Source organism: Coptis chinensis, chromosome 3 (genome assembly GCF_015680905.1).
Source record: "Coptis chinensis isolate HL-2020 chromosome 3, ASM1568090v1, whole genome shotgun sequence".
Taxonomy (NCBI): domain Eukaryota; kingdom Viridiplantae; phylum Streptophyta; class Magnoliopsida; order Ranunculales; family Ranunculaceae; genus Coptis; species Coptis chinensis.
In genome coordinates, this window is record NC_141458.1 from 57,270,936 (window position 1) to 57,407,546 (window position 136,611).

The 136,611-nt window shown below is 35.9% G+C and overlaps 5 protein-coding genes and 3 long non-coding RNA genes across 34 annotated transcripts in view; 2 read left to right on the top strand and 6 right to left on the bottom strand.

The window, feature by feature from the left end:
- Nucleotides 1-8, bottom strand: part of LOC147510136 (uncharacterized) — a 498-nt gene extending 490 nt beyond the window's left edge. The window contains exon 1 of the mRNA XM_086598024.1: nucleotides 1-8. This exon is cut by the window's left edge and continues 490 nt beyond it. Within this exon, the coding sequence (XP_086454150.1) occupies nucleotides 1-8 (8 nt within the window).
- Nucleotides 9-15,251: 15,243 nt separating this feature from the next.
- On the bottom strand, nucleotides 15,252-18,519 carry STP7 (sugar transporter protein 7). Its single transcript, XM_086602180.1, has 4 exons — nucleotides 17,898-18,519; nucleotides 17,034-17,353; nucleotides 16,019-16,645; nucleotides 15,252-15,925 (listed from the first exon to the last, which is right to left on the bottom strand). Exons 1-4 carry the CDS (start codon nucleotides 18,043-18,045, stop codon nucleotides 15,482-15,484), a joined length of 1,539 nt encoding a protein of 512 aa, XP_086458306.1. The 5' UTR covers nucleotides 18,046-18,519; the 3' UTR covers nucleotides 15,252-15,481.
- Nucleotides 18,520-27,026: 8,507 nt separating this feature from the next.
- LOC147510138 (uncharacterized) lies at nucleotides 27,027-39,166 on the bottom strand. 25 transcript variants are annotated; one of them, XM_086602195.1, is made up of 22 exons: nucleotides 38,495-39,166; nucleotides 38,326-38,402; nucleotides 38,167-38,234; nucleotides 37,972-38,043; nucleotides 37,714-37,785; nucleotides 37,491-37,562; nucleotides 36,958-37,025; nucleotides 36,777-36,848; nucleotides 36,617-36,661; nucleotides 36,349-36,396; nucleotides 36,153-36,218; nucleotides 35,503-35,619; nucleotides 35,101-35,186; nucleotides 34,644-34,889; nucleotides 31,186-31,282; nucleotides 30,359-30,550; nucleotides 29,540-29,664; nucleotides 29,307-29,388; nucleotides 28,826-28,978; nucleotides 27,729-27,878; nucleotides 27,357-27,450; nucleotides 27,027-27,264 (listed from the first exon to the last, which is right to left on the bottom strand). In XM_086602195.1, exons 14-20 carry the CDS (start codon nucleotides 34,691-34,693, stop codon nucleotides 27,861-27,863), a joined length of 717 nt encoding a protein of 238 aa, XP_086458321.1. In that variant the 5' UTR covers nucleotides 34,694-34,889; nucleotides 35,101-35,186; nucleotides 35,503-35,619; nucleotides 36,153-36,218; nucleotides 36,349-36,396; nucleotides 36,617-36,661; nucleotides 36,777-36,848; nucleotides 36,958-37,025; nucleotides 37,491-37,562; nucleotides 37,714-37,785; nucleotides 37,972-38,043; nucleotides 38,167-38,234; nucleotides 38,326-38,402; nucleotides 38,495-39,166; the 3' UTR covers nucleotides 27,027-27,264; nucleotides 27,357-27,450; nucleotides 27,729-27,860. The 25 variants fall into 25 exon arrangements, with proteins under 25 accessions (XP_086458321.1, XP_086458322.1, XP_086458328.1 ...); XM_086602196.1 differs by lacking the exon at nucleotides 36,349-36,396 and adding an exon at nucleotides 36,450-36,514; XM_086602202.1 differs by lacking the exon at nucleotides 36,349-36,396 and having other exon boundaries at nucleotides 38,326-38,392; nucleotides 38,495-38,566; nucleotides 38,706-39,066.
- Nucleotides 39,167-47,559: 8,393 nt separating this feature from the next.
- LOC147510139 (uncharacterized) lies at nucleotides 47,560-49,023 on the bottom strand. Its single transcript, XR_015218757.1, has 2 exons — nucleotides 48,346-49,023; nucleotides 47,560-48,256 (listed from the first exon to the last, which is right to left on the bottom strand). It is a non-coding gene; the product is annotated as an uncharacterized LOC147510139 (long non-coding RNA).
- A 188-nt stretch (nucleotides 49,024-49,211) lies between these two features.
- LOC147510140 (uncharacterized) lies at nucleotides 49,212-51,152 on the top strand. The gene is made up of 2 exons (XR_015218758.1): nucleotides 49,212-50,047; nucleotides 50,597-51,152. It is a non-coding gene; the product is annotated as an uncharacterized LOC147510140 (long non-coding RNA).
- Nucleotides 51,153-68,099: 16,947 nt separating this feature from the next.
- On the bottom strand, nucleotides 68,100-106,013 carry LOC147510141 (mechanosensitive ion channel protein 2, chloroplastic-like). Its single transcript, XM_086598025.1, has 13 exons — nucleotides 106,008-106,013; nucleotides 105,888-105,932; nucleotides 98,177-98,274; nucleotides 98,022-98,063; nucleotides 96,267-96,327; nucleotides 95,467-95,616; nucleotides 95,161-95,272; nucleotides 85,751-85,842; nucleotides 85,539-85,603; nucleotides 71,661-77,492; nucleotides 69,242-71,055; nucleotides 68,830-68,955; nucleotides 68,100-68,432 (listed from the first exon to the last, which is right to left on the bottom strand). Exons 1-7 carry the CDS (start codon nucleotides 106,011-106,013, stop codon nucleotides 95,210-95,212), a joined length of 465 nt encoding a protein of 154 aa, XP_086454151.1. The 3' UTR covers nucleotides 68,100-68,432; nucleotides 68,830-68,955; nucleotides 69,242-71,055; nucleotides 71,661-77,492; nucleotides 85,539-85,603; nucleotides 85,751-85,842; nucleotides 95,161-95,209.
- A 55-nt stretch (nucleotides 106,014-106,068) lies between these two features.
- On the bottom strand, nucleotides 106,069-114,416 carry LOC147510142 (uncharacterized). 3 transcript variants are annotated; one of them, XR_015216730.1, is made up of 5 exons: nucleotides 114,235-114,416; nucleotides 113,944-114,032; nucleotides 107,245-107,353; nucleotides 106,954-107,087; nucleotides 106,069-106,838 (listed from the first exon to the last, which is right to left on the bottom strand). It is a non-coding gene; the product is annotated as an uncharacterized LOC147510142 (long non-coding RNA). The 3 variants fall into 3 exon arrangements; XR_015216728.1 differs by having other exon boundaries at nucleotides 107,245-107,434; XR_015216729.1 differs by having other exon boundaries at nucleotides 106,954-107,126; nucleotides 107,245-107,434.
- Nucleotides 114,417-118,812: 4,396 nt separating this feature from the next.
- LOC147510143 (uncharacterized) lies at nucleotides 118,813-120,159 on the top strand. The gene is made up of 2 exons (XM_086598026.1): nucleotides 118,813-119,736; nucleotides 119,812-120,159. The coding sequence occupies exons 1-2, from the start codon at nucleotides 118,813-118,815 to the stop codon at nucleotides 120,157-120,159; spliced, it is 1,272 nt and encodes a 423-aa protein (XP_086454152.1).
- The last annotated feature ends 16,452 nt before the right edge of the window (nucleotides 120,160-136,611 follow it).

Consider the following 136,611-nt stretch of genomic DNA (forward strand, 5'->3'; position numbering starts at 1 on the left):
CGAGGCATGGATTAACCATAAACAATTTGTCTCCAATCGCTTCCCACAAATAGTTGTAACTCTACACTCGTCATTCTTAGCGAACTTATACTTATATCTAAGCTAGTAGCAATAGAAAACTTGAGAACTTTCAAACGAAATTCAGCCGCACCTAATTCAAACCTCTGCCTAACACCCCCACTGAAATTATACATCTAAGCAATTGTCTTATACTTGTCATCAAGCACCAACCACCAATGAGTTTGAGCTACTAGATTCATTCGGAGCATAACTACTACAAGCAAGAGTAGGAACACTACAACCAAGAGTAGGCACGCTACAAGCAACTTTAACCTCCACAGTTAACTCTTTCTTTTCAAAGCAATAACATGTCAAAGAATGTATCTCTACATCGGTCTCAATCATGTTGTCCTTGCCATCGCGGAAAAAAGACAAATTAAAGGAATTCGAACCCAAATCATACCACTTGTCACTCAATTCACGTTTAAGATCATCCAAACAAGTTTCCAACCCGATACGAATGTGCAATGAACTGCCTTTATAACAAAAAACACCCACCACACTAAAATCCATAACACTGCAAAATCAACCAACCACATCATTAACAAAATGTGGTATGTACAGTTGTTAGTGCATACTCAAAAAAGTAGATCCATGATGATTTAAATATAGGAAGTAACTTGGCGCAAATGAGCCACATATATTAATAAGATAGTTAACAAAAAAAAAAAATAGTAAAAAAACCTTCTAATTCAACAAACAAATAAAATGAATCAAAGCAAACATCAAATCGAATAAATTTCGATTTGAATAATAAAGTTGAGACAAACCTTCAAATCGAATCGAATGAAATGTAGAATCTCTAGATTTAGCTTTAATCTTCAATCGAAAACAATCGATCTTGTGTTTCCTTTTTGCTTCTCTCGATGGTTTCTCCAATTTTTCTGTTTCTAGTTCAAATGAATGACTTATATACTACGAAGCATAGAAGGGTATAATTGGATAAAAAAGAAAATAAAAAGTCAAGTCAACATGGACTTGTCCTTTTGAATGATTAAAAACAAAAAACCAATTTTATTAGTGATTATGACGTCTAACTTGTCCTAACCAATGATTTGTAAATCCGGCTGGTTTTATCAGTGATAAAAACTCGAATTAGGGCCTTTTGGCTTATTTCTTGAAAAAATAAAGGGCCTTTTGAACATAACTCCCACAACTATGGTGAAATTAGAGACCAATGCCCCATCAAAACTATTAGATTTAGACATGCCTCCCAAATCTAATATCCCAATTACTATGAGATTAATTTTTTCTTTCATTCGAAGTAACTTTACTGGTGGATATTGGACTTGGGAGGGCATGTCTAATTCCTATAGTTTTGAAGGGACATCCCTAATTTCACCATATATATATAGTTGTGAAGGGGTATGTGTCACACCTCGAATTTCGATAAATCAGATAATATAAATGATATCCGACTCCTTGATATCTGAGATGTGACAACAACCTCAAAACCCAATCTATTTCATAACCCTAATGAATAATAACACATGCAAAAAAAAAATCTAAATAATAAAATACTCAAAACAATCAACTCATCATTATGAAAACTTGCGATCAAAATTAAGTTACAAACTTCTTCACTTAAGAATTAGGAAAAATAAATTAAAACATATGTCCCTAACAAATTCCACCACATCTCTGAGGAAAATGAAATGACATCTTATTAAAAATAAATGCTAACATCAATCAGGAGCAGCACGCCACCTTCTCAAACATCAGCTAACCCTGTCCAGGCTGATCGACGCGTACTATGTTCATATAAGAACACACCCGATTAGCAAACATGCAAATCGGGTCAGCATTATAAATAATGCTGGTATGAGTAGCCTTAGAAAAACCATTTAGATATACATAAAATTTTGCTCTTTATATGGCAGGTAGTTCCTCCACCGAGGCGCCTTAGCTTCTAACTAAGAGTAAATCAAACGTATGGTATCTTAGTACTTACCTTTATGCATGCTCTATCGTAGAGTGGGTCCTCTCTGCAAGAATAATTAGTTTAATCCACTCTCCTGCAAAGCAATTTGTAATAATCATAGCATAAAATGAAGCTTAACTTGGCAATCTTAAATCAATAACCACACCAAAGGAAAGTATCATATCAGTAACATTTATCAAGTGTCCCTAATAACACGTCATCTCTATGTTTTACCTAGTTTCCCTGACTACCACAATCGCTACCCAACGCCGAACATGTACATCCACATGCCCACATACTGGACCACTCTGTGCGTAACTACCCTAAGCGGGATATCGCATACTGGGTAACCCTCACACGGAAGCCATTATGTGAGTAATGCCACTATTCGGCATAAAAAATAACGCCCGTCTCGTTCTAAAGTTTGCGAACGAGATAATCAAACCACTATTCGGCTACGCCAGAAGGGCCATTCAGATTCATTGAAATGCCAAAAGGGCCAATCAAATTGCACACGCCCTACATAGGGCAAATCACATGAGTTGTGGTAGCTAGGTTCTAGGATTTTCGTTACGTAATTTATTCAAATGTATACATCTATGCATCTTAAAATTTCCCTCTCTTCACGTGCCAATATTCACACAAGATCAACGTCAAATCTATATTAGATACTGACAAACAAGTTTATACAAGTGTCACCAACATCCTATCGTAGGATTTGTCCGAAAAATTCAATCTATAACATTTTGGAAAAAGTCAATAGTCAACGGGTCAACAGTCAAACCCAACAGTCAACAGTCCTAATCGGTGGTCATCCCAACTGGTCCTCACCCAAACCCATATTTAAAACAAATCAAACTTTGGTCCTAACCGACTTGGCTAAGCTGACCGATTCCATAACTTAAGCCGTACCCCCGGCCCATAAACTGATTTGGCCCAACTAACTGAAACAGACCTTAAAATTATTTAACCCGGCCTATGTGATTCACTTAACATTCTATGGACCAGCCTACATAAACATGTTAAACTGGCCCAAAACAAAAGATAAAAGAATTGGCCCAAAACAAAAACTGATGTGGTCCGGCCCAACTAATTATCCATAGGTCTAAAAAGTTACACACCGATCGGGAGCACTAGATCGTTCTCACAGTCATCCCCTTCCCAGCACCAACAGCTAGCTTCCAGCCACCCAAAAATCCTTCACACACCACCCAAAACTAACTCAGCGAAATTTGTGTGGGTGAAAAACCCCACAACTTTACTTCACCAAGCAACCCCAAATTTTCAGTTTCGAAAACACCTCTCAACTCTTAGATCCGACCGCCATTAACCTTCTTGAAGCTTTCAACCACCCTTAAACTCCCCACTACCACCATTCATTAAACCAACAACCCGCAATACAAAAAAAACAGTTTAAAATACAATATCCACCACACCACAGTATCACAGTATTACCATTTACAGGGGAGGGGGTTTGGGGGCTCGCGCCTCCCTTTACAACCACCTAAGGGTTTCGACAGTTCTATAATTCTAACAAGTTTTAACATTAACGAGAAGAATCGTTGCTGAACAGAAAATAAGCAGAAAATGAAAATGAACGGAAAACATATAGTAAACGTGGTACTACAATAAAGTCGTCTCTGTGTATAGATGAGAAAAATGAAACTAAACTACTCACCTCCTGTGTTATCGGGAAAAAGAAATATCGAATACGACAACGCAAGAACCAATTCCAGCTAGCTCGCGAAAATCCGCCGTTCTTCTTCATTTTTGCTTGAGTGTGCTGTTTGTGTTTTTGAGAAAAACCTCCTTTCTCCGTAGACACCAAATATTTAGCTCAACTTCCTATTTTACTAAATATTCTTATACCATAACTATGGAATATTATTTCTATTAAAAGTATTATATATATATATTATGTTCCTTAGGTTAATATCTTGTTTCCTTTTTATTTAAAACTTTCCAAATATTAAGAATAATCTATACTCCAACATTCAAAATTCAAATACTAGTTTCCTATAGTAACATTATTCGAAATTACTATTTGGTTTTCCCTCCTTTCTCTTTCTATCAAAAGTCAAACCCATATACTTGCACGTTGACCAGAAAAATAAAATCAAATACAGAAATACTAAATATTGTTACGCAAATAATGTAGAAATAAAATAGGGGTCTTACAGTATGTCTAAAAAGTTCAAAAATAAATAAGTGGAAGACAAACTGAAAGTAAAAATTTTATACTCCCCAATCACCTCAACCCTCAGCCAACAACAGATTTAGGTAGGTGTTAACATATAACTATAAAGTAAGTATGTGTTCTAAAATTTGGCTTCTGGCAGTAGTCATACTTGCATTCTAGAAAGGCCCATGGCCTTGCTTTGAAACTCAGAATAGTACGTACATGATCACAAAATAAACTTATTATCATTACAACAACTACAAGAAATCACTAGCTACTTGGATTTGAGTTCCCCTTTTGTACTCTATATATGTTAATGTAATACAGTTATCTATCTAATAAAAAGGAATGGTGTGGGGCTGTGGGCCTCCATCCTGCGGCTTATATATCGTTTGCAAGTTGTGACATGGTTGTTTCAAGTTATCGTAAGTGGTGTGCTATTCTCTAACTTTATGTACAGTTCCACAATATCATTTTCTTCTATAATATAGGGTAAAAACTTTTAGGTTCGATTCTCTTTCTTCTCTTCTCATATCTGCAGCTGCAACTCTCGGACCCATGTTAGGTATGCTACTCGATCTCTCCTCTTCTTATCTTCCTATTCCTTTTTCATAATAGGGTGAGATTTAGTTAGTTTATCTAATTGTTTGTTTTCTTCTATGTAAAGGTTTAGTTCGAGCTTCTTCTGGTGCTGTTGTTACATGTATATTTTTACTTATTTATTTATTTTTTCATTATTAATATTTATATTGTTTGCTTTTGGGTTTGTTGAAAAGTATTAATTTTGATTGATTTGAACTTTGATTTGGTTCTGGTGTTGTTACAGCTGGTATTTGAGTGTGCATGTAGCATTTCGGTGGCTATTATCAAACTTTGTATACCTTGAAGTCCTGCCTTAAGCATTTCTCAGTTCAGTGGCCGTTTTTTTTTTTAATATTGTTTACATGATAAATTGGGTTTAATATTGGGTTTTGTAGTCTTCCATAGGACACATTTGTATTTGCAATCACTTTATTACAATCACTTTGCTGCCACTACTCTCCAATAGATTTATAGCTATTGGTATTGCCCACTACTTGAGTTTCCTTAAAAATGTTAACTTTATTTCTCTTTTACCAAAGTTTGGATCTTGATTCAAGTCAATTATTTTTAACATTTATCAAAAAATGTTGTATTATTTTTAGATAACCAGCTGTATTATTGTTTTGAGTTTATTTTTATGTGCATTTGATTGAACTTAATGACTTTCATTGGGGTTTGATGGTGTTATTTTTCGAAATACATGGTCTATGTCTACCAAATTATCTGGTCCATTCCTCCATGAATTAAAAGAAATTATATTGTTGACAATGGTGTCTTTTGTTTGTTATTTTTATCAACAGATGGAGGCATTACTTTGAGTTGCTGACAATGATGATTTTAGGACTACATGTTAATAGTTTGCATTCAGTCCCTATCTAGCAGTTAGTTATCACGCCTAATCTTCTTGTAACAATATCAAGGAAAGTCTCCTTAATATAACAGATAATCATCCCATAACTTATAACAAATAATTGTCCCATAGATTATGCTCCTCGAGGTGCGTCTCCTCCATTATGTCCTTTCTGGTACGATGAAATCCTACCAAATGTACAAATTTATTTGGTTTGCTTTGAAGGAAAGATCTTGAGTCCAACTTGGAACACTGGGTAGCGAGGAGTGTTAAATCTCCTAGTTCAAAAAAGGTTGAGCTTTATCAATATCAATAAGGCCAGCCTGAATAATTTAAGTAATGACATTCAACTGAATGGTTTGAAGAAAATCTAGAACAATATTTTATTTGAAGCTTGCGTTTTGAAAGTGCACTAAAAAAGCCATCTCACAATATTTTTTGCTGGTAATAAGTTTTTTAGTTCCTTATTGACAATACGAGGTCCTTTATTTTGTAGAAAACACTTATTGATCCCATTCACTCGAGAAAGCTGCAAACCCACTATTAGAAAGGGGATTCTACTCGGAGGGATGGGGCGTGTAGCAGGTGAAGTACTACATTACAACCCTAATTGTTTTGTTGAGATTTACCATCAAAGACATATTTTATCTGGCCATATCATTATCATTCACGTCCGGTATGTGCTTCACTTAAACTTACTGATTTCAACTCGATCATTGTTCTTTAATGGCTATTTGCAATTTTTTTACTCAACCTCTATAACTTTCTACCAGTTATACCAACTGTAAATCTCTTTTTATGTCTGCATTGACTGGTATCTGCCTTTGTATTTCCCTTTGAGTTAAATTGTACTAGCACCCACTTGCCAGAACATTAGAAAAGAAAAAATTTGTTGCATTGATCTACGTAGATAACAAAAACCTGGTGGATTGCTTTCCACTTTAGAACTTACCTGTACTTGATGTAGCATTCAGTGAAGCTAAACTAAGATTACCAAAACTGAAGAATTGAAGATGAAAATGCCACAGAATAAAAATAAGGTTTTGTTATTGAGTAACAATGGCAGTTACAAGTTTCTCTTTTTTCTCTCTCTCTGCTCTCGTTTTACAGCTTTTTGTGTAATGAAAATGGAATGAATCATTTCTTCTCCTTCCGGTCTTTATATAGTGCTCCGATTATAGTCTTGCCCAATCATTTCCTGCCACGTGTCCTTTCTCATATTATTCCTCCTTTTCCCGCTTTAAACCTGTAATATACAAACTATGTGTGAAATATCGATAGCTACGTTGATATTTCTTATTAATCATGATATTTGGCTGAAATATTAGGCTGACGATATTTGCGCACGACATCGCCCCCTCTCGAAACTTTCAAATTTCTATCTCGAAAATTTGAATGTTTCGTGACAACCTGGGAAAAACCTAAAATTTAAACTGAAAAAATTTAAAATTCCACTTTTAAGTGGTTACTGTTGTAACTGAAAAGTTAGCTCATAATATTAACTATAAAACTTTCTTTCACTTTCTCTCTTTTCAGTTATTCGCAAAAAAGCTTGAGACATTCAAACCCCACCACCATTAACGATACCTGAAAAGCTTCCTCTTGGCTTTATTCGCTGTCTTCTTCACCAAATTTCTCTGCACACTTGTCATGTTAGTTAAAATCAACCTTCAATATACTTATTATCATAAACACACATATCTTTCCATCTATTTAATAGTGAAACTGTATATGTTCCTCTTTTTTAAATTTCGAGGGTTAGGGTTAGGGGTATGAAGTTAAATATTTTATCTGTACAATCACCTATTCTAACTAGATTTTTAATTATAATCTTTGATCTATTTCAGTATGGCTAAGAGAAAAACTTGTGTTAATTTTAGGCGAACACTCTCGAAACAATCCTGGCTTCGACGTCAAGAACGTATGCTTTTGAGACACACATCCTCCCCTCGAAACCTGACATTGTCACCACGAAACTGCGATACGAGTATAACAAATAAAATATTCTACAATTATATTGAGTATATCGATAGTAGTACCGATGAAAGATATAATTCTAGTAAAAAATTTATTATTTCTAGTGATACCAATATGTCGAATGACGGTATCGAGTCTGCAACTCGAATCAGCTCTTCTTCCTCAGCCTTAACATCATGACATACTGAGACTGATGAACCTGTCTGACGCCCATCGTATCTTGCTGATGGCTTAGCATGCCATCCTTTCGAGACTGTGGCCTCGGAGTCAGAGCGCGACATTATGGACGATAACAACATATGAAGTGGTGGTTTGAATCCTTACTTTCCAAAAATATCCAACCTAGATATCATTAGAGTTGCATATTAGATACCAGATAATATCACTCTTCAACACTATGCTGAATGTAGGAAAGGGACCAAATTCCAAAGTGGCGATGTCGAGACAATCATCATCACTGTTGGGCAACTAGCTGTTAGTTTGTGACTCCCCTTAACTGACCTTGATTGAGAGATATTGAACCACTTGACCATCTCTCCTGGTCAAGGCACTGGCAATTTCTGGAGACTGCTACATATTTGCAACTATTATAATTCTCATCTTGAACCCGATGTGCAGAGGTCCCAAAACATCCGGCTTATCGACATTCAAAACCATTATACCTTTGTCGAACGCACCGAGAAAAACAAAAACGGTCAACCTGAGCCCTGTGGATATTTCTATTCCAAGAAATGAAGCCACCGACCAGGTATCATTAGAGTAAATCGAGATAGTGACTTTAGATGGCCACTCTATCCTATCATGGTATCTGGTCAATGGGAATCATCTGCATCAACCGATGTTCCCACCCTGGTACACCATGCTTTTAATCTTAGAGGTATGTTATTCACGACTCTCTTGAACCAATCTTTCATCTCGATCCTTTTATCTGATTGGTCTACAATTGTGACCTTGTTTAAGTACTAAAACCTGCAACGCCGCCCAGTCGTGGAAAGTCTTCTAGAGTACTGGATCTTCTGAGAGGCACTGATGAAGAAATAACTACTAGAACTGGTGTTGATAAATATGGAAATCCAGTCTCGAATGTCGATTTTCCAGATGTCGATAATTATGTTGCTCCTTTATATTTCTTAAAAAGTAACGTTCTTCGAGGTCAAGATCCTTCACCTCCCCAACCTGTTATACCTTTCAAAACTACTCCATGCTCCTTACAGCCTTGTTCTTTTGAAAAAAGGATTTATAAAAAAAATTATTTCTTCAGAATTGCCTGTTAATACTCTCCAATGTTATTTTGATTATATGATAAATGGTTTTAAAATGACTGAAGATCTCTTTCCCCAAATCAAACAAGAAATTCCAGACTTCTATAATTATCCACTTTTGCAAGATGTGTTTGATCACCACTGTTTATTGTACACAGATATGGAATCTCACATTCCTTGAGGTCAAGCCAAATCCGTGCACAAGTTCCTGAACTCGAAAATAACAACAGGTGGTACCACTTCTTCCAAAGAAAAACATGTCGATACGGGCGCTCAACTCAAGAAAAGAAAAGAACCTTGTACCATTGAAGCACCACCAGCTACGAAGGTATCTAAGACTGCAAAAACTACCACCACCGCTGCACCTGTCCTAGTGCCTTCGTAATCTTCAGCTATTCCCACTACAACTCAACCCTCTGTTCCATCCACTACATCTGGATCTTCGTCTTCATCTAAAGTCTTTGTTGCTGACTTTGTCCTTCGTAATCAGACAATAGTTCTGAAATCTTCTTCTCTACTTTGTGAACCTCCGATACCTGGACTCGGAGAAAGCTCTTGTTATGAACACAATTCTTCCTCGAGATCGATCAACAATGACTGAAATTCCCATTGCTGAATGATTTTAAATCTTGTGCTCTTCCCTTGAAAAAGTAAGTATATATCCTTTGCTCTATTTTTATATTGGTTTGCCCATTATTTATACTATATTCATCTGGTATACCCTTGATTTCAGGCTAAAGTTGCTGCTGTCAGTCAGTTTGAGCATGATATGACTTCCTTTCGCCTTCTTAGGGAAGATAATGAAAAATTGAAAAAGGAGAAAGAAAAACTTCGACAATCACTCGAAGAAGAAAAGAAGCTCCATGCTCTCACCCGCTCCGATATGAAGAAGTTTGTTAATGAGAATGTCGAGTTGATTAATAAACTGCACAATTCTTATGCCAATATGGAGACAAAACTCGAACAAGAAAGAACAAATTTTGTCAATGAAAAAAGACAAAACTGGTGGCCCAGAAAACTGATCTTGAGACATAACTTCAAAAAGCTAATCTCGAGTTGGTTGCTGCTAAGGACAATATGAGCTATTGTGTCTCCACCATAAAGAGTTTCAGATCCTATCTTTCTAAGGTTGTTATTACTCAGTATAATCTTGAATATGATAATGAGAGTGATATGCCGTCCGACACTGCTAACCCTGATGTTGAGAAAGGAGTTGTTGACTCTGCTACCCCTGTTACTGAGGCTATCGAAACGGAGACAAATCTCGCCGATGTCACGACTACCCCACCTTTCAATCCTGACTCCTTTATCGTTACACCCAGCTATTTGGAGGGAAGCGATATGCGAGACGATCTTAATACGATTCTTTAAGCCAGAGGCAGTGATGTAAACCTGAACAAAAACTTGTCCCAGCTATAGTATTTTCGCTCTGATTGTTCTATCTTGTAATATTGATACCATGACTTTGACTATTTACATATGAAATAGATCTCTTTTGCTCCATTCAATTTGTTTATTTTCATAATATATCTGTTAGTGACATTTATCTTTTGCACATAAAAATCGGCGTTTGATACCACTCGAATTAAAAGCAGTATCAATTGATACTTAATAATATTTTGAAATGAAAATTTGACTTTCAATACCACCCCACTTAGAAGCAGTATCAATTGGTACTTCATAATATTTTTAAATGAAAATTTGACCTTCGATACCACCCCACTTAGAAGCAGTATCAATTGATACTTCATAATATTTTTAAATGAAAATTCGACCTTTGATACCACCCCACTTAGAAGCAGTATCAATTGACACTTAATAATATTTTGAAATGAAAATTCGACTTTCGATACCACCCCACTTAGAAGCAGTATCAATTGGTACTTAATAATATTTTGAAATGAAAATTCGACTTTCAATACCACCCCACTTAGAAGCAGTATCAATTGATACTTAATATTATTTTGAAATGAAAATTCGACTTTCGATGCCACCCCACTTAGAAGTAGTATCAATTGATACTTAATAATATTTTGAAATGAAAATTCGACTTTCGATACCACCCCACTTAGAAGCAGTATCAATTGATACTTAATAATATTTTGAAATGAAAATTCGACTTTCGATGCCACCCCACTTAGAAGCAGTATCAATTGGTATTTAATAATATTTTGAAATGAAAATTCGACTTTCGATACCACCCACTTAGAAGTAGTATCAATTGGTACTTAATAATATTTTGAAATGAAAATCTGACTTTCGATACCACCCTTTTTAGAAGCAGTATCAATTGGTACTTAATAATATTTTGAAATGAAAATTCGACTTTCGATACCACCCTTTTTAGAAGCAGTATCAATTGGTACTTAATAATATTTTGAAATGAAAATTCGACTTTCGATACCACCCTTCTTAGAAGCAGTATCAATTGATACTTAATAATATTTTGAAATGAAAATTCGACTTCCGATACCACCTCACTTAGAAGCAGTATCAATTGATACTTAATAATATTTTGAAATAAAAATTCGATTTTTGATACCACCCCACTTAGAAGCAGTATCAATTGATACTTAATAATATAATTGTAGTCAAATGCATGAAGGAAGCGCCCTAAAGTAGCAAGGCTGGAGAGAGGCATTTTTGTGCCTCGCCTTAGCCCAGGCGTGGATACTAACATGAGGCGTGCGCTTTTCACGCTTTTACTTGAGGCGCGAGGCACACAAGGCGCGCGCCTTATTAACTTTTACAGTTTTTTCATTTTTTTACAATTTTTTTACTAAATTTACAATTTTTGCTATTCGTGACACATTTACACTCAATCCAATTGTTGTATTGTACAAGAAATTTTATAAATTTAGTAAGTTTCATTTTGGAGTACACTCTAAACTTAATTTTGACTAGTTTTTGTTAAGTTGTATGAATTGAGAGAAAACACAAAGATGAATTAAATGAAGTTTTACTGGATTCTAAAATTTGAATCACGTGTTCTATTTCACGAAGAACTCATTTGGCTCAATTCGATTGGTTCATTATTTTAGTTTATTGAAGTTGAGCTAGATTGTATTGAGAGATACGAATTTTATTTTACTCTTTACTTATTGCTTAAGATTTTCCTTTTAAATGACTACAATGGTTTCATGCTTACAATCACATAAAATTAATTTTAAAGTTTGGCTAAGCAAATCAATGATAATTTATGTCATATTTAATATTTATTTTATTTTTTATTTGATATATATATTTTTTTTTTACTACGCGCCTCACTTCAATCAGGCGTGCGCCACGCCTCACGCTTTGCGCCTAAGGCACAGAGAGGGTATTGCGCCTTAGGTGCACTTTAACGCCTTGACTACACTGAATAATATTTTGAAATGAAAATTCGACTTTCGATACCACCCTTCTTAGAAGCAGTATCAATTGATACTGAATACTATTTTGAAATGAAAATTAGACTTTCGATACCACCCTACTTAGAAGCAGTATCAATTGATACTTAATAATATTTTGAAATGAAAATTCGACTTTCGATACCACCTCACTTAGAAGCAGTATAAATTGATACTTAACCATATATTTTACCTGGTATCGAGATGAGGATCTACAGATCACCAGGATTTTCTACTCGACCTGGTCATCAATACCAGGAGTCGAACCTTGTAACTTTTGCTTGAAACTTCTTTGGTAAAGACCCATGTAACATTTACTCAATGTAAACATTCAAAATAGCCATAAAAAATTCAACCAACTGGCTCTGAAAACCAACATGCATTTAAACTTTATTATCATTTAAACCTTAAACTTTCCCGCGCCCAAGAATTACTTTTTCAATAACTTTCCTCGTTTTCCTAATAATCATCATTAAATTCCCTCATTTTCTTACTAATAAACATTAAATTACCTTGGTTTCTTGCTAATCACCATTAAATGACCTTGTTTTTATAACTTTTTACTACTATAAAAGACCATTATTTGCATGATTCTAAAACATCTTGTATCATCCTCTAAAAAAAATGTCTCTCACTTCCCTCTTCCTTATTATTTTTGTCATTTATATGGTTCTTCCCGACTAGCCTCATTGGTCGACGTCCTACCACCAATTACACCGATGATGAAGAAGAAGACGAAGAAGAAGAATTAGAAAAAGAAAAAGAAGAAATAGAAGAAGAAGATGATGATGAATGGCTTCGAGATCCATAATATTATGAAAATGATAACATCGGGTCTTTAACTGATGATGTGGACAAAGACGATGGTGAAAATGGTGATGATGAAGATGATGAAGATGACGATGAAGATGAAGATGAAGATGAGGATGATGATGAAGATGAAGATGAAGATGAAGATGAAGATGAAGATGAGGATGATGATGATGATGATGATGAAAATGATGATTAACATTTTTCTCTACGTTTTTAGTTTTTTCTACACTGTGTAACATCCTTGTTTGGCCTATGTTGTTCTTATTTTAACGAATTATTATCTGCCTACTATTGCTTCACCATCAAGCTTTCATTATAATAAAAAGAAACAAAATTGAATTTTGATACTATTCCCCTGATAAATTTGTAATTAGAAACTGGTCCCCAAATTGCCTATGCATCATCTCCTGCATCATTTCCTTCGTGATTGGCGCTTTTACCTCTTCCTCTTGTATTGTCTTTGGCGTTGATTTTGCAACCGATTGCACCTCTCCGTGGTGGCTTTTCCTCCTTTCCTCGACATGACTCTTCCTAACCACTGGAGTGCCTGAACTCGACGCCTCAGCCTCTTTCTCATACAAAGCGTCTTCAGCACGCCTCTCATTCTCTTCCCTTGCAACTTTATTTTCAACCATTAGGATCTTGTTTTGCTTTTCTAAATCTTCCAACCTTCTCAACAAAACTTTCAAAGACACCTCCGCTTCTTGTATCTCCTCTACTTCTTCCATTACTCTACTTGTTGTCCGTCTTGTTCTTAGTTCCTCATTCTTAGAAGCAGCTTGAGGAATACTTTTTTCATTTACCATCATCGCTTTGCTTGCTGTAGCACGCTTTGGAGGCATCTTGATTACCTTTTCAACTCTTCACTGATCTTACCGAAGTTTCTTGAACACAAACAATTACTCTTTAACAAAAGGACTCGATCATCAAAGAAAGAAGGAAAGAAAGATAATATTTTCTTGTCTTTGAATCACGGACGGCGCCAATGTAGTGTTCGGTGAAACTAAACAAAGATTAACAAAACTGAAGAATTGAAGATGAAGAATGCCACAGAATAAAAGTAAGGTTTTGTTATTGAGTAACAATGGCGGTTACAAGTTGTTAAATTATGCTAGGAGATACATATATTGGTTAGCTGGTTAGATTACAGAGATGTAGTGGAGAAGAAGAAGAAAGGATGGAGGCACAATAAGAAGGTAGGGTTTAGAATATCTTTTACTCTAACCTACAATTCATATATTTATACTGGGGTGATAGACTTCACCGAAATAGCAACTACTTAAATAAGATATGGTCTCACACTTATAGAATGTGTGAGACCGACTCTACATACTTCAACACAAGTTTTTTTTTTTTTTTTATTATTATTATTATTATTATTATTATTTTCTCTCTCTCTCTGCTCTCGTTTTACAACTTTTTGTGTAATGAAAATGGAATGAATCATTTCTTCTCCTTCCGGTCTTTATATAGTACTCTGATTATAGTCTTGCCCAATCATTTCCTACCACGTGTCCTTTCTCATCTTCTTCCTCCTTTTCCCGCTTTAAACCTGCAATATACAAACTATGCGCGAAATATCGACAAACTATGTCAATATTTCTAATTAATCATGATATTTGGGCTGAAATATTGGGCTGACGATATTTGCCCACGACACTTGAATCAGCTAATTCCATAATACGTATTTGTAATTGGACTAAATTCTACCTTTTTGTATGTGGTGTATGCATTTCTTCTAAATCTGTGTTTATTAGTTTTGCGTAGTTTGTCACATAAATAAATTTTTGGTATAGTCTGGCACTAATATATCTTTATTGTTTTTTGAAATCCAGGTTAACCTTTGTGAATTAGTTGGATAAGTGCGTGTGTTGGACTTGGGGAATTTGTCTATGATTATTTATGAAGAGGAAATGAAATCTATCATTTTAAGACATTGTATTAGTATCATTTTAAGACATTGTATTTGGTATGTAATTTGACATCCTTTGTTCATTGCATACATCAAGTTCCAACCACACCTGGTTGTTGAATTTTGTTTACATTTAGTTTGTTCATTGCATACATCAAGTTCCAACCACACCTGGTTGTTGAATTTTGTTCGCATTTAGGATCTGCTGATCATTAATTTTTTGTTTACAAATTCTCTTTCAAATTTATGTCTTCTGAAAGGTTTATAAATTTTTAGGTGTCTCCAAAATTCCGGAAACCGATAAAAGATTTCAACAAAGTTTTTATACTGGATACGTTGTGGTACATTAGCCCTCTATCAGAAGCTCGAAGGTGCCGGTTCATGCGTGTCGGAGGGCACGTGCAAACCCTAGTACTACAACAACGACACATGCAGTCTCAAATCCTTCTATTCAATTTCTTATTGTTTATCCTTTTGATCAGCTCTGGAACTTTATAGTTCTTTGCTGGCAATTTTCCTCAACTTGAATGCTAATTTTATGCAATGTTACTTTCACCAATCTCTTCCTCATTAGGTGGCATTATTTTCTTCCAGAACCAGTGCTTTCTCCATAAGAGAATCATCTCTTCAATGGGCACTCCTTTGGTTTCAGGTAGGAAGAGGTATACAAACACTGTCATGATAGCAATCCAGCCAGCAAAGAACAGGAAAATCCCATACTTGAAGGAACAAAGGAGAGTAAGGAAAATTTGGGCAATCACAAATGTGAAGAAAAGATTGACAGCTACGGTGATGCTTTGCCCAGCTGATCGAGTTTCTAATGCGAATATCTCACTTGGAACTGTCCACCCTAGAGGACCCCAAGACCATCCAAAAGCTGCAACAAAGAGGCAGACAAATACCACAACAAGAGCTGAGAACGTTTTGGATAGTTCCTTGTTTTCACCAAACTTGTCACCCAAGATTATGGACACCGCCACCTGTTTTGCATGCAACAAGATACAGTGTCAACAAATTGTTTGCATTTAAACAATAAAAACTTGAAAGCATAGTGTTTGATTGGATTAGGTTACCTGGCACACGAACATTTGTACTCCACCACTGATTAGTAAAAATCGTCGACCCCATTTGTCAACTGTTGCAATTGATATCAATGTTGATAAAGCAAGAACTGCCCCAGTCAAAACTGAGGAATATAGAGAAGCAGTACCCCCAAATCCCATACTCTGAAACAGCACTGGGGCATAAAAGAGAATTGAGTTTATGCCAGTCAAAATCTGGAAAGTTGGCATGAAGATTGCCATGACAAGCTGTGGTCGGTTTCTCTTCTCGAGGATGTTCCTGAATGGATGCTTGATCGAGTTTGCGAGCTCACTCGCATCTAGCATGTCTTGGAACTCTGCATTCACATTAGGGGTTCCTCTAATCTTCTCTAGAACTACTCGTCCTCTGTCTTTCATTCCTTGTTCAATCAGGCTGTTGGGTGTTTCCGGAAGTAGGAAACCCCCCACAGTCATCAGCACAGCTGGTGCAGCAGCTAGGCCCAAGGATAGCCTCCATCCCCATGGATGGATCCTTTGGGTTCCGTAATTGATCATGTTTGCTGAGAATATTCCAAGAGTTGTTGCCAACTGAAACATCATGTTCAGACCTCCTCGGAGATGTGCTGGAGCCATCTCGGATAAGTATAACGGAACCGCCTTGAGGTTCAAGAAACTAAGTAAATTAGACAGGGTATCCTAAAATGTAGAAAGAGTCATATCACCTAATCTCCAGCCCAACAGTACTAGTGATCAAATTGCATAACTTTAAGAGAAAAGGCCACTTCAACTTAGCGGCAGATAAGCAGATTGAGTTTCAGATTAAAGCTCCTTCAGTGAATTCCAAACCACGTCTCTCACGAAGTGATGTGTAGTCAAAGCTTGTCTCTTAATGGGAGACAATACTGAATTCACTGAAGGACCAAGTTTGAAGCTTAGTCATACCCTCCATCCTTTCCTCTGCCACATCTTTAAGCAATGAACAAAATAAGATTTAAGTGGTACAAACATGAACTTTTGGGTATGTACAATTCGGAAGTAAGGGTACCTGATTACCAAATCCAATCCCAACACCGAGCATTATGCGACCCAAGATCAACATAGGCAGGTTTATGGCAGAAGCGTTTAGTGTGGCTCCAATGAGGAAGTTAATCCCACCGCAGACTATACTCGCTCGGCGACCATAATTCCTGGTTAATGGTGATGCTACTAGAGATGCAACCAAACCAGCAAGATAAAGAGAAGATGTAAATGCAGAGAGGCTGTAATTATTGTATTTGCAATAATTGTTCTCATGAGATTGTTTCTTCTTCTCGTAAACCTCTTTGAAGAACTTGACAAGAAAATCATCCATAGATGTCACCCCTCCTATTATTTCATTTTGAGAAACATACAAGGTAAGTATTTCAGGCAAAGTACCCAAGTACGAATTAGGCAATACATTTCAAGATGAACCTGAACCATTGCTGTTCAATTTTCCTTAATTTTAACTACTGGGGCCTCTTGTTTATGAAATTTTCTCTTATGTTTCTATTTATCTCTCAGTACCAAGACCAAAATCATCAGCATGAATAAATGAGGATTCTCGAACTTGGAACACCTAAATAGAATAATTTAGCAAAGACACAATTCTGAACTTATCTGCATTATTGTCTAGCTTGTTGCTATAATTAATTTTGGCTCTCTGAAGTCTGGTGTTTAATAGCAGAACCACCATGACTACCATGAGTACTGTCGACAATTTTGTAAATTTGAATCAATCCCAGGAAAAATAAGCAATTAAGAAATGTTATAGGCATAGCTATTTGGTTTTTTGAATTTTTTTTCTTGGACTACTAACATCCACACTAACCACCATCATGCAAACCATAATTAAGCCAAAGAAGAATCAGCGTCGAGAAGAAATGCTTACCAGAAATACCAATATCATAGCCAAAGATGCCACCGCCGACTGCAGCGACAACGCAAGCAATGACAACATAAGATGTGACCTTCCCTTGGTACTGTTGTGCTCTCTCTTTAGACACACCAACCGGAGCTATAGACCCTCCACCAGCCATCTTTCACACAATCAATAAGCTCACAAACTCAAACTAATGGATACATGCAAAAGGCTGGAGATGAATAGAACTTAAAGATAAAACTCAAGAAATGAGGACGAGCTCAGGAGAGAGATTATCGATCATTACTCATTAGAGATTGGTAGGTACGTAGGTTGATGTGTGTGTCTTAATAGTGAACCAACCTTTCTTTGACTTTTATGATTTCACAATCAGCCTACCAAATATGAAATACCAATCCACTTTTAAGATACATAAAAACAATTCCACTAATAAGTAAATGATAAAACTCACCGTCAGCAGCACTTTGATTACTGACTGTCGACTGACGACTGACTAATGACTAATGACTAATGACTAATGAGTCGATAATAGATTATATCCTCACGCTTTGGATAAACTACTGTGAACCTTGTTAATAAGAATATTTGTTGTTGATTCTAGTTTTTAGTTTGATCGATTCATACAAGATACAAAGGTAAGAGATGCCAGATAGGCTCCTTTCATTGTTGAAAGAAAGGCACGTTCCCTTTGATTTGTTTTTCTGTTTTGTCTGAAGTTGACTTGTGTAATATCCCATGTGCCACTCATTGGGACCCACCGCATATCTCTGAAATCTGTCAGGGGAAGGGGCCATCTAATCTGATCTTTTCACTTCTCAAGTTTTCAGACTTCACCCACCACAAGTTTTCCGCCGTCATGATAGCATCATATCTCTAATACGTCTGGACGATATTGCCCCGACAAAACCACCTAATGTGGGCACTTATGGTGGGGATATTTTACCCTTTAATAGTTTAGGCATTTGAGAATCACCTAATGTAGAAAGTTAACGAATTGGAGACCAGTAGTGGAGTAGTGTAAGACCTCAGATAAATGGTTCGTGCATAGAGGAAGGCACCCATAAAATTCACTATTTAAAATGTGACATGGGTGATGAGGTGGATGAAAGAGCAAAAATAAGTATTTATGGATAAGGTAGAAGCGGTTAGTTCTACTCAAAATGATGCATCGGCGAGAGTCTTCAGATTAGGTTTCCTTCGGGGTTGATGAGTCTCCGGGCAATGTAAGCTTTTGGGGCTAGTTTCCTTTCAAGGTTGATGAGCATTCGGACTGGTCTACCTAACCCTCTAAATATTTCAAAAAAAAAAAAAAAAAAAAAAGTACAGATGGAATAGATTTACATTTTAAAGTAATCTATATTTATTTATATTTTTTAAAATACAAATCTTAATAAAGATTAGGATTTGACATTTACAATAAATGAATCACGCTAAAATACATATCTCTACACTATATGATAGCCGGGTTTTCAGAAACCCTCCCCCAACTCTCGAGTAGTCAAATCAAAATCTCTCATTTTTCATTATTTAGCCATTCCTCCTTTATGAGTTTGAAATTATCAAACAACTTAAAAAGTAGGTTGTAGAAGAAAATACCCCTGCTTGAATCAAACCTACATGGACTGATCACCATTCAAGTATTAACAACAAGTTTCCACAAAGTGCTACTCTCTGTCGTGGGCAAATATTGCCAAGCCAATATTTCAGCCTGTGTTTTCAGTATTAAATTGAGATATCGACATAATTTCAGCCTATGTTTTTAGTACTAAATTGTCAATATCTCTCTTAAGTTCAAGTGTTGTAGGAAAGAGCGGGAAAGGAGAAAGGATGAGGAGAAAGATGGACACGCGTCAGCAAATGATTAAACATCAGTGACGAAGGAAAACTATAAAAGGTCCGAATCTGGAGAGAGTAGAGGATTATGTTCTTCTCCACAAAAACTTATAAACCAGAGAGAAATAGAGTGATTTTGTAACCTCTATTATTCATCAATAAAAACTTGCATTTGATTCATCTCGAATCCAAATCCATCAAGCAAATAGTACAAATCTTTAGAGGAACTATCTTGATAACTACATTGTCGCCGTCTGCTGATAGAGATTTAACTCACCTAAATAAGCGGGCTAATTAACTCCTATTATACTATTATTACTTACAAGCGCACAAGGTCTATTGTAGTAGGTGTGCGAGAACAAGGTCGAACCCACAGGTATTGATAACTAGAAATAATTGAAATCTAAAATACTACTTTACCTAATCCGAATATAATGATTGTTAATTTGAAATTTGTTTAACTACTAACTAATTTAATTATACTATGAAAACAATGACACTTGATTTAGTTATGAATGGTGGAATCACTAAGGCGATTGATTCCACCCTAGACCATTGTAGGTTATCTAATTAACTAATTTAAAGTTCTCTTTTATTGTACGAGTAGCATGAGGGAAAGGTAACCCTAGCTTGCTCGAATATGCGATCGTTAAGTCCTAAAATGCATCTATCTATGCGGTTGGTTAGAATTTCAGCATGCAAACGTATAAACCCCTAGCAAAAATTGTCTTTTTACAGCACAACTTCTCACAAGCTTATATAGGCATTAAAACCGATGCTTATATAAGAACAACATATTAATCCCACTATTAACTAGTCAAGTCATGACATAACATGCAAGATATAATCAATGAAGGTATACCACTAATATCAATATGAAAATAATCAAGTTTAATAATTTAGTTTAGAGAACAGTGAACAGTAAATCAAGAATTTTCTACGCAAGTCTAGGGCTTCATCTAAGCCCTAGCTTATTATTTAGCTACTCATAACCATGGTGATAGAAGCAAAACAGTAAGGAAAAGAAGCCATTGACAAAACCGTCATCTTGTACGGTGGCTTCTTCTCCATAATTTCTTCTTCTTCTTCTTCTCCAGTAGTTCTTCTCCAGAGTTCTGATTTTATGCGATGGTCCGAGAGAGAGAGAGAGCTCTCTACTTCCTTTGTTTATATAGAGATGAATTAGGGCGTACAAGCATTGGAACTGCTTTAGAAATCTTCTTTTCTGTGTTTGAATCCTTTTTGGAACTATCCAAATCGACTTCTAAATGGTGGATACAAGCTGCGAGCTATTCTGGAAACACTGTAATTCTGACAAATTTTGAAGAGGGCGCGGGTCGCGCTCACGAACAAGCTTATTGGAGCGCGGGCGCGTTTTGACCTTGAAACTTCTAGGGCATCTTCATCAGGTCCTAAGCATATTATTTCCAGACTTGTATCGAGCATTTTTCCTATGATAAAACCATGAGAATTTTACAATCCTTTTGAAACCTCAAGTCTCAGCCCTTTTCATCGCATTCGCATCGATTCCTGTAAAACCAATGAAACAGAATTAATCAAACGAACTTATACTAATTAACTAGATAATATAATATAAATATGGGCATAAATGTGTAGCATTTATGTGCTTATCAAATACCCCAAACTTACATTTTGTATGTCCTCGAGCAAACTAACTCTAAACTAATAACAAAATTAAAAATCCTAACTCACTTTCGTAGGAATCACGATTACACTTTGCATGTGTAACAAGCCTTTTAAGTCCCTAGGTTTACCCTAGTGGACGAGTTTAGCCTCGTGAGAGTTTTTAGAAAAGATACTCACAAACTTCATTTATACTATAAGAAATAACAGCAATGTTTCCTTAATTTATCTCAGGTGTCTATACACCTCACTAGCAAAGAATAAAGAATACTAATTTTAAAACCTAAGTTAATACATGCATAATAATCAAATCATCTAAAAATAAACATACATGCAATGAACTATATTATGAAATGCAATGGCTGGTCCGTTTATGAATCTTTTGGAATAGCATCCCTAAGTAGGTCCTCACAAATGTGTCAAGACAAAAATACTCTGATTTTTCCACTCAGGTTTGGCTCACTCTAGTGTGTTGTGGGCACACTTTTCCTCTCAATCTCAATGACATCCAAGGGAGCCGAGGTTGATTAAACACAACTACCACTTACTATCACACCTTAACCTATTCCTAATTGAGCTAGATGTCTTTATTTTTTTTTTATTGGTAAGCTTGTTTTAAATGAGATCAGTAACTCTTTGATGCTGGCGGGGTTCGAGCCTCAAACCTCTGGTATCACCACCCAAAGGTTTTACTGACTTTGCTAGAGGTCTTTATTAAGTGTTATGGATGGTTTAGGTGATGGTTTAAGAATGAAGAAAATGGAATTCAAAATAAACAAGTCTGAGAAAATAAGGTCTTCAAAATATGTTACTAGAGAAAGCCTTATTCTTACTTTGCTTCTACACTTTGTTTCCATCCTTAGCCCGTTTGTTTTGGCTTTTGACTCATTTGATTCTAGTTTTTGGAGTTATAACTTTTTATTTTATTTCTATTTATTTTTTCTTTTCTTTGGATGAAAACTTTATTTTATTTTTCTTATTTTTCTTTTGAAGCAACTAACAAATTCTTGGTTTTCCACAGTTCTTTCTCTTTTTTTTTTCTTCATTTCATCCTATTTCTCAGACTCATTCAAGATAGGTAGGCTGATTTTTTTTTTTTTTTTTTGTTTTATGATGGGTCAAGAATGTGTGGTTTATGAGAAGGCTAATGAAAGGCTCAGTAGGGCGACTAGCAAAATATTCTTTAGGTTGGAATTTCTGGCTATATCGATCCAAAGAGGGCCTAAATTCTCGCTTAATTAGGATATGATATGGTGATCAAACAAGTGGACGTGTGATTTCTCTACTCGGAATTAACTTTTCCCTTGTGTCATCACTCAAATATCAACTCATATGAGGCTTTTAGGCTAGATTCTCACAGGATATTTAAAATTAAGCACTCAGAAAAATACTGCCAAGTACAATCATGACAATACAAAACTTTTATAAAAAGATGCAATGACTATTACTTATATATTAATCTAAATTTCTAATAACTACTCTTAATTCTAATGCTAAATGAGACTTCTAGACTATTATCATCATAGAAATGGAAACAATACAACTATCCATAAGTGTATAGTATAAATAATAATTATTTTTTACTAAACAAAATATTTTGTTCCCACCCCCAAACTTATTTTAGACATTGTCCTCAATGTTAACATATATGCTCAAAAGAAAAGGATAACAACATGGACAAGTAAAGATAAAGGAAAAAGATGTTACCAATAGCTCCATGAACAAAAAATAAAACTCGAGTCACCTGTAGAAACTAGTACCTTACCAAAGATATAACTGTGATAATATATATAAGGAACCAAATTACTACAACGACTAAAATGTGTCACGTATCTCATTCCATAGAGTTAGTTACACGTCTCTAAAAAGGCGGAGAAAAGGTGCTAAAGTGGAATGCATGAGATATGTGCACAATAGACTCAACAAAAATAAAAACATGGGTTGCCTCCCATAAGCGTTACAGTTAACGTCTCTAGCAGATGAACACTTCGCACACCTAATCCTTGTATTATCGCTATATCTAGCTAAAGTAGACTCGGGGCTAAAATGAAATACATGGAAACAATGCGAAGTGACTCTAACAAAAGGAAATAAACAAAACCTAAAAAGAACATAACCAATAAAACATAAATTAATAAAGCATAATAAGCATAATGATAAGCACCCAAAGATGTAGTTTAAACTCCTTAATAGTATTATATTTAGATCAATGATGTTAATAATAAATAAGAGTTGATAAGGGTTACGTGTTTTTATATATTTCAGATCTTGAAGTTGTTTATGTGCTTAAAGATGTCATTTTGTGTGGAAAACGAGTTAAGATGATTGCTAGAAGAGTTATATATTTAAAGCCCAAGAATCAAGAAGAAAAAACCTTTTCAAGCCCAGTCAAAGCTGGGAAGTCAAAGTCAATTCGGGTAGAAAAAGAACAAAAAAGTCAACAGAACTTCAAATGGGCGTATCTTTGGACCCTAGCCTCGAAATTGGGCCTAATTTATGTCAAAACGACTGGCTCAGAATTAGATTTCCAATGGACCCGGCCTTGCCCCAATCAGAGCTATAAAAGTGGACGAAAAGAGCACTGAAGTAATTTCTAGCAGAATTGGCCCTTTTAAACTTAACCTAATGGACTTTGGGCTCACTTTAGAGGCCAAAAGTCTCCCTTTTTGGCCCATGCACGAAAATGTAACCCTAACCCTCTCCTATATAAAGAAGGTTAAGGCTAAGCTTATTCTCTCCTTCCTCCCCATAGTTTCTAATTAGTTTAATGTAGTTGTAGTTTAGTTTAGGGTTAAAATTATTAAGTTTAGTTTGTAGCCACCATTAGAAACCTTTCAATAAAAATTTGTTTATTCAATTCTTCTTTACTTTATAATGTCTTCTTATTATTGTTTTAGTTTAGAACATCCAATGAAACAAGGCTAAAACCTCAATTAGAGGGGGTTTATGAAACTATGTGAGGATGATTGATTAATTAATTAGAATGGTTATTGTTTAGAATAGAGTTCCAAGTTTGATTCTCATGGTTGTCTAGAGATAAAAACCATAAGAGTTGAACTAGAGTTTAGAGCCACCATCAAAGAGATTTGTGGTGGAGCTAAACTCTCATGCTAGTGGAACCTTGATCCGAGAGGACTTGGTGTTCACTAAGGATCAATAGGCAATTCGATAATCAACATAATGATCAATCGAATTGCGTGGTGGATTAACCTTCTCTAATATCTTTCTCTCATTTAATTCTACTATTTTGTATCTATTATTTACTGTTTTCATATCATTATTACTCTCTCATTAGTTAATAGTTTGACTAGTCTAGATTCGTTACAAGTACGTACAAGCAAGAGTGGAGAACACGATTACTCCTATTTATTACTTGATATTTGAGAGTATTATTATAACTTGATTAGAATGATTTTAGCATATTATAACTACTGTTTTCAAATTTAATTTATTTATCTTGTCAAATGGCGCCGCTTGCCATCTTGCTTTGTTACGTATTACGTGTTTAGATAGAAAAACTGTTTTCACTATTCAAAAACAAAAAAACTGTTCATATTTTTTTGATAGTTTTATGCTATTGCCTAAGTGCATACGAGTTGAGAAACCAACTCCTTGTACCTCCGTGACCTAACCCTAAAAAGTTCACCTTACTGTTTCTACTTGAGAGCGTGCACGCGCCCTCATTTTGCCCTTACATAGCGTGCCCGCGCATTACACCATAGGCGCGAACCGTGCCCAATTTGACCTATTATGAAGCGCGCCCTACGCTAGCTCCTTTAAATTTATGAAGAAAAAAAAAGTACAAATCACGACCCGCACCCAATTTAGCCTATTTTTTAGCGCGCGCGCCCTAAGTTAAGTAGAATAAATTTATTTTTTGTATATTAAGTGCAATATTATCTCATGAGTATAGTACAGTACTCGTATACTATCAATCACAAAATTTTAAAAATTATTTTTCTTCATTCTAAACGGTGTCAAACTGAAAGAATTTGGGGTTCTCTAATTAAGGATTGTGCATGCATGGACAACCTCCCTCAAATTCCTAAGTGACCTAGCCATTGGTTTGATACAAAAATACAAAAAAATAATTAATATTAAGTTTAGTTAGTAAGCCCACCCACTACCCGTTTCACAGGCTTGACATCCAGGCCCAACACGAAGCCCATAGTAAAAAGCCTTAACCTAATTCTTAAAACTTTAAAACTAATAAGGTTGATCTTTTTAAAGGAATTCACAATCCACACCGTGTAGCTGGACCAGTACTCGTATAATTGTTCAAGTAACATAGACATGCTTCAAGGTTGTTGAATGCGCTATTTATACGCGTAGCAAGGACGCTCCAGGTAACACCTTTTTACATCCTCGAATCTACTGTAAGAAGATTCTATTTCTAGTAATAATCAGGCTAATTTTTGCATGCTCATTAGGAATTGCCTATTAGACTTAAAACTCGCATGAGATTAAGATCTGGTACGCATAAACATGCTTTATTAGTTTATCATAGACGCAAAAATCAACGCTTATCTAGAAATTCATCAATCACCACACACACACCATCTACTCCCACCCCAACTACATCTGTAGCAATGGGTGAAGAAATAGCAGAGAGACCCCTCTCTGATTTTTATAAGGCTTTAAACGATGGACCTGAGTCCTATATAATTCTTACAGATACTATGGGACCCCAAAAATATATTTAATCTACTACCTGTATCAACACTTACGTATGATACAACAAGTTATGACTACATTCCATCATCCTAATATATCACCTAACAAATAAAGCTAAAGGTGTTTCCTTTCACCCTAGCTGACAAAGCAGAAGCTTGGCTAATAGTAGAAAAGCCATATTCTTTTTGGGAAAAACTAGTTGAATTATTTATGGAACAATTTTACCCACCACATAAAAGTGATGAGTTTCTATCATATATTCATTTCTTTCACCAAAAGCTTCAAGAATCCTTTTCTGAGGCTTGGAATCGTTTCACTGATCTTCTAGTAGAATGTCCCATCATAATCTTGGTAAAGACACACTAGTTCTTGCCTTCTTCATAAGCCTATCCCAACACCGTAAGGAGACGTTAGACATTATGAACGGAGGTAATTTCTTAAGTAAATGAGCCACAAATACTTATAACTTCTTAGATAATCAATCCAAGAAAAGTAACAACTGGAGAGGTAACGATTACTCCCGCTCCAATAATTCTTTTTCAACAGTTAATATCTACACCATAAAAGGTGTTTAGTAACGGCCATAACCGTTACTTATATTTTTACTAACGGTTATATCCGTTAGCTCTGGAGTGTTACAGTCACTTATGCAAATTTTAGTAACAGATATATCCGTTACTTAATTAATTTTAGTAACGGTTATATCCGTTAGTATATATATTGTAACAAATAGTCAACGGGTGATTGCCTCTTGGAATAGTTCATTTGTAACGAATATTAGCGTTAGTAAAATTTGGCGCACTTATTAGTAACAATTTTAGTAACGGTTATATCCGTTACTAAACCACAGTTCAATGATAAAAAAAAAAAATTGGGCCAAAATGTTCCCGGGCACAGTTTTCACCCTGTACATACAAAGATATCACATTCCACGAGTCAAGTGACAAATGAATAACTAGAAACACTTATCGAAGAAAAAAAAATGAATAACAAGAAACACCAACCGATTAAACATTAATAAAATAAAGCCAACAATCCAAATCCCAATTTACAAATCAAACATACATATAGATGTTCATACACAACAATGGAGAAATTAGTAGGAGCAAATCCACTAAAAAGCTTCCTCGTCCAGCTATAGAGTGAGACACAAATACAGTCATATCCAAAATTAAGGAGACAAGCAGTTGTGGCACATCATTCATTCTCTCTTGGGCACATTAACCTGCTACACATTATCTAAAGTTTAGAAGAAAATGAAAATAGAATGTATATAAACAAGAAGAAAAAAATATGACATGCAAATTAAGAACTTACGTGATAATTAATTAGTAAGAACTTACGGCTTTGCCTCCTACCCGTCAAATGGATTTCTTGTTATACCGCTATAATGTTTGCAAGAACCAAATATCTAGCACAAAGAGGAGACAAGAACATGGACACAAATAGAGGGAAGAAGATCAACCAATGACAATAACATTGTCTCCTAGAACGAAAGTAACAAATATACTAGAATGCCAAGACATAAGTAAAAGTGCAACAAATACTTGTAAGCATTTGGAAATGCAATAAAGCTTCACCCTTTAGTTGGCTCACACATACTTAGGAATGAAGTAAAACATTTAGATCCATATGACACATGTAATTCAATGCAAGTATAATCGTAAGCCACCTAATAAAGAAGCTTACCCAACATACCAGGAAGATAACAGGAGCAATCCAAATCCCATTTTATGAACCTACGACATTCTTAGTAACATAAAGGGTATACATATCCCTCGACTGACCACTAATTGCTCCAAATATCTCTTCATCTCCACTTTAGTTGTCATATGCAACCTAATCACAAATACAAAAAAGGCCTTTATTAATTACAAGGTAAATCAGGATATATATAACGAACAAAAATAGTTGGAAACTAAAGAGCTATTTTATAATTACTACACAAGTCATGTACTCTAAAGATTCCCAGCCATGACATAAAAATTCAAAGTCAGGATATAAACCCAACCCCAAAATAATTCCATGTCATGACAACGAAGTAACATAAAATAAATCTCAAGCCATATCTATGGGGGGAGGATTCTAGAAAGTCCCAATAGGATGTAAGGATGGGATTGTTTCAAGAGCCTCTGGGGCCTTAAACAATCTCCTAACCAACAAGCAACTTCACCAATCTCAAAATACTATTTGGGAGAAAAGGACTGAACATAAGAGATCTCATACTATTATCAGGTATTTGACACGCAGAACTAGTTTACTGTGTCCATTGTTTTGAACAATTTTTTTTTTTGGAGTAACATTCCAAATGGTATTTGTAGGCGCGCAGTCGCACACGCTATTAGAATTGCTCTTTGCAGCTCATTTACCAAGCCACTCTACAATTTCACTGACGGCAGAAATCACACTAAGTGGAGAATATATTCTTAAATGCTAAGGCGTGAGTCAAAGCATTTACCTAGTCAAAGCCCCTCAATGTATACTGGCATGAGCATGCATTCACTTTAGAATAGATAAAATTCTAAAATTCATATTTGAAAGAAAAGGATATATGTAAAAGAAAAAAGGGAAATAACCACAAGACAAATTTTTATGCTTTTTTCTTTTGTGGTCGGGGGTCCTACTTATCAAAAAACAAAGCTCTGGTGTTGAAGAAATAAGAGAAACAAGCTCAAGCTTACAGAGAGAAGCAAAAAAATTGAAAACAAAAGGGAAGAAACACACACCAAAACACGTTAAAATTTGCACACAATGAGATGGTAAAACAAAAGATGCCCAAAGGATACCTCCTCATTATCAGATTGACTAGTACTTTTCTGAACTCGTTTTTCAAGTTCAATCAGCTCATTCCTCAACATTTCAAAGCGGTGGATATCGTTTGATTCTGATTCGGAATCAGACACATTTCCCGCAATAGCTGGTTCTAAACAATCATCTTCCTGTCCAAAGCAAACACAGTTTCTGAATATTTACATTTGACAAGTCATGAAAAGTTCCTACAGCATATGAGAATAAATTAATAGATCAAATGTCCACTGAATCCATTAGATCGAAGTGAACTTTTATGAGTTTACAGGGAAGACACAAGGATCTCCAAGATAAAATGGATTGTCTTCTCCAATGAAACAAAACACTCGGATATTTCTTTTCTTTTTTCACTCGTTGAAAAGCAAACATCAAATCCCTAGTCATTAAGAAATTTACTTTTACTTTCATAGTTTCGGAAATGATAAGTGACAAAAAGGGATAATGACAGATATATCATACATTTTGATCCGATCTTGGTGATCTGGGCTTTATTTTGCCAGTGTTACGGTGTACCAAGATGCTCCACAAACCACTAGGCTTCCTGAAAAAACTTAAGTAAATCAAAGCATACCAATAGAGGCAACAAATAGTATGATAATGCCCTGAACAAGATTAAATACACATACGTGTCATAAACAGAACATGACAAATAAATGAAAGAAAAGTACAGGCATATGGAGGCCAGATCAAACCTATATGCAGGGATTCCATCAGTTGTGGTCCTACTACCCTTCATCATATTTGCACTCCTTCCACTTCTCTGTAACTGCTGTATTTGCTTGCTAAAAGAAAGCCCTGGGTAACCTTGATCATCTCCCTAATTGATTGAACCAAAGGAAAATTGCAAAGAATTATATGATCAATACATAGAAATGCATCAAGCATTATATATTAGAAATAAAATCAAATACAGCTGCACATATCACCACAATGAGTACTCAACAAGAAAACTTAGATTACTTAGACAACTACATACATCTCCCGCAGGGAATGAATGCATTTTACACCAAAAATGTGATTTTCTAACAGAATTTAGGAACCATAAACAAGGATCATCTTGCAATATCCCACATATCATTTCCAAAGGTAGCTGTCTGTATAGGAAGATCGACTTTTGAAACCTTCCGTGTTACTTTGTTGGAGGGAGATACGGAATATCTCAGTATATCCACTTTGTTAATATCATGCCTTACATCTCGGTATCTATACAATCCATTATATCAATGTCACTCCTACAATATTACTGTTGTTCTTTTTGGAGGTGGTGGTGTTGTTTTTGGTGACAACTACTACCTACTATTATCACTGCTGTGCTACACAGTATAAGTAAATGATATGCTATACTTGATGGGTTAGCCTATAGTATATATACATATACTGTACCAGATGTGCAGGTGCACATCTTCAAATACTCGAGTATTTAATTAGGCTTCGTGAAGCCAAAATTGCTCAAGTCCAATGCAATCCATGAATCCATTGGTTTATAACTAGAGAGACAACAAACAAAATACCTGCTGAAAAGACGCAGCCTTTGCTCTGAAAGAGGCCTCAAGAAACTCTGCTTCTTTCTTAAGTTTTCTTATCCTCTCAAGGTCCGAACAAGCAGCTTTTAGATGCTCCTTCCCAGAGTTGGAGCTGGACACATGCACCTCTTGAAGCAATTCTTCCAATCTTTTTAAAGCTTCGTCAACACTCTCCAATGCCTGGCACCAGATATTGAGTGACTTATATGCTCAAACCACATAACAAGCATTCAGAGTATAAAGCCCCAAGCCAACCATCTAATTACAAAGGTATACCCATCTGTGACATCTGTCGTGACAATACGAATAACCAGGTCCCAGTCAGGATGCCCATTAGGTAACCACTTGAAATCACAAAGGAGATTATTCTTAAAGATGCAACTACGGCGACCAGGAGTTTAGTCCCACAGATGTCATGTGCCGTTATTATTCACATGTGCCGTTAAGTAATGTAAAACGATCTATTTTTACTAAGATTGAGGCCTTTCGAGTAGAATTTCACATGACATCAAGTTACACCTTCCATATAGTTACTTTTTCATTTCCAGTATTTCATAGTCCTTAATCTGATCTTAAAGTTAAAGGGTGAACATATCCACCTCAAAAAATGAAAAGAAAAACTCCATGATAAAATAGACAAGAAGGAAAATGCATGCTAAGACTCCACATGCAATTCTAGATGCACTTAAGTACATAAATACATCCAATATATTAGTCGTTCGCTCCAGCAAAATCAAAATAATAGAAAGGAATTTCTAACAGGTAAGGAATACCAAAAGCTTTTTAAGTAATTTGATAACAAAGATTATACCTACCTTGTCAAAAGAATCAATCTCTCTCTCAGTTGATGAGCTTATTCCAGATCTAGTTGTTTCAACAGGATTTTCTAATATACTGGCACCCATTTCACTCCTGCAAGCACCGGTTGTCTATGATCAACAACCTTTAAACTAAAAAAAGAAAGAAAGAAAGAAAGAAAATGGCAATGAAATTGCAAAGATCTAAGATCATGGGAAAGTCAATTGATTTGTCTAAGACGCACCTGTATAAGGGATCCCTTTACAGACCAATTGTACAAGTTGCCAATCGGGGGAAAAAACATATGAACCTATGGTACAATTTACTGTATGTGATTCTGTGCCAACTATGAACTGTGATCAAATGTAAGGATTGGGGGGGGAGTACTCAGATGAAGAACAAGATCCAACTCTAGCTAGTAAATATGCTGCTAATCTCAAGGCTAGAAATTGTACAACTGCCACAGATAACACAACAATAGTTGAAATGGATACACGGAGTAAAAACGCAGTCTAATATTATAAATTTACACTTCTAATTTTAAAGACTATTTTCGGCCTCAGCTACTATACACTTCTAGTTAAAAGACGTAATGATATTGTAAATTGTAAATATTTATATTTCCAATGAAAAACATACTAACCAGGATATCCTTCCATAAAAGATCTATTGTTCCATAAGGAAAAATGGCCCATTCAGTGTGATGTACCTAAAAAGTGTGAGCCATAACTTTGGCAAAAATCTAGTATGAACCATTAAACTTTCATGTACTTTTTCTGCTCTTTTTCATTTTTGTATCATAGTGAGTTTGAGTTCTCAAGCAAACTCTTGATCAACTGATCATCACAGTTGCATTTCAACACATAAAAAAACTAGTCCTATTAAAAAATTTCTCCTAATGAAAAAAAAAAAAAAATCTACAACAGACAAGTACAAACTTAAACAAAAACAAACAAGTACAAACTGCACGCTACAAGATCAAACGAGTACTAATTAACTGAAATACTATGAAACTGATATTTCATTCTAAGCTCAGAGTTGGACAGATGATAAAAATAAGATCGATGAACATACATAAAGACAATAGATGTTAACAACATCAAAGTCACAAAAACAAGAATAAAACATTTTTCAATCTTTCATCTCTTATAAATCCAATCAACTAAACCAGCTACAACTCCTCACTTAATAATTCACCCCCAACAGAAACAAACCCTTAGCAAAACAAATAGATTTCATAAGAAAGATGCATCACCCAATATACTAATTAAATAAATAAAAAATAATAATGAAGAAACAAACCTGTTAAATTGAAGCTAGTTCTGGCCAATGATAACCTTAACTCAACGAAGTATAAAACATTAAAGAATAATAGAAACAACAGAATGCTTAGTTAATTGTTTTTAGAGAGAGAGAATTACAACGCGAAAACCCTAGAATTGCTATGAGAGAATTTGAGGGAAATAATTTGAATGAAATAGAGTACGATTCTGTAACGAGAGATCAGCCGTTCGCTCAGATAATTCCTTTAAAGATCGTTCTTTTTCTCCGGATCTTCCTAAATTTTTTTCTCTTTTCCTCTCAACTAAGGTGGTGGATTTCGAGATTTAAACTAATATAATCGAAAATCTCAAGTTAATTGGGAGAGAGAGAGAGAATGAAATGGGGTTAGTGGGAAAGAGAGAGAATGAGAAACCATTGTTTACCTTTTTGTCCGGGGAGCGAAAAGAATAAAAATGGTGGAGAGAGAAAAAAAGAGACGGAGAGAAGAACAGAGATCGTCGCGTGACCAAAAGCGCCGCTTCAATTTTTCTTTTTTCATTTTTTGTTTTTTGGATATATTTCTATTGTTTTGAAATATTACTCACGGTTATAAACGTTAGACAATGCCAAACTAACCGTGACCAGGTTATTTAATTTTAATTCTCGATATTTCTTAACGATTTCTTCCATAAGTAACAAATATAACCGTGACACACTATATAACGGATATATCCGTTACTAACTGAAATTTTGGTCTGTTAGAAAATAACTGTTCTGGTGTAGGCAACCAGTATGTTTGAGGTAAAACCTAACCATGAACTTAAAACTCTTATTGAATCCCTCACTAAAAAGGTCAATGCCCTCTCTGTGCATAAACAAGAAGATATACTCACTCCAGTCATGAACATCAACTCCCCTCCATGTAATGTATGTTTTAATCCCAACCATACCAATTCCTTTAGTCCCTTATTCTATGGTTCACTGCCACCCACTACAAGAAATAGGGTCTTTAGCGACAAAAATAAACGTCGCTGAATATTGTTTAGTGATGATATTTAGTAACGATTTTTGGAGTGTTTCCACATCGTAGCTAATGATATAGTTGGCAATTATATAGAGCTGCGCTTTTTTAACGTTACTAGATGTGGCACCTTCAGCGACGATGGTAATTGTCGCCATTGCCCTAATTTCGTCGCTAATTTATTTTCGCGTTTTCAATACAATAACGTTGCAAAAGGTGAATGTTTTGCGACGTTTGCCAAATCATCGATAATGAGGCCTTACTAAGCAACGTTTCTATCGTCGGTAAATGCCCAAAAAATTTGAAAAATTTAGTATTATTGGCGACATTTTGATCATCACTACAAGTCCAAAACTTTTGAAAATTTGGTGTTATTAGCAACGTTTTTATCGTCGTCAAAGGTCTAAAATATGTGAATTTTTAGTGTTTTTAGCGACATTGTTATCGTCGTCAAAAGTCTAAAATATTTGAATTTTGGGTGTTTGAACAAAATTTTTATCATCGTCAAAGCTCTAAAATATTTGAATTTTGAGTGTTTTAAACAACGCTCTAATCATCGCTAGAGGCAATAGATATGAGACTATTTTCATTACTAATATTGTCGTCAATTTTGCACCATTTGTACAATTTTCACCTGTCCCCCTCCCATCCAATTACCATTCAACAAATAAACCTAAAATAAAACAACTAGAACATCAATTATTTAATAATATGTAATAAACAACAAAATTTCAATAAATAAAAATGAGTCAATTCACTCAATTAGAAACAAAAGAGAGTTGTATCATCCCCTTTCATATTTTTTTTCTAAAGTCATCTTAATAAAAGTATTAACTTAAACAAACACAATTCTAAACATCCCTCAAGTAAGTTGTGAATGAAACCATCTTCACAAAAAAATAAAAAAATTGATCAATAGCATTTAGATTCATCGAAAGCCTCTTGCAATTCCTTGTCACTATTTCTTCACAAAAAATAATATAACTTCTCTTTTGAAGTAAGATTATCTGCACATTAAGATGTTATCCATAAGATCACCCAGAAAAAAATGTGAAACCAAAAATATAATAGTTTCGTCATGTCAAAATTAAAATCCAGTGAACACAACAACTAAGAAAGCAAGAATTCAACTAAGATAGGCCACCAGACATGATGCAACACCACTACCAAGAAACATATAAATACACTTACACCCATTTGCCAATGTTGGTATCCAATCGGCGCTCGGTTATAAGCCACATCCGTGAGCCTCACACGACTCATCCTACAACCATCCGTAAATATAGCCCTCCCCACATAGTCATCCACTTTATCTTTCAGCTGCCTACTCACTGATCTACTACTAGCCCACTCGCCTTCTCGCTAGTCGGCACAAGACCATGAAGGCAAGCAGTTGATCATCATCTCGAACAAGAAAAATAGGATACAGATCATAATCTGCAGAAACCATGCACAATCATGAGATTACTCCATAATTTCATAAAGCACTGTAAATGGGTAAAACAGTAAAATGAAAGGGTGGAGCGAAGATGGAGTAAAGAGGAACTAAGAAATATGGAAGAATATCTCAGTAGTGCTAAAATGTCCCTACATTTACTGAGCCTAAAAACTTCACTAGAAGTGAGCCAAAGGATTACATAAAACTTACTGGTACAAAAACTAGTGATTCAATGACATGCACAAAGATCAACTGGAAAGTTAGAAGTCGATGTCGAGCATGGTGTTCCAGTTGCACTGCACTAGTTGTTAACAAAAATAGTTATTTACATCTATAAAGAAAAGAAATGGCCAATTGATATCACAAGTAACTCTTAATAATCGAGATATAATGTTGCAGAGATCACCTAATAACTAGTTAAGATGGACATGGCTTATCAATCCTCATAACTGATGGTACATAGCCTTAATTGGTTCATTACCCAGACTTGTTTTATAGTAAGGTCATTACTCTAACAGTCTAGCATGCGACTTATAAGGCAACCCAAGAGGTCATACCAGGTGAACACAAGTTACAACATACTTCTATAAAAGAGAATAATATCAAACTAACCTGTGAACTTGAGCATGCGAGTCTGTGTCTCTCTCAGTGTAAACGAAACTGACATGGTTGTTGTGAAGAAAACAAACAGCAACATAATAAGCACACCACACTTGGTCACTAGATAATCTGCAAGGATAAGGGAATAAAACCTATCAAATCAGAATCTCCGGTCAGACATCTCCAGAGAGAGCAAGAAACTCTCTTACTAAGCACATGTATCAGAAAGTTATATTCTATTTTGTGTGAAAACAAACTACTTTCTTAAGCAAAAGCCAAAGAGAATTTCCCAAACAAAGTATTCATGAAAGAACACATTCCAGCTGAAGCATGTTTAAGAATTTCTACATTCATCAATGAGTATTTTGGGGTTTCAGTTCAATACACAGTTGTTAATATAAACAACTGTATTTAGAGAAAGGTGTCAACGTCCTTTAAGCAGTCTAAGCTATCGGAGGTCAATAACAATAGTAGAGACTTCCAATTCTAGTCATTTCTAATCATAATGTTCACATATTTATCATATATTTTCATGTATATATCTGAATAATTTTTCAGTATAACACACATCCAAATTCTATACACAATGAACTAGGATACATCTGATTAATTTCCTAACATGCTGTATTATCAAGCTGGCAAAACTTCAGATAGTGTCAAACCTGCTGTTGAATCATGTGCGTAACTAAGATCGTAGAACTCCTTTGTTTGATAATTATAAAGGTAGCCTGCATGAGGAAAACCAATGGCATTATAAGAAACATCTCGACCAGAGGAACATCACCAAAACATATGAACAACATCACCAAAACATATGAACAACAACACCATCAGAAGGAAATAAAACTATATATATACCTGAAACAAACCAAAACAGGATGAGACTAACCAAATGGAAACCAAATTCTATTCCAGAAAAAAAAAAAAAAAAAAAAAAAAAAAAAAAAAAAAAAAAAAACATTAATAACAGTAACGCATAAATTGCAAAGACACACCCAAACCAAACTTTAGCACCACAAATTAGCTGAAAGAATAAAAAAGGTAAATAAGCTACTAGAATTCTTGAATTGGGTGAATAAACCCAAATTCAAAGATAAAGCTAGAGTATATCAAACATAAACTTAACTGCCATTAGTATTTGGATCACATAGTAAAAGATGACGAAGAGAACCTGAAACCAGTGGCAGCAACAACATTTTAAAAACCCTAGTTGGTCAATAAGATTATTAAATAGCGACAACAATTAATTCAAATAACTAGCCCACTGGAAATAGTTAGAAGCTTACAGATTATTGAGATTCGTACATGAGCTTAGGTTATCCGGGATAGGACCCTGGAGATTGTTGTTAGCAACATTCCTGCATGCACGTAAAAGGCACAACAAACCAACTTACAAAACTTTGGAAAAACTGAAATTAATGAAAACTAAAGCTGGTACTAAAATACATTTAGTCAGAAGACACTTACAGTTCAAACAGATTTGTAAGCTTCCCAAGGCAGGTGGAATATGTCCACCTCGATTATCATTTAGCTCCCTGGGGATGTAAAACTTTAGTAGCTCAAAAAATAGTAAAATAATGCTATTTTTCTTCCCAAAAGGTCTAAGAATAACAACGATCATCCATAATTCAGCACAGTATAACTTCATGCCCCTTGCATGCATTCAACAACTATTCATGAGGTTGAACATATTTCCTAGTGACCACCTATTAGGCAAAATTAACTTTCCAATGAAAGTTAATGCAATTGGACAATTCTGATGTCGAATCATCCAAAAGACCATATTTTGAGAAATTTGATCAAATAGAATATTGCCAGTCAATAGAATCAGGAGCCTGGGTAATCAGCAGGTTTAGTCAATTAATAGCACTATGCCTTTTTGAGTTTGTCCCCATGGAAAACAAGAATAAGGAAGCATGAGAGCTTACTTCACCATAATCTCAACAATACCATCAATCAATAAGAAAATTTATCAAAGAGTAGAGAAGAAGCTTCCTTACAGATAGTGGAGATTTGACATGTTCCCCAGCTCAGGAGGAATTGATCTTGTAAGCTTGTTACCATGCAAATACCTAGAATTGACGAAAAATAATGGTTCCTTAAGATATATTTATGGAGGTTCTTTAAGAACAAAAGCAATGAAACTCTTGAAAGTGTCAACACATATGCTTTCTATTTGACCAAAGCAAAAATTCTACAACCAGCCACAGCAAAAGCACTTACAATTTTTCAGTATAAGTTAAATTGCCGAGTATAGGAGGAATTGGTCCACTTAACAAGTTGTAGCTGAGATCACTATATAGAAACAAAAGAGGAGAGACAAAAGTCAAATAATCTACCAGAGCTATTGGTGGATGGCAGGATGATACTCAAGGATGACATTATACAAGTATGGTGACTGCACACTCGTGAGGAAAAATTAAGGACTCCTTAATATTTCATATCAAAAATTTATAGCAAAAGTAAATTAAGAACGCTTACAGTATAACAAGTGCCTACATGAGACCAATCACGGATGGAATATTCCCAGTAAACTGATTTCCTTGCAGAGATCTTTCATGTAATAAGGGGGGAAAAGATGATGAATAAGTTAAATCATTATTATCAGACATTGAGAAATTACATTACACTACCAAAGACAACAAACTAAAATAAAATACAGTAGCATTCACTCACAATGTAGCCACTTGCAGAAATCCAATGTTGAAAGGAATTTTTCCCGTCAGCTGGTTGTAGGACATGTCCTTACAAATGAAAGAAAGAACTTAGACTCCTCCAACTTTTCAAGAGTAGAAGACACAACAGAACTCAGTTAAGACAAAATACGTATAATACCTGAAAGGCGGTACAATTCCCAATGTTTTGAGGGATGCTGTCAGTAAGACTATTATTTCTCACATCACTACAATTGACTAAACACAAACATACCATTAAGGAACCCGTCCAAAACAAGACAAAGATGTAGATCATTGGAAATATTAATGAGAAGAGGCTGAAAACGTACAAGTACCACAACCCTGTTAACTGGCACATATCATGCGAGAGAGTCCCAGTTAAATTGTTTTCTCGGAGACCTCTGGAGTTAACACAAAAAACCAATTGCCTACCCTAACTTAAGCAAAACGGATTAGAAAAAATAATGATAACATCAACAATAACAATAGTAATAAACAAGAAAAACGATTCACTTCAGACAAAAATTTCACTACACTCACAGATATTAAAGAACTTCATTCCAATAAATGAGTCTAGGTATGTCACCACTCAGCATGTTATGCGCCAGATCTCTGAAACAAGCAAGAGAGGAGAGACGGTGGTGGTTTGTTTCCTTATCTTTTAGGTCTTTTTCTTTATTTTATTTTTCCTGTTTTTATGCGGCCGGGTATACTATTTTTCCCTTTTCTTTTTTGATTCAAATTATTTCGCTATACTGCCAAAACAGAAGCAGGCGCGAGAACCAAAACCCAGGCGGCAAGATCTAATTTTTTTTGCAATGGGGTGGGAAAGTTTTAACGATGAAATTTTGGTACCATAAGCCATAAGATTCACGATGTTGTGTAAAAACCACACCAATGACCACGTTTTTAAATGTCGCCTTATGTCAAAAGATTTTTCCAACGCTTATTACGTTGCCTAAAACTAACTCTCAATTTTATTATTTTACAGAATTTGGATTATGACTTTTGGCGACATTAAAAACATTGCCAAATATTGGTTTTAAACACCGTGACAAAAATTTACTTGTGACGCATGTAAACGTTGCCAAAGGGAATCATTACCTACAATTTTTCTGCGTCGCTAAAACTTTTGTCGCTAAAGAACCAGTTTATTGTAGGGACCACAACCTGTAGATAATTACGCTTTCACCAACCCTAACATACAATGGATGCAAAACACTAATTATAATTAACAACAACAACCTACACCTCCAGGTATTAATTATCAAAATGTTAGGCCCACTACAAACTTCCACCAATTTAACCAACATTTAGGACATGGTGATTTAGGTGACTAGAACAGAAGTTTAGTGCCCGTGACCCAGAATGATCAACATCAAGACATGACCATGCACCAAGCCTTAGTTCTAGTCACTCCACCAGTTAAACCATCTACAGAGGACGTAGTAGTGACCTTGCTGGAAAAACAAAATCAAATTATGGAACAAAACTCCAACTTGATGAAAGATCAGCATGATTAAAATACTAACATGCTACAACAAACGATACAAATGATGCAGTCTTTATGCCAAAAGGTTACTGACATGTCTCCTAACCAAAATAATAACCAACAAAGCATGTTTCCAGGTCAAGCAGTGCCTAATCCTAAGTCAACACACATTGCATTTGAAGTAAACAATATTCAATGCCATGGTAATATAAACCAAGGGGAACTACAGGCCGTCACTACCCTTCGTCATGGGAAAGTAGTTGATAACAAAGTAACTATGCCTAAAGATTGCCCACAAATGGAAGGTGAAAATGAAACCATACCAAATACTGTCATAGAAACTGAAGACCTTACAATTGTAGAAGTTCCAGTCCAACCATAACCAAAAGGGAAAACCTTACAAGACCCAATAATAGAAATTGATGATCCTACACCAGTAGAGGTTCCAATATGGAAACCTAGTTGGAAAGCAGCAAAAGATAAAGACAAGGTTAATAATATATTTGACACTTATGCTAAGTATAGAGAAAAACCACCATTTCCCCAGAGACTAGTTGTGTCTAAAAAGGACGAGAATTTTGATGAGATTAGGGAAGTGTTTAAAAATCTGACTATAAACCAACCTTTTCTAGATACTATAAAAAGTCTACCTGGACACGCTAAGTTTCTAAAAGAGTTGTGCACCACGAAGAGGAGAACCAACATACCTAAAGATGCCTTCTTAACTGAACAATATCCCTCTTTATCTGAATATAACGGAATTGTTAAGTACAAGGACCTTGGTCATCCTACTGTACAATGCACCTTAGGAGATAACTTCATAACAGCTGCACTATTAGACCTAGGGGCGAGTATTAACTTACTTTCATTTTATTTATATAAACAATTAGGTCTCCATCAACTTAAACTAACCAAACTAACTTTGCAGTTAGCTGATCGTTCTATTAAGTATCCCAAAGACGTAGTTGAAAACATTCTAGTTAAAGTTAAGGATTTTTACTACCCAGTTGATTTCGTTATTCTTGACACCGAAGTTGCTCATGATTATATTCCCATCTTCTTAGGGCGTCATTTCTTGGCAACTACTAATGCCCAAATAAATTGCCGGGATGGATCAATGACTCTTTCCTTTGGAAATCTGTCTATGGAGGTTAACATGTTTAGACTCAAACAGGGACAACTAGGTTTGCGAGTAGAAGGAGAAGTGAAATCCATTGAGAGTTTTTTTTATCTCACATTAGTACGGCCGACGCCTTAGTCCCCACCCTAGTAGATACCCCTCTTAAGGAAGAAGACAAAGATCACAATTTTGATTCCCTAAACATAGATGAAATCGAAGAAGATTTCTTTCGACTCTTTTGCAATCCTTCTTTGCCACCGCGCGAGTCCCTTCCTATTAACATCCATTCATCCCTTGACGCCATGACAAAAGAAGAATTTTTCACCCTCTATCCCAGTGATTCTTCTAACCCACCTATTGAGGAATGTCTTACATATCTCAAAGCATCTGATGATATAGAACTAAGAACACTAGCTAGTTTCCCATTATTGGACCTTTTTAGAGACTTATTCTAAAAAGGTCCATGCTTCATTTACAGTCTTATCACAGAAATCTCCAGTACTCATGGTCTCAATCATAGTCTTAGAATTAAAATCAAGACCCTCATAGAGAATCTGTACTAGCCTACCCTTTTTTAGGCCACGGTTAGGACACTGCAAGAGCATGTCCTTAAACCTCTCTGTACTAGTCTTATCACAGAAATCTCCAGTAATAATGGTCTCAATCATAGTCTTAGAATTAAAATCAAGACCCTCATAGAGAATCTGTACTAGCCTACCCTTCTCTAGGCCATGGTTAGGACACTGCAAGAGCATGTCCTTAAACCTCTCTATATAATTCCATAATGACTTTCCATCATTTTGGAAAAAAGATGATAAGTCTTTTCTAAAAGCAGTTGCCTTTATAATTAGAGAAAAAGTTCTTTAAAAATACAACGCATGACTTTTCCAAACCCGTTATGGAATTCAACGGGAGAGTGTGAAACCAACTCTTCGCTTTCTCCTTAAGAGAAAACGGGAATAGTTTTAATTTTATAGCTTTGTCACTAAATTGTTGTAGCTTAATAGTCCCACAAATATCCTCAAATTCTCTTACATGAAGATATGGATCTTCCTCATTTGTTCCCCTAAACTTAGGAAGGAGCCCCAGCAGATTGGGCTTCAACTCAAAGTGGTTAGCATTGGTTGAAGGCGGAACGATGCAAGATGGTCGGGTTGTCCTAGTAGGATATATAAATTTCTTAATGGATCTAGGTACTTGGGCAACAACATCATTGTTATTACTCTCTATGTTAGCAAAAATAGGTGCATTGCCAACAAAAGTTACGGGTACCTCTAACTCAGGGTTTCTACTTCTCCTATGGAGTGTGCGTTCAATCTCAAGATCAAACGATGCAATTGGTGTGTTATCAGCTCAAGTTTCTACCATAAACTACTACTAAACCTAGGACTCAAATTTAAACTACGAGTAAGAAGAATACCTCCCTTAGTATTACTGTGTCCCGCAGCCCTGGAACACTGTACGAGTAGAGTTTTGGATCTTACACAGCAACTGGAAGTAGCCTGCAAAAGATTAAAAGAATCAGTACTAGTAATACTAAGGGAGGTATTCTTCTTACTCGTAGTGTAAAGGCGCGGGCGCGCTCAGAAAGAACTGTAATAGAGCGCGAGTCGCTCTCTATGCTAAATTTCTAATAAACAAGGAAAGGAGCACGGGGCGCGCTATTTGTAAGGTAGACTAGGGCGCGGGCGCGCTCTAAGCTTCTTACAGTAGGTTCAAATTTTCCAAGAAGTTTACCACATATGTCAAGAATTTGTTTATGTGCTCGTATGCAGAAAATTTGAAATAGACACTTAAATTATATCTACGACTAATTTAACTATGAAAAGTCATGAAAAACGAAAAAATGGTGTTTTAAAACTCAATTATGCCACTACAATCCCCGACAACGGCGCCAAAAACTAAATAGAGATTTAACTAACCTAAATAAACAGGCTAATTAACTCCTATTATACTATTATTACTTGCAAGTGCATAAGGTCTATTGTAGTGGGTGTGAGAGAACAAGGTCGAACCCACATGGATTTATAACTAGGAATAATTGAAATCTAAAATACTACTTAACCTAATCCGAATATAATGGTTGTTGATTTGAAAGTTGTTTAACTACTAACTGATTTAATTATACTATGAAAACAATGAAACTTGATTTAACTATGAATGGTGGAATCACTAAGGCATTTTATTCCACCCTAGACCATTGTAGGTTCTCTTAATTAACTAATTTAAAGTTCTATTTTATTATACGAGTAGCATGAGGGAAAGGTAACCCTAGCTTGCTCGAATATGTGGTCATTAAGTGCTAAGATATATCTATGTATGCGGTTGATTATAATTTCAGCATGGAAACGTATAAACCCCTAGCAAAAGTTGTCTTCTTACGGCACAACTTCTCACAAGTTTATATAGGCATTAAAACCAATGCTTGGATAAGAACAACATATTAATCTCACTATTAACTAGTCAAGTCATGACATAACATGCAAGATATAATCAATGAAGGTATACCACTAATATTAATATGAAAATAATTATCAAGTTTAATAATTTAGTTTAGATAATAGTGAACAGTAAATCAAGAATTTCCTACACAAATCTAGGGCTTCATCTAAGCCCTAGCTTATTATTTAGCTACTCATAACCATGGTGATAGAAGCAAAATAGTAAGGAAAAGAAGTCATTGACAAAACCGTCATCCTGTGGTGGCTTTTTCTCCAGAACTTCTTCTTCTTTTTCTTCTCCAACAATTCTTCTCCAGAGTTGTAATTTTATGCGATGGTCTGAGAGAGAGAGAGAGAGAGAGAGCTCTACTTCCTTTGTTTATATAGAGATGGATTAGGGCGTACAAGCCTTGGAACTGTTTTAGAAAGCTTCCTTTCAGTGTTTGAATCCTTTTTGGAACTATCCAAATCAAGTTTTAAATGGTGGATACAAGCTGTGAGCTGTTCTGGAAACACTGTAATTCTGACAAATTTCAAAGAGGGCACGAGTCGCGCTCATGAACAGGTTTATTAGAGCGTTGGGGCATCTGACCTTGACTTATGACCTTGAAACTTCTAGGGTTTCTTCATTAGGTCCTTAGCATATTATTTACAGACTTGTATCGAGCATTTTTCCTGTGATAAACCCATGAGAATTTTACAATCCTTTTAAAACCTCAGGTCTCAGCCCTTTTTGTCGCAATCGCGTCAATTCCTGTAAAACCAATGAAACAGGACTAATCAAATGAACTTATACTAATTAACTAGACAATATAATATAAATATGGGCATAAATGTGTAGCATTTATGTGCTTATCATCTGCTTATCAAGGGAATGGCATAAATTAGTTGTTAATCATCAACAAGCTTTCTTTGGTGAGCGAATTGTATCAAGGTCGGAAAGTTTTTTTTTTAGGATCAGTTTTTATAATCTAGTTTCAGGATGCCTCCTAAACATACAACAAATAGTAAGGCAGCAATAAATGAGGAAAGCGCATCTCATGTTCAATCTAAGAATGAGGAAAGAAGAACACGAAGATAAGTGAGCAGAGTAAGGGAGGAAGTGAAAGAGATTACATGAAGAGGAAGTTTCTTTACATGCCTTACTAAAGAAATTAAATGAGTTAGAGAAGCAAAATAAGACTTATGTAGCATCTAAACAGAAACGAAAATAGACATGCCGATGCTCTGGCTTATGTAGCAGCAATGTTGGAGAATACCGAAGGGCGCATCTTGCACATCAACGTTCAGCAAAAGCCAAGCATCAAAATCGATGAATCAAAAGTTATGGAGATCGATACACTGGGAATGGATGGAAGAATATATATCATTCCTATACAGAGCTAAATTACTTGAGGACAAAAATGAAGCAAGAAGGGTTAAGTCAGGAGCGCAAAGATATGTCCTGCTCGATAATGAGGTATATCGGAAAAATCCAGGAGGTCCACATTTGAAATGTATGTCGTCAGAAGACACACATCTAATCATTGTAGAACTCTATGAAAGAGAATGTGGAAATCATTTAGCTGGAAGATCATTAGCAAATAAAATAACAAGACAAGGTTATTTTTGGCCTCAAATGTGAAAAGATTGCCTTCGATATGCTAAGAGATGTGTTCAATGCCAAGTGCATGGGAAATCTATACATATTCCAGCTGAGGAATCACACTGCGTGTCGAATCCATAGCCATTCGCATTATGGGGAATGGATATAGTTGGTCCTCTAGCCCCTAGAAGAGGTAAAAGAAGATTCATGCTAGCAGTAACGGATTACTTTACCAAATGGGTGGAAGTTATATCATTGCAGCATGTAAAAGAGCAAAATGTGATAAATTTCCTCTTCGAAAGAGTTATTTGCAGATATGGTTTGTCACATGCAATCATATCGGATAATGGTCCCCAATTTAAAGAAGGGAAAGTGAAAGCTTTCTTGGAATCATACAGAGTAAAGCATTTTACATCTGCACCATATTATATGCCTAGGGAAATGGGCAAACACAGGCAACAAATAAAACGATCATGGATAATATCAAGAAGAAGTTGGAAGATAAGAAAAGTTTATGGGTCGATGAGCTTAATAGTGTTCTATGGGCTTACAGAACGACACCACGAACTGCTACTGGAGAATCTCTTTTCACTCTAGCATATGGTATGGAAACAGTAACTCCAGCAGAGATGGTGGTAGCTACATCGAGAACTAAAGTCTTGATGAATGGCCAGAATGAGAATGTAATGGTAGTGGAAGTTCTCAATCTTGAAGAAAAAAAAGACCAAGCCAGGTTGAAGTTGGACACATCATTGACAGCTCAGAAAAACCTTCAATAAGAAAGTAAGAGAAAGATGATTTCAAGAAAGTGATCGATTTAATCTTGAAGATGGTAACTCAAGCAACCAAAGAAAAAAGGGCAGGGAAATTAACTTCAAGTTGGGAAGGCCCTTACATCATTCACAAGGTTGGAATCAATACAGCTTATTACTTGAAAATGGCTGAAGGTGAGATATTGCCAAAGCCTCAAAATGTAAGCAATTTGAAAACATTTTATCAATAATGAATATGTCAATTGTCATAATGTACTTTTAAACTTATTCATTCAATGAAGAGATTTAAGTTTTTCAATTACAAATATTCGTATCAATATTGAAAAATCATGGTATCTGTAGAATTATCTTGATAGCAGGTCCATATTGAAACATCCTGGTATCTGTAGAATTATCTCGATACCAGGCCAAAGAAAGAAAAATCCTAGTATCTGTACAATTATCTCGACACCAGGTCAATATCATAAATCCTGGTATCTGTAGAATTATCTTGATACCAGGTCAATATATATTATAAAATCCTAGAATCTGTAGAATTATCTCGATACCAGGTCAAAGAACGAAGACCCTGGTATATGTAGAATTATCTCGATACCTGAAGTAGTATGTGGTGGGTATTGGGGCTTTGAAGTTGTTCATTTTAGATCTATATGTGAGTAGAAGTGTGATGGAAAAAAACCAAACTTTTTGTTAACTTTTCTATTTGTTCTTAGTAAGATTTGGTGTATGAAGATGTAGACAACTAGTTATTAAGGTTTTGAGGATTAAAACATGAATACTATGGTGGGTTAAGTGTAAAACATGTAGATTTTGATATGTAAAGGTAGCTTGGTTAGCAAATTATACTCATTTGATTGATTCCAATGAGTATAACCAACTTTGGTTGGTTAAATGAATGAATAAGAAAATGTTTTGAAGAATTATTGTGATAAACACTTTAAATGGAAGAAAACAACCTAGATTCAATAAAGGTTGAAGCTTGAAAACAATGAAAATGGAAAACAATTGTAAAAACTATTTAATCTACTCCTAATTACTTACACTACTCCTAACTAGCCTACCCTAACTTGCATACCTATTTTGTGGGCATCTCTACACTTATATATGTGTAGAGATGTACAAGTATGCTCTCCTCATATCTTATCCATCAAGCAACCTAATCTAGAACCTTCATGTACCTTCTTTGAGTGGATAGGATCAAGCCTTTTGGGCCTAAGCCCATGTCTTTGGGAATTTGATCATTTGGTCTTTTGAGGCTTTTGTGCTTAGTCCTTGTCTTGCAAAGGGTTGAGTCCTTGGTCCTTGGTCCTTGAAGTCTTGGGGTGTTTCACAAGCTTTTGAGTTTTTGGACTCTTGAGTTGACTTTGACCGTTGACTTTTTGGCACTTTTTCTTAGTTGTCTTATAAGGTCCCTTTTAGGCTCTAGAACACGTCTTTTGAGGTATTTGGTCCAGAATTAGGTTGTATCCTAAAAAAGCAATAAGAACATGAGTTTTATAAATTATTGATCATGTAATTTGACTAAATTGAAGCATTATAAGAGGATAAAAACGCATATTTAGGAATTGATTAATACCAGGCCAAAGAAAGAAGACTCTGTTTTCTGTAGAATTATCTCGATACCAAGTCAATAGTGCAAACTCCAAGTATCTGTAGAATCATCTTGATATGTATTACAATTGATACTATCTTTATGTGTGAGTATTATCGAAATCCAAAATTTCTTGTCAAATAATTAAATAAGTACCAATTGCTACTAGTTGTTCATTATATTAGTATCGAAATCTAAGATTTCTTTCAAAATAAATAAATATATTAAGTACCAATTGATACTATTTGTCGGTTATGGTGGTATCAAAATCGAAGATTTCTTTTCAAACAAGTATATAGGTTAAGTGCCAATTCATACTTTTTGTCTGTTACGGTAGTATCCAAATCAACAATTTTCAACAAAATATAAATTGCATAAGTATAAATGAAGGATAAAGAGCACAAAGATGAGTTTCATATTCGAAAAGCAAGTCAAAAATTGTTTCAAGAATAACTCCAACATTGTACAAACATTATAATTTTCAACATAACAAGTTTCAACAAAAGATTACTTCTTTGCTTGATGTGCAATAGCAGCATCGACCTCGGCAAGATCAAGGCCAACTTGTATTAGATCAAGATCAATGGTTACTGCCTCGAGATTGGTTAGTTATGTGGTATCGGTATTGGTTGGTGCGTCGACTGCAACAACATCATCACCAATTTCTTCATCTCCAGTTTCAGAAACAGAATTATTGTCACAAGCATTCAGTTTATATTTTTCAATCAGTTCCTGGGGCAGATGAGGTCTAAAGCTTTTCATAACTTTAACACAGTATTCCATTTGGGAAATGGTTGTAGCCCGCTCAGCATCGGCTATAATACGTGTTTTTTCCCTCTCATGATTTGCCTTTATTTTTTGCAAAGTACCCTCCATCTGTTTTAGTAGCTCAATTTTCTCGGCAGCCAATTTTTGAGACTTATCAATAGCTGATTTTTTGGTCCTCTCAGCAACTGCTAGTTAGGTAGTCAGGAGGGCATTACGTTTCTTCTCCCCCTCAAGTGTTTTTTGTAAGATTTCATTATCTTTTCTAAATTGACCAGATGAGGCCATATCGACATCGAATTGAGCCACAGCAGTAGCTTTCAGCTGAAGTCAGAAAAATTGGATAACTACTTAGGAAAATTGGGAAACAATTATAAGGGTTTATACAACACAGATGACAGGTGGAAACATACCTTTTCAAAATGAATCACACATGATGCTGAAGCGTTCGTGCACCAATAGCTTAGCCATCATGGATCTATCTTGGGGAAGAATCGTATTATTAATAAGAACCTGACCAAGCCCGGGTATCGGTGTGTCAGCAAAAAGGGAGGTAGAGGTGGAAACTTTGTGAGTTTTATCAAGAAAAAGTTGAGGCTCCAAATCCACAGAAGATGCAGTAGTGGGTCGAGAAGAAGAAGGTTGGTGAGTCACTAGTACTAAAGTAGTAGCGGTTGGAGGAACCGTAGTGGTAGTATTGGTATCAGAAGATTGTTTTCTTTTCCTCTTATTCAGCTCAACATCAGAGTAAGTTTCTTTACCTTGAGCAGGAGCTTTCGATTATGTACCTCCAGATGGCCCTTGGGTACCCAAGAAACCACTGAAACTAGTGCTCATTCTAGTAGACATATTTGTATAAAGCAGGGAATGGTGATCAAACACATCTTGCAGAAGAGAATAATTATAAAAATCAGGAATCTCTTGCTTAATTTTGGGGAAAAGATCTTCAGTCATGATGAAACCGTTATCTACATAATCAAAATAACATTGGGGAACTTTATGAGGAAGTTCTAAGTAAATTTTTTTTCTAAAAGTATTAGAAGAACAAGGTTGTAAGGAACCTTGGATGGGAGCACCGTTGCTGATTCAATTTTAAGACATCACTTTTGAGAACGTATAAATTTGCAAGATAATTTTTAATATCCTCCAAGACAACGGTGGGAGTTGGATTCCCGTAAGCATCAACACCAGTCTTCATGCTTATTTCTTTTACAGTCCCTTTTAGAAGCTCAAGAACTCTAGATGAATTCCCAAGGATCTTTAGAATAGCAGGTTTATGAACTGGCAACAAAGGAAAAGACGAAATTGAATCAGAAGGAGAAACCGATATAATATATTGAAAATAAATTAGGGTTACTTATCGAACTTGAGAGGTTGAAAACTCCGTGCCTCAAGGGCGGCGTGGCATCGACATCGGCAAATTCCCATTGCCCAGACACTATGATGGGATAGAGCGGCCAATTTCTATTGCTATCTCGATTTTCTCTTATAATGCTTTCCAGACCATCTTGGTTTCGTTTCTTAGGGTAAAAGTAACCAGTATATTTTTCGAGACTTTTCGTTCTTTTCAAGGTACCCTCGACAAAGCAATAATGGTTCATGATATCGGCTAACCTAATACTTCTAGCTTTATACACATCGACAGACAGGTGAGCATTGTAATATTTACAAATATGCATTAACCTCCAGAAGTTGCCCATGCCTTGGCCAGGAGAGATATCCAGATGATTTAAGACTTCACGATCAAGGTCAGTCAAGGGAAATCTCAAGTCTGTAGCTATTTGACCAACAATGACAATGATGGAACCAATATCGCCACTTTGGCATTTTGTATCTCTCCTCGCTCCAGCATAATGTCGAAGCTGGATGTTGTTCGGTATTTGGTAAGTAGCTCGAACCAAGGCTAGATTTGGTATCTTTGGGAAGCAAGGATTCCCATATTGCCATTTGCTGGTATCTTCAACAATGTCAAGCTTAGATTCGGAGCTTAGAGTGGCAAATGGATGATAGGGCAAGCCCTCAACGACATGATTAATTGCCCAGATTTGTTCATTCTGAATGCCCCTTTAAGATGTCGAGGCTGAGCAGGAAGACTGGGATCTTACATCAGACTCGGTATCTTCACTCAACATTTCTATATCACTAGAAACAATAAATTTAGAATTAAAACTTTATTTTCTATTGGTACTATTATCACTATATTTAGTACAATTATATATTACATTATTTATAATACACATATCGAAATTTTGAGGTGGTGGTGAAGGAGTTCTAAGTGGTGGAATCTGATGTCTTGTCATGAGACCTCGGTTTCGAAGCCAGTAGTGCATAGATATAATTTGTCTAAAATTACCAAAAGTTTTTCTCCAAGCCATAACTGAAACAAGGTAAAATCATTGTTTCAAAAACCCTAAAAGCTATCATAGTATCGGAAAGTTTAGCATTTTGAGTTTAAACCCTAACCTCAACTTTAGAAAACAGATCTAAAAAGAAGAACATATGAGTTAAATCAAGATAGTAAGATAAAATAGAGTTTAATGGTGTTAACCTATTTTGTTTGTGATCAGCTCCTAAATATGCATTTTATTACCTTTACATTACTGCATTACATCCTTTCTTACGCATAATAAACAGACAACTCATAGCTTTTACTACCTTTTGCAGGTTACATGCCATTTCAGGCCACTTATCATAAAAGATGCATTTTAGCGCCAAAATGAGCTTTATTAACGCTTCTTATGAAGACTCAAGATGCTATGAAAAAGTGTTGAAAAAGTCAAAGTCAAAGTCAAAGGTCAAAGGTCAAAGGTTAAGGACTCAAAACTAGAGAACTGAAAGTTATGTCATTAACTCAGAAGACTGGAGATGGATGATCTTGACACAAAAGAAGACTTGGTCAAAACCTAGCTTGCTCAAGAAGATAAAGAAAAAGCAAAATCAAAAGCATAAAAGAAAAGTAAAAAGCAACATAGTGAGGTGTCTTGATTATAGAAAAGAGATGGAAAATCAGTCACTGTAAATGTAGGAGTATAAAAGCCAAAAAGTAAGAGGAGAGAGAGCACCTAGACTTAATCTATGGTAATGTAAGAGTAGTGTAGATTTTAATTTCAAGTCCTTTTACATTTTCAAGTTTTTATTACTTTATTTACTTTTGTTCTTCAATACAACTTTTCAATTCAAATTTGTTATTCAAGTTCCAATTCAAGTTTGTTCTTTAATACAACTTTTCAAATGAAGTTTGTTATTCAATTTTCAATCCAAGTTTGTTCTTCAGTACAAGTTTTCAATCCAAAGTTGTTAGTCAAGTTTTTCAATCCAAGTTTGTTATTCAAGTCCATGTTCTTGCAATCTCTACTCAATGTTTTCCCATTAACAAGTTTCTTTACATTGCTTTTAATCCAAGTCTTTCATTTTTTTTTTTTTTTTTTTTTTTTTTTTAAAGTTAAGCTAGGGTTAGGCAGACCCTCATCTGTATTGATATTAATTTCTTCTTATATAGATATGACCTCATATATCCTCGTTTACAAAATTCTATAAACATGATCTAAAAGAGGTATAAAATGTACTAAAGAACTAACATCATGTTCTAGACTAGCAAGATAATCTGCTACTCTATCCACTTCTCAAAAACCATGTGAGAAAGAAATGAAATTGAACTTTGTCTTCTTCGAATCAATTGCAGCTAGCACTTCCAAGCAATACCAAGGTGGTTTCTCAATCTTATTGATTGCATTAATGGTTCTCTTGGAATAAGATTCTACTTCAACTAGTTTGTATCCTTCATCAATGCATCAGCGAAGACAGATATCTATAGCTTTAAGCTCTTGAAAAATCATTGATTGTAGACCCCCACATCCACCTGAATCCAGCAAGTACCCGCCCTTCATCGTTTCTGATAAATCCTCCATGTCTTGGCCCCTTGTTGTTTACTGCGCCATTTGTGTTGGCTTTGACTCTGCCACACATTGGTGGACTACAAACACAGTCAGTGCAAACTTGTTGCTTGAGCTGAGTTTCGATATTAAGAACGAGAAACAGATTTCTAGCAAGGCCTGAGTCTTTCACCTTAAGCTTTAGTACCTGCAAATAGTTTCTTGTGTCTCTTACCAGTTTGCTAAATATCACCGACGCTGGTTTGGAAGTTTGTTGGAATCTGTGAGCATTTTGTTCCCTCCATATGCACTCTACATAGGCACAGATAAAAACTTTGAATAAAGTCATTCTTTCAAACAAACAAGTTATGAACTTTAAGAACTACTACCTTCTCCTCCTCTTCATAAACTCCCATCAATCCATCTCTAAAAATCTATGTTGAACGTCAACTTTGACTCCAATATACAACTACAATTAACCATTTAAATGAATTTTCGAAACTACTCAACTGATAGATAGTATTAATTGATATTTATGCAATTAATCATTTAAAATGATTTTCGATACTACCCAACTGATAGATAGTATAAATTGATACTTATGCAATTAATCATTTAAAAGGATTTTCGATACTACCCACCTGATAGATAGTATCAATTGGTACTTAATGCAATTTTTACTTGGAAAAGTTTTGAAACTACCCAATCAAAAGATAGCATAAATTCATATTCAATACTTTAAAAAAAAATGATACTACCCAACCAAAAGATAGTATCAATTGATACTTATGCAATTACAAATTGAAATTCATACCTTTAATTTACCTTGGTTTCGTATTCTTCTTGATGTTGACATTGTTATCTTTACTCGAATGTCTTGATAGTGCTTCTTGACATTGGGCCTAATATCGTACATTGTTGCAGATACCAGAATTTCTTGTGCCTGATATCGTGTATTGCTGCAGATACCAGGACTTCTTGATATTGTGCCTGATACCGTACATTTTTACAGATATCAGGGCTTCTTGATATTGTGCCTAATATCGTACATTGTCGCAGATACCATGGCTTATTGGTAAGCACCCAAAAGTGTAGTTTAAACCCCTTAATAGTACTCTACTGAGGCCAATTATGTTTATAATAAATAACTGTTTACGTGTTTTTGTGCATTTCATGACTTGGAGTTGATTAGGTGACTAAAAGCACCACTTTTGCATGGAAAATGAGTCAAGATGATTGTCGAGGAAGTTCTACGTTTAAAGCCCAAGAATCATGGAGAAAAGCCTTTTTCAAACCCAGTCAAAGATGAGAAGTTAAAGTCAATCCGAATAAAAAAAGGACATAAAAGTCAGTAGAACTTCAACAAGCCGTATCTTTGGACTCGGGCCTTGGAATTGAGCTTACTTTATGTCAAAACGACTGGCTCAGAATCATCTTTCCAATGGACCCAGCCTTACCCTAATCAGAGCTGTAAAATTAACAAAAAGAGCACTGAAGTAATTTCCAGCAGAATTAGCCCTTTTAAACTTAACCTAATAAACTTTGGGCTCACTTTAGAGGCCCAAAGTCCCCCTTTTCGGCCCATGTACGAAAATGTAACCCTAACCCTCTCCTATATAAAGAAGGTTAAGGCAAAACACTTTGACTGCTTCCCCTCCTTAGTTAATAATTAGTTTAGTTTAGTTTTAATTAGTTTTACTTTCTTTAGGGTTAGAATAATTTAGGTTGTAGCCACCATTATTCCAAATCAATCAAAATCTTTAGTTTAATTTCAATTATTGTCTTTTCAATTATGTTTCCTTATTATTACTTTAGTGTAATGATTCCTATGACACTAGGCTAAACCTCCATTAGAGGAGGTTTATGAAGCCATGTGAGAATGAGTAGCTAGTAGTTTTATTGTGTTGCATAAAAGAACATCAAACTCTTCATTATGAGTAACTAGAGAAAGAGCTCATAACGGAGAACTAGAGTTTAGAGCTACCACCAAAGAGATTTGTGGTGGAGCTACACTCTCATGCTTGTGAAACTTCGATCCGAGAGGACTTGGTCTTCTAGGGATCAATACAAGCGATTCAATACTAACTAATAGTCAATTGAATCACGTGGTAGATTAAACCCCTTCTAATATCTTTATTCATCAATTTAAATTCACTATTTTCACCTCATATTTACTGTTTTGACTCTTATTAGTGAATCATATTTACAATCTAGATTCGCATCCAAGTAGTGTAAAACTTGAGTTTGGCGAACACGACTACTCTTCTCTTTATCACATGATTTTGATAAGCTTTATCTATTGTTTTTCTATTATAATTTACTATTCACGCATTACTAATCTACTGTATATAAATTATTGATAATAATTCATTATTATCAATGGCGTCGCTTGCCATCTAGTTCGTTTACAACGCGTGTTTAGATTACAAAACACTGTTTTCACTATTTACAAAACACACACTAAAACACTGTTCGTACTTTTTTCGAATTTTTCTACTACTGTTCGAGAGCATACGAGTTGTTCAGCCAACTCCCTACCCTCCTGTGACCTGACCCTGAAAATTTGAAACCCTAGTTTTAAATACACGAGCGCGCGCGTGCCTTATATTTGCCTTCACCGAAGCGACCGCCATCCACATATAACTAAATGCCAAATGCACACACGCCCTAGGTTAAAACCAGTAACTCAATTTTTTATGCTTTCCCTTCTAGTAGCTTTCATACCAGCATCAGTACTGTAAGTCCTTTTACTTAATAAAAGTCATTTCTTTTCAAGTTTAATTCATGTTCTTCATTTACTTATTTATTGTATACAGCAAGTTCAATTAATCATCCAATGACCATGAGCTAACCTCACCCCCCAAGGGGAGTGTTAATGATGCTCGTGTGAGGATCCGGATTGACACTTTAATGTTCCAGAGTCACTACTTAGGAATTAGGTGTAGATTATGCATCCGGTCCCAAAATGATTGAGATTGTCCAATTTTAGAGTGCTGATGCTCCAGAACAGTCTCGCGAGAGACCCAAAATGTCTCGCGCGAGACTCTATGGTGTCAGATAGCTCTCTGATTTGTCCAGCTGATGTAAAATCGAACCAGGAGCTGAAATGATATTCCAGAGATGAAATATTAGTTCAACTATTTATGCTAGTGAGATGAGCTCAGAAATGTGCGCATCTCACTAGGGATCAATTCTCGACGCCGTCTTGGGTTTGTCTATGAACTTGAGACGGATTAGAGCTGTATTGATGTGGTATTATAACTGTTGAAACTGATATTGCATAAGTACGGTTAACCCTTTCCCTGTTTCTCTATCCCTGTTTATTTTACGTAGAAATCAATCGTTATTATTTTACGTTAATTGTATTACCGTTAATTTACTTAAACCAACTAAATAACCTAAAATTCTACTCACTAAAAGTTGTAAATCCAGTTGTGAACCTTGCCGAGCCCTAAGGTATGGACAATCCCTTACTCGACCTATCCTACCAACCCACGTGAGTAAGGGAACTTGACTAAACGGACGTTTATAGACTTCGGACTTCGGACTTAAAATAATCAAACCTAAAATTACCGTTTATCAAATGGCGTCGTCGCTGCACGCCTAAGGACTCTGGACATTTAACATAACAACTAGAATACATCATTGAAAAACCCCCCTCTCCTACCCCCTCATCTTTTCAATTTTCATTTGTTTTGCGATACTAATGTGTTACGTACCTATTTGCCCCAACTTTTCTTTTTCTACTAACAGATATCTGTGAACCAGATTTTATTTATCATTATTAGCACAATCTAAGTATTTCGTAGGAAGTTGAAGTACTGTATTGATCTTACAGTCTCGGACAAGACTATAATAGTAAATCGCGAGACTAACCTGGAGTATCAACACTCCAGCTTTTAGGTACAAGTCACTTTCCTTCTCAATACTATTTTGGACTCTCTAGACCTGTTTATCCACCATCCAGTAAGTTCATGAGCTCAGGAGTTAATTCGATCGTTATACGAGGAATCGTGGGACGCCAGGTTTCGAATTCTTAAACTCCTCAAACTTTGTCGAAGATATGATTTGGTTGATTGCTATAACTTGTTTTACATCGCATATTCGTATGTTGGCATGAGATCTCATTACATATATAGAATTTTTTCTGGGTATGTGTGGTTCGTCATTGCATATTAATATGGTTAATATGATTCGAATATATTTGGATGTCTACGTAATTTCAAACCACCTTCTTAGATTATTTTTGTATGTATATATTACATCCATTCACGTACGCAGTATTACTTTGCATGAGTTCGTTCTCGATATTCCCCTAGCTCGCATCTAATTGCACATATTTTTAGCTATATATTATTGCATGTGTAGGATGTATTTCTATTCACGTTTAAGTAATATAGAGTTGCATGTGTAGACTTCCTGTGTAAAACTAGCATGTGCTAATTGCATGATTAGTTATATTTTGGCATTTCTCGTCTTTAATTGCATGTTTCGTAATCACGTCTCCATAATACATTAATTACGTAAACTAAAATAATAATAATAATAAATAAATAAATAAATAATTATTATTATTATAATAATAATAAAAACAAAATAAAAAAAAACCAAAAAAACAATATATAGGATATTTAGGTCTGGGTCATAATAATAGTTGGTTTATTAGGGTTTGGTCCAGAAAAGCTTGAATATTAGGGTTTAGTCCTACTTTTGGTTCTTGACTGCAAATCTGACGGTCACACATAAAAAATACAAAATGTGTGACCGTCAGATTTGCAGTTAAAAACCAAAAGTATGACTAAATCCTAATATTCAAGCTTTTCTGGACCAAACCTTAATAAACCAACTATTATTAGGACCCAGACCTAAAAAACCCTATATATATTAATAAAAAAAAAATCCTAATAATTAAATTTCATCATAGTCCTACTAATAATAATCGCATAATATACCATAATCAATCATCCTCCTATTCCATCAGTGTCTAGCAAACTTGCGAGGATGAGATTACCTAATTAAGGAACGTGCTAGCACGGAAAACCTCCCTCAATTCTCTTAGATGACCTGCCTGCTGGAATATTCGCATGTTATCCTAGCTTACCTGCTCAAGTTAGCAACAGCTCAGGAAGATGTGCTTCACCTCCCTCCTTCCTCAATTCTCAATCCTCCGGTCATAATTCTTTCCTTATGAGCATTGAATTAAAATTTGTGTTTGTATGAGACTACGGTCTGGTAAACATAGAGAATTAGAACTTGTAAGTTATCTCCTAGACATAGTTCTTCCTCCATAAACCAACCTCGTCAAGTATCTCCGTTGCCATTATCTCCCATAGTTATGGCCCAAGAAAATCCCACAGTCGAGAAACCCCTTTCGGACTTCTATACTGCTTTACAGGAAGGACCTGCTTTCTGCATTAAACCCGGTGAGATTGTAGGAGATTTTCGCATTCCGCCAAACATTTTCAGTTTGTTATCTGTTTACCATGGTCTAGACCATGAAAAACCGTGCAATCACCTCCGTCGGATGCAACAAGTAGCCACCACTTTCCGCCATCCGACCGTTACCAACGAACACGTTTTGCTTAGGTTGTTTCCCTTCACCCTAGCTGATAAAGCTTCAGTTTGGCTCGCGGGCGAAGCGCCGCAATCCCTTGACACATGGGCCAAACTCGTACAAGCATTCATGATAAAGTTCTATACTCAGAAGAAAACTACAGAGATGCTTCAGAAGATTCAATTCTTTTGCTAGCATCCCCAGGAATCCTTTACGGAAGTATGGAGCAGATTTATGGATCTGCTTCTAGAATGTCCCCATCATCAACTCGACACCGCTGTCTTAGTCCGGTCATTTTTTAATGGTCTCTCTAACCATCAAAAGGTTACATTAGATATCATGAACGGCGGTTGTTTCATGGACAAAGGCACTACTAAAGCATACACTTTTCTCGAGAAACAGGCTTCACAAAACACCTATTGGGGTAACACTGATTCTTCTAGATCCTCTAAAGACACTCTTACCAAAGTTACGTCTATGTTCGAGGTCAAACCCGATCCGGAATTAAAAACTCTGATCGAGTCCCTAACCAAAAAGGTCGATGCTCTTTCAGTTCAAGTAAATGATCAAAAGCCCAAACAAGTCATGGCTGCCAACGCTGCCCCATGTCTTCTTTGCTTAAGTCCTGAGCACTCTGATTTTTATTGTCCTTTGGCATATGAGTGCCCTCCCCAACCATCTGAAAAGGCTTGTGCTTTCAACATCCCTAATGCACCTTGGCGACAACATCCGAATTTGGATTGGCGTCCCCCTGCCCAACAGCTAGCTCCTCTGGGTTTTAACAACGCTCCTGTACGACCACCCGCAAACTACAATTCCTACCTTCAAGGAAATCCTCTGCAATTCTAGCAAGGGAAAAGTCAGTTTCCCAACACTACCAATATAGGATACCAAAACAACCGCAGCCTTGTTCCCGCTAATCTATTATTATGGCTACCAAAATCCGTAAACAATAATCATGAACTTGTTCCTGCTGTTCCACTAGGACAACCTACTGACGATAAAACAGCTAAAACTTTTCTGACTTACATGAATAAATAATCTCAAATCCTAGCATCTATCCAACAGTCTCTTCAGCTCTTAGCACAGGATAAAAGTCAAAAGAGCGTGTTTCCTGGCCAAGCAGTTCCAAACCATAAGCCCACAAACACTGCCTTTGAACTCAACAATGCACCAGGATATGGTAATCCCAGTCAAGGTAAGGTAAATTCCATCACCACTCTTCGTTCTGGCCGAACCATCGATAATCACATACGTATGCCAGACGTCAAATCGACAAAAGCCGCGGTTGACGTCCTTCCAACTCCTACCTCGCAACCTATAGCGGACGAAGTTGTTCCTTCCAAATCTACATCCACGTCCCTAGGGAAAGACGCCACTGATCCATATGTGCGATTCCGCCCAAAAGCTTCGTTCCTTACCCGTTTGGCAAAGAACAAACCTGACAAGCATTTCGATAAGATCCGAGAAACCTTCCAAAATTTGACCATAAACCTACCTTTTCTAGAATCACTACTTAGTCCATTAAGAGTTTTGTATCTCACATTAGTGTGGCTGACGCTTTCGTCCCCACACTAGTAGATACCCCTCTTATGAAAGAAGACAAAGATCACAATTTTTACTCCCTAGACGTAGATAACATTGAGGAAGATTTCCTTCGCCTCTTTTGCAACCCTTCTTTTCCACCTCACGATTTCCCTCCTATTGATATCCATTCATCCTTTGACACCATGATGGAAGAAGAATTTTTCACCTTCTATCCTAGTGATTCTTCTGACCCACCTATTGAAGAATTTCTTGCATATTTCAAGGCCTCTGATGATATAGAACTAAGAACACTAGTTGAGCACCATTCACCCACCTCACATCCTCTTGTCGCTCATTCACCTACCATCACGAATGTTCCTCGCCCTCTACCTTTTCAAAGAACCATGAGTTTGCACTTGACCTTCTTGATCCTCCTGTTCTTCATGATTTTCTAAACCCTCTTGATACAAAAATAATACCCAAGGACAAGCCACCTGACACTTTTTCATTTTTTCCATTCCATCCTTCTAACACTTATCCACATCCCACGTATTTTCCAAAACCATCCATTTTCTCACGCTCATTCACTTGGCCTCCCTTTCGTAGGAGGAAAAAGAAGAAATTGTATGCTCGATTAGGTTCTAGATCCATCAGAATTCACTCCCATTCAACTAAGCCATGTCATAGGAAATATTGGTGCTTAATTCTGTTTGATGGTGCATTCTATGTTAAATATTTATGGAAAGATCCACAATTATTTAGATTATTGATATATGGTAAACTGCATGTTAATACATATATATCACATTAAGTCTAGGGAATCTGACTTTAAAAGACCCATATAATTTTTGTAACATACCACCTTTCTGGAGTATAGGCGAAACAAAAATTTTCAAACTTAAAAAGAGTTTTCCAATTTTGTTTGGGGGTGGCATATTTTGGTATTTTATTTCAAAACGTTTTGCCACCCTTTGTCTGTCATGTTTACTCCAATTTAGTTAGTATGTAACAGTTTAATTGTGCTTCATGTTATCATATCATCTTTACAATATTTCTGTTACAGGTACTGCCAATTTTTGCCACGTTTCTATGGTAAATTCTTTCCTTATCTCTTTACACTTTGAGGACAAAGCATTCGATTGTTTTGGGGTGGGATAGAAACATTTATAAAAATTCGTCACTTTTAGGATGTAAATTACGCACTTTTCTTTATAAAATATTAAAAATCATAAATATTGTTTATACTAGGCACTTAGTGATAATGGTATTGTTCCCTCCTCCATGATGATATTAGTTTAGAAATCTCACGTAGTACTTGAATTAGGATTTAATTTTTGAAACTTAGATTAATATATAGGTAATAGTCATTGCATATTTTCACGAACATCTTGCATGAGCATCTTTGATTGTACTTGGCAGTATTTTTTTTTCGAGACCTAGGTTAGAATACTTAATACATATCCTGTGAGCATCTAGCTTAAAAGCCTCATAAGAGTGAAATATATGAGTGATGACACAAGGGATAAGTAAATTTCGAGTAGAGAAATCACACATCCACTTGGTTGATCACTACCACTATATCCTACGCGAGAATTTAGGCTTTCTTTGGATCGATATAGCCAGAAATTCACATCTATATGAAATTTATTATCTGCTAGTCGCCCCACTGAGCCTTTCATTAGCTTTTTCACAAACCACAAATCCTTTTACCCAATAAAACAAAATAAAAAAATATATATAAAAAATCAGCCTACCTATCTGGATAAGTCTGAAAAATAAGATGAATGAAGAAAAGAGAAGAGAAAAACCTGTGTAAACAAAAATTAGTTAGTTCCTTCATAAAAGAAAAAGAAAAATAAGGGTGTGTTTGTTAAAATTTTACTAATGGAAAGGAAAGGAAATAAAGAAAGTGGTCCACTGTGGAAAGGAATGGAATGGAATGGAATGGAAAGAGTTTTAAATATGTGTCTGTTTGGTAAACTGTAGAAAGGAAAGTAAAACTGAGGAAAGGAATAATCCTGTTTGTTATGCAAAAGCTGTGGAAAGGAAAAGAAAACTGGAAACATGAATACTTCATCAATATTACTTATCATTTTTCTCCAAACTACTTATCATTTTTCTCCAAAACTCATTGCTCTCGGATCGTAGTATTAATCCAGGAAAAATAAAAATGCCAATTATAACCAATTGTAATTCTAACTATAAACAATTTAAAGAAAGATTAAGAAAAAATGGATAAGAAATATAGAAGGTAGGAGAAAAAGGGAAATACAGGCATGATCTTGCTTCGGGCTTGTTTCGGGTAGAATGAGCTCACCAAGTCCACAACGTGGACCGCTGAAAATATATTGCAGATGGAGGTTTAGATACCCACCAAGGCTTCAAATTTGTTTTCTGCTGTAACAAATGGTAAGTTAGTTTCCTCCATGAATGGCATCAGCAATTTTCACATCAAAGCTACAATTAAAAGTTCTGTTGATATGTCAAGACAAATATATTAAACCTTTGGATCTCAATATCAAATTCTCTTTGGTTCCAAACACTATTCCAATGAAGTTCTCTTAAGTGTATTGCAGATTCCTATTTTTTAACAAGCTTCTGCCTCTGGCGACCACATTTAGATATGTCAAAATTCATGTTCATGGTGGCTTGAGCTGTCGCCTCTTTTTTTTTTTTTGAAATGGTCGCCCTTTTTTTTTTTTTTTTTTTTTTTTTCTTTTCCTTTCCGCGATTTTTTTAGGGGTAGAGCACAGACACAAAACCATTTCCATTTCCCTAGTTTTGTTTCCATACGGAATGACCTATTCCTTTCCATGGGACAAACAAACAGCCAAAAAACTATGGAAAAGGTGGACCATACCTATTTTCCTTTCCTTTCCATAGTTTTTCCTTCAGAACAAACGCACACTAAGTTTCCATCCAAAGAAAATAAAATAAAAACTCCAAAAATAGAATAAAATGAATAAAAAAGCCAAAATAAAAAGGCTAAGGATGGAAACAAAGTGTAGAAGCAAAAGAACAAGGTTTTCTCTAGTTACATAATATGAAGACCTTATTTTCTCAGACTTGTCTTTTTGAATATCAATTTCCTTCCTTCTTTAACCAACACCTACGCCCCGTATCACCTAATAAAGACCTCTAGCTCAATTAGAAATAACTTGATGTGATAGTAAGTGATAGATGTGTTTGATCGACCTCGGCTTCCTTGGATTGTCATTGAGATTGTGAGGAAACGTGTGCCCACTGCATACTGGAGTTAGCAAACTTGAGTGGAAAAATCAGAGTGCTATATGTTTTGACACATTCCTTGTGAGAACCTACTTGGGCACGCTACCCAAAAGTTTCAGAAACGGACCTGCCATTGTATTTCATATCATAGTCGTTTATCTTAAGAGGATTTGATTATTATGCATGTATTAGTTTAAATTTTAGAATTATCATCCTTGTTTAAATACTAGTGAGATGTATAGATTCTGAGATAAAATTAGGAAACAATTACTATTATTTCTTAGTCGTTGTAGTATAAATGAAGTTTGTGAGCACCTTCTCTAGAAAACTCTCACGAGGTTATAACTCGTCCACTAGGGAATTCTTAGTGGTTTAAGGCTTTATTGCATATGGTCAATGCAGTAGCACTCAGCGAAACGAGACTAGTTAAAAATATATTTTTGGTCACTTATTTTAATTTCACATATTTTCTTGAGGACAAGCAAAATGTTGTTTGGGGGTGGTTTGATAAGATCCCAAAACTGTAGTTTAAACCCTTTAATAGTATTTCTATTTAGCCAATTATATTATTAATACTATAAGTTTATCACTAATTATGTGTTTTTGAGTTTTTAGGCTTCGGAGTTGAATAAATGTAAATTCGTTACTAATTAGGCGCTAAAAGGAGTTAAAGCGATTGTTATGAAAGTTCTATGAAGAAATCCCAAGTTTCATGGAGAAAAAGCCCTTAAAAAACCCAAGTCAAAGCTGTTAAGTGAAAGTCAAACCGGATTAGAAAGCTGAAGAAAAGTTAACAAAACTTCAAAAAGCCATATCTTTGGACTCATACCTCATATTTGGGCCCATTTTATATCAAAATTACCGGCTCAGAAAGCTCTTTCCAATGGTCTAGATCTTGACTCGATTAGAGCAGTATAAGTTGGTGAAAACTCGCGCTACCATAACACGACCAGAATTGGAAGTCTTTGATTCAACAAATTGGGTTTTGGACTTGATTTATGGGTCAATAACCTAGCCTAAAAGCCCATGCATGAAATTGTACCCTCTCCTATATAAAGAGGGTTAAGGCAAAACAAAACTTGGCTACTCCCCTCTTAGTTTAATTAAATTAGCTCTCTCTCTCTCTCTCTCTTTAGTATAACCTAATTTATGTTTTCTTTAGCCTAGCCACCATTACTTCAATCCAATTCAAGTTATTATTATGTCTTTTTTTTTTTTCTTGCTTTAGTTTAATTAATCCAATGATATTAGGCTAATCCCCTCCATTAGAGGGTGTGATTATGAAGCCTAATGAGGAATAGATTGCTTAGTAGAATTATTTAATTGTGTATGTATTTCAATGAGTTTAGTTTATTGTATGACTTCCAAAATAAGCATATAGTAAATTAAACTAGAGATTATTATAATTAAGTCGAGAGACTTGGTTGTAATAATCCTACATGCTAGTAATTAGGGGTGGGAATTTGGCCCTAACGACCCTAACCCGGCCCTGACCGACCCGACCCTAAGCCCTATAAAGCCCTCACAACTAAAGCCCTCACAGAGTTTAGGGCAGGGCCGACCCGACCCTAAGGCCTTCTAGGGCAAGGCTAGGGCTAAGGTTCTGAAATATAGGCCCGACCCTAATTCAGCCCTAACCAAGCCCTAGTTATATTTTTACATTTTCACTATAAATATAAGTACCATAATTGTCCAACTCTTTGTTAAATATTTTAAATTAAAATAACATTGTCCTTTGTAATTTATGATTTACACCCAAAGGTACTTCCAATAACTTGTCTTACATAACAAAAACTTATCAGCCTATCTAGCAGCCATGAAGAACAATGAGCACTAGCCTAATAAAAAAATAAGACTTTATTCCTTTGATCATCAAATCAAAGTCTAGAACTTATTATTCTCAATTTATTTTCCCACTTATTTCTTATAAATTATATTTTTATTTACATCCAAGCCAAGTCTAGAACTAAAGGTTTCCGTCCACACCATTAAAACGAAATACATAACAGACATTTGTAACATAGAAACCAAAAAAACAACCTTTGTCTGAAAAATCACATTTGTAAAACGAAGAAAATATATAGGCTCGGCCCTAAAACCCGACCCTAATGCCTTTAAAGAGGGCTTAGGGTCAGGGCTTGAGATTTAGACTTGTGACCCGGCCCGACCCGACCCTATGCTGACTTTAGGGCCGAGCCGACCCGGCCTTAATATCTAAAGGGCTTTTAAATGTTTAGGGCCGGGCTAGCCCGACCCGGCCCATTGCCCACCCCTACTAGTAAAAATGAATATAGAGATGTAGGTTGTTGTTAGGGATGATAAAGGTTGAGGCTTTAAGTTGAATCATTACGTGAAAACCTAAATATGATCTCTTTTCAATGAATAATTCGATTCTTGCATGAAACTAGTTATTAGGTGGATTGATTATTCTTCTCTATAACTTTATTTTCCATCAAAATCCTATTTTTATTAGTTTAGTTAATTTAGATTTATTTGAATCCATAGTATAATTGTAGAATAGAAATCTCTCAACATAACATTACTCTCACCATTGTTTCTTTGTGTTAGATTAATTGGATTCTATTTAGTCTTGATATATTAAGAGTAGAACGAATCCTAACTCTCTATATTGTATAATGAATTGAGAGTAGGAATATTGATATAAGCACTTGTTTATGTGATTGATTATTTGTGTTTACGCATAGATAGTTAGTCTACATAAATTTGTAATTATCAGTAGAGCAATCACATAAACAAATAAATACTAACTACTTAACTAAAGAAAATGCAATTAACAAATAATTTAAACTAAGTTACTGAAACTAAAACAAGTATAGAAATTAAATAGTTATTACAAAACAAAAATAAATCTAAATCAATTGCATCACAACAAATCAAAAAGAAATAAGATATCCCTGGGAAAAAGATGGCCCAGAACCATCAGAAGGACGACGACGCTCACGTCTAGAGTAAGAAGAAAAAGACGAACCTCCGAGCTGGGGCAAACTTCTCAAGACCTCGACTTGAAAAGCTGCCTGCGCATCCTGGTGTTGTTGTTGCTTCTGTTCCATATTCTCTAGAGTATTAAGCATGTCAGCTTGGTTGTTATCCAGGGTCTGAATGTTCTGCTCTAAACTTTGTTGATGACGTTTAATGGAACCCTGGTGCTTTTGTATCGATTCACAGAGTGTAGATAGGGTTCACTGATGATCATAAAGCGTACGCATCTCACTATGGAGTAGTGAAAAACTTGCAAAAGTAGAAAAAGGACGATCCATAGCGTTCTCAGCAAAACAAACAGGATATTCATCCTCATCCTCATCCTTATCTATACCATCAACCCTCTCTTCAGGCAGTGTCCAATGCCTTTGAACACAGTCACTATATGCCTTTGCGTTTGAGTGAAACTTAATCTGAATCCTAGGTGACTCAGGCATGCAACCCCAAGATAACATAATCTTAGTAACTAAAACAGGTAGCGGTGCAGTGGTCAGGCCTACAGCTATAAACTCTTCACGCAGAAAATTAATGAGGCAAAAACTATACCTCCTGTTCTGCAAAACCCAAAGGATGTACAGGAATGACAAGCTGATGTCACTTGGATTTGATGTGCTACAAAGGTTCTTGCCTAGCCACTACGTCACAGCCAACTGGTTAATCCTAAGCAATTGTTGCTTGGCACAGTGAGAATGACTGTTGTATCGACCCTCGAGCAGTGTCTCTAGCATCAACTGATGCACACACACCGAACTGGGATCTCTGTTAGGTCAGGGTGACCTATTTTGCGGGTATCCCAGTGATGGTTGCGAGCAAATCATGTGTCACATTCATCTGAACTCCGTCTAAATCCACAAACAGCCTCCTTGAAGGAGTTATCTTCTTATTATGATAAAATTTCAATACCAAATCCTCATGGTAGTACTTATCAGTAGAGTACCACATTCTATCCTACCCTCTAGCACACATCTCCGTACTGTAAAATGGCTAGAATTGGTCCGCGTTGAATGCGAATTTCGGCATGATTTTTACTGGTCTGGCCATTGGTAGGTTGAAATTTGAATACGGGTAGGGGTATAAGTAGGAAATGTTGTGTGGGGAAGGTGCGGTTAAAAAATTGTTAAGGTCTGTTTCGATGAAGGTGTGATGCGCGCTTGGATTTAGTTTCTGATAGGCATGGTTCGCGCTGTTCTCGATTTATGTCAGATCTAATTTCGTTTGGGAATATGAAGTGAATGGGCCGATGCGCGAGGTTTAATGAGATGGTCGGTGGGGTGTAAATATCATGGGTTGGGTGGAAAAATGAATTTTGGCACAAGCTCAAATCTTTTCTGAAATACCCATCATGTCCTGTTGCTTCATAAAAATTAAAACTAAGATACCTGATTCGTTAGCGGTCCGATTTTTGCAAATGAGCTATGAAAATGATTAGCATGAAATTTTTTATCTAATGATCTAGGAAAAACTCAAATCTAAGTGTGGGTGACATATGAAATAGTGGATGAATGCCTCGAAATGCATAAATAGCATAAGTTATGAGGGCGAAGGAAAATCTAGAAGACTAGATTGCGTCATATGAATCTATACAACTAAAAGGCAGCATAAACAAAGATAGAAAATTGAGATAACAAGATGGGGTGGCCCCGAAACAAAATTTTGGAATAGGATCAAAAAATATTGTTGTGGTGAAAAAGAATGTCTTTTAAAGTTAGATACCCTAAACTTTCTAATCTATCTAATATTTATGGGTTTTATATTTTCTAATTTTTATGAAAAAGATTTTTAAAAATCAAAGAACAAACAAAGCAAGTAAAAATGTAAATCACTCCATGGAGAAACACTATTCAAAATAAACAAGAAAAAGTGCAAGAAAGGAATGCGTGAATTACATGAACGTGGACTAAGGATCCGGCACTTACAACCACACACTCTGAAAGGAGGGTCCGGTTACCTTAATGGAGTACTCCCAAAATATAGAATATGGATAGGGAATATACCAAGCATAGAGGATAAGTCCTCATAAACAGGGTATTGTAGAATGGTTTCTTCTACAGCAGGCGAACGTAATTCGTAGAAATATTTTAAGCGTTGGCCATTTACTTGAAATGTACTATTGTCCTTGGGATTACCCCTTGAGGGGTGGCATCAGTAATCAGAAAAGGTTCGGACCAACGTTCTTTTAATTTACTAGGAAAAATATGCAAACATGAGTTATATAGCAAAAAAATTTGACCAAGATCAAACTCTTTATGCAAAATGTGTTTATCATGAATATGTTTCATGTTAGCTTTATAATCCTTCGCAAGATCGTAAGAATCGCTAAGAATTTCTTCAAGCTCATTTAATTGTAATTTGCGCTTGACACCAGCTGCGTTAATGTTGAAATTAAGACTTTTAATGGCGCACAGGGTACGGTATTCCAATTCAACAAGCAAGTGACAAAGTTTACCAAAAACTAAGCGGTAGGATGACATACCAATAGGTGTTTTAAAAGCCATTCGATATGTCCATAAAGCATCTGTTAGGCGTCTAGACCAGTCTTTCCTATCAGGATTAACTGTCGTTTCTAATATCTTTTTAATTTCTCATTACAAGAAAAAAGGTTTTATATCACTGTTAAAAACAGTGACAAAAATCTTTTATCACTGTTTTTTTTTTTCCAAAACCGTGACCAAGTGGGGATCATTTTTTTTAAACCAAAACCGTGACAAATTATCCATCTAGATAAGCCTATATCCACCACATAAAACAGTAACAAATATTTCAAAACTGTCACAAAAAATCATACTTTCTGTAATGGTTTTGATGAAATAGTAATGTAATCATGTTGTAACTGTCACAAAAAGGACAACTAGTCATGACTGTTTGATTAAAACAGTGATAAATATATTTTCTTTTTCAAAAAAAAAAATAGTGAATATTTGTGAAAACAGAAACTGACCATTCCACATTAAATTGGACCTACATTTCATATCTGCACTGATTAAAGTTTTCTAAACAAACAAACATAATCCATTAAATTTCAAAATAGTATTTATAAACACTAAATCAGGTGAAGCTTTACAAACCAAGATGGACTTGGATAAGCCGATATATGTAATTGAATATAAATCAAAATTAAACATATCCCAGTAGAATTGGATGAAGCCAGTATTCATCATATCCCAGTATTCATCCTATCCCGCCAAAACGCAACACATTATTGGATGAAGGCAACAAACTCGCGTCCTTGCTAATAGCCTACACCTCTAGCATGACTACAATATTCCGTAGTACCCAACAAGGTGAGAACTACCCTCAGTATAGCTCCCTCTTATTCAACCTGCATGCAAAACAATTAGTGAGTGTAAGTCAATACTATTGTATCCTAAAGTGAAAGTTTTTCATATTTAAACTAGCCAAGAGCAAGAATCACCATGTGAAACAAATGAAGAGTACATTTCCAAAGTAATGAACAAGGCAAAATCACTTAACTACGTTTGGGCAATTATTTATCGTAAAAAATTAAAGTGAACATTAATGTGAATGGGAATGGCAGCACTAATGTTAATTACTAAACATTCAATGTATGATATAAACTATTGTATGTCTGCAAGAACTTGTATAAAATAATTTGAAAAGCTACGTTGTGCTTCCTTACAAAAGATACATTAACAGATTAGAATCTCCAATTATCCAATGTATAACAAGTAAAGCAGAAGGAATGTAGGATCACTTGCCTCATTAATATACCGAAGCCAACACTTGTCTACTAGTGACTTCCCCCCACCTTCAAAATGGCCTTTTTGTCCCTTAAATAGACCAAGGTTTTCTCTTGCCTTAATAGGATCAAGGAATCATCACATCTTTTGAACCGTGCACACCGTGACGAAAGAGAAGCAACAATTTTCATGGATAACATGTTTTTAGCAAAACCAAAAAGTAACAAAGCGTTAGATTCCTAGAATGTGATATGTCCAACATGGATAAGATCAGCAACATATAGCAAAAAAAATGTGTAACATGAAATTTGTTCTACAGGGTTCCAACATTCTATCAATCATGAGGATTGCTTTTCTTCATTGTCCTTTCCATATGAAAATGCATGCCAACACTGAAATGCAGCTAAGACTTAAAACTTCATTAACTAACCTTTTAAACATTTTAGACAGGCCACCATACTGTTTAAGGGAGATGTTGCACACAAATAACGTCTAGAAAGACCATATAGCTGCCCTCAGCAAGAAATATATGACTGGTCTCCATGAAAAAGAGCGACCAACTAGATCTGGTTTGTTCCCATATGTACTGGAACCTTTTTGCAGACACAATTTCCTTGATGGAGCATCTGGACCATATCCTAACAAAAGAATCACTTGCAAAGAACCCCAAACCATAGGAGCTAGCCAACAATAGGAGCTTGATTAAAAAATGGAAAAATGACAAACATTAAAGTAGGCTTCTCCCAGTCAGATTTCAATAACCAAATTGACATGCAAACAACAAAACAAACGAAAATTTATTGGTATTAATAGGACAGAAGGATAAAGAGACAAGTGACTTGCAGTGACCCATCGAAGAGCTACCAAAGGAGCCAGACCTGTTGGCAAGGACCACACTTTCAACAAAGTTTGGCAGTTTGAGAGAACTACAAAGTCATCATGAACAATACTTTCAAAAATGCCTTAACCAGTTTGTTAACAGTTTAACAAATCTGGGGCATCTTCACCTCATTAACATGTGTGAAGTCTACAATAAGTATCACCAATATCTTAGAATATACCATAATTGCCACTAAAGACCATGCATAACTTTCTCTGATTGTATAATTTGAGAGACAACATTTGAACTTCTTTAATAATAATAACAGTGCTCATACACTAAATTGAATGATATAAATCACATAGTGTTGTCTATCTCTGTATAAATAATTTGCCTAAATATCTCGTTCTTTGTTGACGGTCTTTTTGTAGATCCAATCAACCTAGCCTAGAATCTCACTGTATAAGCAAAATTTAACTTAACAAAGTTTAAATGTAAGAAAAAGGGATTAATAGATTATTGGCACAAAAGCTAATTTTGCTCTGCACCAGCACACCATTAGCATGCTCTGAAATTCTAAATGCATCTCATGCAGTAAAAATTCTTCTGGTGCAATGATACCAAGAATCATTTAGTTGATACATACCATGTTAGTATACATGGATAGTTGCATCTCGTGGCTGCTACATGGCTACTGATAACACGTCTCAATGTGGAGCTAAACTATGGATCATTGATATTAACCAAGTGATATCCTATTCCTTATTATACTAAAGACACTTATTGGTATTTTTTTTTAAGAAAAAAAGTTTAGTTAAATTGAACGCAATGCAAGATGACCAGATGAGTATTGGTTAAAATCCCCATTATTTGATCATGTAATCGATTCAAATGCTATCAAAGTTCTGTAGCTAGTAGTGGTTACAAAGTTAACAATTATAAAATGGATACCCTACTAAGAACACTAGAAATCCATGTAACACATATATATATATACTACTTAATAAAATGGGAAAAAGGAACCTAGTGACCGTCATGGCAAGAAAAATTGCAAGCAGTGCAATTAAATAATTTCAATTAATTAAATAAGTTAGAGCATCAGGTCAAATAAACATAAGAAGCAATGTTAAAAGTCAGACCAGGTGCATCTTTTGCCGTTCAGTTATGGGCTTGCTGCATCTGAGCAGCCTGAGCTTGACATGCTTGTGCAGCAGTAGAGCATGTGCCATACAAACCTGACTTAAAGTCCTCATAGTACCTTAACAAGTTCCAAACCTTCGCATAGAAAACCAAAAGTGTTATGTCCGAACTATAATTTCAGACTAACCATTCTCTAGAGACAACGACCTTAATTAGCAGACACAACAACACATGAATACAACTAATAACCAATTTTACCTCATACATACATTATAATTCACTTCCTGCAAGAACATTAGAAGGATGATTATTCCCCAAAAACCAATTAAACAAAACTGAAAAGTAAATGGACAAAGAAAAAATCCAATTTCTACCATCAACCGAAGTTATAGTCATTCAAAGTTCGGCAAAATAGAGATATCATAGTTTGCGTAAGAAAATTAATTACAATACATATTTGCACAATTAAAGCCAATTTAACCAAGAAAAGAACTTAAAAAAGATAAAAAGCAGCCAAATTCAGCTTTCCAACTTCCAAGAATTATTATTAGGGTGAACTAGTGTTACCCCCCTACTAGATGAGCCAATTAGGATTTCCCCTCCACTAGATGGGAAATTAGGGTCTCCCCCCTAAATACACACAAAAAAAATTCGGTCAACCCACTTTGACTTTTTTTTTGTGTATTTAGGGGGGAGACCCTAATTTCCCATCTAGGGTAGGGTAAAATCGAATTGACTCATCTAGTGGGGGGGTAATACTAGTTAACCCATATTATTATAGCAACCTGATTAAAGGTACATCACATAGTTAAAGAATGATAAGCAACAATATTGTGACTGAAAAGAAAAACGGGGAATAAGTGAAAATGAAAAGGAATCACAAACCCACCCAAAGCAAGAACCTTGACGCCTCATGCTCTGGCTAGGGTTCTACACAATCTGCAATATCGTAGTTAAGCTTTCAGACTACCATAAATCTCACCACCCATACCTTCGAATTTGAAGAAGAAATGAAGAGAGTGGGAGTAAGTGTTGACTGCCAATGAATGAAGCACTGGAGATGAAATCCAGAATCAAACGCTCTAATTTAGAACTAGCAAAATGAAGGGGGGAAAAATAGAAAGAAACCCTAACAAGGAAGAGAGCAGAAGATAAAGATAAGAATAACTAACATAGTTCAATTGATCGTTGCAAAGCAATCCTCTTTGTAACCAAGATTAGAACACCGGTCGCAATCCTATTTCTTCGTTGAAAAAAATAAAAGTTTTTTTGTTTGTATTTTGATAAGAAGGGTGGAATTTTGGTGTAGAGTTGGTAGGAGTGTAAAAAAAATCGTTGACCCATCATCCGGTAGGGTACCCAGTCTTCACCCGCCACCCAAACTAACACCTACCCAAAAATAGACCCGCCCCGCCACCGTTTTTACGCAGTCGGGCTATGGTTGTATTAATTTTGAATTCTTTTAGTTTATATTTTATTGTTTTGTACCATAGATCCTCGCGCCCATCTTCATTTTATCATGCTATGGAAAATAATTAATTTACAAATGGTAAATCACAAGAAAAAAATTTCAAATTTACAGATATGGTTTTGGGTTCAACTTCAAGTTTTTTTATTTTTGTTTATTTTTTATTGATTGATTCTATTTTTTTTTTCTCTATGTTGTGAATTGGAAATATATTACTTGCAGAATTAGAATGTTTTTTTTGGGTGAAATTAGGTTTAAAATGATAATTTCCACCCGACCTAGATGACCCGCCCAAAACCCACCCCTTATGCTGACCTAACAGGCCAAGTGATGGTACTAAGACATGACAATTCGCCTTGCCCCATCGGAGACCACTGGATTTGTATCCCCTAGACCCGACCCATCACTATTTGACCCGCAGTTGACTCGGCCTGCCCCATATTACACCCCTAAGAGTCCGGGAGTTTTTATTATTATTATTATTATTATTTTAAAGAGGTGGGGAGTTAGTGCGTGGGCAAGTCTAGAATTTTTTCAAGTCGTGACTCGTGGGCACTTGTTTCTAATTTCATATGTTAGCAGTTTTTAACAGTGACAATTAATATATACTAATTATGTGACTTTGGATTTCGAAACAAATAGTTTTACACACATATACGCCTTCTTAAAAAAAAAACATTTGTGACCGTTTCGAAACACACGTCACAAAAAACTTTTTAAAACAGTCACAATACCCCTTTTCAGCCATTTGTGACCGTTTCGAACAAAACAATCACAAATAACATTTTAAAACAATCACGAATTTTCTACTAGTGTCTCTATTAGACACATCTACTTGACCACTAGTTTGAGGATGATACAGAGTCACCACCGTTTGGGTAACTCTATATTTCTTGAGTAAAACTTCAATAACTCTATTACAAAAATGTTTTCCTCCATCACTAGTGATGGCCTTAGGTACGCCAAAATGTGAGAAGATATATTCCTTCATAAACAATACTACAGCTTTATGGCCATTACTACGACAAGCCATGACTTCAATCCATTTAGAAACGTAGTCTACAGCTACAATAATATAAATGAAACCATGCGAAATGGGAAATGGGCCCATGAAATCAATACCCCAGACATAAAAAATCTCCACTATGAGAATGGGATTTAAGGGCATCATATTACATTGAGTAATACGCCCAAGTTGTTGACATCTAATACATGCTTTGTAGTATGCATGGGCATCTTGAAACAGGGTCGGCCAATAAAAACCGCATTGAAGAACTTTGGCGGTAGTTTTCTTTCCACTAAAATGACCCCGCATGATTGTTCACGGCAGAATAATAAGATTTCATTGTGCTCCCATTAGGGAATGCAACGACGAATTATCTGATCCGCACAATACTTAAAAAGGTAAGGTTCATCCCAGTAGTAAAACTTAACTTCGGCCAAAAATCTCTTGCGTTCATTCCTGGACCATATCTCGAGAATGATCTCGGACACTAAAAAATTAACTATGACCGCATACCAAGGTGCAGAAAAAATTGAATAGAGATGCTCATCCGAAAAAGAGTCAAATATTGATTCGGAATCATTGTCATCCTCATTAGTTAATCTAGATAAGTGATCTGCAACTACATTTTCAGCTCCTTTTTTATCCTTAATTTCTAAGCTAAATTCAGTTAGGAGAAGAATCCTAATGGATCAATCTCTGTTTAGCATCTTTCTTCGCGAGAAGGTACCTAAGCGCAGCATGGTCTGTATAGACGAGGTCGTGGAACCAGCTAAGTAGGGACGGAACTTATCTAAGGCGTAGACAATAGCTAGAAATTCCTTTTCAGTAGTAGTGTAATTACATTGAGCATCATTTAAGGTTTTACTAGCATAAAAAATTACGATAGACTTATTATCAAACTTCTGTCCTAGCACAGCACCAACGACATAATCAGTAGCATCACACATAAGTTTAAAAGGTTTATACTAAGTCTAGTGGTTGCATGATAGGTGCAGAGGTTAAAGCGTCTTTTAAAGTATCAAAACTTATTTGCAGTCATGATTAAAATTAAAAATGGATTATTTTAAAAGCAATTTTGTTAAAGGCTTAACTATTTTTGAAAAATCTTTTATGAAACGTCTGTAGAAACCTGCATGGCCTAGAAGGGCCCTAATGTCATGGGCAGTCCGTGGTATAGGCAGAGACATTATCTTATCTATTTGTGCTTTATCTAATTATATTTCATTTTTAGAAACAATATGGCCTAAAACTATGCCTTTAGTGACCATAAAATGACATTTTCCCCAGTTTAAGACTAATAAGTTCTTTTCCTGACACCGTTTCAAAACTTTAAAAAAATTTGAAAGACAATCTTCAAAGGAATGACCATGAATGGAAAAATCATCCATAAACACTTTCATGAATTTCTCCACCATGTCACTAAAAATATGTAGCATACAACGCTGGAAAGTACCAGGTGCATTATAAAGGCCAAAGGGAATTCTTTTATATGCATACATACCAAAGGGACATGTGAATGTATTCTTCTATTGGTCATCAGGGTCAATAATAATCTGGAAATAGCCAGAGTAGCCATTTAATAAACAATAGTAAGCATGGCCGGCTAGATGTTCAAGCATTTGGTCGACAAAGGGTAAAGAAAAGTTATCCTTACTTGTCATAGCATTAAGCTTCCTATAATCAATACAAATCTGCCATGTTATAGGAATTCGGGTGGAAACTAACTCTCCATTGGCATTACGAATGACTGTAACACCTGATTTCTTAGGGACTACATGAATTGGGCTCACCCATTCACTATCTGAGATGGGGTATATAATGCTAGCATCGAGTAATCTCAAAACTTTCGCTTTAACTACCTCTTTCATGGCAGGGTTCAAACGACATTGTGGCTCATAGGAGGTTTTCACATTATCCTCCAAATGTATGCGATGTTTGCATATACTAGGGTCAATATCCTTAATGTCGTCTAAATACCAACCAATCGCAGAACGATGTTCACAAATAACCCTAATCAAATTTGCCTCTTTAGTAGTAGATAACTGAGATGATATGATAATCAGATGAGTGTCATCCGGATCAAGATAAATGTACTTTAACTCAGCGGGAAAAGGTTTAAGTTCAGGGGCGGGAGGAGTGGGAATATGGGATTTAGGAGGGTCTTCCTCCTCTACAATGCAAATTTGTTCAGGAATGAGTTTTTCAAACTCAGGAGCTAGATCATGGATAGGAGTAGATTCTAAGAGGCATGTACTTCTTGGATGTAAGAATCCTCAATACTGCCAAAGGAAAGAAATTGGTGCATTTGATTTTCTAGAAAAGTTTTGTTAAAATAATCTTGAATGAGACTTTCTATCATGCTAACTTCGTCATCTATAGTCATGTCCGGGTGTCCGCCAGATCATCTTAAAAACATTTACCTCAACAGCAAGGTTTTCAAAGGAAATAGACATCGAACCATCGCAGCAATTAATGAGAGCATTGGTAGTTGCCAAGAAAGAACGCCCTAAGATGATAGGAACAGAGTCATGAGCGACTTCTGTGTCTAGAATGACAAAATCGGCTGGATAATAAAAGTCTTGAACTTTAACAAGAATATTTTCAACTACGCCCTTAGGATACTTAATTGAATGATCTGCTAACTGCAAAGTCATTTTAGTCGGGTTTAGATCATGTATACCTAGTTCTTTATAAAGCTAAAATGGGAGTAAGTTAACACTCGCCCCTAAATCTAGAAGAGTAGTTGTGGTGAAATTATCTCCTAAGATGCATTGTACAGTGGGACGACCAGGGTCCTTGTACTTAATGATTATGTTGTGCTCAGATAAAGAGATAAATTGTTATGTTAAGAAGGCTTCTTTAGGTATGTTTGTTTTTCCTCATTGTGGTGCACAAATCTTTAAGAAACTTAGCGTGTTTTGGAAGACGTTTTATGGCATCGAGGAAAGGTAGGTTTATAGTTAAATTTTTGAAAACTTCCCAAATCTCATCAAAATTATCGTCTTTCTTTAGCATAGCTAGTAGCTAGTCTAGAGAAACGAGGGATTTTTCCTATATTTAGTATAAGGGTTGATAAGTAAGTTTTAATATGTAAAAACAGGTTGTTTAACATGCTAAAATCATTCTATCAATCAATATTATAATACTCTCTAAATATGTGTTGAATAAAGGGAGTAGTCGTGTTCTCCACTCTTGCTTGCACGTACTTGTAATGAATTTAGACTAATTAAACTAATCACTAATGAGAGAGCAATTTATAATATGAAAATAGTAAATATAAGGTATGAAAACAATAAATTTAAATGAAAGAAAGATATAGAAAGAGGTAATCCGCCACGCAATTCGATTGACCATTAGGTTGATTATTGAATTGTCTATTGATGCCTAGTGAACACAAAGTCTTCTCGGATCAAGGTTTCACTAGCTTGAGAGTTTAGCTCTACCACAAATCTCTTTGGTGGTGGCTCTAAACTCTAGTTCTCCGTTATGAGCTCTATCTCTAGACATTCACAACGAATAACTTGAAGTTCTTTATGCAACACAATAAATACTAATGGCTACTCATCCTCACGTGGTTTCATAAACCTCATATAATGGAGGTTTAGCCTTGTTTCATTAGATTCATTAATCTAAAACAGTGAATTAAATACATAAATAATAAAACAAGAATTGAATATGATGAACTAAAGCTTTATTTGATAAGGTTTTAATGGAGGCTACAATGTTAACACTAATTTACTTAACTAAACCTAAACTAAACTATTCTAAACTAATTAGATACTAAGGAGAGGAAGGAGATAATGAATTTAACCTTAACCCTCTTTATATAAGAGAGGATTAGGGTTACATTTTCGTGCATGGGCCAAAAAGAGGGACTTTTGGCCTCTAATGTGAGCCCAAAGTCCATTAGGTTAAGTCTATAGAGGTCACATCTGCTGAAAATTATTTCAGTGCCCTTTTCCTCCACTTTTATAGCTCTGATTGGGGCAAGGCCGGGTTCATTGAAAAGCTTATTCCGAGCCAGTCGTTTGGACATAACGTAGGCCCAATTATGAGGCCCGAGTCTAAAGATATGTCCATTTGAAGTTCTGTTGATTTTTTTGTTCTTTTTCTACCCGAATTGATTGGGCTTGAAAAAGGTTTTTCTTCATGATTCTTGGGCTTTAAACGTAGAACTTCCTCAGCAATCATCTTGACTCATTTTCCATGCAAAATGGTGTCTTTTAGCACATAAACAGATTCAAGACCTGGAATACACAAAACATGTAAACATTACTAACTCTTATTTATTATAAACATAATTGTCCTAAATGTAATACTATTAAGGGGTTTGAACTATACTTTTGGGTGCTTATCAAGGGTCAATAGAGTTATTATTTTCTTTTAACGGATTAATGGTTTCCCCTTAGGTTAAGGTTTAACTGGCACTTCTACAGTGGTAGGATCATCAGTTTCAACTACGGTATCTAGTAAGGTTCCTTTATCTTTATTAGTTTGTGGTGAATCCTCGGGCATTATTACTTTGTTGTCAACTACTTTCCCTAAATGGAGAGTAGTTATGGCCTTTAATTCTACTTTTATTAAATTTTCATTACTAGGATTACCGGTTAATTCAAAGGCTGTGTTGGTTGATTTTGGATTAGGTATGGGTTAACCTGGAAACACGCCTTTTTGTTGGGTTTTTTCTTGGGTTAATTGTTGGATGGCTAGTAACATCTGTTGTTGAGTTTGTATGTATGCATCGAATCTATCAGGCTGGGATGGTTGAGTTACCACGTGTTGTGTAATAGGAAATATCTCACGTTGATTATAAATGGGTGGATTTTGATAATTGTTATTAACCGGGACTAAACTTCTATTATTATTATTATTATTATTACCTTGCCCTTATCCTTGCCTTTGCTTGATATTGATTGTAGTTATTAGTGGGCCTAACGTTTTGATTATTAAAACCTGGAGGTACTGCTTGCTGGTGATTATTATGCCAACTAAAATTAGGATTTTGCCTCCTAGGTGCGTTAGGTATATTAAAAGCGCAGACATCTTCTAGTTGTGGTGGTGGTATTTCATAGGCAAAAGGACAATAATGATCGGAATGCTCAAGACTAAAACATAAATTACAGTGAGGAGAGTTTATATTCATGACAAGAGTGGGTTTCACTTCTTGTTTATTTACGGAAAGGGCAACTACCTTAGGAGTGAGGAATTCAATTAAAGTTCTTAGTTCAGGATTTGGTTTAACCTCAAACATATTGGCTACCTTAGCTGTAGAAGAATAATGAATGGAGCGGGAGTAATCGTTACCTCCCCAGTTATTACTTCTCTTGGATTGATTATCTAGAAAACTATAAGCATCTGTGGCTCCTTTACCTAAGAAATTACCTCCGTTCATGATATCTAAAGTCTCTTTATGGTGTTGGGATATGCTTTTGAAGAAGGCATGAACTAGTGTGTCTTTACCAAGATTATGATGGGGACATTCTACTAAAAGTTCAGTGAAACGATTCCAAGCCTTAGAAAAGGATTCTTGAGGCTTTTGGTAAAAGAAATGAATATGTGATAGCATTTCATTAATCTTCTGTGGTGGGTAAAATTATTCTACAAATAATTCAACTAGTTTTTCCTATGTGTCAACAGAGTTCGGCTTTTGTGCTATTAGCCAAGCAGCCGTTTTGTCAGCTAGGGTAAAAAGAAACACCGTGAGCTTTATTTGTTCAAGTCTTACATTCGGATGATGAAATGTAGTAAGAACTTGGTGTATCCTACGTAAGTATTGATAAGGTTTCTCATGGTCTAGCCCATGGAAAACAAGTAGCAGATTAAATATATTGGGGGGGATTCTAAAATCTCCCATAGTATCTGCAAGAATTATGCAGAAGTCAGGTTTATCGTTTAAAGCCTTATAGAAATCAGAGAGGGGTCTCTCTACTATTTCTTCACCCATTGCTACAATTGTAGTGTTGGTGGGTGTAGGTGGTGACTGGTGAATTTCTAGATAGGCGATTATTTCTGCGTCTACGATAAACTAATATGGCTGGTTTATGCGTACCAGATCTTAATCTCATGCAAGTTTTAAGTCTAATATGTAATTCCTAACGAGCATGCAAAAATTGCATGATTATTACTTGAAATAGAATCCTCTGACAGTTAATTCGAGAATGTATAGAGGTGTTAGTTGGAGCGTCCTTGCTACACATATAAATAGCATCTTCAATAGCCTTGAAGCACGTCTAGTGTTACTTGAACAATTATATGAGTACTGGTCTAGGTTCACAGTGTGGAATGTGAAGTCCTGTAAAAAGATTAACCTTATTAGTCCAATAGTTTTAAGAATTAGGTTAAGGCTTTTTACTATGGGCTTCGTGTTAGGCCTTCATGTCAGGCCTGTGAAACGGGCTTTAGTAGTAGGTGGGTTTACTAATTAATATTAATTAATTTTTTTGATATTTTTGTATCAAACCAACGGCCAGGCCACTTAAGAATTGAGGAAGGTTGTTTTGCGTGCACATTCCTTAATTATAGAACCCCAATTCTTTGAGTTTTCGAGACACCATTAAGAATGAAAAAAAAAAGTTTCAAAATTTCTTGTAGTTGATTGTGATAAGCACCCAAAAATATATTTTTAACCCCTTAATAGTATTCTACTTAGGCTAATTATGTTTATAATAAATTAGAGTTATTACTGTTTACCTGTTTTTATGCATTTCAGGACTTGAAGTTGATTAGGTGACTAAAAGCACCGCTTTTTCATGGAAAACGAGTCAAGATGATTACCGAGGAAGTTCTATGTTTAAAGCCTAAGAATCATGAAGAAAAGCCTTTTTCAAACCCAATCAAAACTGGAAAGTCAAAGTCAATTCGGATAGAAAAAGAACAGAAAGTTAATAAAACTTCAACAGGTTGTATCTCTGGATTCATGCTTTAGAATTAAGCCTACTTTATCTCAAAACGACCAGCTCGAAACCAGCTTTCCAATGGATCTAGTCTTGTCCCAATCAGAGCTATAAAAGTGGACAAAAATGGCATAGAAGTAATTTTCAGCAGCTGTGGCCTCTTTAGGCTTAAGCTAATGGACTTTGGGTTCACTTTAGAGGCCCAAAGTCCCCCTTTTAAGCCCATGCATGAAACTGTAACCCTAACCCTCTCTTATATAAAGAGGGTTAAGGTTAAACACTCCTCTCTCTTAACCTCTCCATTATTAGTTTAGTTTTAAATTAGGTTTACTTTCTTTAGGTTAGAATAATTTTAGTTTGCAGCCACCATTAAACCATTCAATAAAAAGCCTTTATTTATTTCAATTCTTGTTCTTTTACATGATGTCATATAATATTGTCTTGGTTAATTCCAATCCAATGACACAAGGCTAAACCTCCATTAGAGGGGGTTTATGAAGCTACGTGAGGATGGTTAGCATTTAGTTTCTTTATCGTTTTGCAAAGAACTTCAAGTTCTTCGTTGCGAGTGTCTAGATATAGAGCTCATAATGTAGAACTAGAGTTTAGAGCCACCACCAAATAGATTTGTGGTGGAGCTAAACTCTCATGCTAGTAAAATCTCGATCCGAGAGAATTTGGTGTTCACCAGGGATCAAACAAACGATTTAATAACTAACTAATAGTTAATCGAATCACGTGGCGAAATAAACCTTCTCTATATCTTCTCTCATACTTTAAATTCACTGTTTATCAACTGTTTTCACATCATCTTACTCCCACTAATAAAAACACAATTTTAATCTAAACTTGCATTCAAGTAGTGTACGACTAGAGCGGTACGAACACGACTACTCTCCTCTTTATCACATAATTTAGAGAGTTTCTTATCTTGATAATCTATAGCTTTTCCCTCTTCTCATTACTGTTTTGGTAGTATTAAAAATTGTATCTTATCAGATAGCATACGAGTATTGTACTGTACTCATGAGAGAATGTTGCTAGTTATATTAAAAATTAATTTAAGCTAATTAACCTAGGGCGCGTGCGCACTTAGAATTTAGGCAAATTAGGCGCATGTCGCGCCTAAGGAGTAGAATGTAGGACGCACTCTGTGAAGGTAAATATGAGGCGCGCGCGCTAGTGAATTAAAACTAGGGTCTGAATTTTTTAGGGTCAGGTCACGGGAGGGCAAGGAGATGATTTTGCAATTCGTATGCACTTAGACATTAGCAGAAAAATTTGAAGAAATTGCAAACAGTGTTTTCAATATTGGTTTTGTGAATAGTAAAAACTGTGTTTTCGAATCTAAACACGCATAATATAAACGAACTAGATGGCAAGTGGCGCCATTGATAAGATACAGTTAACATACGGCTGATGAACAGTGAATATGAGATGCGTGAACAGTAGATTTATGATGGAAAAAACACTAATTAAATACTCTCAAAATTCATAGAAATAATGAAGAGTAGTCGTGTTCAAACCACGCTAGTCGTACATTATTTGAATGCAAATCTAGATTAGATAAATGCTTTATTAGTGAGAATAAAAATAGTAAATTTGAGATACTAAGCAATGTTTTATATGATGAGAGAAGGTATTAGAGAAGAGTTAATTCACCACACGATTCGATTGACTATTAGTTAGTTATCGAATCGTTTGTTTTGATCCCTAGTGAACACCAAGCCATCTCGGATCAAGGCTTCACTAGCATAAAAGTTTAGCTCACCACAAATCTCTTTGATGGTGGCTCTAAACTCTAGTTCTCCATTATTAGCTCTATCTCTCCATTATGAGCTCTATCTCTAGACACTCACAACGAAAAACTTGAGGTTCTATATGCAAAACAATAATATACTAATAGCTACTCATCCTCACGTGACTTCATAAACCTCTTCTAATTGAGGTTTTAGCCTTGTGTCATTGGATTGAAACTACTTGAGCAATAAACTAAAGACATTAAAGTAAAGAGAATTGAATTGAATTGGATTGGAGGCTACAATGTTAAACCTAATTATAAACTTAAGAAAGTAAACCTAATTACAACTAAACTAATTAGAGACTAAGGGGTGAGAGAGATGAAGAGATGGATGTGTTTAGCCTTAACCCTATTTATATAGGAGAGGGTTAGGGTTACATTTTTGTGCATGGGTCAAAAAAGGGGACTTGGGGCCTCTAATGTGAGCCCAAAGTCCGTTAGGTTAAGTCTAAAGAGGCCACAACTGCTGAAAATTACGTTTGTGCCCTTTTCGTCCATTTATACAGCTCTGATTGGGACAACGCTGGATTCATTGGAAAGCCGGTTCCAAGATGGTCGTTTTGATATAAAGTAGGCCCAATTCCGAGGGCCGAGTCTAAAGATATGGCCTGTTAAAGTTTTGTTGACTTTTTTATTCTTTTTATTCCCGAATTGACTTTGATTTCCCAGCTTTGACTGGGCTTGAAAAAGGTTTTTCTTCATGATTCTTGGGCTTTAAACGTAGAACTTTATCTGCAATCATCTTGACTCATTTTTCATACAAAAGTGGTGCCTTTAGTCACCTAATCAACTTCAAGTCCTGAAATGCATAAAAACACGTAAATAGTACTAACTATCATTTATGATAAACATAATTGGCCTAAGTAGAATACTATTAAGGGGTTTAAACTACACTTTTTGGTACTTATCACTCACCTTCATCTAGTTTTGTTAGCATTGAGATTTCCTGTAAATACTTCTTCAATTCTGAAAATGCTTCCTCACATTCTTCATTCCAAAGGAACTTTGTGTTATTTTTTAGCATTTTGAATAGTGGTTTGCATCTATCTAAAGTTCTTGAGACGAACCTGTTGAGAGCCGCAATCCTTCCAGTTAGTCTTTGGATTTGTTTCCTCTTGTTGTTGGTGACGACATTTGTTAAAGTGCTCTTATCTGATCTGGATTAGCATTGATACCTCTTTTCATGACTATATACCCTAAATACTTTCCCGAACTTACTCCGAATGTACATTTCTCTGGGTTGAGTTTCATATTGAACTCTTTGAATATTCGAAATATCGTATCGAGATCCTTCCCATGATCATCTGATTTCTTGGATTTTTTGACCATATCTTCGATATAAACCTCAATGATCCTTTTTATCAACTTTCTGGAAAAAAAAACACTAAACCCTAAGAATTTTTGAGTCATGGGGACCAGGCGTTGGGAGATAGGTTGCGATATTACTTAAGTTGCTGCAGTGATCCAATACTCTTTTATTTGCCACTTTTAGTTTAAAAAATAGCTTAGAGAAGAATTCTTATCTTCTCAATCCTCTTTTTTCTTGCCTTTTCGGGTAAAATCCTCCATTGAATTGATTAACAGTGTGAGTTCTGAAAAGGAAAGCAAATTTACAAATGACTTCAACAAGTAACCCCCCTTCTCAAGCAACAAATTCAAACCATCAACAAGATGCTGGCTAGAATAACGGTGGTGGATCTAGGTGGAGTGCACTCTTTGGTCGAAATGGAGCTCAAGAATCTAGTGTAGCTTTCACTTCGTTCTCTCCTATTATCAATAGATGGAGTTGCTCAAGTTCCAGAGGATCTCGTGGAATATGGGATAAAACAATGGGATGAATATTTGGTGGGATAGATATTTTTTGGACAAACAGCTATTGTTTCCCTTGGTAAAAGAATTCCTATGAAAGAAATGGAAACTTAAGGGAGAGTTTGATATCACAACATATAGGATAAGGATTTGTTCTACATGAACTTTACCTGCTCAGAGGATAGACAGATGATCTTAGATGAAGGACCAGTTTTTATAGCTGGGAGAGTATTTGTGATAAAGCCTTGGACAGTAGAAGTAAACAACTACAGGAACAAGGAGAATATAATACCAATATAGGTAAAGCTAATGGACGTACCAAAAGAGATGTGGACACTTGATGGATTGTCATATCTACCTAGTTTGGTAGGTGGAATACCAAAATTTATGGATGATGCTACTACAAAGAGGAAAAAGTTGTCTTTTGCTCGGTTTTGTATTGAATTTCTAGTAAACCATGAGTACAAAGAAACCATAAAAATCAAGGTGGGGGATCGAGAAATTGATATACCTCTTGAGTACCCATGGAAACCTCAATCTTGTGAAAAGTGTAATCGTTTGGGGCACACTACACAACAATGTGGTATCAGGGCCACGCGGTGTGGACCACGGGCGGAAAATGGGCGGTTAAATGATCTTTGAAGGGGCCCGATAGGGTGTGGACGAAAAGCGAATGGGCAAACAAATGGTACAAGAGCAAATAGAGAAGAGAATAGACAGATGGATACAGAGAGTGAAACAACTGGGGAGCAAAAAGGTGTAAACAACAGTGAGCATGTGGCAAATAAAGTAGTGGCACCTCTTGCCCTTGTGGTTGTTGCAAACCAGATAAGAAACCAAACATTGGCCATCAAGGAGACAAAATGGTGAGGGTAATGGTAGTGAAACCGTGGTTATGAGCTCAAATAGTGGTGAACAAGCACAAAGAGTTTCAGAGCATCAGATTCATGATGAGGATTGTCATCAAGGAAATATAACCCATAATAGTATTCAACTAGTATCACCTGGAAGAGTTGAATGTACATACCAAGAGCAAGCAAATAACCCAGATGAACTAGCACTAGCAGTAGTGCAAACCCCAATATAACAATCACTACACCATAATAGGCTATTTGCAATGGCAAAAAGCCGTTGCTAATCATTTTCGCAACGCTTTTTAAGCGTTGCAAATATGGCGTGGGTAAAGTGTTGGAAATTTTTGCCAAGGTTAATAAGCGTTGCAAACAGAAATTTCCAACGATTATTAACCATTGCAAACAGAAATTTCTTTTTATTAACCATTGCAAAGCGAAATTTTATTAACCATTGCAAAAAAAACTTTCCAACGGTTTTTAAGCGTTGCAAATATTATTTGTAACGCTTGTTTATGCCTGTTTCGTACAAAATTTTAGCAACACTTTTAAATTTGTAACGGTTATAAACCGTTGCTGATGGGTTGCAAATAAAAAAAAATCTCATATTTTGTAGCAACCAACTAAACCTGCCCCATTTTATTAGGACGCACTTAACCTACAAAAATAACACTACTTGTTTTGTATTGAAACAAACATCTCATTTCCATATTGAAACAAACATCTCAATTCCATGATAAAGTCCCCATTGCCTTTTTATGCCATTTGACAAGTAAATAATAGCAAACACAAACAAAAGACTGAAAAATATAGGATATTCGTTAAACCATGTATGCAATATAACTTCAAAATATTTTCTAAGAGTTACAAATTCGTATTTACAAATAAAGGTAACATATTAAATATAATTTTCCAAGCACTCTTGAATCATTGCAATACCTAGTATTGGTGATGGCTTCACTCACTATAAATCCTAGTGCGGCTCCACAAAGTCTATCTAATTTCTAAAAATTCACAAAACAAATAATGAACTTAGAAATACAATAATATTAATTAAACTCATGCAATTAATTAAGTATTTGAAAATCCACCTAAAAAAAGTAAGAAGTTGAACAAATGAGAAAATAGAGGGTGGAATTTTAAACTTTTACCTTGACGAGGAGCTTGAGATGAGCATGATCATTTGATTGGGGAGCAATTATTTTGGTCTGCTTCTTGCTTTTCCCTCCATCAAATTGATACCCTACACAACACATTGAACAACATATTGAACGACAACAAAATAATCTATCTAGCTATTCTAAAAGGCTTTGAAACACTTTATATATAAACAAAAGCACTACTTCTATAAACCTAGGACTGTCCAAAAATATTGTCCTGCATTAACATGTACTAGCAAGCCATGGGCCCAACATAACTCTAAAAAGGAGGGGTTGGAATATAAAAATGTATAGAGTAGGTCGACCTACTTTGTACCAAGTGAAATTCAAATTTTCAAACAAACACTTGTGAAATTCAAGGTTTCTTTTTCGATGCCAAGTTTTTGATACAAAGTGTAGAATTTGTGCTTTTTCTCACAAACTAGAATGATTATTATAATTATTCACCAATCAGCAAGTGAATTCAATAATTGCTATTATTCCTTCTTGATTGAATTTTCTGAAGGCATCATTTCTTCCAATACCAACTATTAGTCTTTCAAAATACATAACAATCCAACAATATCTAGCACTATGTTAATTGGTTTAGGCTAACTATCTAAGAGAAACGGTTACTCTCACCTCACCTTCAGAACAAATAGATTCAAAGACGAAAAAACTCGAAGGACAACACCTACGACCTATCTCGAGACATCACACTTTAATTCTAATGTCTACAAGAGCATGGGTTGTAAACTTATAACGTGAAGTGATGAGAACTTGGAACCTTAACTATGGGCGTAAAAAAAAAAATGTATGTTTAAGGGCTAACTAATCAATCTTTAAACCTTTCTATATCTACTATAACTCAATCTAAAAAAGACCACAGCTATTACTCTTTGACAATTTTCTAAGTTCGAACTATATACGAAAAGAATCCTTGTAATTGCAAAAAAACAAATATATGCATAAAAAAAAGGGTAAACTAGTGTTACCCCCCTACTAGATGAGCCAATTAGGATTCTCCCTTTAGATGGGAAATTAGGGTCTCCCCCCTAAATATACACAAAAAAAATTTGGTCAACTCACTTTGACTTTTTTTTTTGTGTGTATTTAGGGGGAAGACCCTAATTTCCCATCTAGGGGGGGGGGTTAATATTGGTTAACCCTAAAAAAAAACCTGAAACAAAGATTGTCGGAATCCTTCCAACTTGGTTAGTTGGCCACCTTCAACAAATTTGAAGAAGACCTGCATAATGAAAAGTGCTAGGACTTGCAGTACGTAAACTATTTTTTCTTCATAAAATTGGCTTTATGCTCTCTAATTCTTATAAGTACTAAGGACTTCTCGATATTGATTTAACTAATAATAAAAAAACTTTTGAAAAAATAAATTGATAAATATTTAAAAGAGTGGAACACATAAGATTGGATCTACGTACTCTGGAGGACCTTGCCAACGCTTATATATTAACACTTTATAACATTGCTAACACTTATATAGTGTTCGCAATTAACTTGCTAACCGTAAATAACCGTTGCAAAGCAACAAAAGTCCGTGTTGCAAATATCCTATTATGGTGTAGTGTTTTTGGGGGATAAATAAAAGTTAATGAAAGTCTAATCAAAAAGTCATACGAAGGAATCTGAAAGAGCACTTGGTCAAGTAGTAGGATCACTAGCAAGGCGCCAATGATGCGTGCTAACCTACTACTATCTTATACAATTACATGAAAGAGTATTCTTCCCTTTTTTGGCCACAAGTGACTCCCACTTACATTAGAGCTCTTGAAAGCATGCATTACTAAGCCCCATTACTATCCAGACTTATCAAGTGTTCATATTCATGCAACTTTCATAACAAAATTGATAAATGCTAACAACTCCGCCCTTTAAGGAAGTATAGCTTGAAGCTACAAGGTATAACATCCATGTCTTGAAATATAAGTAGAATCCATAAAATACTGCATAAAGGGTAGCTCGGGGCTACCTCAAGAAAGGAATTGCACTCGGATCCACATTATATCAACGGGAAAGGAAACACAAAAGGCTTACCAAGTGGCCTGGTTTTCCGGATTAATATTTTCCAGAAATACTCTCCTATGAAGCCTTTCTTTGCTCAACCGAGGATTTTTGCCAAGACTTTTGCGATATCCGCTACAATACTGCGACGCGACAAATGGGGAGTAGAACACCTAAATTAAGTTTTTTTTTTTATCGGTAAATAGATATTTCATTGATATAAAAATATAAAAACATAAGAATAGTAGGATGAGGTATCCTTACATCGATAACCAACTGAATGAAAGAACAACAACAAATGTACACAAGAAACAGAAAACACCATTCTCAAGTCAAAATATCTTCCCATCTACACACAAAGTGCTCAAAAGGAATGTTACTAGTTTCCTCATGAGCTTTGGCCCAGAAGAATAAGAGACATTTTATTGACATGATTACTTCCTCCAAAGAAGCCACAACACCTTCAAAAGTTTTTCTACTCCGTTCCATCCATAGGTCCCACAAAACCGCAAAAGGAATCATTTTCCATATACGTCTTCCCTTTTGTGATTGCAAATCTGAAGACCACGAGGCTAACACACATTTCACCGAACCTGGACTGACCCATGAACTACCAGACCCCTGAATGAGAAAACACCAAACTTGCCAAGAAAAAGGACACCGAAGGAGGATATGATTCACTGACTCACCATCTTTCAAACACAAATGATAGAAGTTGACTAAGGCTCCCTTGAAATGTCTCTTTCTAAGATTGTCGACTGTTAAGATTTTACCCAAGGTTGCACACCATACAAAGAAAGTGACCTTTAAAGGAACTTTGGACCCCCAAATAACACGACTAGGAAACAGGGTGTGTCTGAGAGTTTGAGGTCTGTTATGAGAACTCAAGGCATAATACCAAGATCTTTGTCCGGTCTCACAGGTAGGATGGACTCCAGCATGTCTGCAAGAGCTACCACACTCACTATATCCCTGTCAGAGAGTTGTGTCAATTCCCATGTTCCAAGCCGTATTACTATTATCAATCCTCATGAACGAGCAAACTGGCTGATTTTTCAAAACAGACAAGGCATATAATCTCGGGAAAATCCTAAATAAGGGCCTATCACTGATCCAAACATCTTCCCAAAACCTGAAACTCTCACCGTTACCTAAGACATATCTAATGTTCTTATGAAACTCATCCCAAACTTTTAAAATGCCTTTCCGAACCCCGTACCCATAAGGACTCGTAATTGGACCACTAAGCCACCCAAGATGGCTCTCCCCAAACCTCAATACAATAACCTTTCTCCAAAGGCTATCCCTCTCTTCCCCGAATCTCCACAACCACTTACCTAGCAGCGCCACGTTAAAACTCATGTAAGCTCCCAATACCTAGGCCACCATTTCTTTTAGATTGGCACACTAAATTCCAATCCACAAGATGATATCTATGCCTCTTCAGTATCATCCCATTGAAGATCTCTAATGATCGCCTCCATTCTATGTGATATATTGAGAGGCATGTGAAAGAGAGACATAATAAATAGGAAGACTAGACAACGTGCTCTTGATCAAAATGATCCTATCACCATAAGACAAGAAGCGCCCCGTCCACCCCGCTAGTTTATTACTAAATCTTTCAATCACATTATCCCTAATAGCTTTAGGCCTATACTCCGCTCCCAAAGGAAGACCCAAGTACCTCGTAGGCAAGGTTGCCCACCACACAATCTACAGAGGAAGCAAGATGATTCAGATTGTCCCTCCGACCAACGCCATAAATCGTGCTCTTACCCATGTTAACCTTAAGACTTCGACCGACTTCAAAACAAACACAAGAGACCCCCTAAGAAATCTGTCGATCCAAATCGTGCCCCGAGGAAAACCATCAGATCATCCACAAACTGGAGATGAGACACTAAAACCTGCCCTTGACCCACTCTAAAACCCTCAATATCCCCCAACTGATTCGCTTTGTCAATCATCCTACCAAAAACTTCCACAACCAGAAGGAACAGGAGAGGAGATAATGGATCTCCTTGTCTAATACCTCTGGAGCTCCTGAAAAAACCAGCCGGAGACCCATTAATGAGAATAGAAAAGGAGGCCGACGAGACACACCTTCTCACCCAACTCCTCCAACGCACTCTAAAACCCATGCGTTTCATGATATAATCAAGAAAGTCCCAATTAAAATGATCATATGCCTTGGTCAAATCTATCTTGCACACAATCCCAGGATCTTTTTGCGTAATCCTATCATCAATAGCCTCATTTGCTATCAACACCCCATCCAAAATCTGTCGCCCAAACACAAACGCCCCTTGTTCTTGCGCAATCACCCGAGATAACACTTTTTTAGCCGAATCAAAAGAACTTTAGATATTATCTTATAGGCACTCCCAATAAGACTAATGGGATGCAAATCACCAATATTTTCGACGCCTTTCTTTTTAGGGATGAGTTTCACAAAAGTGTTGTTAAGACTATGAGCTAAAAAGCTAGTCTCATGAAAATCTTTTACCATCTCCATAAAGTCAATATGCACCACATCCCAAACTTTTCTAAAGAATTCAATGGGAAAGCCATCCGGACCCGGAGATCTATCACTTTTCAGACTTTTTATGGCTTCCCAAACCTCCTCCTCTAGAATGTCATCCTCTAAAGCTTCTCTTTCCACGTCCGAAATACGAACCACTTCAAGATTATCAACAAAAGGTCTAACGGGGTATGGTTCGGTATACAATTTCGAATAGTAATCAACAACCTTATCTCTGAGATTTTCTTCTCCGGTCACCTCCTCTTCCTCTATAACCAATCTATTAAGATGATTCTCTCTTTGTCTGGCTTTAGCACAAAGATGAAAAAATTTAGTGTTAGATTGGCCCTCTTTAATCCATCTAACCCCCGACTTGCGTCTCCAAGACATTTCCTCTAGATAGGTGACATTTTCAAATTTCCCTTTCAACTCTTGACGGATAAATCTCTCCTCCCTAGTAAGAATGCATTCCTCCTCCTTCAAATCTAGAGTTCTTATCTCACTCAAAAGCTTTTCTTTTCGCCCTTCAAGCCTGTCAAATTCATTTTTATTCCAATCTTTGATTCTATCTTTTAAGTACCTTAACTTTTTGGCGAAACGAATACTTGCCATATCACCAATCTGCTCCACCTCCCACCATTCTCTGATTTTTCCGACTAGATTAGGGTCCGAGAACCACATAAGCTCAAACCTAAACGGTGTGGGTCTACCCCTACCCATCTCTTTCACCAAGCGAATAGGACGGTGATCAGAACTCGTACTCGTAACCACAGATTGAATTAAGGCCGGCCATTCCTCTTCCCACTCACTGTTAACCAAAAACCTGTCCAGCTTGGAAAGAGTCGGAACCTCTGTTTTACTAGACCAAGTGAACCTACCCCCCGCAAGAGGGAGATCAATGAGCTCACATCTCACAAAATCATCAAAATCTCTCATATGATGGGAGATGCAACATCCTCCTTTTTTCTCATGAGAGAATCTAATCACATTAAAATCCCCAGCAATACACCACGGTCTACCACTACTAAAGGCGTAAACATCAACAAGCTCATTCCAAAAAGAGGAAAAGTCCTTGTTAGGAGGCCCATAAACTGTGGTGACAAGTTTAGAACTCTCCTCTCCCGAAAACTTACACAAAATAGAAACCGAAAAACCCCCAACTAGGTTATCAAAAACTTCCACTTTATCCTTGCCCCAAAGGATGCACACCCCACCCTTGGAGCCAACCGAAGGAACCTCCACATGATCGATATTATGGTTACCCCAAACCTCTCGGACACACTCAAGAGAGAACTTGTTAAGCTTAGTCTCTTGCAAAAGGATCATACTGGGTTTCTCCTTCCTAATAACCTCTTTTATACCTGGGCGCTTTTTCTTTTTACCCAAACCCCTCACGTTCCAAGTAAAGATTTTATGATTCATAAAAAACAGGTTTTCTCCCCTTCCTAACACTACCTTCAAGCACTTCTTCTCCATAGTTCACCGAAGTTGTAAGCCTAAGCTCCTTCGATGCTCTTTTACCTGACTCCCCACAAGATTTCTCCTTGTTTTTCTTCGAGTTCTCTTTATTTTGACTTCCCCCAACTCTTTCGGCTACTGGATTAACTCGATCCGTTTTGACTAAAGAAAAAATAGATTTGAGGAGGTCTAAGGCTTCCACTTCCCTCCCTTCATACGATAACCCCGCTAATTGAATAAGGTCGTTAGAATGCTTGGACAACCAAACTGAAGTAAGAACCTCATCGGGTTCAGCACCTACCTCTACCATCTCTAAAGGTGTCCGATCTAAAGCCGACATCGGGGGTAAGCTCCTTTTCCCCGATAGACCTCCCTTTCATACACACCCATTGGATAATACTCACGCCAATTTCCGACATTATAAGCCTTATCTGTTTTGAGAGACCTCACAACCATCTCCCTGTTATAAGATATAGTTATACCAGATTGCACTTGTTCGTATGAAGGATTGATACCAGTAATCTCACTGTTCAGAGTTCAAACAATTTTCTCCGACAAGGCTAGAGTGAGAGAAGAAGCTTCCACGCTTCTCTATTTGAATTCCTTCCCACCGATTTGTGGGGCATTATAATCATTTTTCGCCAAACAATGAGGGGAAACCCGGTCATGATAGAGGATGCAATTAGTAGGATACTCAAAACTATGGTTAAAATCTAAAAAACGATAGAAGGCGGATGAAAAAGACTCCCTGGACTCGGATGGGATACTACATCCGATATGGGTGAAGGTAAAGTTGCCTCCATAGTCTCCTCTTCCATAATTTTCTCAAAGTAGCCCTCTTCATACATGATTTTGTTCTCCATATCATCCCAAATCCTCGTTCCAAGCCTTTCTATCGAAGTTTTTGTATAGTCATCAATCTGCATATTGTTTTCATCCTGAAACTCAAACTCGAGATTTCGCTTCTTCTATGTTCCTACCCGTAGGCTTTCTTTGACGCAAACCCCTTACAAGGCATCGGTTATCCAAAGTAGATTCTGCTTGCATATGAAGATCCATAATAGTATTTGCCTCCTCCCTATCTCTAGAAGAATTCGGGGACTCACTCCCTTCTGGTTTGTCACTCTCAAGGTACCTTCTCTTCGATCTAGCATCTTCTCCAATCTCCACTCCAGCCTCTCTATCCACTGATACTGTCTCGCCGGAAATTTCTAATGTCGTGTGCCACTCTCTCCGAACTTATCACCATTATCTCTCCCTCTTCATGTATATGGTTAATCGTTTGAAGAAAAGGCTGGTCTCTACTTCCATTGGGGGCAAAGCGTGGAGTCTGCATCATCTCCTCATAGTCATTGAAACAAAAATCCTGTGAACTCTGAACAGAAACCCTCTCCTCCTGGACTTCCGCCACTTCTGAGAGTGGAGCGAACTTGTTTAAACCCAAAGGTGCCTGCTCTTCCTGGTGGTTAATGGACTCATTCCCCTGAATAGTCTGGTCTCAGCCCACTATTCCAGAAGATATAAACCCTGGCCATGTTCTGTTACTAAGTCCTCTGTCTGAGTTAGTATTAAGGGCTTGGGCTTGGGCCGACTAAAAAGAGGCTGGTCCTTATCAGACCCCACGTTTCTATTATTTCTCCTTAAACTCTCGTGAAGACTAGGGAAGAGATAAGAATCAGAAATTCTGGTGGTAGGAGAGGCCACGTGAATATTACCAGCTGGGGCCATGATATTTTCTCTCTCCAGAGGAATCTCCTGTTGCACCTGCGCCCTACTATTAGAGTTTGCAATAAGTTGACCTTCCACTTCTGTAACATGTTGATCCCTGCCATTTTCTCCTCCATTCAAACTTATTCCATTTTGACTCAAAGACGCCACATCAGCCCTCTCTCCAGAATAGTGATCTGAGTTTCTTCTAGCCTCTGTGCTCCTGGTAGTGGCTCCTCCCTCTGTATTTTGGACATTACCCATCTCTGCTGATACCATATTCCTCAAGAGAAGCTCAGACGGTTCTAAATCTATAAATACCTTAAAGATTCTGCCTTCCACCTCTAGGTTCACAGATCTGGGGATATCTTGTTTGCTCAAATTTACCGCTGCTAATAGACCGATCTGGTCTGAGATGATGCAAATCAAAGATTTAGCTCCTGGGATGATGCTCTTCAATTTCTCAAGAGTTCTTTGGGGTCCAACAATCTAAATTAAGGCCCCACAGTGATACCCATTGAGTAATATTCATGACTTCATCTCTTTCTCTTGCTGGATTACTAGAATTTCTTTGTAATGCTTCAGCAAAAGACACTCCTTGAATCACCCTGCTAGCACCAGGTTCTCGATCTGCCAACTTTCGCCATGGCCCCTTCTAATCTCCATGAAACTAGGTCCAGCAGTTGTTCTAGCTAAGCTTTCAGCAAAGAGTCTCCATCCCTCACGCTCACTACCTTCAGGAACAGCCAAGTGTTTAGCTTTACCTGTGCGAAAGTAAACCGACACTAGCACATATCTCCCTGCCCTATTTTCTCTGCCAACCACGGTGATGACCCTACCTCTGAAGGTGTTCCTGAACCATGCTCCGTTATCAAAACCAGATTCCCCAAAAGCCCTAAAGCTTTGAATGACCCAGACGGCCTCATCCAGTTTGAAAGCCACATTTGTACTCCACTTCTTACCCACCTCAGAAACTCTGAAGGAGGTTGAACTCACCAAAGTCTCAAACACAAATTTTTTTGCTTCTATAGTAATATGATATGTCATGGATCTATACTTAAATTCACTCCATCAAAGTTTGGGTCAAAATTTCACGTTGAAATGTGCAGATCATTAATGAAATTTTGGTCAAAAAACCAGTTACATGATCATTAATGGATCATTAACGTAAGTAGAAGTTGAGCAAAGGCGACTGAGCCTCAGCAAAGGTAATCATATTAGCCATGTGGAAGCTCTATGTAAAATGGTTAAAAATTTGGAGTTTCACTTAGTACCAATCTCAGGGCTGAAATGAATTTGGTTGTAAGCCTTCTCATTAGAGTGAGTTATTGATGTGCAGATTTATCTCTACAAGGCAATTCTGTCCCTAACGAATGCAAGATTTGGACTGGTCCTTACATTAATCTTACTGACATCCAAGTGACTTATGGCAAGGTGTGTCTTGATACGCCAATGGGTCTTCTGACTAAGATTCCTCACGACATTCACAGTAAACTTGTGGTTTGGAATGTGTGAACTGCCTCACGAGCTTCACCTCTTATTATAGTGGGTGACCACCAACCCACATGCTGAAACAATAATACATGAATTACAAGTGCATTTGTAAGAACTTGTGATGCACACCATATCTTACTTTATGTATCTTAAATTTTATTCCCTTTAAATCTTTAATAAAGGTAAAAAATGCAAATATTTCGCACGCAATACATACCTCGACAGTACCAGAAACATCGTAGCCTTCAATTTTTGTTTGGATCCATTCATTCACAATAAATGGTCTGGCTGCATGGATCATTGCGCTTGACAGGAAGTTTGTAAATTATCTGAGAACATTAAGCACCAACCAAGCTTCACATCAACCCATGGAATTGCAAAAGTGAGCTATTACTCACATGGAAAAATACATAAATGTCACCGTAAATCTTCTATTTTATTATGCCAAAAGAAATTTACTTGTGAGGAGACACATGAGATATAGACAAATACGGAAAATTGGGTGGGATGGGATTATTTACACCTCACGCCCGGCGAGGGTCAGCAACACTGTTCCAAGACCTCCGGCAGTAAGCCATTTCTGTGTAGAAAACCCCAGCAACTCCATGAACAATGAAACTGCAGCAACCCACACTGCAGTGTACACAGCTTTCCCCGCAAATTGGAAGCCCATCTGCTAGAGTCCAAGAATATTATAGAGTAACGTATAATCCATATTAAATGCCATCCTTGATGTATTCAGGAATATAGCAGGAAACTTTAATGGATTAGCGAAGACAAATTTAACTTAAAAATATACCGAGTGGAACATACTCCGAGTCCAAAGACAACTTATTATTTGTTTTGTAGAAGTATTTAATTGTTTCTTACTCTTTCTATCCTTCTTTTGCTGCATTCTTTTCTAATCTGTATTTCTTTTGGGAAATTTTAGCCATGGGCCTTAGCATACTCTGATTTGAAATCAAATATGACTACTAACTACTACAAACACAAGGGTTTTCTTTACTGCAAAAATAGGACACAATGATAATATCCTGGACAAATAGCTTTTCTTTCTTTTCTTTTGAAGCAATCCTTTTTAACATAATCGCAGAAGAAGAAAACACAATACAAGCAGTTCCTAGAAAACCAGAGGCTTAGCTTCATCATAAAATAACTAACAGGTTAAAGATCATCACTTCTGTCTCCTTGTCAGTTGAAAAGGTACAGTGCATAACTTTAATTAGTTTTGGTTTCTATTAGAGCTGCAATTACGGTTAAAAGGGAACCTTATAAACAAGATAAGAATGGAAAGTTGCACAATCAAAAGCAACAGTAACATACATTCCTTGTATCATTGGAGTCATTTGTCTCTATAAAAAACTTTTGAGTCTGTTGAATCAAGCTGCATGAACAAGTAAAATACAAAAATAAGCATTTTTAGTTATTAAAAATAGCATCAAGCAATACAGTAATCAAAGCAAACAACAAAGCAAACAAATAACAAAAAAAAAGAGGATATAGATCATGGTTATGATTGGAAGTATGTTGCATGCAACTATCAAGAAAGAAAAGACAAGTCAATAAAGAAAAAAGTTGATTTCAATTAATAAATAGACCAAAATTTAGATAAAATAAGTGAAAAAACAAAAACAAAAACAAAACTAGAGCACTTCAGTAAAGCAATAGGAAACTTATCATATCAACAAAACCTCAATTACTAATTATTTGTCTCAGGCTAAGTCCAATGGTGCTGCAAATCATCAAATTTAACGTAAAATGTGATCCAATGGTACGTTAAAACGTTATACCGCCAACGCTATCTTCATAAATTTCTCTATTTTTGCAGTCAATTTTAACGTTATAGCGTATGCTCTGTACGCCATTGCCAATGGCGGGCAATCAAAAAAATCATTATTAGTGTTGCACGCCGTAGCCAGTGGCGGGTAGGAATGTGAATTAATTTAAATAATAAGTTACACGCCACTCACAATGGCGTACGGAATTCAATTATTAATTCAAATAATAAGTTACACGCCACTCACAATGGCGCATTAATTGATTCTTTTTTTTTGTTTTTTAATAACTTAATTTGTTCAATTACCATTCTATCCTACCCTTTTAAATTTTTTTTTGATTTATTTTGTATAGGATTTATAGCGCAGATGATGAACAATGGTGTTAATTTTTTTGATTTATAGAGAAGAAGGGATTTATAAAGGTGGGTGTAGAGCCCGGACTGCTTTGAATATAACAAACTCACTCGCTTTGGAGAACCACATTTCTTTGGAAGGAACCCAGAGATGCAAGAATGCTCCCTCCTATCCAAACACTTGACGCCCCATGAGATTACAACATTTATAATATAACTTCATTTATGAAAAATGGAGGGAATAAAAAGGTGAGAGAAGCCAATAACTAACATTAATAAATTCATTTAAACTGCTCTTATCTATTAGTCTTCTACTGGGGAACAAGTCATGATCTTAAATATTTGGTAATGAGGAGAATGCCACAGTAGACAATTTGGAAATGTTGCTTGGATATTTCAACATGCTCATCTCTATTCATGCCAATATCATCTTTTACACGCCACCGGGTGATGGCACAAGGTTTTGTTTTTTTTTTACACGCCACGGTGATGATAAAATATTTTTTTTTTTTTTTTTTTTTTTTTGTGTTATGGTTTTTTAAAGGGCAATATAGGAAGATAGATAAATAAATCTTGGTGATGGCGCATAAAAAAGTTTTTTTTTTTTTTTATTTCTTGCCCGCCCATCGGTGATGGCGCAGAAAAAAAGCTTGGTTTTTTTAACCGATATTTAATATTTTGTGTTGGCCGCCCGGTGACCGGGCGGCTGGAAAAATAAACCATTAGATTTGATTTCACTATCTCACTGTGGATATCATGTTATTGTGGTTTGGTGTTTTGGGACCAAACCATTGGAGTTAGCCTCATCAAACAGTTTCAAGAGTTTACTGTTTCCGGCCTGATAAATTATCCTAATGCAACTAGATAAATATACAAAAATTAGCATTCTTGCAAAATGACATGAACAAATTCTCGAGAACAGAAACTGTGAGAACAAGTACACTCACCTCAATAGACAATATGCAAAGGCCAAAACAGTTGATAATGATCTGACAAAATTCAAAAGACGCTATTTAACAATCTGACTAGCTTCGGAAGGTAAACTTATTGGATCCAATGCCCTGCAAAGACATAGGATCAAGCAGATGGAAGAAAAACTTACATAGAGGATTGTCTAGCAGATGGAATAAAAAGACAAAGGTAGATATTATTCTCGCAATTACAGGACCGAATTATAGACACCTGCAGACAAGTGCTACCCTGTCCACAACAGCAACGGTTGAATATAAGAGGACATTACATAATGTGTGCTACTCTTTTTCCAGCTACTATCATTGCGCTGCAACCAAGTACGAAGAAGAAATATAAGCACTTAAGCAGCATGTTGAGTGCAGAAGTAACCACAAAATGAAAAGAAGTATAAGTACAAGGTTGAAAAACAAAATTTGGTAAGGTTAAAAATAATGAAACACACGTACACAGAGGAAAATGTTCCTACTATGACGCAGAAAAGGCGCTAAGCCCCATACAACAAAAGCAAATGATGCTGACTGCTGGGACCAGCCGTAGTACAAGAGGACTGCCACCATACATGTTACATGACATGTATAAAATAAAGAAAACCAACAACAAACACCATCAAGGAAACAGAAATAATACAAGCTTTCCTGACTCCTCCAATACAATTTAGAAAAAGAGCAGTACCTCGACACAGCTGTGACAGCAGTTTTCAGAATAGGAATCTCATTTGCTTGCCCAGGGATTAAGGAAAGAATGGCACTTGAAAACATTATTTCTGGAAGTATATGAATATATTGGCCTGTGCACACTCTCTGAGAGGCGCAGACTCAAAGCATCCAGTCTCTGAATACGTATAAGATAAATCAATAAACCTAAAAGTGTCAACTGTGGAGATAGCATACAGTAACAGCAATCTTACATAGACACTAATGCAAACAGCGCATGAAGTAATCATAAACAACAACAAATGGCAATCGCATTAACAAAAGCGATCATGAGCATAAGCATGAGGGAAACTGTGAGAACAAGTACACTCTCCTCGATAGACAATATTCGTGGTCAAAAGGGATTTGATTGAAGCATCTCTCAATCATTTACGATATTGTATTTAAGCAGTTGAACTTTACATCTTCCGGTACATCCTCTAAGGTGTCATAAACAGCAAAGAATAAATTTAAAACAATAAACTCAAAAAAAATAACCTATCAGAGATCCGAATTAACTAAAAATATTGCAAAGCTCGCTCCAGCACATTGGCAAAAATAAAAATCATACCTTTGAAGCAAGAAAATTTGGAGCAGTATCAAGCCAAGCAGAATTGAAGTAGTGCTGGAGAGAGAGAGAGAGAGAAAAGGGTACCGGCAGTGAGTGACAGGGAGGAGACCTAAGAGTGTAGCGGCGGTGAGAGAGAAAGAGGGGAGAGACTAAAGTTAAGGTTATATTTTATATTTTGACCGAAATAATAGAGCGCAATTGTTTTTGGTTTCCTCTTTCGCGAAATTTTCAAAATTTTGATTTGTAACACTTCTCAAACGATTTTTAAGCGTTAGAAATTAATTCCTGAAATTCACCCGAATTAAAGCAACAATTAACAACATTACCAACGCTTATATAGCGTTGGCAACTTGTTAACGGTAAATAACCGTTGCAAAGCAAAAAAAGTATGTGTTGCAAATATCATATTATGGTGTAGTGAATGCATGCCTATACATCCTGAAATTGGGTTATTTACTGCTGAGAGGAATATTTTTGAGGAGTTGGCCGATATGGAGAAGGATGATTGTAAGATCCCAATTATTTTTATATTATTATGTGACCATATTTAGTATTTCTAAAATTTTGATATTTACTTCATGGTCAACGTGCTAGTAAATGTGGATTTGACTTTTTGATAGAGAGAGAGGAGGGAAAACGAGATAATATTTTCAAAAATTTACTATAGGAAATTTGGCATTTTTGAATTTTGAATGTTGTGTAGAGATTTTTAATATTCGGAAAGTTTTCAAATAAAGATGAAACAAGATATTAATATAAGGTATATAATAAATATAGTACTTATAATAAATAATAATATTCTATAGTTAGGAATATAAATATTAGGTAAAACAGAAAGTTTCTAAGAGTTAAGCATAATATATGGTAGATAAATTCTTTAGAAGGGAAGGACTTAAAATAAAGTTTTCCTAAAAAAAACTAAACACACGAACTAAAACAAAGAAGAACGGAGAAAGGGCGGATTTGTGCATCTTTTAGCTAGCTTGGGATCGGATTTTTGGCGTCATATTCTATATACTCTTTTTCGCGATACGAGAGATGAGTAGTTATTTTTTCTATTTCACCGAACCTAGAGTTTTACGTGTATACATAAATAATTTTACTGTCCAAGGTTTCCGCTCATTTTTGCTGCTCATTCTTCTATCATTATTCTTCGTCTTGTCGAATTGTTAAAACTTGATAAACGTTAGTATATTGATTTGCTAAACTATTGAAACTCTGAAATTGAACTGTTGAAGCTTTATGGGTTGTTAATGGCGACGCGAGCCCAAGAATCGTCATGTATATTATTTGAACTTTTATACTGTTGTTGTTTTGGTTGACTGATGATTGGTTGTAGTGGGGGTATTTGAGTGCTGTAGAGTGGGGGCTTTTGAAGCTTTATAGGTAGTTAATGGCAGAACGATCTAGTTTGGGGGGGAAGTGATCGAGGTAATGAATCGAGTTTTTGTGTGTATTAAAGTGGTAGGGTTTTTCACAAGGAGTAAAATTGATGGGATGAAAGTGGAGGAAGAGAAGAGTTGGTGGTAGCTGTAACTCGAGCTGGTGCGCTAGTGAGGGTGACTGAGATCGCGATCTAGTGCTCCCAGTCTAATTTTCGGTTTAGGAGATCTGTTGGTTGGGCTTGGGCCGAAACAAATTAGTTTGTTTCTTTGGGCTGATTTCTATTTTGTTTGGGCTGGGTTCATATGACTTAAAGTGGGTCAAGTTGAGTTTTTAATCTATTTAGACTTTTCGGCCAGGTTATAAAGGCTTGGGCCTTGGTTTTGTGTTTTGTTTTGGTTAGTTGGATTAAGACCATGGGTTGAAGTGTTTTACATACGGGTTTGCGCTAGGACCTGTTTGGATGAACACCGGTCTAGGACTGTTGACTATTTATTGTGTTACATTTTTATACATTAAATTTTATGGACTAATCCAATGGTAGAATGTTGTGGAAGCTTGTATAAACTGGTTTGTCATTATCTACGAAAGATTTGACGTTGATATTGTGAAATTATTGACACGTGCTAAGATTTATATTTTAAGAGACAGACATAAATTTGAAAAATTTACATAACGAAAATCCTAGAACCTAACTACCACAACTCATGTGATTAGCCCTTATATAGGGCGTACATAATATGATTGGCCCTTGTATAGGGCGTATAAGATGATGATTGACCCATGTGTAGGGCAATCGTAGCCGAATAGTGGCAGTAGTAACCTAATGGCATTCATGCGAGGGTTACCTGGTATAGTGGTATGCGATATCCCGCTTAGGGTAATTATGCACGGAGTGGTTCATTACGTGAGGGGAGGCATGTAGATATACATGTTCCGCGTTGGGAAGCGATTGTGGTAGCTAGGGCTGTCAATGAATCGGTTTGGGTCGGGTTTTAGAAAATCCAAACCCGAACCGATAAGAAAATTGGGAACCCAAAACCGAACCGAACCGATAATATTACATCTAATCTGAAACCGAACCGAACCGATAAAATATATTGCAAACCGAACCCGAACCGACCCGAACCGAAAACTATAAAATCAATTAAATCTTAAATTAAATTTATTAATTTTAACCACACAATTGATAAACACATACAAAATTAATCATAAATATTACTAAAATGCTATCTTATCGGTTCGGGTTCATATCGGTTCGGTGGAAGGCAAACCCAAAACCAAACCAATATCTTATCGGTTCGGTTCGATTTCGGGTCGGTAGAGAGCAAACTAAATTATCAAAACCCAAACCGTTTTTTATCGGTTTGGTTCGGATCGGTTATCGGGTTATCGAAACCTATTGATGATACTAGTGCGTGTTGCATGGGTACGGGATGAAGTTGTCCGGTTTGGACACAGGTACTAACGATTTGGACAATGCGAGATCCGAGAATTAGGGTCCAGTATTGTTTGTGTCCGGTGTCCAGTGGAACCGCACCGAAGTGTCCCCGTGACACGAGCACGCCGATCTGAGGAAATTAGGGCGTACCCATACAACAGAGGCCCTAGTGGTAGCCAGGGAAACTAGGTAAGACATAGAGACGACGTGTTACTAGGAACACTTGATAAACATTACTGATATGATATTTTTCCTCCTGTGTGGTTATTGTTTTAAGACTTACACGTTATGCTTCATTTTATGATATTACTATTATACATGGTATTGCAGGAGAGTGGGTTAAACTAATTATTTTGCAGAGAGGACCCACTTTGTAATAGAGCATGCATAAAGGTAAGTACTAGGATAACATAAGTTTTATTTACTCTTAGTTAGAAGCTAAGGTGCCTCTATGAAGGAACTAACTACCTTAAGCTAAGGCGCCTCGGTGGAGGAACTACCTGCCATATAAAGAATGAAGTATTATGTTATCTAAAAGGTTTTTCTAAAGCTACTCATACCAACATTATTTATAATGCTGACCCGATTTGCATGTTTGCTAATCGGATGTGCTCCTATATGAACATAGTCGATCAGCCTGGACAGGGTTAGCTGATGTTCGAGAAGGTAGCGTGTTGCTCGTGATTTATGTTAGCATTTATTTTTAATAAGATATCGTTCATTTTCCTCTAAGATGTAGTGGAATTTGTTGGAGACAGATGTTTTAATTTATTTCCGAATTTTTAAGTGAGAAAGTTTGTAACTTAAATTTGATCGCAAGTTTTCATAATGATGAGATAATGGTTTTGATTATTTATTATTTAGATTTGTTTTTTTGAGTTATTATACATTAGGGTTTATGCGATAGATTGGGTTTTGAGGTAGTTGTCACAGTTCGGATATCGAGGAGTCGGATATTAATTATGTTATCCGAATTATCGAAATTCGAATGTGACAATGATCTTTCAGATGCTGAACCAGAACTATTCAGTGATATGTAGTCCACTCCTATTATGTTAAGAATGGCTCCTGAAAGTTGTTCAGTCCAAACAAGAGCACAGAAGAAAAGAAACACAAAGCAACAAACAACATCTGGGAAGAAAGGTAGGGGAAGGCCCAAAGGTCGTGGGAAGAGGCGAGGCCATTAAACTAATCTTTTATCAATGATCAAAGTGTGTAGTTGGAATATAAAGGGGTTAAATGATCACGCGAAAGCAAAAAACTTGAATAAGTTTATTTTGGAAAATAAGATCAGTCGCATGGGCTTTTTGGAAACAAAGGTCAAGATGGAGAAATATATCACAATTGCAGGCATGGTTTGCCCTTCATAGGCAATCATACACAACTACTCGAGTGATGAACATGGTAGAATATGGATTACATGGGATACAAGCATTTTAGATGTTTATAGAGAAGTGGAAGGGGCCCAATTTATGCACTACAAGGTTAATAGCCTACAACATGGGTTCTCTTTCTTTTTAACCGTTATTTATGCTAGTAATACGAGTCATGAAAGGCTCATTTTGTGGGATGAGTTGAAGTTGCTAAGTGTAGGAACTCAAGGACCTTGGTGTGTGTCGGGAGATTTTAACAATGTGTTATTTTCACATGAAAGAGCTGGAGATAGGATTGTTTACTCGAGGGAAACTCTTCCCTTTGCGAGTTGTCTAAATATAGTAGGGTTGTTTGATCATGCAGTAACTAGATGCTTTTACACTTGGAACAGCGGTGGAGATAATATAAGTGGTCAAAAATTGATGTGTCTCAGAAATGCTTCTTGGTCCTCCACTCCATTAGCAACAAAGGTTGAGGTTTTAACCCAAGGTCTCTCTGATCATTGCCCGTTGGTTCAGACGTTCATGGCAACATTTAGAAGACACCCTCCTTTTCGATTCAGCAATGTTTGGACTCTAAAATAGGATTTTGTGCCTACTGTAAGAGTATGTTGGGATATAGCTGATCATGGGAGACCTCCATTCATGTTAACAAGTAAACTCAAAAGTTTGAAAGTTTTGTTGAAAAGATAGGCAAGATCTTTCTGTAATGATACCCAAAGAATAGTTGCGGACACAAGCATTGAACTGAAAGAGATTCAAGAAAGGCTTAATATTAACCCATTAGATCTTACTCTTAGTGCACAAGAGTTTACTCACTACACCATAACAGCTTTTTTGGGACGCCTATTTGGTGTCTCAATTTGCGTCAGTAATTTTGTGACGGCATTTTGACGTCACAAATTTGTGACGACACTTTCACGTTTGTGACGACATTATGGCGTCACTTTTTTGTGACGGCGTTTTCACGTTGTGGCGACATTATGGTGTCACTTTTTTTGTGACGGCGTTTTGGCGTCACAAATCATTGCGCCGACATTTTGGCATCACTAAATGTGTTTTGATTTTAAAAAAAATATAATTATTATTTTGCTATATGAGCAATCATTTTGTAGTCTTGCACCTATAGAATTGTCCAAGAGACAACTTACCTTTAACAAAACAATCCAATTAATCCACAAATACACAAGTATACATTCAACAAAAAAATTTGCTATAACTCAAAATTGCCAAATAATTCATTTCACATTTCAAAAATAGTTTACAAAGTACACAAAGATGCATGCTCACAATTTACTCTATATATATATATATCTCTCAAAATTATTATCAAATAACTTTCACACTACTCAATTTTTAAAGTGCAATATACAACTACAAGGTATATCTTCTTTGCAAGTATTGAAGGTTTAGCATAAATGAAGCACTTCAAAGCTTCCACCAAGTGAAAAGAATTTGTCCACTCTAAACTTGCCCTTCACAATCAAAGAAAAAAACTTTACTAGGGCATCTCCAATGGGGGGTGTAAATTGTTTAAAGTGTAAAATTTATACTTTAAATGTCAAAAACATGTTTCCAATAGGGGGTGTAAATCCCAGGTGATAAGCTAATAGTTAATAGAGAGGGTGGGGAATTCCCCATCCGACTATTAGTTAATAAACATCTCAGGCGTCACTTGAAGTAACGTCCCAATTAAAAAGAAATTCAGACGGCGACACTTAAACTCACGTCTGTTTTATTTTTTTTGAGAATTGTAATGTTTGCAACGGGCAAAGATCGTCATTTATTGGTTGGGCCAGTTTTAAGTAAACCACGGACGTTACTCAAAGGGACGTGCGTTTTATTTTTATTTTAGTTAAACCACTTGCAATGGACTTTGACCGTCATTTTTTCTCAGTTTTTTAATTTTACAAACTCTTAAGCTTTGTTGTATTGGATACCATTTTGGGTGTGGCAACGATTAGTGGGTAAGAGGGGTTATAAAATCCTAGTGGCACTTATGTGGAGGTTTATATATACACTCTCCATTGAAGATGCCCTTAATCAACTAATAAAAGACAAGAAGTATAAACCTCACTTGAGTATATTGAATTTGACAATTGCTAACCAAGGACAAGACATAAGACATGTTGAAAACTTAATAAACTCTTTCTTACAACCGGTAAAATGATGCTCAGAGACATGCACCTTTCTCCACTAGTTGTTTGAAATAAGTGTACTCTCTCCTCTATGGATTGGTCTTCCAAAAGAAAAGGGGTTGCCTTGGTAGTTACAATAAACAACCATAAGTTTTATCAAAACTCATACGAACAAGGTATACAAATATTTTAATATGGTGCATGCATAATATAACTACACTTAATATTAAATTCAGATTATACCTCCCAAGTCCCAAGCTCCTTGTGAAGCTCAACATCATTGGCATTCTGTTAACAATCAAATTCAGGTTCACGAATACACTCTAACTGGGCGACCCCAGTTGCAACTACAGAACTTTATGCAAGCATGTATAAAAAGATGAATTTTTGCAGAAGAAAGCAAGTGTAGAACCAACCTTTACAGCAGCTCCAAGCCCAAATGGGATGGCGTAAGAATTCGCTGAGACCTTTGAGTGTATTCTTTGGCAGAGGTACCATGCCTATAAAAGATACCATACCAAGACAGAAAAGGAGCTATTTTCTCGAAAGGAAAACATGACATGTAAACCCATACCAAAAACAGGATCATTCTGCCCATACCCTCCATTAAAAATGTTGTTGCCTTGGTCATGTATGCCTTATTTCTTAATAAATAGTACAAAGAATGTCCAAGGGAGAAGAGCACATTAATTATCACTAGCAATACTAAGGAGCTAATATTGATGATACTGTGCCAATAGTCAAATACCCATTCGTGACAGCAGATTCCTTAGTACAATATAATGTTATACTCCTCTCATATCACATAATATCACCAAATTAAACAAACGCCACATGCATCAATCTTCACCCCACGAGTTCTAATAATAAGAATGAAAATTTTAAATTAGACATGCATGTGTAAGTAGCATAGTAACACAAGTAAATCTTTTAAAGTAAGCATTTAGTTCAAGCAAGATAAAGAGACGTGCAATGAAAATTCAAGGCAATTCACAGAAGACAAGGAAATAGAAGCAAATGCAGGTCATGAGATGTTTAATAACATATTAAAACATTATTATATTACCTCTATGATGCTTCAAACAAATACATAGATTCCAACTCTCCACAATTACAAACCCAAACAAATTTTAAGAAAAGTGTAGGTAGAGCCACTTGCCTCATAGCCAAAACAAAGTTTACTCAAGCATACACCTACAAACAGTCCAAGTTTACACCCCATCAACTCAATATAATTAATGTAAGCTCACTCGGATATACATAAAATATTCACCTAAATTAGTCATGGAATTTGGATAGAAATACTTGCCTCAACTTAAGAATGAAAATCAACTAGCTCCTTGTGTACACAATGTTCTCCAAGCCCAATTAAGCTATCCCTTGATTTTTTTATTGTTTCTCTTCATGCGCAACACATGCGCACAACCAATAAGATCATAAAGGCTGGAACAGGTGCACCAAATTAAAGTGACCCATATAAAGCTAAAAAACAAATAAGTATACACCCTCAAATAAAAAAGCATACAAAAAAAAAAACTTGAATATAGACACTAAAATTAGAAAACTAAATCCGAAAATCAAAGACAAAAGAGAATCTCACCAGATTTCAAGCCTTCGTTATATCTGCACTTGCACATATGCATATAAATGAACTACCTATGAAGGTGTGTTCAACAAACTAGCCAAGCTGAACCAGATGCTACAGTGTCCTTAGCAAACAAGAACGAGTATAAGTTCCATTAACCAAGCTGAACCAGATGCTACAGTGTCCTTAGCCAGAATAAACATCACTAACACGTAAAGATTAATTGTATAAAATTTGCTTAATAAATTTTCCCAATATCCAAAAGAGTATCAAACAGCTGAGCTCAACACTATTAGTAGTAGCCTAATAAATTAATTGCTTTTTTCAGACCTTCAGGGGGTGTTTGGCAACTAACAAAAAGCTATAAGCTACCAAGCTCAAAAGCCCTTATCTAATTTTTCACTTAATGGAAAGTATAAGTACGTTTGTCAAAAACACAATTTCTAAAGCAAAAAGACGAAATTTAAAAGCCAAAAAGTTATAAGTTTGTTTGGCATAAACAATAAAAAAATACTACCTAATTAGCAAATATTACAATACCCATCAAAAAGTTACATTGGTAGTCTATAAAACATACTCATCCCCCTACAAATACCATCTCTCACTATCCCCATATCTCCTTGTACTTCACTTGCACTTGACGAACTTTGTCCCGTTTCATGACTACTACCCACACCTTGCACAACAATATCTTCTTTTTCAAACGTCTCAAAAAAATCGTCTTTAAGAGCATGCTTCCTTATAAAATTATGAAGAGCACACGAAGCAATCACTATATTTCTTTGCTTGCGAAGATTATAAGATGGCATTAATTCCAAAACTTGAAACCGACATTTCAACACACCAAAACATCGCTCAATTATGTTACGGAGGAGGACGATGAGCAAAATTGAATTGCTCCTTTGCGGTTTTTGGTGATCTTCCATGTCCGCTATACTCATTCAAATGGTATCTTTGTCCTCTGTACGGTGCTAGAAACCCAGGGGCATTAGCATATCCGGAGTCAACCACATAATATTTTCCTGTTAAAAAGCAATTTAGTTAAAGTGAAAAAAAATAAATAATTAGAATGGTATTGAACTTAGCTTAGCTGCAATTACCAAGTAGAGGTCGGGGAAAATTCAACTGCGGATCTTCAATGGTTTCTTGTAGAATTCTCGAATCATTTGCTGAACCTTCCCAACCAGCAAGAACAAAAGTAAAACACATATCAAAGTCGCATGCACACATGACATTTTGAGTTGGTATGCCTTTCCTCCCTCGATACGATATTTGTACTTTACCGGATGGCACAGCTATTGGAATGTGTGTCCCATCAATTGCCCCAATACAATTCTAACAAACAAAACATACTAAACTTTTAATATGATATCACTAATATAAAACGTACACCATATAAAACATATACATTTTAAAATGACAAAAGCCTCTAACATGTGAAAATTGTTACCTTGAACCACGGGTAGTACTTATCGTCTTTGCTCCTTAAATATGAGTGTGTAGTAGTCATGTTGGGGGGTAATATAACTTCTTTTGAAAACTTACAAACAGCTTTCAACACTGTTTTGAAGTGTCGAGATACAGTCTCTCCAGAATGTTGGAACCGATCGGCAACAGTTCTATTAGATTGGTTATGACCAATAGTGTACAAGAATATACACATTTGTTCTTCCACAGTAACATACCGTGTGTCCCTAAGTAACCCCCTGACTCTTAAAATATCACACAGGTCATATAAGACGTTTGTTTTCATCCGAAACATATCTATGGACCTATTTTCATTTCCTTCAAGACAATTGATCACATACTGCTTTCCTGACAATGAATCATTATGATATGGTTGCTTATTTATATGGTTAGTATATTGAATAATAGCCTCCGTTGCAATCAATTCGGCAACTTCCCATTCTTTATCACTTGTATCGGTCGAGGTAGAACTTGTTGAACTCATATATATATATATATATATATATATATATATATATATATATATATATATATATATATATATATATATATATATATATTGAATTTGAAAAAGAAATATAGTATTAATTTATAATTACATTAGCAATATAATGGAATTCGAAAGATTATATTCATGCAACTAAAAATGGTCTTGAATATGACTAAGAAGGTCTTGAATATATATGTGTTAGGAGAGAGACCAAAAGATAAATTGTTGCAGGTGTTCTATCACGGGGTCACCAATTACAGAGGGTGGATTTTGGCCTTGACTTATGGGTATTGTTTTGGAGTGGAATTGACGGTGGACAACATAATTGCACAATACTTTTATGACAGGTTCAATCTAAAGCTCCAGACTGCTGGAATCATTGCAGCAAGTTTTGGTCTAGCTTAATTTAATTTTCGACTGGTGGAGGATTATTCTCGACATGATGGCTAAGAGGTATGGGATGAGAGGTAGCCTGCGGGTGGTGCAAACAATTGGAGGTCTACTCGTGTGTTGGTAGAGTGACCACACCTTTGGAGGCTTCAAGAATCTTTGTGATGATTGATGCGCCCGTGCGTGAAAACAATTGCGTTGAACATGTTCCAGACAGATAGAACAAATATATAATGTACTGTTGGTCTTCCAGAAATGATTTTAAGTCTTCGACTACTTGAACCATGATCGGTGTAATGTCTAAAGTACCTTCACTTTTCATCTTATATGCCAGGTTTTATTATTGACGCTATCAATTGTCATGAAACCGGCTATGGTAGAATGACTTTGAACCATCAATACATCAATACATCAATACTTTGAACCATCAATACATCAGCATAAATTGGTTGACCACAGTGGTCTTACATAACAGTTCCAGATTTTATATCACAAACATGAGAAAAAAAAATGACTAAGCAAACTCAATAAATGACTAGGCAAAATACGCAAGTTTGTGGCATCACTGAACACAAAAACTCAATCAGTAACATATGAGAGATACCTGATATTCTCTTTCTACTTTATCAGTAATAGATGATAAAATCATTAACTTATACATCAAGACCACAAAGATTTGCCATCTAGCCAGTAACTACTCTCCTGGGACCGAAAAACCAAAGACCCAAGTGCACCCCCATATAACCCTAACAACAGCTAAGTAAACAACTTTACTACATAACAAAACCTGCACCAGTTTCTCCACAGACTCCAAAACACTGCCAAAAACAAACAAAAGGCGCTTATACCACTAACAAAAGAACATATATAACCTATAACTCAAAATTAAAAACCAAGTGCGGATGTACTCAGGGCAACCTCGAACTCTCAACCTCTTTAAATGTTTGGCCTTTTTGTTAGTCTGTTTTTTGTAATAAAACAATTAACATAGTTTCAAAAAATATAGTTAAAAGGAAAGGAATACTAATAAATGATAACCGTTTATCACCTTTATATAATCATCCCACCAAGAATCACTCGCAGTAAAAGTACCCAATGCTTGATTAAATCCCGTCCCACTAGTCTTTTCAACAAGCGCTTTGAATTCTCGAAACCTTTCTTTCATGTTTTGGTGCTTGTTCTTGTATGCTTTTGGTAAATATTTAAGTCCAAATCTCAAATAATACTTCTTTCTCAAGTCGAGCCATTCATTCTTCGTGAACTTACCATTAACTCTTTTAACACCGGGCGTAATCACATTTTCCTTCAACAACTCAATAAAATAGCCCTCTTGCTCTAAGTTCCATTCTGCTTCAACTTCTTTAGCTACCTCAAAAGGTTCCAATTCCAAAGGGGCACTGTTTGAACCCATCTAAATCCATCGAAAACAAATTACTACAGTAAACAAATTACTTCTATAATAGCATACAATCAATAAGTATTTTCCAGTCAATTCTCAATCAAATCATGCATACATGCTAGTAATCTGAGCAAAAATCGTAATTGCAGGGGAAACTTTTTCTAGTGGACAAGGAATCAAGACAGCAGCTTCTGTGCAACATTCACTTTTTACCGTAGTTTTAATAATTAAAAATATTCAAACACAATCTAGAGTTTCTGTTACTAATTGTACTTTCTCAAAACAACCATTTAGCGAAACCCACCAAGTTTGTATTCTGTACAGGTATCAGAAAACCTTTTATTGGATATCCTATATATACAAAGATACCCATTACTCATAAACCAACATGCATAACTATATTTCACTTGTTCATTAATATACAGTTTAAAGCAGAAGTAAAAAGTAGCAAGATATTGCAGAGCAAAGAAATAAGTACCTGAGCAAAGAATGGATACTAGATATTATGCTACTAGAGCTCTAGGTCCATAGCTAAAATCCAAGTGTAAACGATACGGGCTACTCGGTCGGGAGTGTGGTGTGTTGGAAAATATTCTCACCTTGTTAGATAGATCAAATGTCTCCGTTTTTATTCCGAAGAAGAAACAAATTAATGGTTTAATTTATTAAATGTATGGTACAATATTAATGTGAACTACGGGAACACACGGAATTCCATAGGAAATTGAAGGTGTAGTTTTCAAGCAGCACGATGTGAGTGAGACCAACCATTCTAGTGCAATTAAAAAATTCAGTATATTAAATCATCTTACTGAAACCAATACAAGCCCAAGAACAGTAAAAGACAACTAATACCATATTATTGTGGGATGTTACTTATGAAAGTTAAGGCACCCATTATGAAAACATGAAAGAGTGAAAATGGTAGCTAACTTTGCTCTAGCCCTCTCTTGGTCTAAGATACATTCAAGTCATTGTGAGGATGGATGTTGTATCTTAAGGTGTTGGTAATTTGCTTGTGAACCTGAGTTTGTATATGATTTGGTTCTTCCATTTTTAACAAAGAGGAAATGATGATTGTGTAACCAGATATGTAAAACAGGCTGTCCCTACGACAACGTTGAAGCACTTTCTATAATATTAACATTTGCAAGATAGTCTCATTGTTTCAGAGCAATCCATGTAATCAATTAGTCATCAAGTAAGAAGAAAAGTCTTTGACATGTAAAACAATATAATAGTGACTAGTGACTGGCATTCATGTAGAGCACGTTAGTAATCTATTCAGGATTGATGGTAGATACCTAAGAGTCCCAGCTGAGCTGGTGAAGAAGTTTATTTGTACAAAACAGCTTACCCTTAAGAAGCAACTCTCAGAAATTGAAGCAGCGATTTCAGCACCAAAGCCTCCAGTTATTGGCGCTTCGTGACTAACCTATCAATGGGACAACATAAACTTGGTTAAACTGCAGGAGCCACAATCAGATAAACAATTCCTATGGGAGTATCTCACTCACAAGTAGCTTTTATAGTCCGTGTGCATAATATGGGAGTATCTCACTCACAAGTAGCTTTTATAGTCCGTGTGCATAATACATTTATCCGTGATGTTGATAAATGTATGTATGGTACATTGTTACAACTGCAATAGTCCAAAGGTCTACCACTAACACATGTATGATTCATCGAAACAGTAAACGAACTTATTATGGGGAAAAAGAGCTGCCAAGATACCTAAAAAGAAACCAGCTCTCTATGATGGGTTGAGTGACTCGAGTGTGGAGACTACGAATTTAGTATGCTTGTCATCTTCAGGGTGTATAGCAATTGCTGTATCGCCCAGCATTGTTTCCACTCTGGTTGTGGCAACAACTATCTCACCTAAGTCTCCCTCTAAAGGGTATGCAAAGAATTCCAACACACCAAATTCCACTGGGTCATGGTGGTACCCAGGAACCTCTCTCATAGTTCGAATATCGTTTACGATCTTTAATGGAACCAGTAGTGGAACAGGCTGATAGAAGAAATAATTTGGTGGGGTTAAATAGCGGTTGCATCATACCCAAGTGCAACAAGGGTCTTGAGAAACATCACAAACAATACCCACCCAAAAAATCCCTCAAAACATCCACAAACAATACCCACCCCAAAAAATCACTGTCATTATCATACCCTTATCATTTCTCTACTTATTTCAACAAACTAACAACATGGGCACACTTAAAACATACAAAAAACCAAAACAAAAGAACACCACTAGTTTCAAGTAAGCATTTACAATTGTGGAATCTAGCAATGAAAAATAAAATAAAAAAAGGGTACCTTTCGATAAATGGATTGTCACAAACAATATTGCCTCCTTTACTTCAACAACATCGATCAAGACGAGATTATGAGAAAACGGAAAAGGGGTTTTCAATTGCGATAGAATGAAAATCTAGGGTTTTCAATTGCGATTAAAATCAATAATCAATAATCAATAATCTAGGGTTTTTAATTGCGATTGAAATGATTGAGTTGAGATGCGATTGAAATGATTGAGTTAAGATTGAAATGATTGAAATTTCTCGAAGGGTTTTTGGAAAAGAGGTTTTTGTAGGAGAGAAACAGTGAAATCACGGGAAGACAAAAGGAGAAAGCAATAAAAACTGACTATCCGAAAATGAGTTTTTGGACTTTCTATGAAGTCATTTTTTTTGCTTTCCCACTTTTTACATTTTTAGCTTTCAGAGATTGCCAAACGTGCTTTTGACTTCTATCCTTCTAGAAAGCCAGAAAGTGACTTATTGAGGTGTTGCCAAACGACCTCTCAATGTTTGAAAAAAACACTCAACGACATAGCCCCATCAATCAGAAGCCCACTTCTTCTTTCCAAATTTTTAACGGGCATGTTCTGCTAGGATGAGAGCAACTCTCACTTACAGATTCATCCAAATTATGTTCTAAAGAAAATAAATATCAAATTTACCTTGCACTTATGTAGAAAACTATCTATCGAAGTTCCATTGGATATGAACCTTGTCGCTGCTGTGCGAAACTCCATATTGGGTGAAACCCCTAACATAAAACCCCAAATCAGTGAATTGCCAAAACCCAAAATCAATTTATGTTAACATTTAACTAATCAAAAATAAAACCAAATTGATCGAACAACCTTGTTTTTAACTTTCAAAGAAATTAAGGGTTTTGCAATTCGGGGTTGTAACCATGAAAACTATTCTACGAATTTCAATATTTAAATGAGAGAGAGAGACAGTACCAATGGAACTGCAGGTTTGGAGGAGATGAAGAAGAACAAGCCGCTCTATTCCAGAAATTGGTGTTGATGGAAAAGATGAGCTCGATAAAACTTACGAACTAATTTACGAGAGGTACCCTTTGAAGCCCGTGCCTTTGTTTGTTTAGTTTTTTCTTCACGTGTTGACGCCAACTAGCCGTCACTATCTATCTATATAATAAAGCAGTTTGGTTAGAAAACAGTTTTGGAATGATCCTACGGTAATTAAATCACTTTCTTCTAAATTAAATCACTTTCTTCTAAGGGTCCAACTAAATACCACCAAATAAAGTCCTCCTATAATGATAAATCGCTTTCTTCTAAGAGTCCTACTTAAAAACCCCTTCTTCCCCCTTTTTTTCGCGCATTTTTTATTTGCTTTTAACTATCCCTTTTTTTCACACATCTTTTATTTGCTTTTAACTACCCTACTATTCCTGGCCTCGTGATGTTATTCTCATTTAGTTACTTGAATTCTGAACATGCAGTGTGAATTCTAAGAGTCCTACTTAAAAACCCCTTCTTCCCCCTTTTTTTCGCGCATTTTTTATTTGTTTTTAACTATCCCTTTTTTTCACGCATCTTTTATTTCCTTTTAACTACCCTACTATTCCTGGCCTCGTGATGTTATTCTCATTTAGTTACTTGAATTCTGAACATGCAATGTGAATCATTTACAAGTGCGAACTAAAATGGATCTTCAACGTGCGTTATCGGAAGTTGAAAGCTGCATGGAGGACAACGCCACTTTCCACAGGTTTCATATATATTCATTACTTTCTTAATCAGTTTTATAGTTTCATTCAGTACATTGCTAACAATATTTGGTCGAATAACTATTTATTTGTTCATCTAGAACAAACAGCTGAATATTTGTTTGTTTTTTTATTAACAGATTACATTCAGAGTGGAGTAGCAGCCCAGTAAAAATAGCAAAAGCTGACAAGAAACAATTTCGAAGCAACGGGGTTGGAGGCGATCTCTTCTCATTTGTAGATTTCGATTTCTCCTATTTATCCACATTAGTCGGGTTCAAACATGCAATCGGTCCAAATGTTATACCTCAATGTGATAAGATATCTTAAATAATTCCCTTTTTCGCTCTATTAAAAAAAAATATTGATAGAGTAGTGCTTTGAATTTATTGATAGAAACATTCAGGGATATGTAACTCACATTCGGGGATATGTAACTTATTTAATGTAATTATTGCTTTCATCATGTGTATCTTCTATTCATTTTGTCGGCTAGAAAAATTTTCACAATTCTATTACTCTTGTTCAATGCAAAAGTGAATGCCAAGACAGTCTCACGGTTTAGTTTCTTTGAAAGCTCAAAGATTAGTCTGTCTAACATAAGTTTACTTTGACTAAACGTGAAATAATTTTGATTATGAAACCTAATTAACAAGTTCCTGTGCATCTTCATTTTGCTTATTCTCCAGTACTTCCATCTTTTTTGGTTATCTTGCTTTAGTTTCTGGTGAACATTACATGTGTGCAAAAGTGAAAAATCAAATGAACTTCCAAGCCTACTTCTATATGATCGAATCTGATGCCAACAACATTTGTAAATTGCTAGGGCAAAATTAAGTTGGCCAACATGAGTGACATTTTTCCTATGAGGCATTCGAACGTCCATGTCTTATCTTCCAGCTATTGCCATGCAGAGACTACTCCTAACCCTTTATTCTACCAATGCCCGAATCAAACGAGTACGTATATCAAGAAAAAAATAATTTCATCAACATATCCTCCCACGAAAATACAAGTCCCTCGATGTCTACTAACTACTATAGTCTGGGGAATAATGTGCTCTTGGTCCACACTATGTATCCTAATATATTCAAGGAGAAAATTTCTTATATTTATATATGTCTAATATATTGTTGCATATTTCTTTTTTAGACCGTTGATAATGAAGTTGTACCTCTGAATTTCTCTCCAGCTTTTGATGAAAGGTACGTGTGTGTGTATATATATTTTGAGATACTTAAAATAATTTTTTAACATGAAATTGAATAGTGTAAAAATAATGTTTAATGCACTTTTGTAAAAGCATAGTGGCGTAGCCACGGGTTAAATTCTAGTCTATATAATAAAGCAGCTTGGTTTTTTATCTTTGTTATATCGGCGGTTGGATATAATAAAAGCGGCTTGGTTTTTATCTTTGTTATATCAAGGTCGGGTGAAAGTAGTTTTGGGACGATCCCACGGTGATGAATCAATTTCTTTTAAGAGTCTTACTTGATATAAATCTTATCTAAATTGATTCCAATTAGAACTTGATATTAATCCACATAGATATATATATTATGATATTATCCAAGGCTATATAAATCTTATCTACATAAAACGGTGATGAATCAATTTCTTTTAAGAGTCCTACTTGATATAAATCTTATCTAAGTTGATTCCAATTAGAACTTGATATTAATCCATATATATATATATATATATATATATATATATATATATATATATATATATATATATATATATATATATATATATATATATATATATATATATATATATATATATATTATGATATTATCCAAGGCTATTAAATCTTATCTACATAAATCTAATCCGGACTACTACTACATAATAAATCTATAGACTTTGCATCGATCTTAGCTTCAACTACTTATTTTGCATTTGTCAATATTGTTTTAGGTTTATTCAGAGGTGTTATCTCTTATTGAGTCCCGTAGAGTTAGGTTGAAAGTTGTTGAGTTATTTGGTGGCATGCCCGCTTCGATTTGGTAGGTTCATCTGTTAAGTTTGTTGCCGATAAAGAGATGGATTGTTTGGTTGACAATCAAATTTTTTTTCAGCGAGCAACATTAGCGGACGGCCTCGATATTTTAGTTTCGACACAAAGCTTGCATTTCAACGTGCATGTCAACAAATGCCCTTTCTACAAAGTCCATTCAGGATTCATGTCAATCTTAGTTCTAGCGAGGTGTGTCCCTATTTCAATCTATTCATCCTTTTCTCTGTTGTTCTTTTATACTTTATTCACAAAGTTATTGTAGGTCCCAAAAGCGCAGAATAGGTTCATATAGTATAATCCGTTGGTTGCAACTCCTAAAAGAAGTATAATCATCCAAATTGCGTTTAAGATGTATGATAACTCCTAGGAGACTTTTGTTTCAAACAATGCTCTTTCATTACCCTTTTAACACACCGCGCTTGGCGGCTATACATGAAGTTCTGATGTTAAAGCATAACTATTCTTCCAATAAGTCTATGCACACTAAAGTATAGTACATGCATGTAGCTTTGGTAGAAGTTCAGTGGATCGGAACTCTTTATATTTTAATTATACAAAGTCGATAACTCTAATTGGAGGTACTGGTGACATGGTTGCATTTTACATGACTCCGAACCTCCCTTAATAGTTGTTCCTGATCATAGTTGTATACCACTTTCATTTATTTGCTGCACTTTTCTTATCAATGTTTGATTATCAGCCATGGATAAGGCACCACCTGCAAGTGCATTTGATGTTTCTCTTGTCGACACACCACCTAAATCTACCAATGAACCTACTGCATCTGCTCAGGTATTTGAAGTTCATTTTTCATAGTTTGGTTATGTTTGATTCTTACATGATTTCAAACTTTTAAATTTTGTAACAAAGAAAACTATTTTGTTAATTTGACAACGTTCTCATTTAATTTTTTATGCCGCTTTTCATGTACCTTGCATCATGGAGCAAAGAGAATTGGATTATATAAATCGAGTACGTGTGCATAAACAACGGATTATTGACCATGTGCTTGCTACCCTTGCTAAGGTATGTAACATATATACATTCATTATATGCGGTGGTTGTTTACTGCCTTCTGATGGTTATGTTTTATCAAATATAAAATGCAGGTTTTGAAAAAACAAAGAAATGAAGGCCATCAAGTCCAATCACCTCCTGTGCAAAATGAGGTTGTAGTTACTCCTCCACAATCCACTATTAATGTTAGTCCGACCAATGCTTTTACACCCTCTCAGCCCAGCCTTCTCGGTAAGTTGGCCCAACGCAATATAGAAGAGAAAAAGAGCTCATAAGTGGTAGAAGCGAGTTTAACAAGAAGGAACTTAGAAGCTGGGGCCTTCAAAATATACTGTGTCCATGTCTTCCCATATGTAAGTTTCATTTCTTTGTGTGTTTTCTATAGCATTGTTTTCAATCAAAAATATTTCCGTTCCTAGCCCATTATGAATTTTTTTTTTTTTCTACATGTTAGTGACACCCAAAACGAAATGGAAGTGGATGATCTTAGTGTTAGTCCGACCAATGCTTATACACCTTCTCATACTTCTCGACCTTAAGTTGGCCCAACGCAATAGAAGAGAAAAAAGCATAAGTGGTAGAATGAACAAAGCGAACTAGAAGGAACTTAGAAGCGGACCTTCATAATATTCAAAGATCAATGTCTTCATATATGTAAGTTGAATTTCATTGTGTTTTCTATAACATTGTTTTCAGTAAAAAAAAAATTCCATTCCTAACTCATTAGGATTTTTTTTCCTACATGTTAGTGACACCCAAAGCCAAATGGATGTGGATGATTATTTTCAGCCTCTTACAGTTGGTGTCAATATGGCAGAACCTGCTAATATGCACAACAATGTCCGCCATTATCTGGGAAAGATGGATGTGGAATGCTCGTTTTGTAAAGCTCTGCACTGGAAAGATGAAAGGCTAGCAAATACATCAGTCAAAAGACCTTTTTTTGGGATGTGTTGCAAACAAGGAAAAGTCAGTCTTTCTCTACTTAGTCCATTGCCTCATGTGATTCAAGATCTATATGATGGTAGTGACGCCAAAGCCAGGTCATTTAGACAACATCTTCGTCAGTATAACTTGGCTAATGCATTTACTAGTCTCGGTTGTCAACCGGATGACCCAATATTCAGCGGTAGCGGTCCTATTCCATTCACCGTTCATGGTGAATTACGCCATCAAATTGGATCATTACTACCAGAACCTGAGAAAGATCCGATTTATGCTCAACTATATGTTTATGACCCAGCCAGTGCCCTTGATGTGCGTCATCGCCGAAATCCAGAATTGAGACGTGATGTTTTAGATATCATTCAGAGTACACTGTCAGATTGTAATAGATTTGCTGAAAAATTTCGTCAAGCATATGATATATTGAGTGCTCGCACAACTGAGGAAAATGACGTGGCAGCTTATCTCCATTATAATACATCTACTGACCGACGGCGATACAATCTTCCTTCAGCAAATGAAATTGCAGTTGTTATACCTAGGGATGGAACTGAAATTAGAAGCACAAGGGATATCATTCTTAATTATAGATCAGGCAATGCACTGAAGCGGATTGATGAATGTAATCCCGCTTATCTACCCCTGCATTATCCCTTGTTTTTCCCTCGAGGTGAGCTTGGATGGTCAACCGAAATGAAACTTTATGATGTCAATGACGACGATTCGAGGCGATTGACTCAGATGGTGTTCTATGCATATCGTTTGTTCAAACGTTATACTAAATATTAAGCAATACTCCGTGGTGGAAAATTATTTCAGGAGTTTTTGTGTGATGCTTGGGCTTCTACTGAGCAAAATCGGCTATACTATCATTATACCCACCAAAAGGATCTTCGTGCTGAAGTGTACATGAGTTTGACAGATTTAGCTGAGGGTACGGATCCTGATCAGGTTGGTCAGTGGTTTATTTTGCCATCATCATTCATTGGAAGTCCAAGGTACATGTATGAGATCTTTCAAGACTCGATGGCTATAACACGTTACAATAAGCATCCAGATATATTCCTTACGATGACGGTTAATCCTCACTGGCCAGAAGTGCAAGAAGCCCTTTTGGAGAACCAAAATGTGTTTGATCGACCTGATGTTCTTGCCCGTGTTTTTTGAACTGAAAAGAAGAGCTTTAATGAAATTTATCAAGAAGAAAAATGTGTTTGGCCGTGAAGTAGCTCATGTGTACACCATTGAATTTCAAAAGCGTGGCCTCCCGCACATGCATGCACTCTTTTTCCTCAAGCATGAAGATAAAATTTGTACCGCAGCCCAAATTGATCGAATTATATCTGCAGAATTTCCCGACCCAGATAAGGATCCCTTGCTCTTTGATACAATAAAGAGTTGTATGATCCATGGACCGTGTGGTGTTAAAAATATGAACTCACCGTGTATGGAAAATGGCAAGTGCACAAAGCATTTTCCACATGAGTTTACAGACGCGACAACCATACAAAAAGATGGTTATCCACTTTATATGCGCCGCAACACGGGACTTGTCTATATGGTGAAAGACAAAGAGGTTGACAATAGGAACGTTGTCCTATATAATCCACAATTGGTGAGGATGTTTAATTGTCACATTAATGTCGAAGTGTGTGCGGGATTGCAATGTGTTAAGTACATCCACAAGTACATCTACAAGGGCAATGACAGAACAACAATGGTGTTGGACGGTGGAAATGAGATTAAACAGTACATTGATGCCAGATATATTGGACCACCAGAAGCAGCTTGGTGGCTATTTGGGTTTTCCTTACATGAAGAGTTTCCAACTGTTGTAAGGTTATCTCTTCACTTGCCAGGTATTTAACACTTGATTAAACAATTTTCATCAATATACTATTAAGTTATATTGGAATGCCATACTGTTAAGTTATGATTTGTTGCCAGGTATGCATCATGTTGTGTTCAACCCTAAGGAACCGATGGAGAATATTCTTGAGAGGCTTAAACGACAAAAAGTCGAGTCTCACTTCATTCTTCGATTTGTTGTGCTTCAAATCCGGATGCTCGGGCCTATACTTACCAAGAATTCCCGAGCACTTTGTTTGGCACAAAACAGAAAAGGTATGGACTAAAAGAAGCAGTGGTTATGCTATTGGCAGGATGTATTTTGCCAAGCCCAACGAGGGAGAGAGGTTTTACTTGCGTCTACTATTGACCATCGTAAAGGGCCCAACATCATTTGAGGATCTTCGCAAATTTGAAGGTATTCCTCATCCAACATTCAAGGCTGCGTGTGTTGCACGTGGACTTCTTGAAGATGATGGAGAGTGGATACATTGTTTAGAAGAAGCGGCGATAATGAATACTGGATATCAGCTAAGGAGATTGTTCGGCATTATTCTGTTGGAATGCAATCCAGTGCAACCACATCTGTTGTGGGATAGATTCTCAATAAGTATATGTGACGACCTAGCGCACAAATTACGAACTATCTTCAACATTCCTAATCCATCAAAAGAGTAGGTGACAGATATTACATTAATGCCTCCTTCATGTAGCCTATATTATATTATTAATACACAATTTTCCTGCAGGTGACAGATTATGGGTTGCATCTATTGGAGCAGTTCCTCATGGAATCTAAAAACAAAACTCTAGAAGACTTTCCCCCGATGCCCCGACCACTCAAAAAATGGAACAAAGGGATTGGAAATAGACTAATTTGGGAGCAACACCAACTCCAGTTTGATTTACAAGATGAACAAATCAATCGTAACATTGATCATCTTAACAATGAACAACGCCATATGTTTGATACCGTGGTTGATTCAGTCATGCAAAATGCAAGGGGAATTTTCTTCTTAAATGGAGCTGCAGGTACAAGAAAGACATTTGTGTATAATACAATTGCAGCTAAATGTCGTCATCTAGGACATATTGTGATTGCAGTTGCCTCATCTGGTATTGCGTCGCTTTTATTAGATGGTGGTAGAACAGTTCATTCAACTTTTTCTATTCCTTTTGATGTGTTGGAGAACTCTATGTGCGGCTTCAAAAAGGATTCGCTCCAAGCAGGTTTGTTTAAAGAAACAAAACTGATAATTTGGGATGAAGTCTCGATGCAGCATAGGTTTTGTATTGAAGCAGTCGACCGTTCACTCCGGGATGTTTGTAACAATGAAAAACCATTTGGTGGAATCACTGTTGTTCTAGGCGGTGACTTCAGACAAATTCTGCCAGTTGTACCACAAGGTGAACGTGAGGATATTGTAGGTGCATCACTGAGAAGGTCTTTGCTCTGGAAACACGTCAATATTTTATCTTTGGTGCAAAATATGAGATTAGACAGTGACTTGCCAGAGAATGTGTTGTTCTCCAATTTCTTGATGGAGGTAATACTTAATTTCTTGAAAAAAATAATGTTTTTTTGCTGACCATTTTAAATTATACACAATCACTCATCTCATATGCTCTTGAAATTTTCAGGTTGGAATGAAACCAGAAAAAAGTGTTCAATTGCCGCCAGAGATTCAAAATTGTAGCAATCTTCATGACTTGCTAAATAATGTATATCCCGATCTAAGTGAGTAGTATGAAGCTGACCCAAATTATTTGACCGAGCGGACTATCCTTTCAAAGATTTAACGATGGCGTTAGCACTATAAATGCTACACGGCACTAGATATGTTTCCGGGAAGAAATTGTTTGCTTAGGTGACGACAAGTTAGAAATTTGCCGGTGTTGTTGATAGTGGAAACGCAAATAGCTATCCGACAGAGTACTTGAACTCACTCGATCCTTGTGGGTTGCCTCCATTCAAGCTTACTCTCAAGAAGGGATGCCCAGTAATGTTGTTGAGAAATATAGCGCCAACAGATAGACTTTGTAACGACACGCGCCTGATGATTGTGTGCACAAAGCCACATGTGGTGCAAGTTCTAATCTTAACTGGAGAAAAAGCAGGGAATGTACGCTTTATCCCGAGAATATCATTAACGCCTTCGACCAATGAAATACCATTTCAAATGACCAGACGACAGTTTCCGATTCGATTGTCGTTTGCAATGACGATAAACAAATCACAAGGGCAGTCTGTTAAGTACGTTGGTATTGATTTGCGAAACCAGGTATTTAGCCATGGTCAATTATATGTGGCGTTATCAAGATGCACTTCTTCAAAACGAATCAGTGTCATCCTCCTTCCTGATTCTTCAAACCACACAACTAATATCGTGTATCCTGAAGTCCTACTTTAGTTTTAGAGAAGGTGTATTTCGTAACTTTTGAGCTTTGATGTTTATTTCTCAATTTCTTTTTATACATATGGTTAGGAAATAAGGAACCCTTCATTGTATGTGAGGATTTGAATCTAGATCAGGTAACAACGAGTGTGAAGTATTGACTGGTTGTTATGTCATAACATTTTGCTAGATAGAGGAATTTGTTTTTTGGTTTATAGACAACAATATTTTTAGATAAAAAAAATACAATATTTGATAGGATAATGATTTCTTAAATTTTCTGATAAATGAATGAATTTGATGCATATGTTTATATAACAAAGGTCATCATAATCCAAAACAATCTAAGTAGCATACACCCTCCATAAGCACTCAATATTAATTTTGTAAATAATAGTTATTAGATTTTTGTGTTTCTTTTGCAGCTTCTAATTTAATTAATAAAAAAATGAATAACGTTATGACTCGAGTGGCGTAGCCACGGGTTAATTTCTAGTCTATATAATAAAGCAGCTTATACTGTTATATCGAGCGGTCAGGGATGATCCTACGGTCATAAATCAGTTTCTTTTAAGAGTCCTACTTACTATAAACTAAAGAGTCCTACTTTCTTTTAAGAGTCCTACTTACTCTAAACTAAAAGTCCTACTTTCTTTTAAGAGTCCTACTTACTCTAAACTAAAGAGTCCTACTTTCTTTTAAGAGTCCTACTTACTCTAAACTAAGCAGCTTGATTTTTTATGCTGTTATATCGAGCGGTCAGGGAGAAAACAGTTTTGGGAAACGGTGATAAATCAGTTTCTTCTAAGAGTCCTACTTACTCTAAACTAAAGAGTCCTAATTTCTTTTAAGAGTCCTACTTACTCTAAACTAAAGAGTCCTACTTTCTTTTAAGAGTCCTACTTACTCTAAACTAAAGAGTCGTACTTACTTTAAAAAAATTTGCCAACAAAATCACCACCCGAAATAAAAAACCCTGCCTTTTCCCCTCTTCACGGCAAGAAAACCCCTTCCTCTTCACACCAAAAAAAGAAGAGGCGCTCTCTAGCAAGCTCCAGTCAATTCTTCTTCAGTAACCTTCTTCAAATAGTGGAGATAATAGGTACCCTCTTTGTTTTTTTTAAAAAATTATAGTGGTTCTTGAGTCATAGATAATTTTTAATGCTTAAGTACTGTTGACATGATTTGTTAAGTGTTGAATTGGTTGGATTAAAAGTCCCATATATACTCCATTGTTAATGCTTAAGTATTGAAGAAAATAGGCTCTTGAGATACGAACGGTTAAGAGATAATAAAGCAACTTGTTTTTTTATGTTGTTATATCAAGCGGTCAGGGAGAAAGCAGTTTTGGTGAGATCTAACGGTGATAAATTTTTTTTTCCAAACATGCATGGGCGGAATAGTCAATTTCTATCATTTAAGAGTTTTGTTTCCAGTAAATTATATATTACACTAGAAAAAAGAAGAGATGGGTAAGAAACGTAAAAGGGTTTTCTCAGGTAGGTTTATGTTCTCAAAAACTAGATTCCATCTCAGCTCTCTCTTCACGAATCACAACTCCATAGTTCTCTTTTTAAGAACATACATGGAACTTCATCAAATAAAGAAGGTATACATATTCTCTCTCTTTTAAATGTTCTCTAGAGTATGTAGTTTTATCTTCAGGTCAACAGGTTATTCAACTAGATAATATTCACTAATGCAACAAGTGTGTTATTCAAGGGAATCATGGTAATGGGCATTGCTTTGCTTTGTATAATTGCATTACTTGCATTAAGAAGTTCATTTCACATGGTTTTTTAGATGGCAAGGGCTTAATCTAAATCATCAGTCGGGTAAGTATGGGCTAAGTATGCGGCAGAATTGCAGAATTATATTGTGTGTTCATTATACCAAGAGGGTTTCGGTAGGGGTGACTAATAATGTTGGTTTTGTTCCTTGAATTTCTAAACATGGTCATGGTCCAAAATATTAATAATGTTATGCAGGAACATCAACAATTTTGGTGTGATCCTACGGTGGTGAGGTGGGTAATAATTATTAATTTATTACTTAGTAACTTATTTAGAAAATGCTTTCTTAGAAATCTTTATTACGAGAGTACCTAGCTATTCCTTAGAAACATTCCTTTTTCACGTAAGAATTGGAATGATTTTCTTCCCACGTGAATGTGTAAAAACCTCTTGCTTGAACCCTCAAATAGGTGGAAGAATAATGACCAACGAATGAAATTTTGCAATCACCTCTTTGGTTTCTTTTTAAGGTGAGAATGTGAAATAGATAGTATGCTTTTCTTTTGGTTTAGTAATACCTTTAAATTTACAATCAATGGTTGTTGATTAATAGGGATCTAGATTGGTTTATTCACTTTATTGGAAGGTTTTGGTCATATTAAGATATTAAGAATTTTTTTGCTTGGTAAGTTTGAATTTCATTAAAAGAAAGATGGGAGTACAAGACGGATTGGTTGGGGCAACACGCGGCACCCATAAGAGAGATATTAAGATTTGTTAGTTCTTAATTGTTCTTGATATACATCTTTTCATCAAAATATTTTTACATGGTTTGTCTAAGTTGTATGTCATGGTCAATTGTTTGAGTGTAATGTGTGCCTTCAGTAATACTACTACTGTGTACCATATATATTGCCTTCAGTAATTATATACGATGGATTACATTATTTTGAATTACTTCAAAATTTCTTAATATATGTTGCTAGGTGGGCGCGCAAGTCAGATGCTGTGTGGATTACGTTATTTTGAATCACAGGGGACTACTTCTTTTTGTAATGAAATTGAATCTTTTAAGTTAGCATATAAAAGGATAGAGGAGGATATGAGCCTGCATTAATTTGATATCAGTCAAATAATACTCAAAGCTATACTGTGATGAAGGTGTGCAGCTTTAACTCTTACTATTAAGTCTGATTCAAGGTGGGTATAAAGCTGAAGTAACAAATTATGATGTTGGGGTTTTATAATCTTTAGTATGATTGATTGGATCCGTTATTTTCACCGAGGCATACATACACCATTGCTTTGAGACTAATGCATGTTTTGACTGATTTTTTATGGAATTGTATTCCCGATGTTTTGTGCTTATTATCAAAAAAATTTGATGTTTTCCCCTAAGAGAAGATCAATACTATTTTCTCTAAGGTTGGATGAATTGGTCTATTGTGCTAATTTTTGGATGTTAATGGACTGCTACATATGTACTGAAGTGGAAGCTGGATTTTAGAATGATGAAGAAAGAATTATGCATATATAAATTTTGATTAAAGGATTAAGTGATAATTAGTGTCTTGGCTATCAATCGAGTAGTTATTGTAAATATTGTTATTTATTTGTTCAATAAATACACCACATTGTATTGCTTGGTAATTCTACTGTCTATCTTTATAGACATGTTTTAAGTTGTTGTATGGCACACTTTCGTGTGAAGTTATTTATAATGCATATCATGTCTAATATTAATATGACGCAAATAGTTTAGGTTCAATTTAAATGTAAAAAGAAGTGGAAACTTTGTTGGATTTTTACTGTAAATAAAATGATAAATTTGGACATGCGTTAATTTCACTAAACTTACCCTAATGACAATCGAGTGGTATCCCCACGGGTTAAATTCTAGTGTTTTAGAATAAAGCAAGAATAAAAATCATGAAAATGTTTGTATTTTTCTGACGCCAAAATACCATCACAAAATTTCTAACACTAGTTTGGCGTCACAATTCAAAAAATATCCGTGTCACAAATATGCTATTACGAGTGTAGTGACTATAAAGGAAAAGCTATGTCATTTACTCAAGCTGGAGGAAGCTAAATGGAACTACAAAACAGATATAGATTGGTTATGCTTCGGGGATAAGTGTAGTGCGTTTTTCTTCAATGCTCTGAAGGACAAACATATAAGAAATAATGTATGGAGTATAACTAATGCGTAAGGAACTAGAAGAGAAGGCAAAAACCCAGTGGCTAAAGCTTTCCTGAAATATTACAAAGAGTTACTTGGGGTGCCTTCATCAGCCTCTTGTGACACTGAGTTTCTGAATAGTATACATGTTGTTGAGGTAAATCATGTCACAAGCCAGTCTTTAGTTTCCCCCACCTATTAGTGATATGGAGATCAAAGAAGCACTTTTTGCTATGGAGGGATAACAAGGCACCAGGACCTGATGGCTTTAATGCATATTTTTTCAAGAAAAGCTGAGATATTATTGGAGATGATTTTACTAAAGTTATCAAGTACATCTTTAGCCATAAGCAACTGACAGGAGGTATTAACTCTACATTTCTATGTCTCATTCCTAAAATGAAAAATGCCCCGCATGTTGCTTATTTTAGGCCTATTGCATGTTGTAATATTGTTTATAAATGTGCCTCTAAAGTACTAACAAACAGAATGAAAAGTTGTATTTCATATTTTGTATCATGCTCCCAATCTGCCTTTGTTCAGAGAAGATCAATTCAAGACAATTTTTTGCTGGCCCATGAACTACTAAGAGGGTACTCAAGGAAGAATGGGCAGAAAAGATGTGTAATAAAGGTGGACATCCAAAAAGCCTATGATTCTGTCTCTTGGCAAGCATTAGAAGCAATTTTTCACAAGTTCAAGTTTCCACTTTTGTTCATAGAATGGCTTCAGATGTGCTATGCTTCGCCATACTTCTCAGTGATGGTAAATGGGACTCCCGAAGGATACTTTCAAGGGAAGAAAGGGCTTAGACAGGGTGACCCTGTGTCCCCTTATCTCTCTGTGCTTGTTATGGAAATCTTGAGTGCTCTTTTTCTTCAAGGCTTACAGTCTAAAAGAATCTCAGCCTACTCAAAGTGCAAAAAGTTAACTATATCCCACTTATGCTTTGCTGATGACGTGCTCCTATTCTGTAAAGGTAACATGGACTCTATTATGGCTATCAAGGACATCTTGCAATCTTTCTCTAAAGCTACAGGACTTCAGCTCAGTAATGCAAAGACAACTCTTCTAACTGGAAGTATGACTGAAACGGAAGGGTTAGAATTAGCAGAAGCCATAGATATCTCTCTAGTAACCCCACCAGTAACTTACTTGGGACTTCCACTTACGGCAACAAGATTAGGTATAAGAGAATGTTTGCCACTCATTGAGAAGATCACAGGAAAAATTTCAAGCTGGAAAAATAAGGATTTGAATAAAGCGGATAGAGTACAACTTGTGAAGTCAGTGCTTTCATCATTTCAAACTTATTGGGCAACAACTTTTGTTCTCTCGAAAACAATGCTTGATAAAGTATCAAAGTTATGCAACATATTCATCTGGGTAGGACCGAGTATGGCAAAAAAAAAATGCATCATGCGAGCCATTATACTCTTAGACTAGACAAAGAACATGGAGGGCTTGGATTGGTGGATCCTAAAGTTTAGAATCAAGTTGCATATTGTGGCTTAGTGGTGAAATTGGCCCAAAAAACTGATTGTTTATGGGTTAAGTGGTCATGGGAACGCCATATCAAGAAGAAACATTTTTGGACCATGAAAGTTTCTCAAGACTGCTCATGGGTGTGGCGAGGAATGTTAATGAGCAGAAAAACTACATGGAAGTATGTCAAACATAGTATAGCAAATGGTACTTGGACTAGCTTCTGGCACGACCCATGGTGCTAAGGCCCCTCATCCTTAATTCTCACGCAAAGTCACTCTTTCCTAATGTAGTGCCAATAGATGCATTAGTTAGTTCAGTGATTATAAATAGGGATTGGGCAAGGAGTATCATTGATATACCTAAATGTGAGGTGAAGATGTAGATTAACTCGTACATTTCAGAGGACCAAGTCATTTGGACCACATCTAGTTTAGGTATTTTTTATGTATCCTCTGCATATGCAGTCTTCAAGAATATAAGAAGTAAAGTTAAATGGTACAAGATTCTTTGGGGAAAGCTGTCAGTGCCTAAGCATTCCTTCATTTTATGGCAATTATTCTATGGATTGCTACCTACCCAAAACATATTAATGGCGAAGAAAGTGATTGGGCACTCGAGATGTTGTTTCTGTGATTTGCATGAAGAAAATTATGTTTATCTATTGTTTGACTGTTCTTTTTCAAAACTTTTGTGGCAAAGTTTCAAAGAAGCTATGGGGTTACCAGGAAGAGTTCGGAATTGACATGAAGAATGGTACTACATTATGCGCATTAGTAGGCCAAATTCTATGGCGTCTGAAGTCTTAAGGGCGCTAACCTGTGCTGCTGTGCAAGCTATTTGGAATGAGAGGAATTGGCGGTTAAAGAGGAAGTGGTTCTTAACTTCATATTCTGTAAGCATGAAGGCACTAAACAACATGAAAGCGTACTTGGGGAAATCATTGGAAGCAGTAAAAGATGTAGCTATTCGAATTGTTATGACAAAGCTAGGCATCGATGTAACTTTCAAGCAGAGAAATGATCAATGGGTTAAATGGAAGAAATCTAACACTGACATTCCTACTTTAAACATAGATGGATCACTTCAACATGGGAAAGCATGATATGGAGGTGCATTACGAGATCGAAACGGAGATGTTCTAATGGCGTTCTGTGGTAATTCTAAAACACAATCAGTAATTACATCAAGAGTTACTTGGGGTTCTAAAAGACCTTGAAGGAGTGACAAAAATGAATATGAAGGAAGTGTTGGTGCAGTCAGATTCACTTAGAGTGATAAAGATCTTGAACAAGAAGGAAGCACCACCTTGGTATTGCAAGAATCTAGTAGCTCAGATTGGGTTCGATCAAGCGAAATTTGAAGAGGTTCAATTTCAACATGTGTTTAGAGAGGGCAATCAAGTTGCGGATTACTTGTCAAGAATTAGTAGTATTTGTAGTACATATAGTACTGACTGTTGTAACCAATGTATATACTTTATCTCCCCCATGGATCAAAAACTTAGTGAACTGATCAAAAGGGATAAAGAAGGAAAGTTGTACTTGAGACTTTGCCAGTAATAAAAGGTTGGGGGTCCCTTAAACCCCTAGCCGTTAAAAAAAAAAAAAAAAAAAACCTTTTTGAACATCTTTTCTACCAATCTTTGATAAGTCACCCTATCATTTTTCAAACCGAAAGACATTCTTTTAAATCAATATAAACCATCTTTTACGACAAACGCCATTTTTAGTTGATCCATAATTGCCATTAGAATTTGAAAATAACCTTAGTATCGTCACAGAAACTGAATAACTCATAACTAGTTGTTCTATCCACCAACTCATCAATTCTTGGCATTGGATAATAATCCTTTGGACATTCTTTGTTTACATTAGTGAAATATATGCAAATCCTGACTTTTCCATTCTTCTTTGGTACAATGACAATGTTTGCTACTGATCAGACCTCAAATATGCATTTTTATCCTTTTATAATGCTTAAGTTTAGTCAAATTATATGATCAATAATGTAAAAAACTCATGTTCTTATTGCTTTTTCAGGATACAAGCCTATTTTGGACCAAAAATCTCAAAAGACGTGTTCTAGAGCCAAAATGAGACAAAAAAACCTAAAAGGGACTTCATGGAACAACTTAGAAAAAGTGTCAAAAAGTCAACGGTCAAAGTCAATTCAAGTGCCCAAAAACTCAAAAGCTCAGGAAATACTTCAAGGCTTCAAAGACCAAGAGCTCAACCCTTTGCAAGATAATTGCTAAGCACCTAAAGCTTCAAAAGACCAAAGGCTCAAATTTCCAAAGACATGGGCTTAGGCCCAAAAGGTTTGGTCTTATCCACTTAACTCTAAAAGGCACAAGAAGGTTCTAGATTAGGTTGCTTGAGAGAGAAGATATGAGAGTGGTAAACTTGTACATCTCTACACAAGTATATAAGTGTAGAGATTCCTACAAAATAAGAGAGCTAGCTAACTAATAACTAGACTCTAGTAGGAGTAGGATATCATAATTAGATAACAGTTTTTATTTAGTTTGTATTATTATTGTTTTCCATTTTCATTGCTTTAAAGCTTCAAGCTTTATTGAATCAAGTTAGTTTTCTTTCATTCAAAGTATTTAATCTTGTCTTTCATCAAAATAGTTCTTCCAAACATCTTCTTATTCATTCATTCAACACACCAAAGTTAGTTATACTCATTTGAATCAATCAAATGAGTATAACTTGCTAACCAAGCTATCTATACATATCAAGATCTACATATTTTACACTTAACCAACTCAAGTATTCATGTTTTAATCCTTAAAAACCTTAATAACTAGTTGTTGTCTACATCTTCATACACCAAAAACTTACTAAGAACAAATGAAAAGTTAATAAAAGGTTTAGTTTTTCTCCATCATACTTATACTCTTCAAAGATCTAAGATGAACAACTTTAAAACCCAATACCCACCATTATATACACCTTCAGCTACCCATTTTGAATGCTCCACTTCCTTTAAGATTCCATTAAGCATTTTTTGAATTTTTTCTTGTACTGTTTTCTCATACATCGGTCTTATCCTTATGTGTTTCTGATGAACTAGACTTGCATTTGCTTTCATGTTTAGATAATGAGAACATATGGTCGATACTAGGGAGATCAGACATCGACCAAGCAAACACATCTTTGTTATCTTTCAAGAAAATTATCATTTTTCCCTTATTTTTGAATTCAGCTCTGTTCCAATGAATGTGAAACATTCTTCATTCTCCTTTCCAATATTGACCCTTTCCACTTCTTCTATTGTTTTGCTTATAACCATCTCTTCTTCTTTCTTCAATTCTAATGTGAACTTTAACTGCTCTTGTTTTTCTTTAGTATCAATCTTGGCAGCTAAAGATTCCTTTAATTGCTATTTGTCAAGTTCTAAGTCGCCCCTAGTGTCTTTTTTTTCTCATTCAACATTCCTTTTACTATAATAAAGTTGCATTTCTCTGATTATGATTGATCTCCCCTTATCTTGTGTAAACCATATGCAGTTGGGAATCGAATGACTTGGTAGAAAGTATTTGGTACTACTCTCATATCATAAATCCACTTTCTACCAAGTATGGCACTATGATCATACTGATGTTTGATGACTACAAATTTAGTCATCATTGTTTGTGGTCTTGCTTTCACTGGTAACTTGATCTCTCATGTTGGTTTTGTGGAACTCCTATTAAAGCCATATAAATTGAACTGAGGTGCTTTCAAATGAGTTTCATCCAAACCGATACCCATGAAAGCCTTCCAAAACAATATGTTTACTGAACTACCACAGCCTACAAGAATTTTTTGAACATCATATCCAAATATTCTTAATGTGATTAATAAAACATTGTCATGGGATAAAATTACCTTTGAAAGATCATCTTTTTCTATTTGAGTTTATAACTATTTAGTATCACGAACTTTCATTTTTTTTCCTAAATGATACCCGAACTTTTTTTCTCACCTATCAGTACTGATAAGCACCCAAAGTGTATTTTAAACCCCTTAATAATATTTTACTTAGGCCAATTATGTTTATAATAAATGAGAGTTAGTACTATTTACATTTTTTGTGCATTTCAGGACTCGAAGTTGATTGGGTGACTAAAAGCACCACCTTTGCATGGAAAATGAGTCATGATGATTGTTGAGGAAGTTCAACGTTTAAAGCCCAAGAATCATGGATAAAAGTCTTTTTCAAACCCAGTCAAAGTTGGGAAATTAAAGTCAATCCGAGTAGAAAGAGAACAGAAAAGTCAACGAAACTTCAATAGGATGTATCTTTGGACTCGGGCCTCGGAATTGGGCCTACTTTATGTCAAAACAACCGACTCAGAATCAGATTTCCAATGGACCTGGCCTTGCCCCAATCAAAACTGTAAAAATGGACAAAAGGGCACATATGTAATTTCCAGCATCTGTGGCCTCTTTAGACTTGACCTAATTGACTTTAGGCCCAGATTAGAGGCCCATAGTCCCCTTTTTTGGCTTATGCATGAAAATGTAACCCACCCTAACCCTCTCCTATATAAAGAAGGTTAAGGCTAGACTTAAGCTCCTCTTTTTTTTCTTAACCCTTTAGTTAATAATTAGTTTAGTTTAGTTTTAATTAGGTTTACTTTTATTTAGTTTAGAATAATGTTAGTTTGTAGCCACCATTAATTCTCATCAATAAAAAGCTTTGTTTTTCAATTCAATTGTTTTTTTAATTATGTCTTCTTATTACTGTTTAAGTGTAATGATTCTTATGACACAAGGCTAAACCTCCATTAGAGGAGGTTTATGAAGCCATGTGAGGATGAGTAGCTATTAGTTTTTATTGTTTTGCATAAAAGAACTTCAAGTTCTTTGTTATGAGTAACTAGAGATAGAGCTCATTACAGAGAACTAGAGTATAGAGCCACCATTAAAGAGATTTGTGGTGGAGCTACACTCTCATGCTAGTGAAACCTCGATCTGAGATGACTTGGTATTTACTAGGGATTAACGCAAGCAATTTGATTCTAACTAATAGTCAATCGAATCGCGTGGTGGATTAAACCCCTTCTAATATTTTCTCTTGCCATTTAAATTCACTGTATTCACCCTCAAATCTACTGTTTTGACTCTCACTAGTAAAACATATTTCTAATCTAAACTTGCATCCAAGTAGTGTACGACTAGAGTGGTACGAACACGACTACTTTCTTTATTCTATGATATGATGTTGAGAGTATTATTTATAGATTGATTAGAATGATTTTAGTATGTTAAACAACCTGTTTTCATATTTAATTTATTTATCTTATCAATGGCGCCGCTTGCCATCTAGTTCGTTTACATTATGTGTGTTTAAATTACAAAACACTGTTTTTACTATACACAAAACACACGCTGAAAACACTGTTCGTGATTTCTTCAAATTTTTCTGCTACTGTAAGAGAGCATACGAGTTGTTCAACCAACTCACTGCCCTCCCGTGACCTGACCCTAAAAATTTCATTCTACTGTTTCTAGTTGTGAGCGCGCGCGTGCCTCAATTTTGCCTTCGCTGAGCATGACCCACACCTTTATTTCGCACACCGCGCCCAAATTGCCCTATTTCTAAGAGCGCATGTGCCCTAGGTTAAATACAGTAACTCAGATTTTTAATATTATTTACATTATTATCTCAAGAGTACAGTACAGTACTCGTAAGCTAAAAATTACAAAATTTTAAAAATTATTTTTCTTTATTCTAAACGATGTCTAGCAAACTAAAAGAATTTGGGGTTCTTTAATTAAGGAATGTGCATGCGTGAACAACCTCCCTCAAATTCCTAAGTGACCTGGCCATTGGTTTGATTCAAAAATACAAAAAAAATAATTAATCTTAGTTAAATTAGTAAGCCCACCCACTACCCGTTTCATAGGCCTAACATCAAGGCCCAACAAGAAGCCCATAGTAATTAGCTTAAACATTATTCTTAAAACTCTTGAACTAATAAGGTTAATCTTTTTACAGGACTTCACAATCCACATCATGTACCCGGACCAATACTCGTATAATATTTCAAGTAACATAGACGTGCTTCAAGGCTATTGAAGATGCTATTTATACGCATAGCAAGGACACTCTAGGTAACACCTCTATACATCCTCGAATTAACTGTCAGAGGATTCTATTTCTAGTAATAATCAGGCTATTTTTGCATGCTCATTAGGACTTGCCTATTAGACTTAAAACTTGTATGATATTAAGATTTGGTACACATAAACCTGCCATATTAGTTGATCATAGATGCAGAAATAATTGCCTATCTAGAAATTCACCAATCAATACACACACACCACCTACACCCACCACAACTAAATTTGTAGCAATGGGTGAAGAAATAGCAGAGAGACCCCTCTCTGATTTCTATAAGGTTTTAAACGATGGACCTGAGTCCTACATAATTCTTGCAGATACTACGGGAGATTTTAGATACCCACCCAATATATTTAATATGCTACCTATTTTCCATGGCTTAGACCATGAGAAGCCTTATCAATATTTACATATGATACAACAAGTTCTTACTATATTTCATCATCCTAACGTAAGACCTGAACAAATAAAGCTTAGGGTGTTTCCTTTCACCCTAGCTGACAAAGCGGTTGCTTGGCTAGCAGCACAAAAACCGAAATTTGTCGATACATGGGAAAAACTAATAGAATTATTTATGGAACAATTTTACCTACCACAGAAGACTGATGAAATGCTATCACATATTCATTTCTTTCACCAAAAGCCTCAAGAATCCTTTTCTGAGGCTTAGAGTTGTTTCATTGATCTTCTAGTAGAATGTCCCCATCATAATCTTGGTAAAAACACACTAGTTCGTGCCTTCTTCAAAGGCTTATCCCAACATCATAAAGAGACTTTAGATATCATGAACAGAGGCAATTTCCTAGGTAAAGGAGCCACAGATGCTTATAATTTTCTAGATAATCAATCAAAGAAAAGTAACAACTGGGGAGGTAGCGATTACTCCCGCTCCATTCCTTCTTTTTCTATAGCTAAGGCAGCCAGTATGTTTGAGGTTAAACAAGATCCTGAACTTAGAACTTTAATAGAATCCCTCACTCTTAAAGTAGATGTCCTTTCTGTAAATAAACAAGAAGAGAAACCCATTCTTGTCATGAATATAAACTCTCCTCACTATAATTTATGTTTTAGTCTTGAACATTCTGATCATTACTGTCCTCTTCCCTATGAAATACCACAACCACAGCCAGAACATGTTTGCGCTTTTAATATACCCAACGCACCTTGGAGACAAAATCCTAATTTTAGTTGGCGTAATAATCACCATCAAGGAGCACCTCCAGGTTTTAATAATCAAAACTTTAGGCCCATCAACAACTACAATCAATATCAACCAAGGCAAGGACAAGGTAAAGGTAATTATAATTATAATAATAGAAGTTTAGTCCTGGTAAATAGCAACTATCAAAATTCACCTGTTAATAATCAACGTGAGATAGTACTACCTGTTACACAACCCGTGGTAACTCAACCTTCCCAAACTGATAGATTCGATGCATACATGCAAACTCAACAACAGATATTACTAGCAATCCAACAATCCATCCAACAGTTAGCCCAAGAAAAACCACAACAAAAAGGCGTGTTTCTAGGTCAACCTGTACCTAATCCAAAATCAACTAACACAGCTTTTGAATTAAAAGGTAATACTAGTAATGAAAATTTAATACAAGGAGAATTAAAGTCGTAACTACTCTCCATTAAGGGAAAGTGGTTGACAATAAAGTAATAATGCTTGAGGATTCCCCACAAACTAATAAAGATAAAGAAAACTTACTAGATACCATAGTTGAAACTGAAGATCCTACAACTGTAGAAGTACCAGTTAAACCTCAACCTAAGGGGAAACTGACAAAAACTAAAGAAAAGGGCAATACTCCTACTAACCCTTATGCTAAATATAGGGAAAAATCAC

Bases quoted from the DNA above. Each gene is read 5' to 3' on its own strand.
- STP7 (XM_086602180.1), bottom strand. From the start codon at position 18,045: ATGGCTGGTGGAGGGTCTATAGCTCCGGTTGGTGTGTCTAAAGAGAGA. The intron at 16,646-17,033 runs GTACCCTTACTT...TTGAACCTCAAG, and splicing joins GGATTGGATTTGGTAATCAG to GCGGTTCCGTTATACTTATC. The intron at 15,926-16,018 runs GTAACCTAATCC...CATGCAAAACAG, and splicing joins TACAAATGTTCGTGTGCCAG to GTGGCGGTGTCCATAATCTT.
- LOC147510138 (XM_086602203.1), bottom strand. From the start codon at position 34,693: ATGTGGCTTATAACCGAGCGCCGATTGGATACCAACATTGGCAAATGG. The intron at 29,389-29,539 runs GTTTGATCTGGC...AAGTTTTTTCAG, and splicing joins GATGGAATCCCTGCATATAG to GAAGCCTAGTGGTTTGTGGA. The intron at 28,979-29,306 runs GTATGATATATC...TGCTTTGGACAG, and splicing joins CACCAAGATCGGATCAAAAT to GAAGATGATTGTTTAGAACC.
- LOC147510141 (XM_086598025.1), bottom strand. The intron at 98,064-98,176 runs GTAAGTTTTTCT...GAATTTTGTCAG, and splicing joins TCTGCTAGACAATCCTCTAT to ATCATTATCAACTGTTTTGG. The intron at 95,273-95,466 runs GTGTAAATAATC...TAATGTTCTCAG, and splicing joins TGACCCTCGCCGGGCGTGAG to ATAATTTACAAACTTCCTGT.
- LOC147510143 (XM_086598026.1), top strand. From the start codon at position 118,813: ATGGATGTGGATGATTATTTTCAGCCTCTTACAGTTGGTGTCAATATG. The intron at 119,737-119,811 runs GTGTTCTATGCA...AAATTATTTCAG, and splicing joins CGAGGCGATTGACTCAGATG to GAGTTTTTGTGTGATGCTTG.